The sequence below is a fragment of the Pinus tabuliformis genome, chromosome J (assembly GCF_031772625.1).
Source record: "Pinus tabuliformis cultivar Carrire ecotype Pingquan chromosome J, CPIR1, whole genome shotgun sequence".
NCBI classification, from domain to species: Eukaryota; Viridiplantae; Streptophyta; class Pinopsida; order Pinales; family Pinaceae; genus Pinus; species Pinus tabuliformis.
This window is the reverse complement of record NC_142295.1, coordinates 1,351,961,904-1,352,106,082: the sequence shown is the minus strand read 5'-3', so window position 1 is coordinate 1,352,106,082 and position 144,179 is coordinate 1,351,961,904. Positions and strand designations below refer to the sequence as shown.

At 37.4% G+C, this 144,179-nt stretch overlaps 1 protein-coding gene across 6 annotated transcripts; it reads left to right on the top strand.

The window, feature by feature from the left end:
* Positions 1–35,064: 35,064 nt before the first annotated feature.
* Positions 35,065–141,014, top strand: LOC149232384 (uncharacterized). 6 transcript variants are annotated; one of them, XR_016248141.1, is made up of 7 exons: positions 35,065–35,594; positions 67,756–69,359; positions 69,528–69,721; positions 104,586–104,821; positions 104,963–105,880; positions 106,104–106,214; positions 140,237–141,014. XR_016248141.1 is itself a non-coding variant. In XM_089379397.1 (6 exons), exons 1-5 carry the CDS (start codon positions 35,388–35,390, stop codon positions 105,848–105,850), a joined length of 3,129 nt encoding a protein of 1,042 aa, XP_089235523.1. In that variant the 5' UTR covers positions 35,065–35,387; the 3' UTR covers positions 105,851–105,880; positions 140,237–141,014. The 6 variants fall into 6 exon arrangements, 1 of the variants encoding a protein (XP_089235523.1); XR_016248142.1 differs by having other exon boundaries at positions 106,101–106,214; XR_016248144.1 differs by having other exon boundaries at positions 35,066–35,594; positions 67,777–69,359.
* Positions 141,015–144,179: the final 3,165 nt, after the last annotated feature.

The window sequence follows — 144,179 nt, the reverse complement described above, 5'->3', positions numbered from 1 at the left end:
ATTTTTTGCTGAACATTTCTCCTACTGTAAAAAGGCATTTTCCAGAAATAAAGAAGAGCTCTCAAACTGGTTTTCCCCAAGAGTTGTAGGGGGTTTTTACAGGGTCACATTGACCAAAAATCTCAGTGTTTAAATGTGTTTTAATGGTTGTTTATTACTGCTGATTTTTATTTCTGCAATTTCCAGCATTCTGTAAAATTTCCAGAATTTGTGTTTTCAGCAAATTTATTTTTTTCAGCTTGTTAAATGTATGGTTATGGGAAAGGACATTTAACTATATGGGAGAAATAAGGAGAAACTGAAAACCGGGGTGGGAAATGAGAAATTTCTACATTTGTTCCTTAGAAATCAAGGCATAACAAGTGGAACCAAAAAGCCTAAGTTGCCTCACCGAAGGAATGTGGCCATACCATTTTTCATAGGGAGGTTTGTTTTCAAGAGCACGAGATGGACACCTATTCTTAATATAAAAAACACATAGAATTGCATAATCCCAAAACATCAACATTACATTTTTGAAAAACATCATTGAACATACCATATTTGAGACTGTTATGTTCATTATTTAAGCTACACCATTTTGTTGGGTATTATAAGGCATGGTTGTTTGATGTTTGATCCCATGTTGGCGAAGATAGTTTACAAATTCATTTGAATTATATTCCTTTCCATTATTAGTATGAATAGAGTCAATATGAGATTGTGTATCATTTTCAATCCATGCTTGAAAATTCTTGAAAGTTTCAAAAGCGTCAAAATTTTTCTTCAATAGATATGCCCAACACATTCTGGTATAGTCACCAATAAATATCATCATGTATTTATTACCATTTGTAGAAGGAACAAGTATTGGGGCATAGAAATGAAAATGAATGAGTTCAAGCTTTCTATGTGCTCCGGAATGAGAATCATGAAAACGATGTTTGTTGTGCTTTCATAAGATACAAGCATCACATTGCTTAAGTTTTCTAGGAATGGTAGGAAAACCAGTAACACCATTTCTCTTCAATAAACGCAAATTATCATAGTTCAGATTTTCAAATCTAGCATGCCATAAGAGACTGGATGATATTGTACCTTCATCAAATTAAGAACTGTATGCAAAATTTTGTGCGCGAGCAAATGTTCCTTGCAGCTTTAGGAGTCTTTCTTCTTCTATCCTAGTCATGACAAGTGAGTTGTCTGATGATTTTCTCACCTCAACCTTGCCATCAAACATGTGTATGGAGTGTCCTTGTTGGTGGATTTGAACTAAAGACAACAAGTTTCTTTACAACTACAAGAGGTAGAGAACATCATGTAGAAGAAAGTTAGGGAGACCAGATAGTTTGTGTCTAATTGTGTCAAGCCATGATGGCTTGAGTTTTGACTTGTCTACAAAGGAGACTACTCCATCAACATTTGCAGTGAATTTTTCAAATAAATCTCTTCTAAAAGTTATGTGGCAAGTTTCTCCTGAATCAAGCAACCAAGCATCTTTCCACAAAGCAAGTGAATAATTAAATAAGTCTTTAGTTACTCTAATAATGCAATGTGCCACAACATAATGAGCAGATTCGGGAGCTTTACCTTTCCCTTTGTATGTTGATTTTCCTTTCTTTTCATCCCTTCTTGTCTATTCCTGTCCCATAAGAGCTTACATGTGGAAGCATCATATCCATTTCTATTGCACCATATGCAATGAAGATCATGTCTTTCTCCTTGGTAATGTTTTCCCCCTTGCCTCTATTATTCTTCCTGCCTCGTCCTCTTCAACCACCTCTTCCTCTAGAAGAATCCTATACCTAATTCTTCTCTTTTTGTGCAAGATACACAACTTATTCGGGAGACTGAGCAATTGTCTTCTTCTTCCCAAAATATTTCTCTCTTTCAACAAAATTTTCCAAAAGAGAATAAAAGGAAATCTCCTTAAGTTCGCCACTAACTTGTAATGACTCAAGGTGATGGGAATAAGTGGGATACAATGCCTTGAAAAAAGCTATGAGAAGAACATCGATAACATCAGTGGCTTCTATATCAGGCATATTACTCTTATTTCAAAGCATAATGTAAGGGGATCATCATCTTTTAATTATAAATTAAACAACTTGATCATTAATTGAACAACTTCAAGCTCAGAGTGTGAGTCATATAAATCCTCCAGTGTCTTTAAGGCTTCAAAAGCATTTGTGAATGGTGTAATATAATGACTCACCTCTTCATTGCCTAATGTTGCAATCAAGGCATAGGTCTTGTTGTTCTCGTTCTTCCATATGGCAAGCTCTTTGTCAGAAGTGGACTTCTTAGGAGGATTACCTCCTCCTTCACAAACTCATTTCCACAACTCATTAAAAATCAAAGTATGTTTTTATCTTCATGGACCATTCATGGTAGTTCTCTTTGCTCGAGAGGGTAGTCAAGGAAGTTTCGGTTTTCAACAATGACGCTAGAGTTTAAAGCATCTCCAATAGCTAACACCATGAGCGTGATGGCTTGATGCCTACTTGTTGGCTAGGATGGCAAAGAGTCAAGGCACAGAGTTAGTTTTATACTTCAATGCAGAGAAATGACTTCTCAAATCCTCCATAGTTCATAGTTTCATAATTAATTCAGCTACAACAACAATTGACTCTATTTTAACCTGAATAAGATGGTTCTCCCTTCAACACACAGACTTCAACACAGGTTCCAATAAACACATGCCAACATACGTTGCAGAATCAGTGCATATGAAATTTGAATGCACGACTTCAACACATTTCAATGAAAAAAAACACAGAGAATTAATTATGATATTCCAGCGCCCAAGGCAGAGAATAGAGCAATGGATCATCGTTTTGTAGAGGGATAGAGGACACAGTATAGAATCTTGACAGATTTTCTGTCAAGAGAGAGGAGTTACTGAGCAGAGAACTAAATAGGACCTGCGGCCATGATACCATGTTAGGCTAGGCTTGTAACTACGAATAAAATTGTGTTTACATTAAGAGAAACCTTGAATATAGACAAGGAGAGAAAGACTATTGAGATTCATCCTCTGTATTTTTTTATTTACAATATTTACACTAACTTGGACCCAATCTTGAAGATGAGATGTAAAAATTTTAATAAAATATCCAAACTAGTTTACAAATCAAAACTTTTCTTAATTTTGATAATATTAAAATTGTTATAGTTAAGTTTAACAAAATAATTATTCATACACTTTTATGTAGTGATAACATTATGCATATCAAATCATAAAAACTATTTTCAAATTTGCTTGATTTTGTACATCAATATATTTGATTAAATATTCTATTAAATCATGAAAATAATTTTAGATTTTTATATTAAATATGAAAAAAAAAAATCATTCAATTAAAATTATTTTAATATTAATAATTGTAAATTAATATTAATATTTCAAAAAATTACAATATCTTATACTATATATTAAGCCATAAAAAAATTTATAAATAATATAAAAAAAAATTTTAAAAATTTATTTATTTAATTGAATCTTCTGCTAAATGATGAACTTGAATCTATATTCCTACATTAAACTTAAATACAACACTATGACTCCTTGAATGAAATAGAAATAAGCTATGTTTTAAAAGTCCTAGAATACTTTGCTTCAAGTTTGATAATACGGCATTTTATACAAATATTATTTATCATTTTTATATTTCTATTACTATATCAAGTGGAAAGAAACGAATAAACGAAATCTGCATCTTCCCTAACATTAGTTTGGTTTATTGTCAACATTTTCATAATCTCAAGTACACATGATTTCATGTCAGTATGTACAATTGATTAATAACCTGTTTACAGTATTTATCACTTTCTTTGTTGTTCTTTGAAGCTCTTCAGTTTACTTTCTTCTTTTCCGAATTTTATAGGAGAATATCACTCGTATACTTATCATTAATACCAATGGTATACCTATCATTAATACCAGTGGTTATCACTTTCTTTGTTGTTCTTGGAAGCTCTTCATTTTACTTTCTTCTTTTTCGAATTTTATAGGAGAATATCACTGGTATATCTATCATTAATATCAATGGTATACCTATCATTAATACCAAAGGTTAAGATGATTATATTTGTGAATAGAAGAAGCGATTTGAAAAGAGCTTGAAATTGTCGCTAAGCGAAAATTTTGGGGCCTAATATTCACAGATGGGTTAATTTTCTATGTTTTTTTCAAAAATAGATTTGTCAATTTCTAATAAAATTATTTTACCTTAAGAATCGCCAAAATTTTATAGAGACTATATTAAATCATTAAAAATTTGAATATTTTTACAAACACATCGTTAAACATTTTATAGTTTGCATGTTAAAAACTAATAAAATTAACCAAAATTTTTAAACTTTAAAATAAATTTAAAACTAATCCAAAAAAACATTTGTTACTTATAACTATTATGAATATCATTTAGACCCTTTCCTGCTTAATCTTTTTATATTTCCATAGTATTCCCTTGGATAAGGAAACTATTTTTAATTCCTCTAACTAGCTATTTTAAAGCAATGATTATCATTTATCTATTATTTACTTTCTTAACATTTAGAAAAAAAATATTATTTTTTAGTTTTTTCTTTTAATTTAAAAAAAAAAAAAACAAACAAACAAAAAACAAAAACCTCAACTTGTCACTCTATCATGTTGTTTTAGATGATGCAACTTTACATTTACATAATAATAATGTGGTCTATCTATTATTTGATTTTTAAATCTATACATTTATTTATTTAAGGAATTATTTTTTAATAATTTTTTTTAATTAAAAAAAATAAAAATATTTATTATAAATGTTTCTAATTATTTATTTTTTATTTTAATTATATGAAAAAAAATGAAAAAAAAATTATATTTTAAATAATACATTTTTCCATTTGTAATGTAATTTAAAATTACTAATGTAATTATATAATGAAGAAATAATATTATCAATTATTATATTTTTCCATGTATATATTATGAAGAAATAATATTATCAATTATTATATTTTTCTATGTATATATTTTTTGGAGAAGAAGTTCACTTTCCCATGTATATAATTTTTTAGAGAGGAAGTTTAGGTAAACGTTATATAAATAACTCTTTGCAATTCATACATGTATGTATATATTTTTTGGAGAAGAAGTTTACTTTCCCATGTATATAATTTTTTAGAGAGGAAGTTTAGGTAAACGTTATATAAATAACTCTTTGCAATTCATACATGTGTGGATATATAAAATGTATTTGTAGAGATGGAATTTTTTTTTTTGGTTTATTTAGTAATTAATGAGAAATATGGTCTTTTATTAAATGTTAAAGGTCAATATAGAAAATAAGTTGGGAAAGCAATCATAATAATAATAAAAAAGTTTAAAGTTCCAAAACAATTTAATTTATTTTCACATAATGGTTGTAAATATTTGTTAAGTTTTTAATATCAAACATAATAAAATGAAGAAAAAAAACATAATTGACTATTATAATAACCATGATAGAATGACATATTCACAATATAAATGTTGAAATAGACCATGTGCATATCACTTTTTGTAGGAATTTACAGAGTAAGTCTAAGTATGCCTCCTTCCTTCTCCTATTGTGTCATCTTTGCACATCCTTCAATCCTATCCTAAGTTGTTCTTAAGGGGGGATGTTAGGATATTCCGACACATAGGAAATAATTAAGTACAACTTGGTCTAGTGTATAGTTAGATAAAGTGTCTTTCTTTAGTATATACTTTTTGTAACTTACAATCTAACGGGCATGATATGTTCTAGACATGAAATGATCTGACTATTCATTCTTTCTTCGGTATTACTGACATTTGATTCGTGGCTTAACACATGATTGGTCCAAGATATTTATTTAAAGATCATGGAGGGTCATTTGTTAGGTGACTGTTCATGAGAGAAACTTATGTAAATTTTCTTTCTTTTACATTAATAAATGTCTAAAGTGGTCGTGTTGGCTCAGGCCATGGACTGTTTCCCTCTTTGAGGGTTTTAACCACATCAAGAATACTGGTTTACTAATCTATGATCTGTTTGTGAGCGGTGTCCTTTTGTGTTCTATCTAAGGAACCTACCCTATAAATTCCTACATGGTATCGAGCTATTTGATGGTCACATCTGTTGGTGATCCAAATCTGAAGCTGGTACAATTGCATCCGGATGTCGTTTCTGACTGCTTTCGGGCCGAGAGGACTACTCTATTGTGTTAGGAGCATATGTTCCAGTGAGGAACCCCTTTCGTTTCATGCGAAAAGGTTTATGGTAACCATAGTTACGTCATTTTTAAGATATGGAGGTATACATTCTTTAATTGTAGTTATAGTTATTTATCTCTCTATTTATTTCAATTTATAGTCCTCTATAAAAAAAAATTATTACCGAATCTATACCTTTCATTTCTACGTATGCTCTTTTCCCCGCAAATATGTTTGATCTGGGCAAACCAGAAACAGAAAGAAATGATTTTTCTCATGTGTATGCTCTTTTCCATTGTGCCTTAGTGTGACCTCGGAGAATCAGAAACATTGAGGAAAATATTTAGTTTCTATCCAAATCTAACTTTAAGCCGTAAGTCTTGGAGTATTTTTGCTTGTTCATTTTGGTTGTGTGGTTGTTTTTTTTGTAGGCAAAAAAAGGGATTTTCAAGTAAGCATGCACTCCAAAGCTTTAAAAAAAACCCCCTGTTTACTCCTTTCCAAAAATTGCTAACCTTTTAAACTAGCTCACTTGGTCCAAAGTTACTTTATGAGAATAGAGGTCTTGGGTTCAAGTCTTTATTTTTGTTGAGTTACTTTTTCGAAAAACACAAGTAACTTATGTTTTAAAGTTACTTTATGTAAAAGCGTTTTCACCCATTATAAAAAGCGAGTCACTTATAATTCTAAAGTCACTTTATCTTTTATTTAAGTTACAATTTAGTGAATAGTTCATAAAGCACCAATTTAAAAGTGACTTTCACTTATTTATAAAAGTGAGTCACATAAACTAATCTTTTTTTTTTAAAGTGAGCTAATTAGATTAAGTTTGGAAAGGGGGAGATTTTTTTTATATTACATTATCATTCACTTCCCAACATTCACATGGTTCATCAACATCTTCAACAACTTTTCTTCAAAAAGCCATAACTTCTTCACCTAGAATCCGTTTCAGAACCGTTTTTTTAATCAACCTATTTTTTTGAGATATTTCCATTGGAACACTTAGTTTCAGCATCTACAACTTCAACTTCTTTTAAAATGGAAAGTATGTGCCTAGTTATTCTTGACAAGACCAACTACTTCCAATGGCTATCCTACATTGTGGATTTACTTAGAAGTAAAGGTATTTATAGAATAGCCTTAGGCCAAGAGTCTAAACCTAAAGATGAAGATAAACAAGCCAAATGGGAAAATAAGCAAGATCAAGCACATGGGTTGATAGGGATGTCTATTTCTCCAGATCTTAGATTCCATATCACAGAAATTGATACCCCCGATGAAGTAATAAAAGAACTCAATAAAGTTTTTGGAATTAAAAATGAAATTAGAGCCCATCAACTCAAAAATGAGTTGCTTACATTGGACCCCAATATTTTTTCTTCCATTGAATATTTTATGTCCAAATTCAAGACCCCTAGACTTCTCTTAGAATGTGTTAAGGTTAAGAAAGAAGATGGTAGCCTTATCTATTCTATTCTGACTAAGTTAGGACCAACCTACTATGTGTTTGTTTCCACCTTCCATTCTACTAGAGAAGCATTTATTTCTCAAGAACAAGACTACAAGTCCCAATCTTTTGATGCATTTTGTGATTCTTTAATAAGAGAGCAAGAAAAATTCTTACATCTTGGTCTTCTTAATACTGGAAACTCTTCTAAGAAAGCCTTAACAACCCAACAACAACCAAGTTCAAAGAATCCTAAGAAGAAGCATCCTAAAAAGAATGGTCTTAAACCAAACAAGGGTCCTAAGCCATTTCAGTCTCAAAATGAAAAATCAACTCAACAAAATGATAAGGCAACTAAAAAAAATTGGGGAGAAGACTGATAGACATTGCAACTTTTGTAATCGTGATGGCCACTTAGAATCCAAATGCTTTAAAAAAATGGAAGCCTTGGAAGCAGCAATGAAGAAGCATAACATCCATTTGGAGCACTCTTCAACTTCAACTTCATCTTCAAGAATAACACTTTTTGCATGTGGTTGTCAAGCATCTTGGTCTAGTTAAGCACTAAATGTATATTCTTCTTCTCATTCTCATGAGTGGCTTATTGATTCTATAGCTTCTTATCACATGGCCAAAAACAAAGCCATGTTTTCTTCTTTAAATGATTGTAAAACCAAAAATATATATGTTGGTGGTGATAGATCTCTTAGTGTTGTAGGGACTAGAACTATTCATCTAGACAATGGCCAATTTAATGATGTATTATGTGTTCATACCTTATCCTACAACTTTCTATCTGTATATCAGATAACTCATTCAGGTGAAGGTAAAACTGTGGAATTTTCACCTCATGATGTTGTAATTAAGGACCTAAGAGATCCTAGACAGATTTTAGCTATTGGCATTGTTGATGATTCTACAAGGTCGTATAATTTTAACAACTTTGGGTCATCAACTCTTTCCTCTATGTTTGTTACTCATAATGATGAAGTGAGCAAACTTTGGCATGAGCGATTTGGTCACTTAAACTATCGCTCCCTTCAAAATCTATGTAAAGAAAATATGGTGACACATCTTCCTATGGTATCTTGCAGAGATGGTGTTTGTTCTGGATGTGTACCTAGAAAACATCATCAGGTTAGTTTTGAAAAAGCGTGCCTCTTGGCATGCCTCAGCCCCTTTACAGCTTGTGTATAGTAATCTATGTGGTCCACTTTAAGTTGTTTCATTCTCTACCTACAATTATTTCTTAACTTTCATTGATGATTTCTCCGAACGCACTTGGGCATACTTCTTAAAACTCAACAGTGAAGTCTTTAACATGTTCTTGGCCTTTAAGGCCTTTGTTGAGAAACAATCTGGACATCAAATTCTTAAGCTAATATCTGATAATGGCGGAGAATATGTTAACAACAAATTCATCAACTTTTGCACTGAGCATGGAATTCAATTGCAACATATTGTTCCATATACTCACAGCAAAATGGTGTGGCTGAAAGGAAGAATTGTGCCTTAAAGCAAATTGCTAATTGTATGCTTCAATCTAAAGGATTTAGTCTTAATTTTTGGGCAGAAGAAATTAACTATGCAAATTACATAGTAAATCGTACTCCTACTAAGGTTTTAAAGAATATCACTCTAGAAGAAGCATGGAGCTCAATTAAACCATATGTGATTCACTTTCATGTTTTTGGAAATGAAGCATGGGCCCATATTCCAGATGAGAAACATAAAGTCTTATAACCAAAGAGTGAAAAATGTATTTTTGTTGGATATTTTGAAGATGTCAAAGGATATAGACTTCTTCAACCTAAATCCAAAAATGTTATCATTAGAAGAGATGCAAATCTTGTTGAAAATATATCGGCCTATGAGCCTTGTTCGGCGGATGTGCCACCTCTCTCTATTCCTTCTACTTCTGAAAATATTTCTTCTTCAGATGATGACAGCGAGGATGAAAATCCTCCCCCACCTTCTCAAGATCCTCCTTCAGTTCCTCAGCTTCCAAAATGGGTCTGTGCTACTCGGGATGCAGTAGGTGCTCTTGCAGGTGATCCTACAGATCAACGTCGTACATGTTCTCAGTTTGATAGATCCTCTTCTTTATTGGCTCAAGATTCAACAAATTATGATCCTAACACCTTTGGAGAAGATTTAGGCCATCCAGTTTGGGACGTAGCTATGAATGAAGAATATCATTCATTATTGGCAAATGATACATGGGACCTTTTTTATCTTCCAAAGGGCCAAAACCTTGTTAGATGAAAATGGGTTTATAGAACCAAGTTTGGACTAGATGGAAAAGTTGATAAACATAAAGCTCATCTTGTTTCTAAGGGATTTTCACAAGTTGAAGGCATTGACTATACCGAAATATTATCCCTTATTTCCAAAATGAACTCTATCTTCCTTATTCTTTCCCTTGTTGCCTCTTTCAAATGGGAAGTCCATTAGATGGATGTTAAATCTACCTTCTTGCATGGGGATTTGCATGAATAAATCTATATGGAACAACCTCCTAGCTTTATACAAATAGACTCCAACCTTGTATGTCGGCTTCATAAATCCCTTTATGGTCTCAAGTAAGCCCCTCGGGCTTGGTATGCCAAAATGGATAGCTTTCTTTTAGATACTGGCTTTTCTAGGTGTCATTTTGACAATACTGTCTACAACAAGAAAGTGGGTAAGTATCTTATAATTCTTGTTCTTTATGTTGATGATCTTATCCTTACTGGTAGTGATCCCAACCTTATAAACCATGTGAAGTCTAGCCTTAAAAATCAGTTTGAAATGACAGACTTAGGACACTTTCATTATTTTCTTGGTCTTCAAGTCTTGCAAACCAAAGAAGGTCTTTTCCTTTCCCAGTCCAAGTATGCCTGTGATATTCTACGCCAATTTCACATGGAAGACGGTAAGCCAGCCCCTTCTCCCTTTTAGTTTGGAGCCAAACTTTCAGTCACTTGTACTTCCCCTGAAATTGATGCTACCTTATATTGTCATCTTGTTGGAAAAAGATTGTATCTGACCCATACTCATCCTGACCTTTCCTTTGTTGTTGGCCTTGTTGCTCAGTTTATGAAAAACCCACATGAAAGTCATTGGGAAGCAGCTAAAAGAATACTTCATTATGTTCGAGGTACAGTTCAGTTTGGGATTCATTGTAGTGTAGAAGCATCTCCTCTATTGGTTGGTTTCACTGATTCTGATTGGGCTGGTGACCCTGATGATTGGAAGTCTACTGCAAGTTATGTCTTCACTCTTGGTTTTGGACCTATTACATGGGCTTGCAAGAAAAAAAGTGTCATTTCTCTTTCTTCAACAGAATCAGAGTATCGTGGCGTCGTTGAAGCTAGTAAGGAAGCCCTTCAGCTTCGTCAGATCCTGTCAGAGTTTGGTTTTCAGCAGCAACATCCGAATACACTTTGGTGTGATAATCAAAGTGACATTCAACTATGAAAATATCCATTCCAACATCAGTGAAACAAACACATTGAGCTACACATGAATTTTATCAGAAAGCTCATTCATAGCCATGTTCTTGAAGTGCAATATTGTTCAACCGATGATCAAGTTGCAGAAATCTTTATAAAGGTTCTCACAGAGGTGAAGTTTACTAATCTTCGATTTATGGTGGAGTTCAGGAAGTTGTCACTAAGGGGGGATAAGCTCTAATGCTTCATTCCTTCTCCTGTTGTGTCATCTTTGTACATCCTTCAATCCTATCCCAAGTTGTTCTTAAGGGGGGATGTTAGGATATTCCGACACATAGGAAATAATTAAGTACAACTTGGTCTAGTGTAGAATTGGGTAGAATTGGGACTATATGAGAGTTTTAAAATCCTCCCACTTAGCTATTGTAGGATCCCGCTCCAACTTAAGGGTTTTCATGTGGCTTTCCCACTAGGTTAGGGCATGACCCTCGAATTTCAAATGAGAAAATGAATTTTTATGTTCCTCCTCTATATGGTGAATAATAAAATAAACCTATAATTTTTATAACAAGTGATTTCATTTCAAAACATTAATCTCACCTTAAACGATTTAATTTCCCCCTTTACTTCCATCTTTAATATGTATTATGAATGGTTCATGGCACTCAAATTTGACTACTCTTTTTTGGGTTCTTTCTCGGGCTCCTACTCTGAATCTTTCTAATCCCTTGATTTTCCTTCCAATTTAACATCCAACTTGGAACCCCCATCTTTGGTTATACCATCATATTGGTTAGGGCCACCATGATGAATTTCACATAACAATTTATATCTGTGACTTTCACTTCCAGCGACACAACCTCTCCTATTCTAGATCTCGAGGGTTATCATAAACCGATTAGTCATCCCTGGTTGAGGTTTTATGACTTTCTGCTTAAACCGATATAACCCCTTGCAAATTTCCACAAAATACCCAAATAAACCTACTCTGATACCAATATGATCTATAAGATGTTGTGGATATTCAACTAGATAGTTCCTCACAACAGATTTGTGAAAATAAACCAAAATCTATACATTGAAGGGTTAATTCCTTTTAGATTCTAGATTTGTTATTTTATTCTTTTGTTGTTTATGCATGTAATAAATAATATGTGGAAAATAGAGAACAAGTAAATCCAATCACTCACAAACTAAAATGACACTAATATATGCTCAAAAGAAACCATTTTGGGAGATATCGTAGGTATAAGGAGAGGTTTCTCTTCTCTTTTTTTTGTCTAGAATGGAAATGATGAGCGTACAAAAGAGAAGGCACTCTATATGGAATTTATTGAGTCTTGTGGCCTATGAGTTGCTAGAGAACACAAACCCCCTCTACTATGATCTCTCTCTATCCACACACATCTACTTTATTCTATTATGGAACAAAATGCAAGTAGATAAAATTGAACCCCTTTTCCTCCTACTGACCTGCTTATAACACAACCTAATATCCAACTAGGGGTTCAATTTGACCCATTAAATCCTCAATATAAGTTACAAGTTGACCCTTCTAGAGTATTATTCATAGTCCCCACATGGCTGGCCCCTTTTCCACCAGTAACTAGAGTTGACATGGTATCTCTTGAATTATGGTGGTCAATCAAAATATCTCAACCTCTTAAAGGAATAACTTTTTCATCCAAACTCTAATTGATGTGATTATTACATTTTTGGAAAGGTATTTAAGTGTACAATAGTGTCACAAATTCCAACGCTTAGGTAGGAAAGTTGTTCTCTTAAAAAAATGTCATTTAATGCCTCAAACTAGCCCTAGAAGGTTTCAGATCTCAATTCTCGAAACTTGGTCCTGTCAATAAAATTATTGTTGTAGTTGAATCCTTCAAATTTTCCATCCTAAAAGCATTGAGATAGATGAAAAATTATATAATTATCCAATCTATATCATTATCTCATGACAACCTTTGATATCAGATCCTAAAGTAAGATCAACAATGGCCATGGCAATGATATCGACATTCTTCAATTACTCATATATAATGAAATTCGAAGTGAACTCGACATAAATACAACTAGGAATTATTCCTTGCCTCCATTGACAAGCTTGGGACAACATTTTAACTATAAATAAGAGCAACATATAAATCACATATAAGATAATTCTCATTGCAAGTAAAACCAATCATATAATGGGCATAGAGATTTTACCTTGGAAATCTAACAAGGAGACTAGCTTCAAATGGTTGCTCATTTTTCATTTCAACAATCTTTGGTTATAATGTAACTTAGGTTCTCTATGCATACTTCCCTCCTTGGCCAAAAAAACCCTTTGAAAACGAAATTACAAAAATAAATAGAAAGAGTTGGGTTAATGGGAATGTCAACATGTCTTGCCTTTCATTTCCCATGCATTAATCTTTTGTCTCCAATATTCAATTTCTATTTTATTTAATACTTATTTTTCCATATTTTTCCACACTTACTTTTGCATTTGCATTGTCTTTAATAATTATTATAACCTTGTTTAATTAATATTGTATATTTTAAAACAACTCCCATTATTCTATGATGTTTTCATAAAATAATGGGATCCCTACTTTCTAAGTTTCCTTCGTTTGATTGAAATATCATTATTCATTTTATCTTTCATAATTTTGGTTATCGATATATTTTTGTTTTTGAAACACACAATTTTGAATTCTAAAGAATTTTCTTATTTTAATATCAATTTAATTTAATTCATTGAAAAAATAATTTTATCTTTTTATAACACTACAATTTTTCTTTAAAATCCAATTCCAAAATTGATTTAAAAAGAATACTAAAATTTCTCTTAGTAACCACTATTTGTATGATCTAGGATTTTCATTACAGCATTGTATATCTATTATTTTGAATATTGGATATCTATGTTTTCTTTATCCAAATATGACCGAATCTTTTATTTGCACTTCATAGATTTTATAGATTTTTGGATTTCAGATTTTTGGATCCTAGGAAACTGGTGAAAACACGCTCTTACACTAAAATCCCCTTTTTTCTCTTAAAAATGTCATAACTCATGGAACTTTCTATTTCTTAATGGATATGTTACAATCTAAAATACCCTTTTAGAGGATTTTAAATTAAAGTTGAACCTAAATATTACCCTTTCGATCTTTCAACATGCATTCGAACCTTAAACATGAAACTCTAATATCTAGGTATCCAAATCAATGTTTTAAAACTTCGACCCCGGTTCAGAAATCGCTGAGGGTTGGCTCCGACTCTGATTCTGACTCGGTATCGAATCAACGAGTTTGATTTCAATGACTTGTTCGTTGTAAAAAATACATTAAATATTTATTTGTTTTTTATAAAAAAAACATAATTTTAAAGATTTTCATTCATGTTTCCAAACACAAATCTTTAGAATATAGAGATAAGGAAACATATGATCAAATTAGGCTCATAAATATATCGATTATATCAAAATGGAACCCAATGCACTATCCAATACATACATGATGCTGATATAGAGATAAAAACAAAAACACATAACCAAGGAGACTCTAAATGGCCTCTACAACAAAAGTAAACTGTGAAACATCACTAGTCACCACAGACCAATAATACTGGCTACTGCTAAAGGAGCCAATATCATCTAGCTCAACCTCTGAATCAGAGTCTGACGGGGAAACCCATGGATCCTCCTCAACATCATCTCCAATTGCAACTGTAGTAGTGGTAGCACTAGCAGGCTGTGCAGCAGCTGCACGCTGAGATAGACAAGATATGTGCTTTCGTTGTGCTTGAGCAGAGGAAGTGCCTACAACTAGAGGACTTGGTGTTGGGCCCGAGGCTGGTACAAGTGGATCGGCATTCAAATGAACGTTATGTTCGAGTGATGCCTCCACCTGTAAATCCAAATCAAGATCCTCATCAGAATCAAACTCTGCTAGATGACTCTCCACTACCCAATTTGATGTTGGATCAATATCTTCCAACACAATGGGCCCTGAATTGGGTAGTTTGTTCAGCAATTGGTTGCGTCTGAGCTGGAGGTTGTATTAGACATAGACTAGATCATTTCACCATTTTTTATCCAAATGGTTTCTCTTCTTCATGTGAATCCTCTCAAAGATAGACCAATTGCGCTCACACCTAGTAGCACTACAAATTTGACTCAAAATGCGAATTGCAAACTTCTACAATTGAGGAAAATGGCTACCAAAATCCTCCCACCATTGTGCTGCAAAAGGCATAGTAGTGTAATGAGTTAGCTCAACTTTCAACAAATTATATCCAAGTTTCAAATTATAAACAATTTAACAAAATAAGTATTAAGAATGTGAAAATCGAAATTTTTGTTTACCTGGCTCATTTGCTTCCCTTACAATATTTGCTAGGTTCTTCCCAAAGGTACTTATGGCTTTGCTGAAGGTTGTGACCTATCAGTGTATCTCCAGCTGATCACACTCCAATGGTATCATGTGATCAATGCAGTCAATCAATCCATCTCTAACCTCCCCGCTGAAAGCTCCTGCCTCCATAGCTTTATAAAGATACCATGGGTTCAAAAAATACCCAGCTGCATGTACAGGGTGGAGTTTATTGTTCCATCTCTCATCAATGATTGCCCAAATGGGCCCATACTTAGCCACTCTATCCTTGTATGCCCTCTTTATTTTCTCCTTTGCTTGATCCATATCCTCATAAATGAATCCCATAGCCAATCTTTCCCCATCCACCAACCGCAACACCTTAACCAATGGCTCAACAAGCTTCACAATCTCTGTTGCCTTTCTCCAAAATATTTCTTCATTAACTTTCCTTTTTAATTATTTTCCTTCTTGTTTGAGAGACCACTGGCTTTGATTCCAATCATCACTGGAAAACATCTTTTGCAAGTTTCTATGTTGGGAAAGCATAGATTGCAATGTCAAAAAATGAGTTACAAATCTAGTGATGGCAAGCCTAATAATGTCTCTGCCCCCTGTGTGTTTCCTCATCATGCTCAAAATCCATGAATGATTGTAGACAAACTTTTTTATGATTTTGGCATGATCTACAGTGTTCTTGACCCAATCTAATTTTCCAATATCCTCAAGCATGAGGTCTATGCAATGTGCAGCACATGGGGTCCAAAAGATGGTTTTGTGTTTTTCCTCTAACAATTTACCAAGAAGAACATAGTTATAGGCATTATATGCGATGAATTGAACAACATTAGCCACCCCCACCTCCTCAACAACCTCATCCAATAGATGAAACAATAATTGTCCATCTTTCACCCTATCAGATGCATCAACTAATTTTAGAAACATGGTTCCTGTGGGAAAAATACAAGAAAGTTTATGATGGTACGGTTCCTTTGATCAGCCCATCCATTTGACATGATGGTACATCCTGTTTTTTCCCATGAGTTATTGAAATCCTTCAAATACTCATTAATGGAGGAAATTTCTTTCTGCAAACGATATCTCCTTAACTCATGCATAATAGGGCCTTTGAATCCCTTTCCAGCAGCAAATATGGCATCAAACATAGGCTCATAATATTGTGAACGGGAAGCATTGAAGGGGATATCAGCATCATACCACCATCTAGATATGTAATCACAAGCAGTCTCCCTCAATTCTTTCTTCCAATGGTCATCTAAAGTGGACTACAAAGTTCTACTAGCTTCATGACCATGGGCATCTGATGGAGAGGAGGGTGTGACAGTGAAATAACTTTTGATATTCATATCACCCTTCTTTTTCATTTACCCTTACCCTTTTCTTAGATAGACTCCAAAGAGGGAGGAACATAGCGGAAGGGGTTGGATGCATCAGTACAAGGGATAGAAGAAGAACCCTCAAAATCAAAATGGGGGTTGGTAGCCATCATTTTTTGTATACTCCTCTTCCTCCAAATTTCGGCCTCTATTTCTTTTTTCCTAACTTTTTTTCCCGAAACTTCTCAAAGCTATTTAACAAATCCTTCCTAATCTCCTCAATTTGTGGTGATTCACAAGGAGTAATTTGGCCTTTAATCCCTGCCAAGTATTGTTTCAACCTAGTAATTCCCCCAAGAACCTCCTTAATTTTTCTATGGCAAAATTTGCAATGCATTTGATTATCAACCATTTCAGCATATGCACAAGCAACATCTTTCACTCTAGGAGCCATTTTTTGACTTGGAAATGAAAGGAAAAATTCTGAAAATGAAAACAAAAAAAATAGCATTTCTTCAATGTTCATTTCTTTTACAAAAAACACTCTTTTAAATCCCAGATTTGCAAAAAAAAAAAAAAAAAAAAAGCAAAAACAGATTTTAGAAGTGAAAAAAAAACCTCTAGGCACAAACTGCCTCCTCAAAGTTGCTCCAAGAAACCAACTCCTCAATGCTGCACAAGATGCTCCTCACTCCTGCTCCAATGCTTTCCCAAGACTCCTCATTGCTGCTCCAAAAACAAACTCCACAACTCCTCACAAATTCTCACTCAAATGCAATGAGATAGTTGTGAGGAAATGAGAGGGGGTGGGTCATAACACCCAAAGGTAGAAAAGAATAGGCTTTGGGGTTCTAAAATCCACACAAAAAAACAATGCTTTTCGGTCGCGCCCACCGAACTGGCCAAGTTAGCTCGGGCTCGGCCGAGCCGACCAGGTTTCTATTGAGCAAGTTGAGTCTGTCACCAACTCCGCTGACTCAGTACAACCTGACCGACTGAACCGACTTGGCCATCGAGCCAACCAGGCTAGGCCCTAGCTCGGTCTGGCTCGGTCATTTTGGTTTCGACCAAGCCTTTTTTAAAATAGTGATCCAAATCACTTAAAAATAATGATGGTTACTTTCTTTGGTAGTGTGAATGTCTGGAAATATAGAATCCAAAAAAAATCCACTTAAAAAAAAGCTAGATTCAAGATGTTGGATGGCTCATTGTAGGAAAATCTTAGATATACCTAGGTTCCATTAATCCAAATACAAAATAATATTTAAATTCTTTTTGGAAAAATATCAAATCACATATATCCAAATTTCAGATATATAGATCTAACTTTTCAAAAAAATTGAATAAATGCCTCAATCCTGGTCAATTTCAAATTAAAGAGGTTGAAATTAGAGCTTCTAATATGGGTCTCCAAATGTAAAAAAATGGCTCTAGCAGGAGTTGAACACCATTGAAGAAGAGACTGCATTATTAATGGAACCCATAGCACCTGGATACTTTTCTATACAACAACCAAACGCTATACTGAATCTGATGATGAGAAAAAAACAAAAATATTAAACAACAAGAAGAGGAGTGGCACCAAAAATGTCGATTGGCTTGGATCAAAAGTGGGGACAGAAATGCATAATTTTTTCACAAGGCAGCATCCAAAAGAAAAAGTTTCAATTCCATATGGGCTATTGAATCAAGCAAAATTCTCACCTTGATCAAGGAAATCAAGAACGAGGCATTCATCTTCTTTAGAAAGTAATTCAAGGAACAAGAATAAAACAACATAGCAAAAAAATGGAGGTGGTAAATATTTTTTCCCATAATGGTTAATGAAGAGGAGATACTCCAGATGGACGTTACCATATTGGAAGAGGAGCTACTTTAAACTCTAAAGGAAATGGCAAAGGATAAGAGCTCGGGACCCAATGGCTGGCCTGTCAAACTCTTTCTCTTATTTTATGACCCGATGGGCCCTAAATTGACAAAAATGGTGGAAGAATCAAGGTGCTCCAGACAAATTCTAGATGCAATAAACTAAACTTTTCTCACTTTAATTCTTAAAAAAGAAAATTCTCTACTTTTCTCTGACTACAGGCCTATTTCCTTATGCAATTTTTTTTACAAATTGATCTTCCTAAGCTCCTAGTTAACAAAGTTAAAAATATATTATCTCCACATATTAATTTGGAGCAATTTGGTTTTCTTTCTAATAGAAGAATTCAAGACGTTGTTGCAATATCCCAAGAGTGTATTCACTCGCTAAAAATAAGGAAACTAAAAGCATGCCTTATGAAAATAAATCTTATATGGGCTTATGACAGAGTGGACTGGGAGTTTCTCCGCTTGATACTCGACAAAATCAGACTCCCTCACAAACATGTCAAATGGATCATGGCTTGCATAAGTTCGACATCTATGGATGTTCTCATTAATGGCAAGCCAACATAAATTTTCAAAATCCATAGGGGGATAAGCCAAGGTTGTGCACTTTCCCCCTTATTGTTTATCCTTGTCATGGATTCTTTTAGTATAGGTATGAATGCCATGAAGGACGTTGGAACAATATCCAATTGTAGCATTACAAGAGACAGTTCAATGACACATCTTATGCATTTTGAGTACCTACTTAATGGTTTAGTATGTGGAGATGGTTCTTTTGAGATTTAATTTCTCAGGATCTTGCCTCTGGGATTTTTTTGTCCAGGCTCCTTGGTGGTTTTTGTCTCTATTGTCTAACGAATATTTTATCTTCTAGGTAGGATTTTTGGGATGGTTTTCTATCTTTGGTTGCTTGAATGTAGTCTCATGTTCTGAATTTTTGGTAAAGCAAGGGTTTTTCTAGTCTGTCTTTGTACTTTCTTTTTTTTTATGTTGGTTACAGTTTGGGATATCTTTTTTGGTTGTTTTCACTGTAGTGTTGCAGACCAATATGACTCTCTGGGTTAAGATCTATAATATTGTAAACATCCTCTAATTATTGAAGGTTGTTCTATTTTTTTCTCCTGAAAAAAAAATGCCTATATAGATCCCGTGATTAGTTTGATGTGAATTTATCAAACTTTCTAGATTTCCATATTTCGGATATCCATACCCAACCCTTTATATTTCCTGGATAGTTTATAATCTATATTTGGCTCTTGATTTTATTATCATTAAATAGTTTTTTTTGGATTCTAGATTTCTAGATTCTCCATCCAAATGAAAAAACTAAGATATCCATTAAGGAAATAGGTTTTACACCTTTTTGATGAAAATTTCATTTATGTCATTCAATCATTATTTGGCATTAATTTTTGTCCTTCAACCTTGAATGAAGAGTTCAAATTGTAAGTCCATACTCGTTAACCTCCATAAAAACATGACTTGAAGAAATAGTTGAGACAGTTCGATGAGGGTATTTGATGTGGCGATTTGACATGACATCTACATGGAAATCTAAGGTAGCATCTGATTTTGAAACATCTTTTTCCTTTTCATTTGTTATATCCCTATTATCCAATTATGGATGCCTTCCTCTATATGTAAGACTTGTTTCATTAGGAGGCTTAGATTATCCTTGCCAATGAGACATCTTAATTCAACTTTTCTACTTTCTAGATAACATAAATCTAGATATGGCTTTTCTTCTAAAGTGTTTTTTCATATGTTTTACTAACCCATACTCTAGATATCTAAAATATATTTTAAATGAATGGGAAAATGTTATAAAACTAAAATATTTCTTGGTTCTTACATCGCCCACCATTTATTAAATTTTCCGACCACCATTCAATTCATTCATGCTATGGGGAAGTCAATTCTATTCAGTTAAAATATTTCCAAGATCATTTGTATTCCATGTTGAGTTTATCCCACAAAACCCTCTTTTTCATTACTTAAGATTTTGAAAACAAATATTAACCACGTGTGCATATTTTAAAATTTACTAAAGGTGAATCATGTTTTAGTGTAATTTTGATTTTCAAGCCACTATTAACTCTGGAAAGAAATAGATATTATTTTGACTAATCCATAATTGGAATAGATTCATGTTATTTTGGGTTTTTTTAATTTTATGATAATTTCTCTCATTTTGTGTAATATGCAAATAAAATGTCTCAGAAAACAAAGGGGAAGTAGCAAATGATTGAAGACTCATATGAAAAGGAATTTGATAAAGAAAATATCCCCAATTCATCCTTATTTTCATATATAACTTACAATATAGGACTTAAGGTTGTTTAAATTGGTGGTAGATTCATGGGTTGTTTGAAAATGGAAGTTTCCTTAATGAATATGAATTTGTTGCTGAGACTCTTAAATAAATTAATAAGTCACATGTTGACAAGGTTGTTGCAAAACCAACCATTGTACTCTATTATGATATGGTATGTTGGATAATCTCTCATGTAGATATTAAAAGATGTACAATTATTGATTTAGCTAGTAGTATAGTAGGGTCATTCCATCCTAGTGATTTAGTTGAAATGTATAAACTTAGTTATCCTAAAGTTCATTTGAATAAAAAAAAATTAGAGGAGTTCAAGGCCACAAAATTAAACCTCAAGGGATATAAATGGTTGCCTTAATAAAGATTAGATGTATGTTGATGCATCATTTAAGATTAAATCAAATGGACTTTACCTTATTAAAAATTTTAGGAGAACCCATATTCTAGTAGAAACCATGCTTTGTAGGTTGTATGGAGAGAAACCCTCAACATTTTTAAGTTTGAGTGGGTTCCTTTATGTGCCAAATTTATGGAAAAGGTGTTATTTTTAACTGGGATCAAATATTATTATCTAATATTCAACAAGCAATCAAACAGGTCTTGGAATTTTCACCTGGATTTGGCACAAGTTTTTTACGTCAGCCTATTTGGTGGATGAAGAATGTGATAAAACCCCTTTCCTTCTCATGAAATGGAATTGGACACCTTCCCAAGGGACAATGCATATTAGAGTCATAAATGTAAAGAAAATTTATATGATATTTGTGACATATTGATGATCCCTCTAGGTACTCTATTTTTAAACAAGCCACCCCCTAAGATCACTGAGGAGGCTAAGAAAGTAGTTAATGAGTTTGGAGATTGGTTTTAGAAGAATTATTTTCATATATTAGAATATATGGTTGTGCTGCACCTCACCTAATGCTGAGGTTTGTTCCTAATATATTAATGTTGAGGGAGAATGCTTACCAAACAATGGCCACAAGAGTTAATAATTCTTTGATTCAAAATTTAAAGAAATTTTAGTTGTCCTTTACTATAAAACAAAAGATTTATACTCTTTTAGATATTAAACATGAAAGGAAGAAAGTAAAATAATTGGAAGAAATTTGGTTATATTCCATAGGTTTTAAAAGACATGCCCCTAAAGAGATTGTTTATATGCAAAGAAAATTAGTAAATTTTACAAAATCTTATCTTCATGAGAAGTCTCCCTTTGATGAATTTTTCTAGAATGTAAAGAATTATGAGGAAGTTTTTAAAATATTTCTGAATATTAAATATTCTTGGGAGAAGGTTTAATTATTGGCTTTTAGAGTAAAAGACAAAAAACATCTTTTAGTAAAAGAAAAAAAAAATAATGTGATTTGATAACAATCTAGAAGAATAATCTACAAGTGAAGCATAGAGTAAATATTACACTATTATAGATGCACACAAGTACAATTAGAGTAGAGAGGATCCAGTTAAAGAAACACAATATGTTGAACCAAAAAAAGATCAACCATCCTAGGCATTATAGGAAAATAAATCATACAAAATGCATGGATGGATAAGGAAGATATAAAGCAGCCATGAAATCTAGATGCAAATCCTTCTAAAAAGGAAAGTAATAGAGTTGTAGACCTTAGGGTAAAAATAAATAATCATCATTGAGCAAAGTCCTCTTTAGATTCCTATAACAAAATATTATTAAATTAATATTACAAAAAAACCAGCCTTAGTTATACTAGTAACAACTCTTGGTGGGGTAATGACAACTACAATGCTTGTCAAACTAAAGGATATACAAGAGGATTTTTATAGGAAATTGAGTGAAATTCAACAACATCATAATGATTTGCTCCAATTATTTTCTAGAATTATATAACTGGACAAGAAAGGACTCAATGCTAAATATAATTATATATTGAATCAACATTTGCACAAACATTAATGAGTGGATTGAAGAAACAAGTTAATGATGTTCATATCTTTAGGACGTTGCAATGGTTCTAATCAAATATTTGAACATGCCAAATGTTGAATACTTAGGACAAGCATCTCCAAGTTAGTCATGCATCATTAACTTAGAACAAAAAAGGGATGCCAACAAAGGAAATATATCTCAAATCGCATATTTCAAGAACAACATGGTCAATGCTTTCATAACAACCCCTGCAAAATCTACTAAGGCTATTTTCGTTTTCTTTTCGAGATTCAACAAAAGGAATATAAAAATTATTAGATGAATTTATTAGAGTGGGTTGAATTTAGATAATCTAAATCCACCACATCTTTTGAAAATTATGCATATCCCTAGTCAATGGGAATTGTATTTTAAGAAACAAGAAGAGTTGAAGAAAATTGGGAGTCTTCTTCAATCTAGTAGATTAGTAACAAAATTATTTTTTGGGGAAAGTAAGTGAAAAAATTAAATTGGAGGAAATGAAATAGCAAGGGGGTTTAAAAAGGAACTCTTCTTGTGGGTTATTAGCTTCAATAATAAAGTGGAAGCCTAAATCTTTTTGGAGAAGTTTGTTCAAATCAATGTAAAAATTTGTAATTTCCTGTATTATTGTGAATTACACAATTTTATCATTCTTGCTTTCATGTCACATTGTTTTCATGGTTTATTTAAATTCTCCAATTTGGTCATATATTAGATACAAGAATACATTTGTTGGATTTTTGTAGAAAATATCGGAGTTTTGTAGCTGCTAATGAATTCAGATTGAAATCAGAAGACACAAAACTTCATCTATTGAGATTGCAACAAGATGATGGAGCTTAGTGAAAAGAGTCGCCTTCACTAAGTGGGCCCGCAGGCAAATTATGGCGCAAGTTCTATTTTTGGATCCCAGCAGGGATGATCACAGCAGTAGTGACCACAACAGGGATGATCACAGCAAGAGTGACCACAACAGGACTGATCACAGTAGGAGTGACCTCAGCAGGAGTGATCACAGCAGGATTGATCAAAGTCTATTTTTAGACTGGCTGTCCAAAATAGAAAAGTCAATATTATTGTCTCATAATGATATTTGGACTATAAACTTGATCTTATTCTCTTGGAGCACTTCAGTTTGAGCTACAGATGTGGCCCATGCAGCTGTCAGAAGGAAGTACACTTTTCTTATGAGTCAGTTGAGTTGTTGCATGCATGACTTCAGTTAGAACTCAATTAGTTGAGTTTGGTGGAGTTGATTGTGGAGTTGTGTTTAGTTTGACTTGGTTAAACTAGTTGTAGTTAGTCTAACTGCAAATAGACTAATGATAAGTTGTTAAACTAATTATTAACTCATAATGCAACTATAGAATACATCAGTTAACTCAATTGCATGTCAGTGCATGTTCAGTTCAGCAGGGACAGGTGTTAGAGAATCAGATTGCTATCAGTTGTGACTAAAGTTGTGCATCAGATCTTGCACAATCAAGGGATTGAGTATGCCAATGAGTTTGCTCATGTATTTGCCCAATATTATAGCCTCTTCTCACGTCTAACACAGTGTGAGTGATTCTTTGGAGGTGAAATACGAGTTTGGTAAACCATTTTCATTCATTCTTGAGCAGGTATTGAGCAGTGGAGGCAGGCAAGCAGTGGAATAGATTTGGAGATCAGATCTTAGCTGTATTGTGTGTAACAGGTGGAGCTGGTATTGGATTGCTTGTGATAAGCATTGTACTTTGTAATGTTACATGGTCTCAATCATTAATATACATATAGTTGGGGTTTTTAGCGAGATGTTGTCCCCGGGTTACATACTGTGTTAATGTGTGAATGCTCTTGATGTTTTATTGTTATTGATGCTGCTATATTGATGATCAACGTAGAGGAGCTTATGTATTGTCTAAGTATTCCGCAATAGTACATGATCAGGATAATCTCCATTGAATATGTGTTAAATTATTCAAAATTTCTACATCATCTACTCAATATGCAGAAGGAAAAACATACAATAGAAACACATTCAACATTCAATCACATGAACACAGTTTTTACTAGGGAACCCAACAGGGAAAAACCCTCCTCTGTTTGTATTATATCAGATGAGAACAATGATCTATTACAAATAAAGTTTCAATGCTTGAAGCTCCCTTTGTTTGCAATATTGATCTCTCTTATGAGTCTGCTTTTCCCAATACTTAGAAAAACTAGGCCTTCCCACTTCCTCCTATTTCCTTTCGTAATTCAACTCCTAAAGAATAGGGAAAGCTCCTATTTTCATGTGCATTTCCCAAGGGAAATATCTCACCTACATAAAACAAACTGTGTACACTCACTAGTATACAATAATGATTACAATATGCCTTTTTGATCCAAGTGGATATTGTTGGCCACCCGCCTATTCCACCTAGACCTCTAGTTGGTTTCATTTGTTTCCTTGTTTATTTCAACATTTACTATTTTTAGTAGTTTTTCAGGTCCTGAACTTTCGGAGCAGTTTTGACCCCCTAAACAGTGTTTTTTGAGGTCTATTGTAAGCCCATAGTGGGTCTATTGCAAATCCTGTAGTACTCAAAGAGACTTTTCCAACAAGGTATCGTGTGGACCAAATGAAGATAATATGACCAAGTTATGACCCTGAGAAGTTGGCTGCCCAACTAACCTCAACTGGTCCCACAAACTCTTGGTGTTAGATCTCCTAGGGTTAGGATTTTGGTTGTTTAGGGTTTTCTCTTTTTTATTCAATATTTAATAGTCCCTTGAGCCCCATTGTGACATAGTTCAGAGGCATGTAGCCACCACATCTCTCCTGAGAGATAAGATACCATCATTCGAGTTAGTTTATTTCCATTATGTTTGTAAGCATAGTTCAATATTTTTCTATTAATGAAATGAAGTGTTATTTTTTTTGCATCTCTATATTTATGGTTATATATGTAATTTTTTGTGTTCATGTTAAAACTCAGATCAGTGGTATCAGAGTAATCTTCTTTTTCTCTGTTTTTCTTTGCATGTCCCCAACGAGGTAAGGGTATAAGGAGTTAGGGCTCGATTTGGTTGAACTGTTGCAAGACCATCCTCGCAAACCCCAACAACCTCTCATGGTGGAAGAAAAGAAAGACAATGGAGAAGGAGATCCTTTCAAAATGTTTCTCTAGGAAGCCGTCGAGTGATAGAGGAACGTGATGGTGGATAACTTTGCCCATATCTGATGACATAGATTCTCATTGATGTCAATATGGCAATATTCGAGGAGCCAGAGGAGCCACATTGGAGCAAGAGGAGCCAGGAGGAGCAAATAAAGCCATCAGAGGAGCAAACAGAGCTATTGGGAAAATTTATTTAATTCCAAGGTCTTTCATTTCAACTGGGTCTTTGTCTAAACTGACATGCATAAGTTATCGATGAGAGAATCTTCAGTTATCTGGAGTACACTAGTTTGATGCATGCATGCATTAACTAACTGAACTCACAATTAGTTCCTCAAATTGTTTGGAACTAATTTAACTAGAGTTAACTCAGTTAACTGAGCTAACTAATTACAACTCAAATACAACTCATCCTTATCTCCTTAATTAAGGGATAACTTCCTTAATTTAAGGGATAATTGTTGCATGACTTCACAAAGACTTCTAGCTTGAATTTCTCCAACTAATTAACTCAAGATGAATTAATTAATTATTTTTCAAGCAGTTGGTGAGACTAAATTCAAATTTTAATTCTCAATTTTAATTCAAGGACAAATTAAAATTCGAATATTCTTGTTGCAACATTTCAACACTCCCTCTCAACAATAAAGGGATTATCTGCCACCCCGATCCTGTCTCTATGGAACTCGAATTTACACTTTGACAGTGCCTTAGTCAATATGTCAACATCTTGCTCCTCGGTCGAAATATACTGCAACAACATGATCCTCTTCACCACACAGTCTCTGAGATGATGATACCGGATGTCGATGTGCTTGGATCGATCATGAAATACTGGATTCTCAGAGAGTTTGATACAACTATGATTAACACAATAGATCACAATTGGATCCATCCTCTGATCAAACAAATCAACTAGAATTTTCCGCATCCAGATGGCCTCGCATGCTGCCTGACTTGCAGCCATGTATTCACCCTCTACTGAGATGAGTGCAACCAACCTCTGTTTCTTGATGTACCAAGAAACTGCAGCTGACCCAAGGTTGAAAATTCCTCCTAATGTGCTCTTCCGATCTGATGGAATCCCTGCCCAATCTGCATCAGTGAAGCCCTATAGCTTCACTCTCTCTATCCATCTGTACCATAATCCATACTGAGATGTTCCTCTGAGGTATCTCAAAACATGCTTAGCTACCTTCCAAAACATCTCGGTAGGCTGAACCAGTGCTTGACTTAGTTGGTTCACAACATAGCACACATCTTGTCATGTGTTCACTAAATACATTAGTGAACCCACAAGCTGCCGATACACAGTAGCCTCTACTACTTCTCTTGAAGTAGCATCCTCCTTCCTCCAATTACCTACAAGAGGAGTCTGCATGGGCTTGCACTTCTCCATGTGGAATCTCTTGAGTATCTCATTGGCATACTTGTCTTGAGACACAAACACTTCCCCATCCTTCTGCAACACTTACATGCCAAGAAAGTAGTGCATGAGACCCATGTCTTTCATCTCGAATTCTCTTGCAAGGTCCTCCTTACAAGACATGAACTGATCATCACCTGTTAATATGAGATCATCAACATAAAGAACAATGATCAATGGCTTATCTTTCACAATGATGTGATATAGGTTCGCATCAGCTTCACTCTTTGTGAAGCCCAACCCGGTGAAGTAGTTGTCCATCCTGGTGTACCAAGCACGAGGTGCTTGCTTAAGCCCGTACAAATCTCTCTTGAGTCAGCACACATGCGACTCATGATTGAAGGTCTCAAAACCTTCCGGCTGCTCTATGTACACCTTTTCCTCAATCTTGGCATTAAGGAATGCAGTCTTCACATCCATCTGATGGATCTTCCGACCCATCTGTGCTGATAGTGCCAACATCGATCTGATAGATGAGTACCTTTCGACAGAGGCAAAAGTCTCATCATAGTCGATCCCCTCGACCTGTGAAAAGCCATGGGCAACAAATATTGCCTTATGCTTTTCCACACTACCATCAACAGCTTGTTTTACCTTGTAAAGCCAACGGGAACTCACAACTGACTTGTTCTCTGGTCTTGGAACCACATCCCAAACACGGTTCTGAACTATGGAGTCATACTCCTCCACAATAGCATCAACCCAAATCGGCTGTTGCACTGCTTCCTCAAAGGAAGATGGCTCAGTCTAAATACATTCCCCAACAAGGCCCATGTATCCAGTGTACCTCTCAGGTGACCTCCTCTATCTACGCTGAGAAGACGGTTCTCCCACATTCTCTTTCGCATCCAACAACAATCTATTAGCTTCTCTTGTGTGCTTTTGTCCCTCTTTGGAAGACTCTACTTGAGTGGAAGTCTCCACTCTTGGAACCTCTACATGTGGCTGCTCCGCATTAGTCAAAGGCTCCTCCTACTTAGGAACCAATAGTTCCTCCACAGCCTGTAGTTGGAGCTCCCTCTCAAAGGAAACTCATATGGCCTTCTGCTCATCAAACTTGAGATCTCTGCGAACCACTGTCCTCCGACTGGTAGGCAAGTACACCCGATAGTTGTGGGGTGTATCAGTGTACCCCACAAGTATCCCCAACTCTGCTGTCGACTCAAGCTTCTTCCGGGCATCCTTGGTCACATGGCAATATACCGATGAGCCAAAGATCCTGAAGTGACCCACATCTGGTCTCTTCCTAGAGAAATCTTCCTCTGGTGTCTTCATCCCAAGTATGTGATGCAGGCTTCCATTCTATAAATAGACTGTTGTGTTGCATGCCTCAGCTCACAAAAGAAGTGGTAGGCCTTGGTCATGCAACATCGCCCGTGCTACCCCTACAATCATTCTGTTCTTCCTCTCGGCCACCCTATTCTGCTGTGGGTTATGAGGTGCCGTCAACTCCCGTTTAATTCCTTCTGCTGCACAGAAGTCCTTAAACTCTTGAGAGGCATACTCTCCACCATTGTCGCTTCTTAAGGCCTTGATCTTCTTCCCTGACTCTTTCTCAACCAAAGCTTTGAATTCACAAAAAGTTTGAGAAGGTTTGGCCCTTCTTCTACATGAAAGAAATCCAGCATTTACGAGAAAAATCATCAATGAAAATCACATAATACCTTTGCTTTGCGGTGGATGCTGTCAAGAATGGTCCACACAAATCAGTTTGAACTCGCTCTAAGATCGCTTCAGCTCAACTATCTCGATCATGAAAGGAAGACTTGGCGTACTTTCCCAAGGTACAACCTTTGCATGTGTCCACTTGCTCAAGTTTACCTTTGGGAAGTCCGGTAGAGATCTGCTGCATTATCTTCAAGGCCCCATGATGCAAGTGGCCCAACCGCCTATGCCATAACTCGCCAATGTCTTGGCTTTGCACCAATTCTGCTTTCAAACTCAATGCAACACAATCATCTATCTCTAGTTTATAGATATTCTTCACTCAAATCCCAATCCTCTTGGTCTGACCCGTGGCTATGTGTCTCAGGAACGCCTTTCCTTTACTGAAGACAACATCGTAGCCTTTGTCCTCCAACATCGCGACTGATACCAAGTTCTTCTTCGGTCTAGGCATATACTTCACATCTGTCAAGGTGAGGGGAGATCCATGCTCCCTCTAAAAAGCAACTGTGCCCACTCCTGAAACACTGTACTTTCTATCATCACCCATATCTGTGCGCATCTTGAGGTCTTTCTCCTCCAAGGTACTGAATAAACTTTTATTGCCAGTCATGTGGAATGAGGCTCAACTGTCAAGATACCAAACACAACCCACCATTGATGAAACCATGCATGCGATGAGGGTAAAATCCAATTCGAACTGAGAGGCTAATGCCTCACATTTTGATCCTTTCGAGGATCCCATCTTGGATTTCTTCAATGGGCAATTAGTTGCATAATGGCCCATCTCATGACAATTAAAGCATCTCACTTTAGATTTGTCAATCTTCTTCCCTCCATGAGAATAATTACATTTTGGAATGGGAAGCCTTCCCTTTCCCTTTCCTTGCCTTACTTGCTAAGGCTAGATTTTCTCCATCATCATTCTTTGATGAAGAACCATCTCGAGTGCTTCTCCTGATCTCTTCTTGCATGAGATCCGACCACAGTCGTTCCCAATCTAGTAGTTTATCTCTTCCATTCACAGAGTCTTGGTAGCTATTCCAGCTCTTTGGAAGACCGAGGAGAGCAAGACTCACTGTATCATCATCGGTTGTAGTTATTCCTACACTATCAAGCTCATCTCTACAGGTGGTGAGCTTGTTCAGATATGTAGAAATAGTATCACCCTTCTCCATCTTGATTTTCCGAAGCTTATCCTTGAGCGCCAGTTTCCTTTGGTCGCTACAGTTCTGATAGAGGTCCTTCAATGTCTTCCACATTGAAAACAGAGTTTCCTTCCCATGGAGACTTGAGACAATATGGTCTCGAACTCCCTCCAAAAGAATCTGTCTCGCCTTCGCCACACACTTCTTCTATTCAGCCAATTCTTGTGCATTAGCTGCAGCTAGCATGGGGGTTTCTTGATCAATGAAATCCTTCAAACCATTGTCTTCTAATACCGCTTCCATGCGATCTTTCCATGCTATGTAATTCGAGCTTCCATCTAGAGCATACTTGAGTCTCAAGCCATTGAACATCATTGGTGAACTTTGAAGTATGATAAGAATTCGATTTTGCACCTGCAACCAAGAACTTCAAACTTCGAATTTCCCTTCTCAGTATACTATTCATAGCTTCGATCACCTTTACTCTGATACCATGTAGAAATTCTAACTGTAGATTAACTTGATTATGCAATATAACTAAAGCAAAATACTTAATCTACTTCTACAATTAAACTTGCGGAAGCTTAATAGATTTGAGCAAGATTAAGCGGAACACATATAACAGAGAAGAAGAATCAATACACATGAAACACAGAAGAATACTTTGGGAAAAGCCTCAGCTAAAAACCCCACTATCTGTATTATCATACAAGTGGAAATATATTAGGATTACACACAACTTTAGCTCTCACAGCTATCCAACTCTCAGTACAATCCCTCACACTGCTCATAGATAGAATAGACTGCTCATATGCCTTCTCCTCTGCCCTCCAAGCCTCCTATTTCCTTCTGTTGTTTTCCCTGGGTGATCTAGTTGTAACCTTGTGTGACACTGATCTCACACACTGCTCCAACCATCGTAGAACTGCGCAAATCTCAAGGAATGAATTCCTTCTGCATGCAAGATATTTTCTTATTGGAAAATTATTGCAACTGATAGTACACTGTCCCCTGCCTTTAATCTCAAATTGGTCTTTTTCTGAACTGATATGCATGAGTTATCGACGAGAGAATCTTCAGTTATCTGGAGTACACTAGTTTGATGCATGCATGCATTAACTAACTAAACTCACAATTAGTTCCTCAAACTGTTTGGAACTAATTTAACTGGACTTAACTCAGTTAACTGAGCTAACTAATTACAACTCAAATACAACTCATCCTTATCTCCTTAATTAAGGGATAACTTCCTTAATTTAAGGGATAACTGTTGCATGACTTCACAAAGACTTCTAGCTTGAATTTCTCCAACTAATTAACTTAAGATGAATTAATTAATTATTTTTCAAGCAACTGGTGACACTAAATTTGAATTTTAATTCTCAATTTTAATTCAAGGACAAATTAAAATTGGAATATTCTTGTTGCCACATTTCAATAAGGTGTTGGCTCAGTGGGCAAAGCGCAGTGGCTGGCCGACTCACAGTAGAATGGATTAACTATGACTTTTAAATTAGTTCATGGGACCCAAGTTCGACTCTGAAAGGAGGATTTGTTCTTGGCTCAAAGTCTGGTTGGGCACTGAGATATTTTCTCTCCTATTGGAATGTGGTCTCAAGGTGGACTGCGCTCTCTGCGTTGAGAAGGTAACCCCACCATATTGTCTATATTTTCCTGGTTGGTCTGGCATCCGTTTTGAGAGTCAACTCTAGGAGTATTCCAAAGGGGATTTCATGGAGTGGAAAAGGGATCAATTGGGTGTTTCTGACGACCTCCTCCAAGGGAAGTTATGGGATATGAGACTAGGGGTGTTAATTGATCACGCTCTGGTTGTTGCTATTGACTCTAGTGTGTGTCTATGCATGCTTGGTTTTCGAATTTGCCCTTGTTTTGGTTAAGCATTTGTGACCACCCTCGTGTGTAGCTTGAATCAGTGATCGCTCATTCCTACCTTATGCCCTTTGTGCGTCTCTAGGTTGTTGTTGTTTGGGAGACAATGTTTTGTGGGTAGGCTCTCTCACCACTTGGGTGTAAGAAATTAGCAATTGGGAGATTATGGGCTTCTTTGGTGCCTTTCTTCCTAGCAATTGCCCTGTTTGGGGGAATTCTTTCTTTGTTTATCCAAGAACCTCTCCCCAACGGGTGTTTAACACCTTAAGGAAAGGAAAGTTTCCTTATGCTTCTAGTTGTTGTTCCTACTTTTTTCCAGCCAGGAAATTTGGGGACCATTCGCAATTCCCTTTTGACATTCTTCTAGATTCGAGGGCAATGTTGCGTGTTAGGCCCCTATACTACTAGTGTAACCCCTTATTGTTATTAGCACAACCCACTTATTATATTGATGTACCCATGTAGTGCCCATATTGTTATTAATGTGCCCCATAGAAGCCCACTTTTGTTATTATTATGCCCTTACATTATTATTGTTATGTCGGCTCTGATTATGTTATGACCCCTTAGACTCCTATATATAGAAAGGAGGTCTTTTCATTTGTATCATCGAAGAATTGTTCATTTATGTAATGTAAAGGAGGTTGCCCCCTCGAAGAGGCTGAATTCTAAGGTGTTGATCTATCTTTTCTATCTTTTCTTGAGCTGGTTTCATAACATTTGGTATCAGAGCTTTGGATTCTAGGGTTTCGCTGCTCCAAACAGGTCATCGTGGCATTTTTGCTATAACTTTTTTTCTGTGACGTTTCAGAACTCGAAAAAAAAAAACCCATTTGAGAAGAAATCGCGCTGAACCTTGGGTCCGAATTTCAGAGCGTTTCGCTCGATATTTTCGGAGATATGATCTGAGGAAGTTGGTCTTTTTGCAAACTCCTGAATTACATTCAAAACAGGTGACCTGGGGAAAATCGTCATAACTTTCTCTCTGAGGATTGGATTGAAATTTCGTAAGAAGGTACAGAAAGATGACAGACTGTAGTTTTTTTTTATATCTTTTTCAGATCCAAAGGTCAAAACAGTGACACGTGGCACTTCATACAAGTTCGCTCTTCTAGAAAGGTCTATAATCAGGTCATCTTGGGAGATTGTGCATAACTCTTTCTTAGAGAATTCAATTTGGATCAGACTGGTGGCATTGGAAAGAGGACATAGAGGGCTACTACAGGTCACAATTTCAGAACTTAAAGATCTGAAAGTATAGAGTTATAGTCATTTCAAAGTCGAGCTCCTAAAATCAAGAAAAAACGAGATGAGGAAGTTTGATGGCAAGGATCCGGTAAATTGGATACTTAGGGGCATGTTAGGCCCCTATACTACTAGTGTAACCCCTTATTGTTATTAGTACAACCCACTTATTATATTGATGTACCCATGTAGTGCCCATATTGTTAGTAATGTGCCCCATAGAAGCCCACTGTTGTTATTATTATGCCCTTACATTATTATTGTTATGTCGGCTCTGATTATGTTATGACCCCTTAGACTCCTATATATAGAAAGGAGGTCTTTTCATTTGTATCATCAAAGAATTGTTCATTTATGTAATGTAAAGGAGGTTGCCCCCTCGAAGAGGCTGAATTCTAAGGCGTTGATCTATCTTTTCTTGAGCTGGTTTCATAACATTGCGTCATCGAGGGAGGCCACGCTGTGGGGGTGGCCATCATTTCAATGCAAGTCGTCCAACCAACAACGAAAGATCTTCCTTTGGCAATTTTGTAGGTATGGAACGTGAAGGCGAGGTGGCTCACACTTTGAAACATTCTCTAGGTCGAGTAGTTGCACCAACGTCCTTGGACCCCATAGCGGAGCAACTAAGAGGCATTCAGGCCAACATGAATATCATTCGTGATCACAGGTATGAGGATCATAATGAGCTGGTTGCCTATATGAATGACATTAAATTTAGTTAGAATGAGATCCTGGAACAACTGGACAACCGCCGGGAGCCATCATAGAACCAATGAGCATTTCGTACTCTGGAAGCTCGAGTGGAACACATTGACTTCCACATGCATGAATGTGTTGGTTATGATTAAGCTCCCCCTGTATTTCCTCCCCATCCTCCTCCTTGATATATTGTTGTTAGTATTTATGTTCTTTTTGTTCATTTTACCTCCTCTATGCGATGTATGGCTATTAAGCTAGCAGAAATAATGCATGTAAGAATCTATCTTTAGCATACTCGGCTTCTATTGCCAACAAATTTAATTAGATTAAAGTATTCAAAAACATAAAGATTTCTCTTTTACTACTTTAATAAAAATCTAATAAAAAAATTTAACCAACCAAAAAAAATATAAAAACCTACATATTAAAAATATGAAACTTTATCATCGTATTGTTAATTGTAAAAACCTGCATACTAAAATATAAAACTTTCAATAAAAATCCTAAGGCCATTTTGAATTTCCCATTAAATTGAGATACTAAGAAGAAAAAAAATATAAAACTTTTAATAAAAATTCCATAACCATTTTGAATTTCCCATTAAATTGAGATTCTTACCAAAAAAACAAAACAAAAAAACCTCACCCAAACCAAAATTTTTAATCTAGCAAAGCACATCCTCCTCCTCTCGAAGCCTACCCAAACCAAAATTTTTAATCTAGCAAAGCACATCCTCCTCCTCTCGAAGCCTAATAAAATTAGAGACGACATTTCCAACAACCTCAAATTATATTTATTTAAATAATACAAATACTACACGGCATAGTAGCGAAAGGATATATAAATTTTATTTTAAATAATAAAATCACAAATATTATATGGGATATTTAATAAATACATAATTTATTTTAAATAATATAATTTATACGGCTTCCCACATTTAGCAGAACTGCCGTTTCTGTCAATAGACCGACTTTTCAACGAAAATTTGCAGTCCAAATAGGTAGTTCAATCATTTTCAAGAATGTTCCGCCTGCTTGCCTCTGGTCCACGGTTCATACGCGCAATGGAGACAGCGGGTAGTTCCTTTTTCTATTCCACCCCTTTGTCGAGACGGGAAGAAAAACACTGTTTGTGGTGTCTCAATTGAGAACAGCAAGTGACGGGAATTTGTCAAAGCGTTTCGGCATTGATGTTGGAGCAGATCTTTACTGCATATTGATTTATTTCTGGCGAATTTACATTTTATTAGCGCATCTTAGGGAATGAATATCCACAGGCCTAACGGAGGATTTCTGGGGTTACTGCTACTTTTTTCGCTTCTGCTATTCCCAGCTTCATCGTCGGACACGGGAGAAATTATAAACTCAGCGGCGGAGGAAAATTCACGGGACAGAGGTGGTACTGATATATATTGGCTGAGATGGTTTAAAGGTACCCAATTTGGAATTCAGAAGAGAAGAATTGACCAGGTTATTTGCCCGGCTCTTTGCATATTTGTGTCAATTTCATGTTATTTTTTTATCATGAATTGTGAGGAATAGTTAATTCGAGTGTTCAGGTTTTCTTTACTGTTTGAATTAAGTTTTATGCTTCATTATTTGCCTTCAGATATCACATTATTAGTCGAAATTGTCACCGAATTATTTTGGTTACCAAGTTTTTCGTTATTGGATTGATTTGTGTCAGTTACGAAGCTAAGATACAAAACACTTTAACGGGGAGGGAAAGAGATTCGAACCTCGCACCTCTCTCTTCTTTGCTAATATAACCTAGGCAATTCCCGATTTGTGATTTACTTGTTGACAAAGAGAATCGGTATTGCTGTAAAAGGTTTTTTGGGAAATGAATTGCATCTGAAGTTTTGGAACGGACAACTTTTAGAATTCTTTTTTTCGCCTGATAGAACGATGATATGAATAGGTCAAAATCCATACATTATAAAAATAATATTGACAATTTTTATGGGAAAATTTATTTAATTCCAAGGTTTGGCTGAACTTGTTACATTTTTAGCATTCACACTTTTTTGGTCATTCTTACAGATAACAGGAAAAACAAGAGAAAGCACACAATTGGTTTTATTTAGATTTTAAAATATTTTCAAAATTTATAATAAGGTGAAGTTCAAAGTAAAAAAATTAGCGTAATTCAAAATATTCTCAAAATTTAAAATTTACAATAAAATTAAGTTCAATATAATAAAATTAAGTTCAATATATTTGTAAAAATTAACTAATTCAAAATATTCTCAAAATTTACAATAAAATTAAGTTCAATATAATAAAATTAAGTTCAATATATTTGTACTATGGGTTAAAAAGTTTAAATCAAATTAAGTACATTTGCACTATGGGTTGGGAGATCTGGTTAAATTTTTTTGATAAGCGTAATTCAACCATCCAGGATTTTGCACATAGTGGCCCTGATGACTTGAGACACTCTCGAAATCACCTATGCGGAATGGGGATGAAAAGTAAAACACCATTAGTTTGTCTTTATATCTGAAGGTAGGTTCAGGTTCAATCCATATGGACGTAAGCTCATGAGCCAATCTTTGTTAAGGAATTGCATTACTGAAGACAAATCGGTTCAATGCAGCATTCCATTATAAGGCCACCTCACATTCTCTGATAAATCAAGGTGAAGCCTAGGAAATTCTAGAATTTCAAATTGTGCTTAGCAGTTTGAAGGTAGGTCTTCTGGGTTGCCTTGCACTTATCTATGTTTTGAAGTAAATGGGATGGAATGTTTTACATGAGGATTAAGGAACAACTGAAAGTTAAGTTACAGTGAAATGTTTGATGTGATCAGCTCATTTAAAAGAGGAGAAAAATCCCAGATATTTTATAAACAGTAAGCAGGTTAGAATGTTTGAAGTGGTGGTGTTTTTCTCATTAAGAGTTTCCTATTGGTCACAATTATCATACATAAATATTGTATGTTTGTGTCAGGGCTTTCATGATGTCAAATAATAATGAAAGTCAAATGTGGAGCAAGTTAAATGTTTTTCGAGGAAGTTCATCTGTCAATAATCATGCCTTTAAGCACTTACGTACCCTCAATGGAAGGTTGTGTTCAGAGTTTCAAGACTTTCAATGGGGCTCTTCTTTTCGTTTGCATCTATGGTGTGTTTTGATTGTTCTTATTCATTGTACTTTTGGTGCACTATGTGGGGTCATTGTTATTATTCGCTCTTTATTTGATTTTATTTGCATTTACCGTGGTTTCAATTTTTGGTTGTTTTTATTTACTGTACTCTTTTTCTTTTTTGCATGGTGTGGGGTTTATTATTCTTATTTATTGTACTACCTTGTATGAGATTTATTGTTAATATTTTTTGTAATGGTTTTAGTGGAGTTGTGAGGTTCATTGTTAATATTTATTGTATTTTTTTAATGGTTTTAAAGTGAAGTTTTGAATGAGTAAAATTGGATTTTTTTTTGTATATATATATATAAAAGGAAGTTGGCAATTCGTGTGACATGGGGTTACTAATAAATCTTTTGGGGCTTACGGTCTGTCTTTCTCTATATAAACCGGGGTTACCAATAAATCTTTTGGGGCTTACGGCTTGTCCTTCTTTATTTTTCTCTGCATAAACCAGGGTTACCAATAAATCTTTTGGGGCTTATGGCCTGTCTTTCTCTATCTTTCTCTGCATAAACCATGTCAAATATGGGGGGATTTGAATCTTAGATCTCTTAGTTACCACAGACTCACATTACTTCGATTGCCAATTGAGTTGCCCCCTTGGGACATATATATATATTTCAAATCCATTAAGCATTGAGAGGCATTAGAAAACATGGACGAAGACTTTTCCGTGCTTAAAAGCAATGTTCCATCAAGTTTTCAAGATGCAAGGACATCGGATTAGGGAAACATGTTGGAAAACATTGATAAATCCAACCACCAACATTAATTCAGAACCTAGTGTCTTCTAGAGAAGTCAGTGTCTTCTGGAGAAGTCGGTAGCAAGCGGCTATAGTTGGCGTGTTAGTCGGCGTAGAGCGGCTACAGTCGGCGGATTGCTATAGAATTTACGGTTATCCATGTGTATAAATAATTATGTTTAGTAATGAAATGTCAAGCTCATTTTATGAGTCTTTGAATTTTTAATATGGTATCAGAGCTCAGGTGAGTTGTGAGGAAGGCCCAGTGGTGTCTGCGTGAGGCCGGATCTGAGCTAGAAGAGTGCTGTGTATCTAGATGAGCAGCTGCTGTTGAAGAGTGAACCTGTTTGTGCCACCTGCTAAGCTGTGGAACCAAGCGTTTTGTCTGTTGCTGCTGGAGATGCCGAGAGCCCTGAGTCCAGCTAGGGTGCTACTGAGTGTCGTGGTTTCCCACCTTCGATCCTCTCTTAGCTTAAATCTCATATGCTCCAGTTTGGTTAAGGCTCCCCAACCTTCCGTTACATTGGTGGAATCTTGCGCCTTTGACTGCAATTGGTAATACATTAGGAAAGTTTCATTACCGAGGTGTTGATACCAAATATTACCTAAAGCTCACATATTCCCGCATATGTGTGGAAATAGATTTCAGTAATGGATTTCTTGTTGAAATTAAATTAATAGGTCCTGGTTTCTTATGGATGTAAAAACTGGACTATGAAAATATTTCATTTTGTTGTAGGGGTTGTTATGAAATTGGGCATTCCATTAAATATTGCCCCAAAGCAAGGAAAAATACAACAAATAAATCTAGCCAAAAAGCTCAATGGTGGGAGGGAGCCACCTTTGATCATTACTTAATTTCTAAAGAAGACCCTCCCTCTGCCTCTCGCAAAGAGGACAAGATGCAAAAATATTCAAATTGCCCAACAAGAAATCAAGAAAAGACGAGTTTGAATGTGGAAGATATTGTCATCTTAGCTAAAGATAACACAATCAATTGCTTCGCCAAGCGCCTCCCCGGTCAACTTCAATGCGAAAAAGTGCGAAAAAGGCCTCTGTTGCTTAGCATTCAAATTTGGATAAGGGTACGAATATCTCAAGATCCATCCCCTTCGAGCATGCCTTGTTTGTCAAAGCTCCTCCTTGGGCATATATGATGGACGCAGATGAGCCTCCATTGGCTCCAAAGAGCGAATATGTTAGTAGAGATTATACAAGGAATGGTGGTAAGAGAGGTTCTTCAAAAAATATGGGTTGGACCTAAGTTGGAAAAAAGAAGAAAATAACTCTCCAAGGAAAACTAGTAGTTAATCCAAGCCAAAATGAAACCAGGTTAAAAATGGGATGTAAATACGTATGGATTTTAGGGGATTTTTGGAAAGTTTATAACTAGATTGGGAACTTTTTTCTTGTATTGTGGAGTCCTCCTGTAACGCTCTAGGATGATCTTGTGTGTTCTTTCCCAAACCTTCAAGGAATCATGGAAATTCTGGTTCTTAAAAGATTTGTAACGGATTGGGCTGGATCCCACTTTTATTAATATACTTTCAATACCCAATTCTTAAAAAAAAACATCAAGAATTGTGCCTTAATCCAAGCAAGAAGTACCTTGATCAAGCCTTTCTCTTACATCATCTTAAACCTATTGATTTATAATACCTTTTAGTTTATATATATATATATATGTATGTATGTATGTATGTATTGAAAAGCTTCCCGTGTGGTGAAATTCCACTAAAGAGTAGGAGCTGGAGTACTAAGGTGACAGTGACAACCACCTCATTATTGGTCTATTAGATTTTGAGGTCATGGGTCCTATGTCAGTAGAGTTTTTCCGCACTTGGTAGATCCCTCTCCACGCTTGGTAGATCCAAAGTTAAGATGGATCTAGGTTAGTTTAATTTTCTCCTTTAAATAAATTATCTTCCTCATGATTACCATGGGTCAATACCACAGGTTCTCATAAACTTGGAGCTCAAAAACCACCAGTAATTTTGTTTGTTTTGTTAAGCTTGGTAGGTCCTCATTTTTTTATTAATTTTAATCAGCAAGTTACAACCAGTTTTGAGATTTTTCAGGTGGCCTCAACTTGCCTTGTGGGAAACCAAGTCTGTTGGCCACTTAACAACATGGTAAGCCATCCAAAAATGAAACATTTTGAGTCTTTCTATCCAAGCTACATATGACTGTATGTCCATATCTATCCCTCTATCTACCTGCCAACTAACATAACTGTGATTACAATTAAAAGTAAATGCTATCCACATAAAAAAACTATTAAACGAGAGACATCGTTTCACTGATCTGCTTCTTCTGCCGAGGCAGAATCAACTGGAGCTGGGTCTTTTACATTCGACCTCAGGAGTTCATCTGCTGGAACTATGCATGGCAAATGATTTTTGATTCACTGGAGGCGCCCATCTTGCTTCTGCATTTGAAACATGAGTTTCTGAAATTCCTTTTTGTAATTCGGGAATGTCTACACTGCCGTAGCCATATGCTCTAGGGCCTTGCCCAGGATTCCCATTCATTGACCAGTAGAGGAAAAGAGTGTGTTTGAATTGGGTCACTCGACCATGGGTGTCGCTGGGATCCGATACTAAGACCCGCTAGTCATCGACTTCGATCTCCATAAAACATGCCTGCTGATTTAGGTCGGCCTCCCACTTCTCTATTAGTTGTCGGATTTCCTCATATATGCCTTCATGATAGGCTTCCACTGCTTCATTGATAATATTCATCGTTGGTTTGCGACCTCTCGGCTTGCCCCTTGGATTGCTAGGTTCCCCTTCCTCTTGCTTACCCTTGTTTTTCTAGCCTTTGCCTCGGCCGCGCGGGGTTGGGCTGCGAGAGCTTGGTGATGCACAAACCATCTTGTCCCACCTCCTCCAATGTGTTTTGTGGCGATGGATGCCCTTCGGAGGAGTGAGCCACCAACTTTCAGAATGCCCTGGACTCGTTCCGAACGACTTACCTGTAAAAAGATCACCCAACATACATAAAACCTGAAATGGCTTCTCACCATTCATTCGAGGTTCATTACAAATTTTAATACAATTTCCAGAAATGACACAAGCTAATTCAGACTCAGGATTGCGATTGCCAGGGACCTGGCCCCATACATTTCTCCTCGCATGAGTGTGACTTGAGGGATTAACCTCCCCATGCTGATAGGAGGTTGTCGCCACTACTATGTCCCCCTGCACCCAGTTACCCTGCTCTCCCTCAGCCCCATTTCCCTCAGACTTCCAGCACCTGTCGTGCAAAGGTTTTGTTCTAACTACCCAATTCTTTGTTGGGTCAGCCTCACTCAGTTGCAGAGTCGAGGCCACTGTTTTATTGAGCTAGTTCATCTTTATGCTTACGGGGGCTCGCTCGCCCCCCTGGGATCAACCCCTGCCCAAGGCCATTCAACCAAAAGCCCAATGTGTCTTATGCATGCAATTCCCCTGCCCTTCCTACCCTCCCTACAAACCCTCCCAGCTTTCAAGGTTGGGAAGATCCTCCAGCGAGACAACCATATGCCAAATAACAAGGAAATGGTGGCGCCTCCAGGCTAATTTCCAATGTAGACCCCCTGATTCTACGTAAAACTAGACAGTGTAGTAATCGGACTCACAGAACCCCACTGAATGATGCTTGCTAGCCTAGACCATAAATCCCGTAAACTTCTAACGTTATGAACAGGGAGATGGGGCAGAGTACATAAAAATTCACCCTCGCAGTGGTTGGTTGAGTGCATCCCTAGTCTGTTCCCTTCGATCTCCTTGCAGACTCTAAGTATCTACCCACAAGTAGTCCTTCAACACCTCACGACAATAATGGAGATGAATACACCTCCTGCCGCCAACCTCATGCATATTACTTCTCCAACTGCTCGACGTCTACCAACCTTGCCACGCATGTGGAAGGTGGTGGGTTGAACTTTCGAGCCCTTCACCATTAAATCCGTTGATTGCGTCGAGACCCTCATACACACCCCGATTGGGGGAAAACCACCAGTAATTTGACCAAGTCAAGTTTACCTTATTATTTTAGTTTAAAGTTACTTTTATTTTAACTTAGGGTTATTTTTATTTTATTTTGACCATGTAAAAATGTTTAACATACAGTTATTTTTATTGTATTTTCACTGAGTAAAAATGTTTATTGAGCCGAAAGGCTTATTCTACAACCCAATATGAGAGTTATGAGAGATGCATAAGTCTGTCTGTTCCCTTTAAAATAAAAATAAAAATAAAAAATAAAAATTATGTTCTAAATAGAAAAACAATGTCGGCTATAATAAAAAAAATGAATATGCTCTGATAAAAAAAAATGTGTCTGTAAGATGTTTAAATCTTAAACTTTTCAAAAATATTTCAAAAAGATATTTAATGTCAGCGATTAAAAAAATGAAATGCTATAATAAAAAAAAATGTGCCTATAGGATGTTTAAATCTTAAACTTTTCAAAAATATTTCAACAAGAGATTTAAAAATACAATTTAAATAATGAAATTTTTCACTCTAAAGAAGTTTGTACATGAAGAAATTTGATCCCTCTCAGCTCATATTAAATCTGTATTTAAAATGGATCTATGTTGAATTTAAGCTTTTGTGATCCATATCAATTTAGAGAAGAATCTTCTGCGAAAATCACATAGAGATAATTTTTTTGTCGACGCGTTTCGAACCAACCATTGTGGTTCATCGTCAGGGCAAGTTGAATGAGCAGATCTTGCTATGCATTATAAATAGATCGAGCTAGATTTGACTAGGAAACAGCTAGTTGGACCAAAATATTTATTTATTTATTTTTATTCAAATCAGTTAATTCGGTTATAATAGACAATCTTATAAATATATATTAAAATAAGTGAGTTAATATACTATAAACATAAAATAATCGAGTAATTAAAAATAGATAATAGTTGACTATATTTAAAATAAATATAAGTTAATTATATTTCAAATAAGGGAGATTTAAATCTCAAAATAAATTAATTATAAATCAACGAGGTTATATAAATATAGAATAGTTAATTCTAAAATATAAATAAATAAATAAATAAGTTTCATATTCATAGTCAAAGAATAACCTGATAAAAGTATTTACTTAATAGCTATTAAGGGTAAAAATTAGTATATTAGTTTAAAAAATAAAAAATAAAATAAAATATTAATTTTAATTTAAGAATCAAAGAGCTTGCCAAAAAATAAAAATAAAAAATAAAAATAGAAATAGAAATAAATAAATAAATAAATAATAATAATAAATAAATATATATATGAAATAATAATAATAATAATAAATTAATTAATAAATAAATTAATAAATTAATAAATAAATTACTAAATAAATTAATAAATTAATAAATAAATAAATAATAATAAATAAATAGATAAAAATGTTAAATTTTAATCTAATAGCTTGGAAAATATAAATATAAATATATATTAAATTTAAGAATAAAAAAATAAATAAAAAATAAAAGATAATAAATAATAATAATAAAATAATAAAATAAATAAAATATATTAATTTTAAATTTAAGAATCAAAGAACTTGAAAAAAAAAACACTTAAGGGAGAAAACGACTAGGAGGAGATGGCTGGGACCCAGCAACTACTAATCTGGCCTTTTTTCAATCTCAAGGGCTTCCCTAAATTTCCGGTGATGGAATTAACTCTGCCCGATCTATTTATAATGCATAGCAAGATCTACTCATTCAACTTGTCCTGACGATGAACCACACTGGTTGCCCGATCTATTTATAATGCATAGCAAGATCTACTCATTCAACTTGTCCTGACGATGAACCACACTGGTTGGTTTGAAACGCGTCGACAATTTTTTTTTTTTTATCTCTATGTGATTTTCGCCGAAGATTCTTCTCTAAATAGATCTATGTTGATAAGACATGACATTATGTTACAACATCTAAACTGAAAAACACATATCTACACAATCAAATGATAATAACTACATGTTAACGACACTAACTACTAACTATGTGAATCAATGATAATAACTACATGTTAACGACACTAACTATGTTGGAAGATTCACATAAGCTGAAGTATTCTCATCCTTAACCTATTAACCAAAACACTTTTTGTCTAAGAGGTTAGAACACATACCATTACTTGCAGAGATTTAAACACCTCGCATGTGATGGACTATTGAGAAAGATATCCGAAAGCAACATTCCTTTTAAGAAAAAATGGAAGATGCGCATACGCTAAAAGTATTCTCATAACTTGTTAACAGTAACACTTTTTAGAACAAATAACATTAGAAAGTGACTTTCTTGAATAGATTTAAACACCCCGCGTGTCAAATAACATTAGAAAGTGACTTTCTTGAATAGATTTAAACGCCCCGCGTGTCATGGATCATGAGAAACAAATCCGACCAAGCAATATTCCTTTTAAGCAAAATTGGAAGATTCACATACGCTAGAGTATTCTCATCTTTAAGTCGTTAAGAATAAAACTTTTTGTCTCTAGGTTACAACAAATACCATTAGAGGCGGGCTTTCTTGCATAGTTTTAAACACCCCGCATGTGGGATTATATTGAGAAAGAAATCCGAAAGCAATATTCCTTTCAAGCAAAATAGGACCAATCAATCTACCATATTCTTCATAAAAATATTAAATTTAATTTATGGCATATTCCTTCCCTCATTGAAGGAAGAGTCTAGAATCAATCCATGGCATATTCGTTTCTTATTAAGCCAAAATTACTCTATCACATATTCCTCTTCTCATTGGAGAAAGAGTACAAAAGCTTGCCTAACTATATTCTCGTTTTTATTGCCAAGCTAGAAAATGAGTCATTTTAGTGAGAAAATGAGTCATTTTTGCATAATTATGGTCACTCACTTGTACCGCCATCCCCTCCATTGCCATTAGCTACTTAATTCAAAAGATATGAGGGTTATTATAAGAGACATGTAATTTTGGTGTGTTTATTAATGAGTATAGTTATTTTAAGTGGTGTGGAGAGGATAAAGCGTTTAGGTATTTATAGGTTTTGGTTATATGACAAATAATTAAGTAGAGATATATTGTCTTTACTAGAAATTTTTATTAGTCAAAAAATATCAGGTGGACACTTACGATTATGAGATATTCTCTAGTAATCCAACATTATTTGGTCAAACACTTCCTCTCAAAAGAAAAATCTATGAAAAACAGCATGAAAATAATAAGGAAACTTGTGGAAGATATCTCATCGAAAACATATTTCCATGTCTTAAGAGACTTAAGCAGAGACAAGTATGCTAATGAGGGGTATAAATTGAAGATAGGTGAGTTAAAGATTAATGGTTAAATCAAGTTTGCTATAATTCCCTAATGACAGATGAAATCTATTTAAAAAATTCTCTAATAACATTCTATATTATAAATTTTATATTTTGTTAGACAATTTTATAAGATGTTCATCTATAAAACTACTTTTTATATTGATCTTAAGAAAATAATATATTCTTATTTAGAATTTTTTTTTGTTTTTATTTTTGTTTTGTTTTTTTTTCTTGATAAATCAAGTAAACTAAACACATAATTATATAATATAAATACTCTTTTTATATAAATGATATTCTCATTTCTAACAAATTCCTTCACTCTAATATTATTCCCTCGCTCAAATTCGTTCCACCACAAAAGGTTAAGGCGTATGTGGTGTCTAATTTACATGTTCATGCATGTAATATTGGTCACTCAAATTCTATTCCTACCTACGTTTTGAGTTCAAAACTATATAGGTGATAGTTCAAAGTGTTGTTTCAATAGTAGTTGGCTCAATTTTAGAAAGCTATTTAGCTATTTGGCATGACTATAAAGTACTTGTTTAACTTGAAAAAGTTTTGGTAGGAATAGTATTAAACTTAATAATTTTTAAAAATGTTGGATTGATAATGATGTTTGGGGAGGATTTTTTTGGAGGGAAGAAATAATATTTTTAATATTGAAAATTTTTTGGTTATATATTATTAATAGAAGAAATATGCTTAAGTTTTTTTAAGAGTTTTTTTTGTATTTTTTTGATAATAAATAATTTAATTTTTGTGAAGTTTAAAGTAAGGTGATTTTTCACTTTGAATGTAAAATATTAGATTTAATTGTTATTATAAAGAGGAACATTTAGTTTAAGGTGGGGATTCCTTTGTATTAATAATTGGTGCTTTTCATTGAAAAAAATAGTTAAATAGAAAACATTCATTGTGTGACTACAATATTAGAAAGGACTTCACTTTACATTTGGCACTTCATTATATTGAGACACTAACAACAAACAAGTAAAATTTCTTTGTTCATCTCTCAAACTCCAATATTAGGTGGGTTATCAAGGAAAAAACTTCTTGTTTAAAAATTCTTATTTGCTTACGAAGTGTTTAGGGTAGTGTCCCTCCACCCAATTCCTCCCTAATGTCAAACAAGGACCTTAACCTAACATCTAACGTGGAGACCATTGACTTTAGTCATGTTACCCCTTTGAGTTATGCATTAAAATGGTGAAAGCTTTAAACCATGCTACACAATTTGAGTGGAAACTAGATAGGTCATCCACTATCACCTCGACAACTTACCTTGCCTCTTTAGACTGACTCTCTTTGGCTTTGAGGGGAGGCTCCCCTACATATCATTATGGCTTAGACAATATGAAGCAAGGTGATATCACAAATAACCCTAGGGATTGAAATGTTTTTTTTGAAATAGAAAATGAAATAAGGGTGATGAAAATATACGAAGCGCAATGCTAATATTCAAGGGCAATAATCGGGGTTGTGATCACAACCCCCTCTTTGTAAGCTCTGCCTTTAGGATTCGATGGGTGAGGAGTTGGGGGTGAAACTATCTTACTCAAGCCAGTCTAAGCTAACCTATATGGAATTCAACTTCACTAGGAGGACATATTCATTCAAGATGCCCACACCACTATACTAACAATTGTCGCCAATATCCCACAAGTTCAGTTGAAGATTCCTCCTAAAAGGGATTGTCCAACACTTAAAAATGTCTATTCTTGATGAGAGATAAGGGTGAGATGAAGACCCTAGACCTCCCACTCCCAGTGACTGTGTCACTTAATAGATTGGTAAAACAATTTTGTGATCATTGATTTATACCTGCAAAATCAATCCAAGTTATAAATAAGAACTAAGAAAAATAATAATAAAAAAATCAACCCAAAACAACACCCATAAATTGATAACCCAAAACTGATAATTTTTTATTAATCCTAGATGAAAAAATACTCTCATAATGAGGAATTTTTTTTTTTAAACTTTCATTAATAAAATACTGTTATTATTATTTTTTTAACGAGGGATTTAGTCGTAAAGACTAAATCTGGTTACATAACTAACCATATAATAATAATAAAAAAATCCAAAATGAACAAAGTCGCCTCTAAAGAACTTCCGTCACAATAAAATATTACTATTATTATCTTTATGTGGATTTAGTCTTCAACTAAATTCCGCTGGATTTGTATTTGATGTTCAACGAAATTCGCCTGCAGTGGATCCGATTTGAGAGGCCAAAATTTATAAGCCTTTTTGCAACAGAGATTTACTGTTTTGTCGCCTTCGTTGTCCAGCGCAAAAAAAGTAAACCCTCGTTCATCCCTCGTTGCTAGGGTAATTGCTTCGGCCTTTGAGTTGCCGGTTCCAGAAATTGTAGCCGCTAGCTTTTATATCTAAAACGCGCGTCGTCCCCATAGCCATCTCTTCACAGGTGAAGGAGAAGTTTTTTCTCGATGAATGGAGGCAGAAACTCAAATAAATTAGATGCCCATTGTGATAGTCGTGATCAGATGTCTGACAGAAATACCTTGAGCCTGCAAACCATGGATTTCCTGTAATAGACCGTACAACTTCAACAATAATTTCTATAAGCCCCTCAGGTAGAAGGATCACCCTGTGATGCTTATCTTGCTCCGCCCTTGCCTGAACTGCATCACAAATTTGTGTAGTCAAATCAAAGATGTTCATTTTTATGCGGCCACTTCCTCGCCAAGTATTACCATGTGAAGATGTGACTGTAAGGTACACTCCAGAGCAACATGGGAGGAGCTTCTTCCCATCAGTTCAATAAAGTGATGATACTTTTGCAGATAATACATTGATACAAATATTGCTAATAAGTTGTGCGTTCACCTTTCATATTGTGTCAAAACCAACATCCATTTCCACAAACCTCTCTTTTAGGTCTCCATTTGTTACAGGAAGTTCAATTACCTTTGTTTAAGATCCTGATTCAGCAAATGTCTCAGCTGATTCGGTTACATCAGTGTTAGATGTCACTGATGTGACACCTCTAATGATAATAAGTCCATCCAAGTTCAAAGCTTGGCATGCAACTAATGCATCATTCGCTTGTGGAGCTGTCCTTATCTGATCTTTGTTCTATTCTGGCCACCTGGTTTTCTAGAAAAGACTACTCCCACTCTGTTGGCTTTGCATATCTTTAGATAGCTGCTCCATCGTATAGTAGTGTCTCAAAGCATCTGCCTTGCGTTTCTTTTTTTTTGCCCTTGACGATGCCAACTATCTTGGAAGGTGTCGATCAACTAACATAGGCAAACATGGAGATAATTCAATGTTCCCAACAGGATCAACTGCAGCCAGAATTTGTAATGCTGATGGTCGTATCCTATCATCCCTCCGACTGGATAATTACCAATCAGGTAGTCATGCTGAAACTGATGTATGGTAGTTGCACTGGTCTTCAATTTCCATGAGATGATTATCAAACTCAGGCTGTTGTAACATACTTCTTTCCAAGTGCAGTGAATCAACGAGGAAGCCTTTTTCTAAAAAAATGCCTGTCGTTACCTCTGCTGCTACCTGTTCATACCCAGTTTTCTTCAACGACTTTTTACTTTCTTTTATTTTTCTTATAATAACCCGCAAGGCAGCCCACCCGAAGGGCCGCCGCATGGCCAACTGACTCAATAGACAGTACCTGACCCTCATGATGGACCCAAGGGCAATTGAACCCATGCCTCATGATAGAAGGCCAAAGGCTTGGGGGCTTCAACCAACCCGACAACCCATCAAGGCTACCCCTTTTCAGTGACATATAACTCATCAAGCTTAAATACAAGTAATCCTAGGTCTTTTATAAAGGATATAATTGTGATTTGTCCACATGTAAAAGGCCTTTTTACCGCGGAGCTTGATTACTTAAGGGACAAAACACATGTTTCCAAAAAATGGTTTTTGTTTCTAGATGACATTATATTATTTATGAAACTAGCTTCAACTTGATCTTGATCCTGACTAGATCACCATATAATTTGTCATCCATCTTGGTACTTAGTGGAAAAATTGGGGGAATTAGCATGTAGAGTCCATTTTAGTGGTAGGACTCTTTGGAAATTTGGGGTTCAGAACCTTTTGGAGCTAGTTTGATTCATTAAATTGTCTTTTGGGGATACAATATTTGGAACTAGTGCACACACCCTTGACATTGATCCACACATCAAGAGCTTTCAAGTGGTGTGAAAATCATCTCAATCGAAGCTCCTCTGTGAAAGTTATGCCTCCCGCAAGTTGACCTACCTTGTTGACAACCATGGCATGAGTGGATGCCATGCCAACCTCCCATTACTCATACATGTGGGGCTAACCATGTGTGGACTTTCAAGAAGATTCTAGAAGGTCCAAAATATTATCACACTTTGAGGGGTTCCATTATTTACCAATGTATCTTGTTTCACAACTGATCAAAACCCGTGACAATGGTATTTTGTGAGCATAACAAAGGAGGAGGAGAAAGATTCTGTAGTAGTCCTTTAGGCCATAGTGTCAAAAGGTAAATCCATAGTGAGTTCTCATTCTTTGTATGTGCACTTTGCAATTGAAGCAAAGAGAGTAGAACATAGACCTCCCCTTCTAGTTGGGATGTCCCCTGTATTGAGTTTCCCAGGATAAATTTTGTGTTCATTTGTGTGGATGGTGTGTATTTTGTGCACGTTCTTTCATTTTCATATGTGCATGTTATTTCATTTTCATATTTTAGTTATTTCTTAAATTCAACCCATAAGCTACAAATAACAAATCTGATATCTAAGGAATTAAACTTGCATAATCTAAGATTTCAGAACATAATAAGATCCATGGTGACGAACTATTCTAGTGGAATATTCCATGATAGTTACAGATCACAACATGCACATAAAATCTCTAACAATGGTCTCAATATGAGTTGAATTGATTGATCTCCCTTTAGAATATCGTGGTTGTGTGACTTTAACAACTATTAGCGATTATTGGTACATTAATCTCCTTGGCCTCAGAATCCAATGATTATGTTTTTACTTGTTACACCAGGAATGCATTTATGCAACTTCTAGTGAAGATCTTCTTGCCCATAATGTGGTAGGAAATAGTCACTGAAACTAGATTCAACCTCGAGATTATAAAAATGTTGTCTTATGTGATAAACTTTGCTTTGACCATGGTCTTGTTCCAACTTCTTTGTTGAAAGAAAAGTCTTCCCAACTCCAAAAGGGAAAAATTGGATGTTGTCTTGATCGAAAGACATGCAACTAGACAAGCAACATGTGTATCTAGTTAAGACTTCCAAGGGCTAAGTACTTGCTCCTTCAATAATGGCAAGTGTGTTAGTTTCCAAGAGTAGTGAAAAAACTACTGTTGTTGTTGTATCTCAAGAGACAATTCCCCTCTCATTGATGCATATAAACAGAAGTCCCTTCGTAACAAACAAGAAGAGACATGAATCAAATTCTTTAAATTAAGAAAGGGATCTATATCCATTATTTTTAGCAATTTATAGTAATGGATACCTCAATAATTAACAATCTAGAGGTTGATTAGGTTGTCGTTAGGGAAATTAGAAAAAATGGAGAAGTATAAATCTCGAAGAGAAATATAGATCTCTACTCATACTTAGAAAAAATGTTCATAGATTCAAGTCATTTGCTAAAGAGACTCGAATCAATTTTAGTGAGAGTAGATTTTCCAGCCAGACAAAGTTTAGTGTCTTCCATATAGATTTTTCCTTAAGGCAAAGTTTAGTGTATTCCATATACTTTTCCTAATAAATATGATGATATGGGTTGTCTTCAAATGTGTAAAACCCCTAGGAGCAAAGTTTCATGAACAATGTAGTAAAACTTTGACTTCCAACAAAGTTATGCCAGATTTGAAGTCAATTTCCCCAAATAGAGTGATATAAGTACTCAGTTTTCCATGCTTAAATTGAATATCAAACTCCAAATGATTTATAAATAAATGGCATTTATAATTTTTTAAAAAGATAACATATATTATTAATGTCCACTTAATTGAATTTAATATGATAAATTAAAAAACATATTTTTCCTGTATATATATTTTTTAATTTGATAACTATATAAATGACTTTATTGGATAACTATAACTATAATGCCCCATTAAATGTTGTGCAAAGTCATATATATGAAATTGGATTTATAGCTATTAAAATGTCATGGCATAAACACCACCCCAAAATGACTATGGATTATCTATTATATCTATTAACATTAGAATTTGGACCATTAATATTATTAATTAAAATTATTTTATCAGTACAACATATACCAAGTATGAAAATAAATAAATATAATAATAATAATAATAAAAAAATTAAACATAATATAAAATTAAATAATTAATTATATATATATATAGAAAAGAAAGAAATTATTTTAATGTCTACAAGGTTAAAGATAGTTTATGGAACATATTGTTTCTTCATTTGCTTGATGTATTCAACCATTTTCCTGTGAAGCTTCAAAATAAATATTCTCAGCTTCTTGACAAACCCCTCGCTAAATAGATTATCCCAAGAGCTAGTTGCCAACATAGCTGCATAATTTTCTCTGTTGTCTTTGAAGACCTCACATTCTAAAATGAAATGTTTTTCTGTTTCCACTTTTTCAGAAGAACAAAAAATGCATACTCTTTCCTCCCACACTTCTTTTGGCCTTTTCTAGCGCCCTTTTTCACAACGGAGTTGATGAGAATTAGTCCTTAATTGAGCAATAAGAATTTTGGCTCTCCAAGAGATATTGGCCTCTATGTATGCTTTTGGTTGATGACTATGAGTGGGATTAAACACTTAAATATAGTACTTTTTCTTTCTTCCTAGCCCTTTATCCCAAGTACGTTTGTGGAACTTTTCCATAACAAAAGCATTTATCTCTTTGCTGTTTATGGGACACGCGTTCGAACAAATACCCCATTTATTAAACCATTTGATATTTTGCTGCATCCAAATATTTTTTCTCTTGCACAATCTGTCATTAAAGACAACCTTAGGCCATGTACCCTCTTTCCATTTGCTCAATTCTTTTTAAATACCTTATGACTCACACCATAGCAATTGCTTCAATAGTAGTCCCTATTTCACTTAACAAGATAGCATAAGGAACTGCACTTTTAATCTTGAATTTGTTTGTAATCAAACGATTCTGAATTTTCTCAATTTGTCTCCACTGCATGTCGGATGTACTGCTAGCCCATAGTTCACAACCATAGAGAATCACCAGAATCACAAGAAGCCCAAAAAGAGTTTGAGTGGTTTTCGAGTCCCATAACTCTGTCTCTCCACACCTATATTGAAAAGCATAAAATGCTGTCCAACCCACCAAAGTTCTTTTCTTTCTACAACCATTCCAGCTTAGATATTTGTTGAAGTCAATTATGAGATATTTGTAATCCATAACTTCTTCCAGAATGTTGCCTTCAAAGTAGAACTTATGTCAGTTATGTTTTCTTTCTTAGAGAAAACCACTACTTTCGTTTTTCTGATATTGACTTGCATCCCCACACTTTTACAAAAATGCTTAAGGGATAGTAAGTGCTCTTGCAAACCAAGAGCCGATTTAGCAATTAGAATAAGGTCATCTGCGTACAAAAGAAACCTTATAACAAACTTGCCCAAATAGATACCATCACCCCCTTGCGAATTTAACCACTCCTCAAGCTTGTCGATATATAAACCAAAAAGGGTAGGACACAGTGGGCAACTTTGCTTGACCCCGATATCGCTTCTGAAATGCCAGTTCTAATTTTGACTTTCACCTCTTCATACATCCTATGCATAACTGCTCTCAAATATTTAAGAACCCCAAGTTCCTCCATTCTGCACCAAAGTTTATCCCTAGGAAACCAGTCGAACACTTTTCTGAAATCAGATTTATAAACGAGATGATTTTTTTCCTGATTAATTTTAATCAAAATTAGACAATGTTTTTAAATATTTGAAAACAAAATCCATTTATGTATTAAAAAATGCAATATAGAAAACAAAAAATTTACAATATTTCTTGAAATTATTTTACCAGATTCAGATAAAAAAAGCCTATTTCATCTATAAATTAAACTATATATAAAATTAAACATAATATAAAATTAAATAATTATAAAAAATATATATTAATTTTATTATTATTATATATTAATATTAATATAAAAATTTAAAATAAATTTAAATTAATTATTTTAACACATGCTTTATTTTTAAATTAAAAAAAATACTACGTCTTGCTAAATAAGTTTTCTTTTAATGAAATTCATATCATATTATAAAGGCTTTTGTTGGTATCGAAAACTTTTTAGTGTCATTTTGCTAAATTGAAAACCAACTCAATGTATCTCAAATGTCCATATATAGTCAGATACAACTAAAATGTCCATATATATATAGCCAGATACAACTAAAAAGATTTACTAATCAAGATTTTACTATGGGATACCTGGAGTGAAAGTTGGTATGTTCCATGTGAAATTGAAAAATCTATCAAGATTTTAGTGTGGGATAAATAGAGTGAAAGTTGGTATGTTCCATGTGAAATTGAAAAATCATCGAGATTTTATTATGGGATAAATAGTTCAAACTCCGATAGCGGTACTCCCGGTCAACAAAACATGTCATAGAAAGTTTTATGGCGGTATCCTAAGTCAATAAACCATATTATATTTAATTCTCTCTTCAATTACAACTGGACCTGTTAGCAACTCAACGCATCAATTGACTTCGAATTATATTAATTTAAATAATAAAAATATTACACAGGAAAATAATAAATTGCGAATATTACACACACTATACATATATATGTTAAAATTACACTCGGTTTCCATGTACATTTAACAGAACCTTCGTTTTTGACGTGGTGGACCTTAAATAATCATTCAAGGAAAACTTGCCGTCCAGATGGGTAGTTCGATAATTTCCGAGACGGTTCACCTGCTCGCCTGAAGCCGCGTTCATACTGGCAGTGGAGACAGCGCGTAGTTCCTTTTTATGGTCTGAACCTTTATTGAAACGGGGGAGAGAAACACTATTTCTGGTGTTTCAATTGAGAAAGGCAAGTGACGGGAATTTGTCAAAGCGTTTCAGGATTGGAGTCGGGGCAGATCTTTTTATTCATACTCACAACATTTCGATTTATCTCTGGTGAATGGACATTTTATTAGTGCATCATAGGGAATGGGTATGCGCAGGATTACCAGAGGATTTCCGGGTTTACTTCTTCTTTTTTCGCTTCTGCTATTCTCAGCTTTATCGGCCACTGAGGAAATCATAAGCTTGACCGCCGAAGACAATTCGCGGGAGGGAGGTAGTACTGATCGGTATTGGCTGAGAGGGTTTAAAGGTACCCAATTCGGAATTCAGAACAGAAGAATTGACGAGGTTATTCGTCTGCTTTTTGCATATATTATGTCAATTTTATGTTTTTTTATTATGATTTGCGTAGAGTTTTTTGGTTATTTTTTGGATTGGGTTTTATGGTTTATTGTGTCTCCAGATATCACAGAGTTGAACTTGTCACCATTTTTGTGGTTACCAAGTTTTGCGTTATTGGATTGATCTGTGAGGAGCTATGAACCTTAACATCACATGAATGAGATACATAACCACTTTAATTGGGTGCGAAGGAAATCTGAACCTCGCTCGGCTCTTCTTTGTTAATGCAACATGGGCAATTACCAATTTGTGACAATTTGTTGACGAGAATAATTAATAATGACAATCTTCATGGGAGCGGTTTTCACCAATAATTTGTAGGCTAAGTGATTTAATTTGGAGGCTCAGGCCTAACTCTGTGTTTATTAGACTCTCACATTCTAACCGTGGCTTGGAAGATTTGGTTACACATTTTTGATCAGCGTGATTCATCCATCGAGAATTTTGTTCATAGTGGTCCTGATGATTTGAGCCACTCCAAATCACCTACATCACAGGGGGTGAAAGGTAAAGCACCATTAATTTGCATCCGTATCTGAAGACAGGTCTTATCCATGAGGGCCTCGGCTCATAAACATTGCCCTCCTTTGCACCGATCTTTGTTAAGGAATTGCATAATTAATGGCAAACAGTTCACTGCAGCATTCCATGATAAGGCCACCTCACATTCTCTGATAAATCAAGACGAAGTGTAGAAAATACTAGAATTTAAATTATTGTAAGCAGTTTAAAGGCACGTTAATAAACGACCTTCTAGTTCGCGTTGCACTGATCTATGATTTGAGTGTTTTACATGAGGATTAAGCAACAGTTGAAGATTCAGTTATAGTGATAGGTTTGATATCCTTCAGATCAGCTCATCGGCTCATTTAAAAGAGGAGAAAAGGCTCAGAACAGCTCATCAGTGCATTTAAAAGAGGAGAAAAGGCTCAGAACAGCTCATCAGTGCATTTAAAAGAGGAGAAAAGGCTAGGAAACTCTACGGATAGGAAAACATGTTATAATGTTTGAAGTGTTCTTATAATTTTTATCATCAAGAGTTTCGCAGTTGGTCGTACATAAATATTGTATGCGCGTGAGTGCTTTCATGATGTCAAATAATAAAGGTCAAGAGTGGAACAATGAAAATAAGATTTTGAGAAGGGCCATTTGTCAATAGTCATGCCTTTATACACTTATGTACCCTCAAGGGAGGATTGGGTTCATACTTTAATAGCGCCTTTCATTTCATTTGCATCTACTGTTTATGTTCGTTTCTCTTACTCATTATACTTCTGTTATACTGTGTGTTTTCATTGCTCTTATTCACTGTATTGCTTATGTTACTCTATTCCATGGTCCCAAAGCAGAATTTCAAGCGACTAGTGACAATTGGACTTTCTGACAGGCTAGTCTTTACAAGTGTTATTAGAACTGGACTGGTCATCGAACCGGTCCACCCTAGAAATTGGAACCATACAAAAACCGAAAACAAAATCAGACCACAAAACTGGTTGACCTAAAAATACAAAAATATTCAAATTATGAAAAAAATCATATGCATCTATGCGAATCCAAACCATTATACACAAATATGCAAAGTTTCTTATATATAGAAAAAGTAAGAGTCGATATACCCCAATAACACTGAGTACAATCCATATCTGAACCAAAATGCAATATCAAAGAGGCTGTAAATGGCATCTAGAGTCCAAAACTAAGCATAGAATTGATTAATAACAGCCCAAGAAATTATGCAAATCAAGCCTTGAATCTGCTCCAATCCAGCCCAAGAATATTTGAAAATAAACCATTGAATAATATCCAAATCAGTCCAAGGAAATCAACTGAAAAGCTCTTTGAAGCAGGTTGTCAATCAGCTCTCCAAATCAACCCAAGAAAATCAAATCTATCAAGCACTTAGAGACATCAGAAATTATAGGGGCAAACCTCTTGATGCTAAAAAGAAATGTTCCACCATGTTTTCAGGTTGCGGGGATGCAAGAGTGGGGAAATGTGTCTGGGGATGTTTGGAGACATCCTCCAAATTTTAGGGAATGTCATGGGGAATATTGGGGGCCCTTGTCTCCAAAATCATTTAAGTTTTTCTATCTTCTTTTAATGTTTAGAAGGTGATATTGATGATGCGGATCCCAGTATAGGCAATGATTTTGATGTTATGTAGCTATTTGTTGTAGCATTTTTTTTTTTTTGACTATAGAGGCCATTTAGAGCCTCTCTTTGTTGATGTATTTTTGTTCGTAGATTTATTGCACTTGGTGCTATTTTGGTCATATGCACCTGTTACCCACCACCAATGGGTGACCCTTATAGGAGAATTTTTCTCCTAGATTTGTCTTTAGCCGGCAACCAACAACACCTTGCAGCCACTTGATAGCTCAATGTGCTACTATTCTCTGCCATTTGAGCTAGCCACTCTGTGCCCTCGCTTATCTGTCATGATCATATGTTTGAAGGTGGGCCTTCCAACTTCGAAAGTATGTTTTTTCATTCTGTAATTGGGTGTTTGTGCTTGCTTTTCTTGGGCACATTTGGACATGGATTAGTGGGGGGATTTGACGGAAAGAAAGGGTTTGGGATGTACTCTTGTTTCCTTGCCTCAGCTTTGGGGGTTAATCTTGTATCCTAGTCCCATGGGATCTCCTTTATGGGCCATTAGCTTTAGGAGTGACACTACATGGGAAACCTTGATTCTGGTTGTGTTGTTCCACTTCTTGATACCACATATCTCACTTCTCTTCGCTCATTACAAGCCCTTTTCACATTCTCCCCATCTGGGTCCACATTTGTCTACTGGATCCACAAGGTGTTAGCCAACACCTACCCTTGTCCACACCTGGGGTCGAGCCAAGAATGATTCCCCAGAGGTTGATTCAGCGAAAAACAAAGATAAAAGCATAATATGGCCACATACAATAGGAAATGTACTACAAAATGCAAAAGATGGTCGGGACAATAAAATTTAGCATGTGGGCCAAAGCCAAACATGAGCTCCACACCTTATCATTATGGCTATCACCTTGGCTCCTATGGTCCCTATAAGTGCCTCTCTCATCATTAAGGAACCCATGATTGCCCCAACCCTTGGTGCGTGTGAACTGCACCACCTTAATGGGGTAATCACTACTACATCTTACCAATGTTTTAAAATGCCGACTCCGACTCGGAAACGGTCGACTCTGACTCCGACTCCGACTCGGTATCGACTCAGCCGGTTTGATTTCAATGACTCGTTCGTTGTAAAAAATACATTAAATATTTTTTTTTAATTTATAAAACACATAATTTTAAAGATTTTCATTCATGTTTCGAAACACAAAGCTTTAGAATATAGAGAGAAGACAACATATGATCAAAGTAGGCTCATGAATATATCCATTATATCAAAATGGCACCCAGTGCACTGTCCAATACAAAGTTCATACTTAGCCACCAATGCCAGGATTCTTTTCTGCCTCAGCCTAAGGACAATCACTAGACTACAACAACAATAATACCAATTCTCTGCCCCTAATGAAGTCTCAAAACCCTTGATTTAATTCTGGTCAAGCTCCAGAACAATCAGAGGTAAATATGTATTTATTAGTCCATTGCCAGAACGTTTGCCTTTTTAAAAACATTGTATGGCTTAATGAATTGTTTCAGTTTTCTAATTTATGCCACCATGATAACCATACTTCAGCCTTGTAATTTTCAAAACTTTCGCATAGTGATAGATTACTTTAGGGCTATAAATATGCAATAAACAACCCAACCATTGATATGTAGGAGGCAGAACAACTTTTGACAAATGTGCATAAGGATTTTTGTCAAAGAGCCCAGTCGACCGAGTTGTTACCGAGTCGGTCGAGTTATTACTGAGTCGGCCGAGTCATTATTGAGTCAGCCGAGTTGTTACCGAGTCGACCGAGTCAATGACTGGCTCAGTAACAACCCGACCAGTCGTTTCGTTTTGGCCACCGAGCCGACCCGGCTAGGCATTGGCTCGGTCTTACTCGGCTGAGTTGGAGTCGACTTGGCCGTTTTTTAAAACAATGCATCTTACACATCATGCTCTTATCCCCTTAAGTCCCGAGCAATAAAAATAAAGAAAAATCAATAAAAAGCAAAAGGCATATAAAGAAGGGTGGAAAAACAAAGGCTAGGGTAACTCATGTGCCATGATTGCTCCCTCCTACATCCATACACCCAAGGTATGGGCTTCCCTTATTATAATTGCCCTTGTACCATGGCATGTGGCTTGGAGCCTTTCTTATCGCCCCCACTTCATTCTATCACTATTTCACATGACACTTGCCATTTGATGGGTGTACCATGGACCTGTCATTCCCTTAGAGGTTGAAACCACCTAATAGGATCCTTTATTAATCCCTCTTTCCAAGGAAGGAAACATTTGGGCATGTCTAAAGCCCCATTTGGAAGGGCTTGCCCCATTTGCCCTCATTGATGGAGCATCGACTTGATCTTGAGCCAGTTGGAAACCCATGAGACCCATTTGGAGCACATAAAGCCCAAATTGGGGTTTGGAGATGTTTTGCAACATTTGGAGGGCATCCCCCTCTCATTCACCATTTTTGAGGCCCTCTCACCATTAGCACATGAGGCCTCAACGTTGCCCCTCTAGGCCCCCACATCACCCTAGCGTGGACTTAAGAAGGGTTATTCGACTTATTTTATGAGCTATCATGGTTGGCTTGTAACCATGGGTGGGTTACTAGACATTTTAGGCATTGGGCAGGCTTCTTCTTTTAATCTTTGAACTCTTAGATCATGTATAAGTAGAGGAGGCCTAGCCTCACTCTCATCATCACACTTTGGATCTTCAATCTCTCTCTAAAAGAATTCAGACCTGTAGTTAGAGGACGAAATTAGATGTTATTGATCAACTATGATGTTTGGATAATTTCGCTATTGTTCTTGGAGCTTCTATGCGGCAATTTTGTGGATGAATATATTCTTCTTTGTCTTGTAAGTGCTATTTGATGTTGTATTTTTGATTTGGTGAATGTTTAATGCATGGAATATTTTCTTATGGTGATTAATATGCCCTAATTGATGTGAATTACTTGAAGCATTAAAAACTATTGGAAATTCTTGCATGTGTTACTCATTAGACAATGAATGAATGAATGTTCCTAGAGGAATGATTGCATTTGCATCCTTGAAACTCCACAACAAGTGTCATCGAAGTGTAAAAATATAGAAGTCGTTTTGTTGCTGCTTCCATCAAGGGTAGTGAAATTCCTCTAGGTCTTCTTAAAGATCGAGTTGCCATTTCTTGGTTTATCTTGACTCCATTTCTCCCAGTAGGCAGGCACTAGGTCCTAGATCCTTGGTGATCACATTATATTTGAGAAATCATTCTTCTTTCACCTTTCCTTCACCTCTTTTCTCACCCCCTTAAGGGATAAGGAAGTCTCCGTAGCACTTGGTGAGAATTTCATTGAAGAAGAGCTTTTGCAAAACCGTTTGGACAATCTTCTGCGCTGGTGTCTCCTCTAGCTCTCCTCTTGATTTGAGGCAATTCTCATTGTGAAATCTCAATATAATTGATGCCCTAGCCATCGCACCAAGTGGGAACCCTAGGTGCTATCCTTCAACTTGGGGATCCTTGAAGGCTTGAGCTTTACTACTTGTTGAAGTATATCAATCATAGCCTTTTCTTTTGTCTACTAGGACCTTGGATGAACTTCTATCTTGTCAAATATTTCAACCCTAGGCTCCGAGTAGTCTTCCTTTCAAGGGGTTTTTTTTGGAAAGTCTTTCTATCTTCTCCGAAAGCTCGTATTTTTATTGAACCTTTCCATCGAATGAGCCACCTTGCCTCACTTAAAACCTACCCTAGGAACACTTATCACAAGTAAGGCACACTGGGAGTCTGGGACGACTCCTGTCAGTGAAAATCTGAGAAAAGAACGGGACATAGGCTGTGGTGACAGTGGGCCTTTGTCATAGGGTGTTGTTGGGCCCTCTAGCTTTAGCCTATTTACTAGACCTGCGAGTTTGTGCAGCAACAACACCCTTGCTATATACATGAGAAACTTTGCATATTTGTGTAGAATGGTTTGGATTCATATGGATGTACATGAATATATATGTTTTTCTTCAAAATTTAAATGTTTTATGTATTTTTAGTCAACTGGTCTTTTGATCTAGTTCCGATTTGGATGAAGTTTTTGCAGTCAACCAGTTCAGTCCTGATAACGTTGTGTTGAGGATGTTGCGATCATTTTCCATCAAGGAAAACAAGGGGAAATCTATTGTTTTCATTACTTGGGACAAATGTCATATTTCAGAGTCGATATCTAATGCACCACTTGACTTCTTATACATCTTATATATCAATTATATTTTTATGTTTATGTAGCAATGTGTTTGTTTGATGTTGATGTTGCTTTAGAAGTTTAAACAAATGAAAAAGATGATATTTTTTAGGTTTCCCAATAATGTTCGATAATTTCCAATAGTTTCCCTGATATTGTCTTTAATTTTATTTCATACTGCCGATGATAAATTCTTGGGAAATGTAACATTATAGCAAATTAAAAGAATATTTTGTTATTTCAATGTTTGCTTCACACTTAATGTAAACCTAATATAGACCATAGTTTTAAAACTTGGAACCAGTCTTCAAATTGACCAACTATTAAACCAGAACCCGATGGACTGGGATTGGATTGGATTTTGTTGAAATGTAGTGAGAGAAAGTCTTCTCTGGTTCGTGCCTTAGCTAGAAAGACCGAGTTTGTCTTTCCTTTGACCATGGACAAGTTTGTGGAGATGTTGAATTCATGCATAGTGTTGGAGGACTAGTTACACAGACCTTCTTCAGTTTGACTACAGATTGAGTGGCAATTATAAATTTAAAATAGGATGAGTGGGGCTTCAGTCCTTGATTGAAGGAAACACGATTTGTAACTACAAGTTATGCTTGGAGAGAGAAGAACTAGTTCGACTCAATTGACTTGTTAACCACGAGTTCTAAATTTTTGACCTGCCAATTTCAGCATGGATCAAATCAATAAAAGGAGGATGAAGGCACATGTATTCATTATTGTTTTGTGCACAAGGTTGTGAGACAAAGCAAGCGTCACGAGTTAGTGAGAGATAGGCCTCTTTGCTTGTGGTGTGCATGGACTTGAGGAGTAAGAACACACAGGTTATTGAGCTGATTTGCGCACAAATTTAGGAGTTGTGTCCTATTTAATAAGAGAACCTGGTGCGCATAGAAATAGGGACTGTGCTACAAAATAGGAGTTTTTGTGGCACAAATTTAGGCCCTAGTGCACTAGGAAATAGGGTTGCTAGTGCACAAGGTTTAGGAGCTGGAATCCAGTGTTTTGTAGGGAGTTTAAGTTAGTACAACAAAGAACAAGGTTATTCTAATATTGCCTTGTAAGAGATTTCATTGCTCAAGTTTTATTAATAAAATACTACAACAAAGAAGAGGGCTTTCCTAGTTGGGTTTCCCAAGAAAAATTAGTGTAAATTGTGTGACTGTGTTTATTCTGCTGCTTATAAGTGTTAAGTGCGTCTTGGTGAAAGAAAGTTAGTTTTAGATCATTCATCTAAGTAGTTGCAGAGTTCGTGGAAATTTAACATGGTATCAAAGCATAGATCAGTATAGAGACCAGCACAAGATTGACCAATTAGTGAACAACACATATCAAGTAGAAGGCTTGCACTATAGTATAAAGAACGATTCTTTGGATAACAGTATGACGTTCCTAGGACTAAGGTCATATCACAGTTGAGAGGGACTTAGGTAGCTCTCTCCATCTCAGAGATGTCCTCTATGTTCTAGGCCAGAAACAAAACCTTGTTTCAGTAGCTACATTTGAGGACAAGGGTTATGATGTCATCTTCAGCCGAGGTAAGGCCTACCTCTAGCACTTAGCTTCTGGATGTAAGAAGAAGATAGGTGTGAGGATGAAGAATCTCTACAAGTTCCAAGTAGAGATAGGCGCGACCTTGAGCAGCAAGGCAAGAAGTGCGAAAAGTAGAGAAGTTATGGTTGAGGAGAGCAGAGCTTTGAGGGAGTCCTTAGAGCAAGAGCAAGTTAGAGTACCTGAGAAGAAGCTTCTTAAGAAGGAGCCTCGACCAGTATCTCAGTGTGAGTTTCGGTTAGTTGGCAATTGGGCTGATCAACAAGCTGATGAGGAGCAGAGCCTAGGGCGAGTGGAGGCAGCCACTCAGTCAGTGACACCCAGTATAGGGAGAGTTCGAGCCAAATAGGAAGAAGAGTTGTTTAGGAAGCAGTACCACCTTCAGCTAGAGTAAGTAGTCACATAGATACATGGGGTACATGGCACTTATGACTGAGGTGATAGACTAGCAGAGCATGGTTGGAAAGAATAGGTCTTTAGATTAGATTCCGCAGAAGAAAGTAGGGAAGTTTTTTAGTTCAGAGGGAGCAGTTGCAACAACGAGGAATGTGGTAGTGTTGGAGACATATCCAGGTGGAAGAGTTTCTTCCAGAAGTACCTTCCTCGCTAAGAGGGAGTGTTGAAAAGTGTAGCGAGAGAAGGTCTTCTCTGGCTCATGCCTTAGCTAGAAAGATCGAGTTTGTCTTTCCTTTGATGATGGACGAGTTTGTGGAGATGGTGAATTCATGCGTAGTGTTAGAGGACTAGTTACGTGGACCGTCTTCAGTTGGACTATAGATCTAGTGGTAGTTATAAATTTAGAATAGGACGAGTGGAGCTTTAGTCCTTGATTGAAGGAAACACGAGTTGTAACTACAAGTTATGATTGAAGAGAGGAACTAGTTCGACTCAGTTGACTTGTTAACCACTAGTTCTAAATTTGTGACCTGCCAATTTTAGCATGGATCGAATCAATAAAAGGAGGACGAAGGCACATGTATTCATTATTGTTTTGTGCACAAGGTTGTGAGACAAAGCAAGCGTCACGAGTTAGTGAGAGAGAGACCTCTTTGCTTGTGGTGTGCATGGACATGAGGAGCAAGATTCAAGAAAGCACAGGTTATTAAGCTGATTTGCACATAGATTTAGGAGTTGTGTCCTATATAATAGGAGACTTGGTGCGCACAGAAATAGGGACCTGCTACGCTACAAAATAGGAGCTTTTGTGGCACATATTTAGGCCCTAGAGCGCTAGAAATAGGGCTGTTGGTGCACAAGGTTTAGGAGTTGGAATCAAGTGTTTTGCAGGGAGTTTAAGCTAGTACAACAGAGAACAAGGTTGTTCTCAGATTTCCTTGTAAAAGATCTCATTGCTCAAGTTTTATCAATAAAATATACAACAAAGGAGGGTTTTCCCAGTTGGATTTCCCAAGATAAATTATTGTGTAAATTGTGTGACTATGTTTTTATCTCTATGTTAATTCCGCTCCTTATAAGTGTTAAGAAATTCCGGGTCTTGGTAAAAGAAAGTTGTTTCAAATCGTTCTAGTGTTGCAAAAATCACGATTTTTTGCTTGAAACAATTAAATTGACGATTTTTTTTCATTTTGAAAAAATCGCTATTTAATTGTGATTTTTTCGAAAAATCGTGGTTTTTTCCTTAAAATCTTGATTTTTGTATTTTTTTTTGCCGATTTTTTATCGATTTTATCCCAACTTTTACGATTTTTTCCGATATCTGACCCATGCCGATTTAATCCTAATCGTGATGTTCGCAACATTGGATCGTTCATCTAAGCAGTTGCAAAGTTTTACGGAAATTTAACATATTTAGTGAACTGGTTTTAAAAAAAATACACAAAATAATTAATTTTTAGTGAAAAAATTATTTTTAAGATTGCAAATCATGGTTCCAAATCATAAGAGACAAAATATGCAAAGTTTGCTCATTTATATACCATGTAAGGGTTAATATAACAAAATGGCACTAAGAACAATACATATCAATGACAAAATATATAATAAATGAGGCTCTAAATGACCTCTAGAGTTGAAAAACCATACTACAACCTGGGCCACTCACCTACTACAAATCATTGATCAACCTGATTACTCATTAAACTCGTCACCATTACTAGAAATCGGATCATCAATAAGAGCTTAATAAACATCATCTGGCTTAGAGTCTTCAATTTTCTTAGATTTGTCAACCTTATAATATGGTAGAAAAAGCTTAACATGCATAACCAATCATTTTGATTTAAGTGAAGGGTTCATCTCCTCAACTTTATAATATTGTAAAAAAAGCTTAACATGCCTAAATAATGATTTTGGTGGGAGTGAAGTGTGCATTTTTGTTAAGGCCATTGTAGAGGAGTTCAACAATTAATATCACTAACGTTACAGGAGTTCAACAATCAATACCACGAACATCAATGTACATAAAGGGCTTGACGCTCTTAATTAACTACCTATCACATACTCATACATGATAGAATTCAGTGAAAATGTTGCAATTCTACCAATCCTAAGTGGGATATGAAATTCACTTTCTCCATATGAAGTTTGATAAAGTTGGAACCACTCTCAAACATCTTGATAAAGGTAATGCCAATTTCTACTTTAAGAATTTAACATTACCATTGATTGTCAATGTTGCTAGGGTTCAGGAATCAATTTTTTTTAGGGTTTAGGAGTTAGGTTTTTACAGTATATCTGGTTCAGGATGGGACTAGCCAATTCTCACTAGTTTGGTACAAAATTGGTCCACTGCTCTAGGTTGGTGGTCGGTTTGACCGTTTCCGGTTCCAACTGGGCTAGTTATTAAAACTATAATCTGGAGCAATTATGATTGGTTTGAATTTGAAAGGCATTGAGGGTTGCTAGATAATGTGTTGATTTGGGGTAGCATTGAATGTGCTCTAGCCACAAAATTTGGTGGAGAGGTTGGGGCACATGAGATCTCCAATACCCAGAAAGGGTTTGGGCAGATTCTAAACAGATCAGGAGATATTAAAATAATTAATATTTTTAATGAAGTCCCTAAGTCTAAACTTAGGGAAAATAAAATATTAATCTGTATTAATATGAATCTGTGTTAGAATGGTCCAAAAGACATGGATCAAGCCAGATCTAATCTTAGCCGTTGATTAGGGACTTAATCTCGGCCGTTGAGATGTCAACATGAAAAGTATAAGAGGAGGCTTGAGGGTCACTTGGAAAGTACACCAGATGATCAGTCATTCTATTCTCTAGAGCGGGGTTTGCCAAGAGAGATAGAATCAGTGATTGGGAGAGTAGTTGAGGGTCATTGAGTATAGAGAAACAAAGAAGGCAAAGATTGTGCTGGGAGAGCAGCACAGTAGCCGAGGAGGGTGACGCAGTGTCAGCAAGGGCTCACACAGGGCCACGCAAAGGCAGCCAAGTGCTGCGCAGAGTACTAGAGGGGCCAGCGCAGCTGACGCAGAGGCTCCCAGAGCTGACGCGGGGCCTCCTGGGGCTGACGCAGGCCTAGAAAGGCTGACACAGGGTCGATGTGAGACAGAGAGGGGCTGACGCAGTCCAGATTGGACAAACGCTGGTGTTGCAGAGCAGTTTTGTGTTGAGGAACTGCTGGAAGGATTTTTTGGGGTTTCAGCCAGGAGATTTCTCTCAAACTGTGAGGTATAGCTGCTAAGTAAATTCTCTGTTGGGTAGGCCAGTTTCGGCACCCAGATTGTACTCTGATATTGCTTAATAAGAAAACCCTCAGATAGCTGCACCGGTTTTCCCACATTGGGTTTTTCTAGGGACATTGGTCCAAAAATAATGGTGTCATGTGGTGTGTTTGTTCTTGTTTCTTTTAGTTGTTGATCTGTAATATGTTGAGCATGCACTGGTGTTTATTTTCAGTATTTACTTTGTAAATAACTTGTTAAAGAAAAATTAACAAGTAGGTAGGAATAAATCAGGAAAAGTGCATGAAGGGTTTCCAAATTAAGTAAACTTAGAAACTTCAACATAATGTCCATACAATGTCTGTAAGAAGATTGAACAGGTTTGGCAGGGCTATATGAGTAATTTAGCCATCATAGCTTGGTATTAGCCGTATCTTAGTTTGAGCTTTTTGCAATATTATTCGAACCTGAGGTGAAGACACTACAAAAGCAAAATTGATCACTATAGCAAAGTATTGTATTTTGTATGCAAGGGTCTTGGAAAGCTTGTAAACAATCATGATTTTGCCGTTTCCTTGATATTTCAATAAAGTAAGCGTGCTATGTAGTACCACACATAAAAGTGGAGGAATGCCAAGTGGCATATGTGCAAATAGAATTGACATTGAAAGTAAGGTAGCTTGGTCAATGCTTTTTCCATTAATCAAAGAAAGCAACTTCTTATCTTTCCTAAGCAGAAGAGCACATAGATTTCCATGTGAAGCCATTTTCTGATATGTTGACTAGTTTACTTATATAGGTAGGGGAGCTAAGAGCAATTTGTATGTCAGAGAAAATGTTGGGAATAACGATTGCCGTTAGACCAAAACCTGGAGGTGTTAGTCAACGATCGCATTGCCAGAGGTAAGGATCCACGAGAGGCAGTTAGTCCATGTCGTGAAACACACAGGGAGCGTTGGTTTATCCAATGTCCAACAATATCCCCCCAACGCGAGACGAGTGCGTATCGAACTCGTGACCTATGTTCTGATACCACTTCTTGGGAATCATGATTGCCGTTAGACCAAAACCCGCAGTGTTAGTCAACGATCGCATCGCCAGAGATAAGGATCCACGAGAGGCGGTTAGTTCATGTCGTGAAACACAGGGAGCTTTGGTTTATCCAATGTCCAACAGAAAAATGATCCTGTTTCAGCTTTGAAATGGATATTCGGTATTCCTAATTATGATCAGCAAGCTAAATTTCTTTTGCTATTGTGAATTTTATGCTAGACCTTTTGCAATCGGCCATTAAATCAGATTTTGTTATGAAAACCAATTTTCCTATTGCAGTAACAGGTAAAAAATATAGTCATGTGAGAGTTGCACATATCCTATTGTGTCATTCTAATATATATGATTTTTTAATAACTGCTTGAATGTTTTCTTTGCCTTGGCTTATTACGTATTTATTTTGATGGTGGTTCTCCTTACATCAGGATTGCAATGCCTGTCTGCAGATTGAGCAGCTAGAAACCAATTGTGAGTTAGCACAACTTGAAGGAAAGGATGTTGACAGAGGGGACTTGTATTACTTTTCTCACAGAGGAAGATGTGTTGATGCTGTAGGACAGATTCACGATACTGATTCTAGGTTTCAGCATACTTTATCAAAGACAATAAGTAACCTACCACCTAAGAAGAGCAGTTTTCTTCCTGTTGCTCTCCATAAACCTGGTGCCATTACATCTTCTGTCGATCCAGTATATGGCAATCATGACAAGTTTAAAATCAGAGCTGTTTCTGGGGAAGATGAAAATTCAAACATGCTATGGCCCCTTGATCGTCTAAGAGTCCTACTTGGTTTTCACACTGATGAGAAAATTCTTTCACACAGTCCTCCTCTAGAAATATCTGCCATGCATGCGTTAGCTCCTGCTGAGCCGCCCACCACAGCTGTTTCTCCATCACCCAAGGCCACACCTCCTGATAAGTATGATGGTCCCAGCCCATCGCCGTCATTGATAACAGTTTTGCCTTCAGTTCGACATTCACCCTTTCCTTTACCTACACATATTTCGAACTCACCACCTATTGAACAATTAGGCAAGAAGAGTGGCAACTCTAAGACAGTTGTTGTGGCTGTTGTTATTACTGCAATATCAACTTTTGCACTTGCAGGAGTGTTTTTTTACTTCTGCCAAAAATGTGCCACTGGTCGGCATGGGTCGAATGAGCACAAGGATGAGAGTCCTCTTCTATTTCCAAGTATGGACAATGGATCGGTCAATCATTTCTATGGTGAATCAAATGGGTTTAAGTGGGGAACAGTAGAAAATTCCACTGGAAATTCACATAAAGTAGCTTCTTTGGAAACAGGCAAAGCAGGAGGAATGCAGTTGTCTTCCTTCAATGAAGGGAACCATCTACATATCTCTGCATCCAGGACAGACATCTCCTCTACACAACCATCCCAAGAAGTTTCACAAATACATTCAACATTCATACATCCCTCATCTTCAGATTCTCCAGTGCCATTTCATGCATTGCAAAATACTGCCTCACGACCAATAAGACCTGCTCTCTCCTCCCATCCTCATTTGCAGTCTACTCATACTCAAATCCCTTCATTGTGTGAACCACCTTCACTTCTACTGCCACTGGATACCCCTTCTGCACATTCACCTGTAAAATCTACATCTCCCCCACCACCACCACCACCACCACCAATAAATAAATCCTCACCTCCTCCGCCACCACCACCAATGAAAAAATCTCCACCTCCTCCACCATCATCATACAAATCCCCATCTTCTGTGCCTGTTGCACCTGCGAAGGGCAAGTCTAATGTACCAATGCCACCTCCTACACCAGCAAAGAGCTCTAAGATACCTCCTCCTTTGCCACCACGTTCAAAGGCTGGTCAACCAATGTCATCTGCTGCACAAAGTGCTTTTGGTACTGGAGTTTCTGCAGGGCATTTAAATGCAGAAGGGGAAGATGGGAACCTGCAGCGCAAACTGAAGCCTTTTCACTGGGATAAAGTTCAAGCAAATCCTGATCATTCTATGGTTTGGGACAAGATTAGAGCGGGATCTTTTCAGTAAGAATATTTTCTTAACTTTGTTGTATCATGAAATGGTTTTTTCCATTATAGAATGTCAGATATAACTCAGTCCTATTTTTGCATGTCCTGTATTTCATAAAATAAAATATATCGATTTGGAAGAACTAATGTTCATTGCTAAGACTATTAAATTGGCATGGGCAGATTCAATGAAGAAATGATTGAGACTCTCTTTGGGTACAATTCCACAAAACCGAGTTCTGGAGTTGCGAAGCAGTCAGTTATTCCTCCTAGCCAGAACCTGCACCTTCTGGACCCCAAAAAGTCTCAAAACTTGGCCATACTTTTACGGGCATTGAATGTCACCAAAGAGGAAGTCTGCCATGCGCTATTTGAAGGTGAGCTATTTTGCTGCATAATTACTAATCATGTTTTCTTCATTTCAGCGATTGTCTAAATTTCATTTTAATGAATGGATCATACACCATCATGAGAGAAGTGAAAGAGTAAACTGTGTCTTTCTAGGTTTGGTCAATGATTAGTGATTGGCATCTGCCAGCATATGGTCAAGAGGTCAATCCATCATGTGAGGAAATGGGAGTGTAACTATATATATTTAGGTTTGCCCAGTGTTTAATGATTGACACCTATCAACAAATGGTCTCAAAGTCAATCCTCATGGTTTCTTCACTTGCATGGAAAGCCTCTCTCGTCAGGTCTTTTTCCCCTAGTTATAAGGAAACATTACACGTACATACTGTAGTGTGTAATCTCAATAGGACAAGATGGAAATTGCACTTCTCCTTTCATAACATATATGGAGAGAGATTTAAAGTTTTTTTTTGCACCAAAAGAAGCAAGTTGCATTCGCAGTTTGGGCTGGGAGAGATCTTCATTTATGTATGTACGTGGGTGATGCTAAAAATACAGTGGAAAAATTTAATGTCCAAGTTTCTAGTTTTGAGTCACTAACAATTTTGACATGGTCAAGTAGGTTGGAGTCACATAGACATTGTCTGAGCCAGTCAATTAATTGATTGGCAGAGCTGGTCAAAAGACAGCATGTGTTGAAAGATAGAGACCGTCATCAATGGTTATTGACTAGTGGTGACAAGCAACTATCACAGATCCTACAAAAGGGAGCACAAAGATAGAGTTCTAAAGTATACATCATTATAGTCTGAAATTATCCGTGACAATATTTTTCTTTGCTACATGATTGCTATTAATTGTTGAAATTTGGTACCGGAGGACAGGTGGTTCCCTTAGGCTTTGATCTTTGGCCTAGGGAAAAGTGTCCAAAAGAATTTAATTTTTCTCCTAAAGTGACTTTATAATTTTATAAAGTTAAATCTAATTTAAAAGTGACTTTAAGTGATAAAGTTATAAAGTCTAATTTTAAAGTGACTTTTATAAAGTCAATGAAAAATTAGAAAGGAAAAGTGACTTTGGAAATAAATGACTAAGTGGGTCTTTATTAAAGTGGGGTGAATTAAAAAATAGAAAGTGAGATTTAAATGAGCATTTAATCTCAACCATTGATCTAAATCTATTTCAGCCATTGGATTTAGAGATCACCCAAAAGTCACTTGGAGTTATATTAAAGGAGGAAAAGGAGGAAAAGGTCATTCATTCTTTCATGAGCAGATTGGGAGAAGGAGAGCAAGAGAGCAAGAGAGATTTCTGAGCAGGAAGGAGAAGGAGACAACAGCTTGGCACACATTCCAAGGCAGCAGTTGAGCAGATTTGTACAGCTGATTCAGCACATAGTGAAAGGCAGATTTTTGCACAAAAATCGAGGAGCAGTTTGCTGATTTTTCTGCACACAAAACGGAGGTCGTACAACATTTATTGCTGTCCTGTTTGCTGTAATTTCCAGATTGCTGTGAGGCACGGGAAAGGAGATAAGTTGTAAATTTGCTTGCTGATTTTTTGCTGAATAATTCTCACTGTAAAAAGACAATTTTCAGAAATAAAGAAGAGCTCTCAAACTGGTTTTCCCCAAGAGTTGTAGGGGGTTTTTCCAGGGTCAAGTTGACCAAAAATATCAGTGTTTTAATGTGTTTTAATGGCTGTTTTTAATTGCTGATTTTTAATTCTGCAATTTCCAGCATTCTGAAAAATTTCCAGAATTTGTGTTTTCAGCAATATTTATTTTTTCAGTCTGTTAAATGTATGGTTATGGGAATGGGCATTTAACTACATGGGAGAAATAAGGAGAAATTGAAAACCGGGGTGGGAAAATAGAAATTTTTACATGGTATCAGAGCTTGAGTGCTGAAGGGCAGTTTGGGACAGCAAAAGGAAAAATTACAGTTGCTGATTTTTCACTCAGAAAATTCCAGCAAGCTGATTTTTTCATAAACAACAGTTTTATCTTTACTACAGCAGTGCTATTTTTCAGTTTTAGGACAGCAGGATGTCATTGGGATTGAGGGTGGAGGATAGGCTGGATGGGCATATAAATTACAGCGTTTGGAAGGAGAGAATGCAGAGTATCTTTGAGGAGGCAGAAGTCTGGGATATCATGGTGCATACCGCACAGAACCCTGTTGTTGTGCCCACTGATGTTACTCAGTTGGCTGAGTATAAAAAGAAGAACAATAAAGGTAAGAGGCTGATTCTAGACGGAATCAAAGACCATTGCATTCCTCATGTGAGAGGAAAGAGCAATGCCCATGAGATGTGGACAACATTGTCCAATCTCTACCAGAGTACCAATGAGAACCGGAAGATGGTCCTGAAGGAGAAGCTGAAGAACATTAAGATGGGTAATGATAGTGCAGCTGGATATCTCACAAAGATTACCAATGTGAGAGATGAGTTGGCAGCGATTGGAGAGGCCATTCCATCCACTGAGTTGGTGCGTATTGCAGTGAATGGCCTCCCCCGTTCATGGTTGAACTTTGCTGATGGGGTTTGTGCACGTGAGACCCTTCCCACATGGGAGAGGTTTTGGGATGATTGCATTCAGACAGAGATCAGAAAGGACAGCTTGGGGCAGCCAAGCCAGTTGAGCAGGATGAGGATGTAGCACTGGTGGCAGGAGGCAAGAAAGGCAAAGGGAAGAAGCAGGCTTCCACAAGCAGTGGTGGGGGCAAAGGCAAAGGTAAAGGTAAACCGGGGAACACACAGAAGGACTATTCCAAGGTGAAGTGTTGGAATTGTCAAAAGATGGGACACTATGCAGTTGTGTGTCCGGAGAAGAAGAAGAAGAAGGGAAAGAACCAGGACGTGGCAGCTTCAGCTGAGATTGAGGACTTTGCAGGTCGTTTTGACCGGAAGTTTGCGTTCACTACATGTGAGTCCTCTAGTGCAGGATCACCTGCCACACAGGTTCAGAGGGAGCATGCTTTTCCCTCGATTAGCGGAGCATCTACAGGTATTTGGTATGTGGACAGTGGGGCTTCACGTCACATGACAGGAGTCCGTGAGTACTTCTCAGAGCTTTCAGAGAGTGGCACTGATATTGAGGTAGTACTCGGTGATGACAGAGTTGTTAGAGCAGTCGGGGTGGGGACAGTGACATTTCAGAGGGAGTCCAAACCTCCCTTGAAGGTGTCAGAGGTTCTTTATGTGCCAGGGATGAGGAAGAACCTCATATCCGTCTCAGCTTTGGAGGACAGAGGATATGACGTACTGTTCAGGGGAGGACAGGTGTTGATGTATCCCAGGGACACTCCAGCTGATTCAGCTAGAGTGATAGGTGTACGCCATGCAAAGGTGTACAAGTTTGCATTTCAGCCCCTTTTGGCATTGAGCAGTAGTACCGACAGCAGAGCTAGCAGTTCTGAGCTGTGTGAGATTTGGCACCGCAGGATGGGACATATGTATCATGGAGCCTTGAGGACATTGCGGGAGATCACTACAGGTGTGCCAGATTTCAGTACTGATCACTTTGATACTTGCAGAGGTTGTGCGATGGGCAAATTTGCCAAATCCCCTTTTCCCAGCAGTGACAGCAGAGCGACGGGGATACTTGATTTGATTCATTCCGATGTGAGCGGTCGGATGTCTCATGTTTCCTTGAGTGGGTATGAGTACTATGTTTTATTCATTGATGATCACTCCAGGAGGACCTGGATTTATTTCTTGAAGACCAAGAGTGAGGTCTTCAAGCGGTTTCAGGAGTTCAGAGCTCTTGTGGAGACACAGACAGGCCGAAAGATCAAGTCCTTGAGGTCGGACAATGGAGGAGAGTACACCCTTGGAGAGTTTGTTGACTATTGTGCGGAGGCAGGCATTAGGAGGGAGTTCACTGTTCCTTACAACCCCCAGCAGAACGGGGTTGCGGAGAGGAAGAACAGATCCATCATAGAGGCTGCCAAAGCTATGTTACATGATCAGGGGTTGCCATTGTTCTTGTGGGCAGAGGCCTGCAACACAGCTGTTTACTTGCAGAACAGGAGTCCGCATCGTGCCTTGGGGCACATGACTCCGGAGGAGGCTTTCTCTGGGAAGAAGCCTGATCTTGGTCATCTTCATATCTTTGGATGCATTACATACTCCTATATACCCAAGGAGAAGAGGACCAAACTAGAGCCCACCGCAGAGAAGGGTATCTTTGTGGGCTACAGTGAGACCTCAAAGGCCTTTCGGATTTACATTCCTGCACAGAGGAGAGTTGTTGTCAGACGGGATGTGAAGTTCGAGGAGGACAGGGCCTTTAGGAGGTCACGGGAGTTAGAGTATCTGGATCAGCCAGACCCTCAGCAGCAGTTGAGTCAGTCGCAGGGATCCAGTGGGCAGGGATCAGGAGGATCCGGAGGTACATCTATGAGGATGTCAGGTCCGTCAGTGAGCAGTGGCTCATCGAGCCAGAGGGGTGGTGCTCCGGGCAGCATGCAGAGCAGTTCACAGAGCAGTTCACTAGGGAGTCCACTGATGGACAGTTCACACGGTACCTCAGCTTCTACAGGTTCAGGTGCAGGCAGGAGGACAGCAGACAGACAGTCAGGAGTTCAGGCTACTGATGATGATGAGGAGGAGGAGTTTCATTCTCCGGTGGAAGAAGTGCGCTCAGGGAAGAGGAAGCCCAAGTGGCTTCAGGACACCTTGAGAGATGCCACATCTGTTGCTGAGCCGAAGAGGCCGGTCAGAGAGAGTAGACCACCTGAGAGGTTTTGTAGTTATATGGCGATGGTTACCAGCATCCTTGACTCTGAGCCTTCTAGCTATGAGGAGGCAGCTAGCCAACAGGTCTGGAGAGAGGCCATGCAGGAGGAGTATTCTTCTATCATGAAGAATGATGTTTGGGAGGTGGTGCCGAGGCCTGAGGGCAAACCCGTGGTTACTTCCAGATGGCTTTACAAGGTAAAGCATGCTGCAGATGGCAGCATTGAGAAATTCAAAGCGAGGTTTGTGGCTAGAGGGTTCTCCCAGGTAGAGGGAGTTGATTATGAGGAGACCTTAGCTCCCGTGGCTCGATATACTTCGATCCGCTCCATTATATCGATAGCAGCAGAGATGGGTTGGAAGATCCACCAGATGGATGTGAAGACCGCATTTCTCAATGGCTTCATACAGGAGGAGGTGTACATTGAGCAGCCACAGGGCTTTGAGGTGCATGGGAAGGAGTCCCATGTGTGCAGATTGAAGAAGGCCCTTTATGGCCTGAAGCAAGCTCCCAGAGCTTGGTACTCCAGGATAGATGCATACTTGCAGGGGATGGGTTTCACAAAGAGTGAGGCAGATCCGAACCTTTACTTTATTGTGATTGGTGAGGAGCCTCTCATTCTGGTGCTGTATGTGGATGACTTGATCATTACAGGTGCAGAGAGACTCATAGAGCACTGCAAGAGAGATCTTGCGGCGGAGTTTGAGATGAAGGACATCGGCTTGATGCATTACTTTTTGGGTTTGGAGGTGTGGCAGGAGGAGGGGCATTTCTTCCTGGGGCAGGGGAAGTATATTGTGGACATCCTTAGCAGATTCCACATGGAGGATTGTAACCCATGTCGACACCGATGATCACCAACTGGAAGAAGCTTCATGCTTCGGATTCCGAGTTGGTGGATCCCACATTGTACAGGCAGCTGATTGGTTCCTTGATGTATTTGGTCAACACTAGACCAGATATCTGTTTTGCAGTCAACACGATGAGTCAGTTTATGTGTGAGCCTAGGAAGGTTCACTGGGTGGCTGCAAAACACATTTTGCGGTACTTGCAGGGGACAGTGGATTATGGTCTGGACTACAGGCAGGGAGATGGAGTGAGATTGGCAGGATACACTGATTCTGATTGGGCAGGTTGTGCTTCTGATAGGAAGAGCACTTCAGGGTGTTGTTTTGGGTTGGGTTCAGCAGTAGTGTCATGGTTCAGCCGGAAGCAGCAGTCAGTAGCACTGAGTTCAGCGGAAGCAGAGTATATGGCAGCCAGTCTAGCTAGTTGTGAGGCCATCTGGCTTCGCAAGATGTTGTTTGGCTTATTTGGTCAGCCGTTGAGACCTTCAGTGATTTACTGTGATAATCAGAGTTGCATTAAACTCACGGAGAATCCAGTATTTCATGACAGGTCAAAGCATATCGGGATCAGATATCATTTCATCAGAGACTATGTTCAGAAGGGAGCTGTGAAGCTTGAGTATATTTCCACTGATGAGCAGGTTGCAGATATCCTTACCAAAGCCTTACCACGGGGCAAGCATGTCTACTTCAGAGACAAGATGGGTGTGGTGAGGAACACCTTCCTCGGTAAGAGGGAGTGTTGAAATTTGGTACCGGAGGACAGGTGGTTCCCTTAGGCTTTGATCTTTGGCCTAGGGAAAAGTGTCCAAAAGAATTTAATTTTTCTCCTAAAGTGACTTTATAATTTTATAAAGTTAAATCTAATTTAAAAGTGACTTTAAGTGATAAAGTTATTAAGTCTAATTTTAAAGTGACTTTTATAAAGTCAATGAAAAATTAGAAAGGAAAAGTGACTTTGGAAATAAATGACTAAGTGGGTCTTTATTAAAGTTGAATTAAAGTGGGGTGAATTTAAAAATTGATCTAAATCTATTTCAGCCATTGGATTTAGAGATCACCCAAAAGTCACTTGGATCACCCAAAAGTCACTTGGAGTTATATTAAAGGAGGAAAAGGAGGAAAAGGTCATTCATTCTTTCATGAGCAGATTGGGAGAAGGAGAGCAAGAGAGCAAGAGAGATTTCTGAGCAGGAAGGAGAAGGAGACAGCAGCTTGGCACACATTCCAAGGCAGTAGTTGAGCAGATTTGTACAGCTGATTCAGCACATAGTGAAAGGCAGATTTTTGCACAAAAATCGAGGAGCAGTTTGCTGATTTTCTGCACACAAAACGGAGGTCGTGCAACATTTATTGCTGTCCTGTTTGCTGTAATTTCCAGATTGCTGTGAGGCACGGGAAAGGAGATAAGTTGTAAATTTGCTTGCTGATTTTTTGCTGAATAATTCTCACTGTAAAAAGACAATTTTCAGAAATAAAGAAGAGCTCTCAAACTGGTTTTCACCAAGAGTTGTAGGGGGTTTTTCCAGGGTCAAGTTGACCAAAAATATCAGTGTTTTAATGGCTGTTTTTAATTGCTGATTTTTAATTCTGCAATTTCCAGAATTCTGAAAAATTTCCAGAATTTGTGTTTTCAGCAATATTTATTTTTTCAGTCTGTTAAATGTATGGTTATGGGAATGGGCATTTAACTACATGGGAGAAATAAGGAGAAACTGAAAATCGGGGTGGGAAAACAGAAATTTTTACATTAATCACGTTTGTTATCACAAAATCTAGTACCCTAGTGTAAAGCCTTCACAAGGTGCTTAGACTGGTGGAACATTAGAAGTGTTACCACTGTCAACTGAGGAACAACTTCCTTCGTTTTAGTGAAAGATGGCTCCAACACAAGGGAGGCTTCTCTGATTGCTTCTAGGGTTCCTGAGACAAGACATAATCAAGTCTAAGGTCACCTGTATAGCTACTCAATTTACCACCAACAGAATATATCAAACAAGGTGAGGATATCGTGGTTATTCAAAATAATTTCCAGATTTGAGTAGATGTGGATCTAGGGCTGCTTAGAAGTTAGAAGGCTTATCAAGTCAATATTTAATGCAAGAATATCCCCAAATACTACAAATCAAGAAAACACTAATGGCTGCTATAAAACTTGTGTAAAGAATGGTAAATTACAGCAGCAAATTTTGGCCCTCGAAACAAGTAACAAGCAAGTAAATTTACGGCCTCAACAATGGACAAAATTTGGGTTTACACAACTAGCTAATTCTGAAATATTAGATGCATATAACAGCCAAGAAAGCTAAGGTGTCCATCCTTAGTTAGGCTTTAATAAAAATCAGCAAGACAATTTATGATATTAAAATGATTTTGAAGTCAAGAACTAGGGCGTCTAGGGTTTCTTATGGCCAGAACGCAAAATAGAAGGTCAAATTTAGGTTTATGATCTATGTTGCACTGGCTGTGGGGACCGGGGGAGGGGTGAGTTTCCTGTACGGCTAGAGCACACCCCCAAATTTTTAGGGGACCATAGGTTGGGGACGGCAAGTGTGACAACTAATTTTTATCTTTTAAAAAAAATTAAAATTAAAAAAAAGTTTAGTAATTCAGCATAAACATCAATGATAAATTAAAATATAAAAATTAGAACAACTTCTAATTTTGAAATTCAAATTACAAATTAAAATATTAAAGTCTAATACTATCTAATCATCGTTGCACATCACAAAAACAAATCTCGTCATCATTGCCCATTGTCAAGAACTTAAGAAGTACTACTAGTCTGCTACAACCTACAATCTACTACTGTCTAGATAATCATTCTACAATGCATGATGAATCATTTCAAAATTCTAGTAACAGCTAAACTTTAAAGACTAAAAGTAAAATTTAATAAAACTGTAAACATGAACAAGTCATTAATATTTAATTATAAAACCCAAATTAAGAGTCTAGAAATTAAGAACCTTGCTGTACTTGTCATCAATGTAATGTATGTCATAATTATTCCGAATCACTATTATTTACAAAGCACAGAGTATTACCATCCCATCTATATACCTTATAACATTAAGTGTTAAAGATGAGTTAGCCATGTAATGTTTATTTCAGGAAAAACACTTGTTATGTACAAGAGTAGCAGTGTCATAAAGTGAAATAAATTATATATAATAAATGATATTTATGTTAATGTATTTAGTGAATTAATTGATTGGTTCCTAAAATGAATAATGGAACTTGCTACGTATATAGACAACACCACTAGTAATTTAGTAGCACATTGATATATCATCTAGTTTCTCCTGCTTGTCTCTTGCATATATTTAACATGGTATTAAAGTCATGGTGATTGTGGCATAGGGAATTTTCAAAGATTCATGCCAAGAAAAGGTTTGTCACAGACATGGAGAAAGAGATAAGTTCAAATTGAAGGCAAATTAATTCATGGAGTATAGTGACTGTAAACTGTAAGCATGAATAAGTCATTAAAATTTAATTATAAATTCCAATTAAGAGTCTTAGACTTCGCCTAGTCGCTTGACTCTTACCTCACCTGCAACCTTCGCTCGCGTTCTCTCAGCTCTATTTACCTTTGTCATTGTGAATGGAGTTCTTTGTTCAATGTTTACCTTCGCCTTCCATCTAAGACTTCGCTCGACTCTTACCTTCAACTCTTGCAACCTGTGTTTACCTGCAACCTTCGCAACTTGTGTTTACCTGCAACCTTCGCAACCTGTGTTTACCTTCGCCACTGTCTCTCTGTAACAATGTTTACCTTTGCCGCCGTTGTGTAGTGTAGTGTGTAGTATGCGATAGGTTTAGTTTAGTTGATAGGTTTAGGTGATAGGGTTTAGGTTTCAAAATTCGTTTTTTAATTTTTTGACTTTAAACTTTAGAACTTAGGTTTAATTTTTTTTTTTTTGTAAGTTTAATGTGCATTATATTGGGGGACATCCTCAAATCCCCCGAAAAGTCCCCGATTTTTTTAGGGACGGCTTGGGGATGACTTGGAAGTCCCCAAGTCCTTGATGGAGTCCCCAACCAATTGGGGAAGTTTCCAATGACTTCCAAAGTACCTGGATATTCGAGATGAAGGAAACGTCATGAATTTTGGTGGGGACGGGTCCCCATGCAAGATAGTTTATGATTGACTAAAGAGAAAAGGCTACTTTACTTTTTTGGGCATGTTGCCGCAAAATCTAGTAGGCCTAGTGCAAAGTTCCACTAGGCAGAACTAGACCTCATGGAAACAAGAGAAAGGGTTTCCATTGTCACCTCAGCAACCTTTCTTCTGCTCTTTAGTGGTATTTGACAAAAAGGGAGGCTTTCATGAACTGACCTAAAGGATATTCAATTACAATGGCTCAAGGTGACTGATATGAGGTCTATAAGACAAGATAAAGTACCGGTAGGTCATGGTAAAACTACCCTCATTTGGGCTGATGTCATCCTTAATTTGCTGTTTATGCATGTTTTCAGCCCTAGATATCCATTAAGAAACCCTAATCCTTGGTGTTTATTGGAAGGCCTTGCTCCCTTGGTTGATTATTCATTAAAAGATCATTGCCCTTTGCTGTTATATGATATTGTGTACCCTTTGCTGTTAAATTCACTTTTTAACAATTTTCAACATAAAACTCTAGCTGTTAAACCTAGGTATCAAGGAGGAAGATAAAGAAGAAGGAATGTAATTAATTGAATGGATGGTCACCACAATTTATGATTAGTGCCTTATCCTAAATGGGGCTAAATGGAGTTTTCTAGGGAAAAATTCAATTAGAATGGTGAGTAAGGGGGAATGGTTGGGTCATCCACTTTTAAAACCCTAACTATTCTCCTTGTGAGGGGAGAATTTAAATGTAAGGAATGCACACTTGGAGTTTCCTTATAAATTTTAAAGAGAATAATTTTGTATGCTATAAAGGAGCCAGATTTCAACATAGATTTAGCATTTAATCATAACACAAAATAGAAACCCTACTACATAAATATAATACACAAAGTATAAAAATAGGTATGAAACTCACAAGATTCTCCAAAAAAACACTTTATCCAATCTGAGGAAAACATCTCCATACAAAATTCCATCTCTAACAGAATTTGCACCATAGAAAGGTCACATTTTGACCCGAGTAGAGAAAAAGGACTAATGCACACTATTTTGAAGAAGAAGAGTGATGAATGTGTATTGATGAAAAGTGGAGTAAGGTCTCCTTTATTTATATGAGTACTCACCTTATTTCCACTAATTTTACTAGTAAAACCCTAAAACAATTTTGTTTGAGTGTTTAAAAAGTGAGAGGTTACAAGCCAACATCATAATAGCTCAAAAACATAACAAATAATGCCAAAATAGCCCACATATTTGGGAAAATAGGCCCCTCTACTATGTTGTCATCCTCCATAAGTGATCAAAATGGCACAAACAAGCGACAAATGGGTCATGAGTGCTCTATACTCCAAGGAATAACTGAAAGAACATGGGCATGCCTCCAAAAGTACCTCCAAAACCATGATGTCATCACCAAGGTGCTCTACATCGCCCTTCTAAGGGCAAAATGGGTGACATGGCACCAATATGCTCAAACGTTGGGGCCTACTAGTGATGTGCAAGCCCTCCCTTGTCGTCTCAAGGGTAACCACCATCATTTGTGCTCTAGAAGAAGCAACACCCATCTAGCTTGTTGGTGTCCTGGGTCCATCTGGGCACATCATCAATAAATTGAACATCAAGCCTTGGTGGTTCAATGTTTTAGCATCTGGGGCTACTGAAAGGAGTTAAGTACCATGTAGAACCATCTCATAGCCATGGAAAATTTTAGGGTCTAATATTCACAGGTGGGCTAATTTTCCATGTTTTTTCAAAAATAAAGATTGGCCAATGTCCATTTTTTCTTAAAAATGATTTGCCAATTTTTTTTAGTATAAAATTATTTTACATTATAAATTGCAAAATTTTTATAGAGACTATATAAAGAACCATTGGAAATTCGAATAATTTTACAAAAATATCACTAAACATTTTACAATTTGCATTTTGGGGACTAGTAAGATTCGCCAAGGTTTTGAAACTTTAAGATAAATTTCCATCTTTAAAATTTTTCTTTGGAGTCATAGCCCAACGCTCTCCTCTGGGCAGGCAATGTTGCATCAACAAGGTCAAAACTACTCTCTGGACTGGGTAAAATGACCTCTAGAAAGCTGTTGAACGGGATGAGAATCATCTCTGAAGAGGCCTCTACTGCTTTGACAATACCACCTTCTCAAGATCAAGTGAAATTATCAATCATTTGGGACAATAGCCATAAATGCGCCATACTGAACCATACCTAATGTCAGGGGCACAAAAATACTTCACATAAAGTTCACCTTCAAATGTCTAACTAGATCAAGTCCTGTACACAAGTTACCTCCCTTATTTTAGGTATAGTTAGGTTAACAACCCTATTAGGTGTTCCTAGTCCCCAAGGGGAAGTGGCATGTCCTAGGTTGGCCCATCAATCTATAGGTGTTTGTGAAAATGAGCTGTGGAGTGGAAAGGACTTTAGGGCAAGGTGCCATAGCCATGTGACCAGCTAATGGAGGTCTAATATCTTGAGTGTATAGATGTAAGGAAGGAGCAATCGTGGATGCATGAGTCATCACTTTCCTCGCTTGCTTTTTCCACCCCTTTGGTGCGCCTTTTACTTTTTATGATTTATCTTTATTTGGGTACAGAGCTCATAAGCCCAAGCTTACTTTTGAGATTTTCCATTACCCCTTTAAGATGAAACAGTTTATCACTCATCAAGGTTGGGACATACAAGAGTTCCTTTCTTTAGATGAAGCATTAAATGCTTGAGGAACTAGGTGATGGCTAATGGGGGGGGTAGAGCTCATGTTAGGATTTTTCCCACATGCTAAATAAATATCTCAACCATCTTTTGCATTTTACATTTTTCTTTCATTGTGGCTTTCTTATGCTTTTATCTTTCTTTTAGCTGCATCAATCTCTAGGGCTAAGTTTTTGGGCTCAAACTTAAGGATGAGGATGAAGGGTGCCAATCCCAATGACCAATGATCACCAACCCAAAGAATGGAGATGAATAAGGGGGAAAGATGGAAACCGGTACGTGTGGATTACCTTGGACATGCTACTTTAATCAATGCTTCCCTAATAGTGCCCTTGCTAAAACCTTAAGGCCTTAGAGTAGGTCCCATTGGACTAGAGTTAAAGACTAACATCCTAGGTGAAGCAAGGGAACAAGAATACAATCAGGATCGATCAATCATCCATTTTTTCTCTTGATCCATATTAGTATGCCCATAACATTAAGTGAATGCACATGATTGCAAAAATGGTTAAATTACTTGTCGATGGGTGACACACCTTCAAGAAGGAAATCTGAATGGGAGAGAAATTTGACCGAAGCAAGAAGTGGAGGATCATGGCATAATGTTATGTGCAAATCATATAGGGCTTCTGGTTGGCTGACTATCCAAAGAGGAGAAATATTTTGTCCTATGGGTTACCCACTTTTTGGTAGGTAATAAGGAAAATGGGGTCAATTAAGGACTCCCTTGAGGAAATGTGAGTAGATCTAGGGTGATATATAGGGTTGTCCACTATAAACCCTAGAAGATCCTCCTAGTACCTTACAAAATTTCAAGATGGTTCAAGGGAAGATACTCCACAAGTAATCTTCCAAGAGCTTTGAAAAAGGAAATTTGTTTAAGAAAATATGAAGAAAATGTAAAACCATCACTAACGAAACACACTTATCCTTGTAATCATTCATAAACAAAATCCACAAGATAAAAAGAGACCACTTACTCAAGAAATCTTTCAATCTTCAAAACCTTATCGATGAGCATATAAAGTAGTAAATCCATCCACAAGACAATCTCCACTAGAAATCACATTAACTTTCCATCCATGGTGATTTCAGAGGAGAAATATTAGAACAAGTAACAATAGCTCTGCTCAAGTGGCAATGAGTTACAAATGAGAAGTGCTTCTTTTATTTATATGAGAGATATAATTCCCTTCTCATTTTGTTGGAAAACCCTCTAGCCAGGATGACCAACAGGGAAAAAAAAAAAAAACTGCAGAAATCTAACCAGTAGAGCCCATCGAAAAGAAAAGGTAACAACAAAAATATAACCCAAAAAAATCTGCGAGCAACAAATTACACTACATAGATTACTACAAATAAGAAGGCACTGGAATCTGGATTCCTCTTTCATTACATAAACAAAAATCTGCATACAACCTGGCCCTCCCTGACATGGCAATAGGGAGGCGACACTGCCTCCAAGGTTCTTCTCAGCCCCCCAAAACCCTCGCATGCAGAACTTCAACAAGAGACAAACTCTAACGCCACACACAACCCTAAGTCAAACTCAATAATAAAAATAAGAGGACGTGGGAATATTCTAAAAGAAGTATATCCCACCTACTTTCCCTTCATTACAAATTCACATTTCATGCATTTAATTTCAACCTCTTTTTATTTACATATGCATTTAACTCTCATTTACATCTTATTCTCTAATTAAACCCAAGTCCATCCATATGCACTTGAAGTCCACGCTTGCCTGTTCTGCCACTGCACGATTCCCATCCACCTTTGAATGCCAAACTACAGGCTGCTCCCAAATCTCTACACTACTCTATGCTCCTTCCTAGCACACCCGTCCTCTTTCTATGGGCGTCCTAACCTTTGCTCGCAAGACCCCACAACTAACTACTGCAACTTGCATCAGCCTACATTTAGCTTTATGCTATTCTATCTTTTTCCAATGCCCGTGTCCATTGTACTTGCTCGGATTCTTTGCCGTCTATCACTTACCAGTGCTGTTGGATTTCCCTATTTTTGCTGGGTTGGAGTCTTTGGTTGCAAAACTATGTACCTCTCCATCTGCACCTTTTGCTACTCTAGGACATCAAAACTGTAGTGTGCCAACTGGTTTGCATAGAACTAACTAGTGGCATTGGTGGGGGTCTTAATGATGACTTACCATACGCTCTGCCCCAGGTTTAATTTCCTGCTCTTGGGTCTGCATGGGTCTTCGAGAAATGGCTGGTGTTACAATAGAAAAATAGAATAATAAAAATAGAACAGAATTAACATAGGTCGTTGTAACCAAAGCTAGAATTCTTGGGTTATGCGTGTTCTGGGCTGTGCCTCCCCTAACACAATTCACTATAAAATAAAGCCAGTTGATTCCCTGATCCTTCGCGCCTTCCTACCAAGAACGCGTTGCATATGTGTAACACAACTTATCATCTTCATGTGCATGAGCTTGAAATACAACGAGCTAGGAGAAAATGAATGAATGTACCTGTGCTGGATTTCCCCCACAGATGAGCCAAGGCAACGTGGTTCTGAAAAACTCGTCCTCGAATAACATGAATTTTCAACACATATGAGCTTCACAAAACACGAATGAATTTTCAATAATATGCTTCGCCGAACTAAAGCTCTAAGACTGTCATTTGACCCCTCGCCATGACAAAGATCATAGATTATATTCGAAATTCCCTCGCACCCTCTCAATATCAAGCTAGTTCCACCATTGTAGTGGCAATATCTGTCAAAGTCTAGGACGAGAGCTTTTCTGCCAAGATTCAAGGTAGAATGGGCCTTTTTATTCTTGTGCATTTAAGTGAAGAAGACCAACTGCTAAATATTTGGTGCAACTTTGTTGTCGTTTGAATCTCTCCACTGCATGGTCTTGTGGAGCCATCCTTTCACGAGAAAGAAGTGCACCATGCTCCTCACCATGTACGTCATTCCTCTTCCACACACCATCGCAACATTTGTGCAGTGCGCAATCTCACTATGTGCACAACGCACATTTACGACCCCATCTCAAGGTAAATTTCAACTTACAAGTTTGTATAAAAAGCACCCTGAGCTCTAATGGGCATCTACTACAACACAAAACCAAGACCACTATTGGTGGGATCCCCTTGTTTGGTGAGCATTGTAAGATTTGCAATATAAACACTTCTGTGTAATAATATGAAACTGGACCTCAAAGAACATGTCATGATCATTGCATAAGGTCCAGACCATCTTGCTTCGATAGTTATATGGCACATGTGTTGTTGCAATCTCTTGATGTAATTATTCCCAGATCATGGACATATCGTACACTGACCTGGGGAGCACATTAGACATAAATACTGGGAGTGCATTTTCATCTCTCCTTTAACTTTGTATCTTGGGAACTCATGGCGTTGCAAGGGGTCCTTTAAATGGCACATGGCTTAGTTGTGGCAGTGCCTCTACTCATAGATCTCATTGCGATAGGGGGCCAAATCCGAGGTCATCTCCTGTAATGGGCGCAACTATGCCCCATCTTTTAAGTGTTCAGGCGATCCAGTGGATTTTGCACCATTCCAAAGATGACCCCACCTTCCATTGCTCCCCAACATCTGAAACTTAATGCAAACCCTTTCCACACATTTACCGTATTCATTAATGAGTTCCGGGAGCGTGTACTAAAGACTCATTATTGCCTAAAGACGACCCCGCCTTCCATTGCTCCCCAACACCTGAAACTTAACACAGACCCTTTCCACACATTTACTGTCATCATTAACGAGTTCAGGGAGTGTGTAGTAAAGACTCACTATTGCCTTCGTAGACCAACTCTCAGGGAGCTGAAATCGTTAAACCCGACAAGCTTTGACTCGATCATCACCAACAACCTGTTGCCACTTTATACAGTGATATGGGGTTTAACGGTGAGTTTCGCTAGGTGAAACCCACGAGATGAGGGTTCAAATCTCATTGAGTATATATATGACCTGTTGTGTCTTGGCTAGAAGAGTAGGCGACCCCATAGAGGACGTCTCGGCTCTTGTTGAGGCATAAGTTTCCTGCTATTGTGCGGCTTGCAGGTTGTTGCACGTAGCCTAGGTTTATAGTGGCAGCCAGTTAGATTTGATCCTGGGTCTGTTCAGGATAACTCTCACCAGTTACCGATTATCCTAGATTCAAAAAAAAAAAAAAAACAACCTGTTGCCACTTTTTGCATTCTCCCGTTCTGCTAACAAAACCTTCTCAAGAAAAATAAATGGGACGGTTCTACATCCACCCCAACAATCTTAGCGACCTCTATCACCACAAGGAAAACACTACAAGAGCCCTACGAATGAGGAGAAGCCTATGGAAGCACAAAAGCAACCACCAAACTAATGAGGAGCCACTATACTAATAGGAACCCATAAAATTTCTAGCCAAGATGTTACTAATTTTGTATTCTTCCCAAAGTTACGAGTTATACAGACCCATAATCTCCGCTTGACCACAAGTTCGTCCACCTGGGCTTCTCTTCACTGTTGCTTCCACTTGATTGGAGAGGGGAAACCAAACATTTCCTGGTTGGTGCACTTTGTTGGAAAACCCTTTGGCCAGGGGAGCCAACATAACATAAACAAAGAACCGCAGAAATCTAAATAGGAGAGCCCACCAAAAAGAAAAGATAACAACAAAAATATACTCAGAAATATCTACAAGCAACAAATTACACTACACAAACTACTACAAATAAAAAGGCATTGGAATCCAGATTCCTCTTTCATTACATAAACAAAAACTTACATACAATAAGGTCTTCCTTGCCATGGCGGTAGGGAAGGGACACTAACTCCAAGGTTCTTCTCAACCCCCAAAAACCCTTGTATGCAAAACTCCAATGAGAGACAAACCCTAATGCCACACACAGTCCTAAGTCAAACTCAATAATAAAAATAAGAGGATAGGGGAATATTCTAAAATAAATGTCTCCCCCCTATTTTTCCTCCATTACAAATTCACGTTTCATGTGCTTGTAATTTCAATCTCATTTTCTTTAGATATGCATTCCCTCATTTACGTTTAATTCTCTAATCAAACCCAAGTCCATCCATATGCACCCCAAGTCACACTCGGGTCCCAACATCATTAAACTAATAATATTTTCCTAGCATAAGCACTAAGAAAATAAAATATGCCTTTATTTTTTTCACGAACCCTAGAGATAAGTCCACAATACATAAAATATTCATGATACAAAGAGTGGATAGGTCAACAATACCCCATTGATGCTCCCAAAGTGAAGATAAGATGCTTTACTACTAAGTTGTCCCTCGTAAATGCATGATAATGCTTACACATGTGGGATGAATGATCTCCAAGAGTGGATGACTCACTCAAAAATGGTATGGAAAGGATCCATTATGAAATGTCCCCTCCAAAGGGTGCAACATTTTATGCTCCAAGTGACATATCATCTCAAAAGGGTGCAATGTTCCATCAAAAGGTGCCATATCATCTCCAAGAAGGTGCTAGGACATCCCATCAAGGGTGTAATGTCATCAAAATGGCCAACATTCTCCAAAGGAAGTGGAACAAAGAAAGTTGGGATGACCTCCATCAAATGTGCAAGTATCCCCTCAAGGGACCAAGGTTCAATCCAAGTCAATAGCAATGCAAATTACACCATCCAACGAGGAACTTGTGACTAAATGTATCCTTACAATCTAGAGGCATGTACATAAACTCAATGCAACATAGAAGGTGATTCATGTCAAATGTAAAAGCGATTAGGTAGATCACACTAAGCATAACCTTCAAACTTCACTTTAGCTATACAATTTGCCAAGTTTAGGTATGTGAGGGTCATCATTAGCCCCCATTACATGTTAGTACCTAGGAAGAAAAGTATTTCTGGAGAAGCCCATCAAGGAGTAAGTGTAGTGATATATGGTATGGTTTTGGGGAGATAACTTCATGAATTGTTTGCATAGTCGTGCAAGTTTGTTTAAGATATTTATCCACATGAGTGCCTTTCTTGAGGGACCGCATATGTGTTGAGTTACTCTTTCCTCGATACTATTCTTGCCACCCCTTTTCTTTTCTTTTACTTATTTTTTCTTTATTTCCCTTTTTTTACATCATTTCATTGCGTCCCCTTTTTGTATACGCATTTCATTGGATGGGGCTTGGTATAATTACATTTTGTCCTTTTTAGTTATAATTAATTTTGTCCTATTTGTTTAGCTTGCTAGCCAACAACCCTATGATGATTCACATATAGCTAGCCTCAAAAGCCCTCCATCCATGCTCTGATTATTGCTTTATTTCATCTAGCATACTCATTAGATGAAGGTGGCTCATTTATTATAAGATACATTAACCATTTTTATAATCAAGTGCTTTCATGTGATGTGTAAGGGCATTTTAGTATGGATGATAGATTGCTTTTGGTTGTATGCTTGTTCCCATGCGTCACTTTGGTGGTTATCCCTTGCCCTTAGTCTAGTGTGACCTACCTTGAGGCCTTTCTTTCCATTGTCCAAGAGGGGCACAAATAGGAGGCACTAATTGGTGTTGCATGTTCATGGTAATCATACTTAACACTTTCATTTTGTCCCTTGTATCCACATTCCATTTTTTGGTTGATTGCTAGATGTCACCAATATTGGGTCCCTATTTTCCTCAATTTTGATTAGGGGCCCAATTTTTTTTCCCTAAGAGGTTGATGCCGTAGAAGAAAAAATGAGCACGAGCCATATTAAAAAGAAAAAGATTGGTTAGGATATAATAAAGTGCATGGACACAAGTCTATCTTGAGCTTTACCCCCCTCATTAGCTGTCATCCATTTCTTGGCTAATGGATCAACAATCAAAATGAAAGGAACCATGAATATCCCAACCCCGATGAGAAATGAACTACTTCATCTTTAAGGGGTCAGTGATGCATAAATGAGAGATTGTAACCCAAGCTATGCAAGAAAAAGAAATCAATAAAAAAAGGCACACAAGAGGGGTGGTAAAAATATTCCAAGGAAAGGGGTAACTCAAGTCCCATGATTGCTCCCTCTTCATATTATAATGCTCAAGGATGATGGAATTTCATAGCTAATATAAAGATTATGGCATCCTCCATGAAGTAAACCCCTACCATATCACTAACCCCTTTCACTTACTGATTGATGGATTGGGCTAGGAACTGTTTCTCCCCTTGGGGTTGAAAGCACCTAATAGGGCCTTTGGATAAACCTCCCATATCTAAGCATGGTAAGTTGTTTACAAATCATAAGTTAGGAAGACATTTGAAGATGATGCTTGTGTGAAGTACTTTTGTCCTTGTTACCTCTGCAAGTTGTGCGTTAACTTAAAATGGTGAAAGATCCAACTTATGTTGCGCCATATGGGTGGCACTTGGGTAGGTCACCCATTATCACCTCAACAACCTACCTTGCCTCTTTAGGTCGATTCTCCTCTAGCTTCGGGGGGGGGGGGGCGCTCTCCTGCAAATCACTAGGGTTTAGACAATATGAAGCAAGGTAATATCACAAGTAACCCTAGGGATTGAAATGGTACTTTTGAAATAGGAAAAGGGAATGAGGGTGATGGAAGGATACAAAGACCAATGCCAATATTCAAAGGAAATAGGTGGGGTTGTGATCCCAACCCCTTCTTTGTTAGCCCTTTCTTTAGGACTGGATGGGTGAGGAGTTGGGGGTGAAACTATCCCATTCAAGCCAGTCTAGGCTAACTAATGAGGAACTAGGCTTCACTAGGAGGATCTACTCATTTGAGATGCCCCAACCACTATACTAATAGCTATCACCAATATCCCACAAGTTTGGTTGAGGATTCCCCTTAAAAGGCACTGTCCAACACTTGGAAATATGTATGCTTGGTGAAAGCTGAGGGTGAGATGAAGACCCTAAAAGCCTAGATCTCTCCTTCTCAGTGACTGTGTCACTTATTGGATCGGTAAAGCAATTTTGTGATCACCTATTTATATCTGCAAGATTAGTCTAATTAAAACACAAATTATAGGCAAGAATGAAGAAGAAGCATAGAAAAATCAATCTGAAACAACACCCATAAACCAAGAGTTTTTTTTATTAGTCTGTATTTAGAGGAATACTCCAATTCTTCAACCATGATTACAAAATGAGGAAAGCTCATCTCTTCATAGGAGGGTTTAACTCCTTTACAATAAAATATTATTATTTTTTATGAGAGGACTTAGTCTAAAAAGACCAAGACTTTTTCTAACTAAAAGATAATAAAAAAAGGCAAAGTGGACAAAGGCACATGTACAATGATGGTAAAAATTATAAAATCCCTTCCACAATAGTTTTTAATTTTTGATTCATATTGACAATGTCCCCATAACGACTGGGCCCTTATATCTTTGATCACTCATTTGACTTGGCAGTTACACGCAATGGGCTCCAGGTTTGTTGACGAGGTCCTATTCCCGTTGACCAGATCTGGTGCCAATGTCTATCCTGACCACGTTCCAATACATAAATTAACAAAATATTCCAATAGTTGGGTGAAAAATGTCATGATTTGCTGGTACATGCAGGTCCACCTCCTTTGCAGCATTATTTCTGGTAGATCAATGTTTTATGTGTCAATATTTGGCCATGACTACCCACTTGGAAAAGGTGATGGTTTGCTGGATATGGCCCACGATCCACCACTGTTAGTTTGATTTCAATGTTTACTTGACCTTGGAAATGTATCCATGTGCCAAACTGCACCCTTCAGACACAAGAGCACCCTCGAGATAACACTGTTCACAGTCAAGAGCTAGGGCTCAATCATGGGCTCAGAGGACACAACAGAGCCACCTCTTGAACAATCGACACAATAACACCTGAGGTGGGGATTTTACGGTGATCAGAGCACATCTACAAATTTGCCCGAGCAAATTCGACTAGGCACTCCTTTCAAAGGCATCCTTTCGTAGGCTCTTGTTGGTATCCTTTCGTGATATAGTGCATTTGGAGGTGTTAATTCACTTCAGAATTAGAGGCTTGTGGGGAGCGACTGGATTTCTTCTGGTGCCATCTGATGCAGCAACATAAGTGCAAACCACTTCTTCCCTTGAAACTTTTCTCGTATTATTGGCCCCCCTAATTAAAAAATAAGAACAGTTCTAGTAGGTACAACAGTGAGAGTGCAAGGCTGCATTATTGTATACCCAACAGACCCTCTCCCTTCCATTTAATATGCAGCCTCATTCTTTATTCAAGCGCACAGCTCAAGTTTACTCAAGTCTGACCTTTCTGGTGGTGTAGCTACCATGTCCAGCTCGTGAAATTTGGTTTGACTGGATGTGGATTTGTTGAGGAAGGAGGATATATGCCTGCCTGGGCAAGAGAAACCCTTCCTAGGCACGCCGGAACGGAGGGCTAATCACAAGGTGTATTTAAAGATGTTGCGTTTTTACTCATTACTTTCTTGTCCTTCCTTTTTGGGATATTCTCATCGAGGGCCATAGAGTTTTTTCTTAGATAGGCGTGGATAAACAGATGCCCTTTTTAAAAGAAGTTGACTGTGTTGGAATTGCGAGAAACACTGAATTTGTGAGTCCACCTTCAAACAATGCAAAGGAAGTGTTGGCTCGCTGATCGATCAATCAAAGCTTTAAAGATCCATTCCCTGTGCCATGCCATCCCATAAATCTGTATGTAGCAGAATCCCACTTGTACTAGCAGTGGCATCCTGTATTCACATTTTTCAAGCCAGGAATGAAAAACATTCTTTCCTTTCCAAAATAGCTTCCATAGCTGCATGCTGATCATCAAACACTGTAAAATAACCTGTAAAATTCTTCCTTCTTCTCCTTCACCGTTTCTGTACCTATAGGCGATAGCCCATGAATGATGAGTGCTGGGAAACTGATGTACCACAAGGAGAAGTTTCTGGAGTGTTAAGGGTTTGAGATGCTCAAGTATTTTAGCAACCACATTGTCTTCTTTGGGATATCAGTTCAAGCGCTCTGAAATAAGAAGAGTTGCCAAGTTGGACCCATCTCTATATCCTTGATCTGGTGATCGATTTCCCACATTGATGGACCGTCAGGTTTGGCTTTGAACAACATCACCCACATTTTCATGACCACTTGAAATAAGTGCATCTGAGTCACGCACAACTAATTTCTGCAATACAGATACTTTTTTGAAATCCACCGCATAAATATTCCACCTGTTGGATGTTGGATTTGAACTACAAGGCTTCAGGTCCCCTGATTGAGAAGCCACTACACAACTGTTCTGTTTCTTTTCAACACTGCTGCCAATCTTTTATGGGGGAGCAAAATCAATATTTCTGTAATCTACAAAAGAAACATCGACTGTTGAGCATTGTCTGTCTACTATTTGCAAGGTACATTCACACATTTCTGATGATTGGTTCTGGTTCATGGAGCTTAGGCAACTTGTGCAATAGTTTTCCAAGGAAACCATTCTGTTACAAGAATTTTCCCTTTCTCCTCTTCAAGAAGAGAAAAAGTATCTCTTTTACAACTGTACTTACGAAGGTTGATTCTCTCACATTCGTGGCTCTTGTGAAGTTTTCCTTTCCAAGTCTGGTGATGTGTTTTATTGCCTTTTTCAACCTGTGTGCAGACCCAAAAACTGCAGCAGTCTTGTTGAAAATTTTGATATGGGTACCCCTGTTGGAAAGAGGGGTAACAGTCCCATTTGCATTTGATATGGCCAACTTTGATACTCTAACGGTATTCTACTTATGATGATATTCTCACTTGATTTTGAGGGTATGTTTCAGATGCTTACTCCCAGGTACCATTGCCATTGTTTGAGGAATTGTATGAGGATTCTCCCGACTTCAGACAGGATGTCTAGCCCCATTTGATGAGCATTTTGGGCACGAAATCCAGGATGTTGACCACCTTTTGAGGAGCGTTGGCCTTGGGATGGATCTAATATTGATGATGACCATCTCCTCTCCCTCCAGAACCTGAACTGCTGGGCATTTGAACCAGGATGTCACCTAAAGAGATGATCTACCCTGGAAATAGCAAGACGCCCCAGGCTGGCTTTGCGCCTTCTTGATGGATGTTGCCCTGTTTCTTAGCTAATTTGATGATGATGATGACTTGAGACTCCTCTAGAGGGGATGGTACACTTACCTAGATGATGATATTGTGTCCTAGGCTTGTGATGCACCCTTCATGTGGCTTGGAGCGATGATGTGGGCTTGGTTGATGATGACGTGTTGATGAAGAGGGTTTTGCTTGATGATAGGACACCTTGTTGACGAGGAGATGACTTTTTGAATGAAGAGCGCTCTTTGACCCAGCCATGGCACATTTTGATAGAGATATTCACTTTTGGAGGATAACATCACCCTTGGAGGCCTTTTTACTCACACGTGTGGGTCAAAAACAGGCTTATTATTATGTTTTATCATTGAGATAGCTATCTTTTAGGTTAGCTTGTGATCCACTTGACTTGTAACATATTTAATTATCTTTAGCGCTTTTGGTCAATTTTACTCTTAAGTCAACTTGGTTGCCCTCATATAAATAGAGGGAAGTCAATTTAGGATGGATCATTGTAACACACATGAATTGGAGACTGCGCACTAGTAGCCTACTATTCTTTTGGACACAATGAAGCATTGATGTAGCGAATTGTCTTGGGGAGGATATTGTGATTGGAGGGAATTTTCTCTTGGATGATGAAGTGATTCTATGGTGATTTTGTGCAATTTTATTGTGAGTATCTTCTTCCATTTTGCAATTGTTGTAGAATTAGGGTTTCATTGAAATTTTCATCTTAATGTATTGAATCTGTTATGGCTCCAACTTCACCTTTGGAAAAATTATTGCCTACTTTCTATCAAGGAACCTTAGTATAGCTTCCTTGCTCTTAAATCTCCAATCTCCAATAAAATTGATGATTGTGTTCTTAAATTGCTGATGAGAGTCACAAGCAAGAGGGGGAAAAAACCGTAACTTCGAGCTTTGAGTCACTAGTAAAAGTTGTTGAAAATATGTAGCTGCGGTCGGTATTTGAAGTCAAAAAATCAAAAGAAAAATTATTATTATTCTTGCTATTCATGTTGGCCCCACTTCATGAAGGGGTTTGACCCTTGGTCAAAAACCGATTTGATTGGACACATATAAATTGACAAAAAGACCTCATTTGGTATCATCAACTCGACTTCTCTCAAGCAAGTCTAATCTTCTGTTCACATGTGCAAATGAGGAAGAATCTTAATTTTGACCAACGAGCTTTGACTTTGACCAAAAATCTTTGACCGTGGCATTTTCTGGCTGCTTTGACTTGGAATCTTTGAGTGATTGAAGGACGAATATTCTGGGCATCTTTGACTTGACTTGACTGAATCTTTGAAGCAAGACAAACTGGATGTTCACTGGCTTTGACGATAGGTCAAACTGAGTAGTTTGATTGAATTTTTTCTATGAAGCAGTGGGGCCGAAATTCGACCCCTTTACCTCAGTTAATCAGTAGTAACAGGCCAAATTTTGGTCTCTTTGACTAGATTTGACTTGTGAGTAGAATTTTGACTTTTGTTGAAGTATGTAACTAGGTTTGGTCTTAATGATCATAGTGTGGCCTATTGGTGGCGGGCTTGGTTGATACGCTGGTGGTTACGGTTCAAATCCCGCCGATGCCAATACTTTTATTTTTATTTCACTTTTTTGCATTTCAACAGGATTCATTAGTAAATGAAGGTCACATACAGATCCTGTAGCATAGAACTTCACTGTCCATTCATAATAGATTATGCATTTTTTGATGTTGTAATGACCATTTTTGAGGCGATGACAGATGCACTACAGTAACAATGAGAGGGGCTATACTAACAGATATACACGAGGAATTATAGGTAGAATATGGGATATGAGAAACAATTTCTGTAAGTATAATTTTGTTTTATGTTTTCTGTGGAGGTACAGTGATAGTAGATCCTTGACATAAGTTTTTGAGGAGGAAGCGTAACAGAAACACGCTGTTGTAATTACTTTTATGTAATGAAAATATGATTTTTTTTCGGTCTTCATAGATATGAAATGTACTCTTGAATCTTGTATATTTTAAAAGAAAGAAAAATTATTACTATTATTATTATTTTTGTAGCATGGGTTTTATGCTCAAGGTCAATTTATTTGTAGGTCAAGCACCCATTGAATAATTTTAGGGTTTGTCATAGAGTCAAGAAGTCAATTAAGTCATTGTCATATATGAAAGATCCCATTGGGAAACTTGTAATAAGTCAAAAGAATTTATGAGTCAAAATTGTGTCAAAAGACCCTCCAAGGTCAAGTTGGTCTCATGGAAGCAATTTGTACCCCTGGGAAGCCTATATATAAGAGGCATTCGACCTCATTTGAAACACACATCCAAGACATGCAAAAGAGCAAGAAGAAGAAGTTTGATCTTAAGAAGAAGAAGACTAAAAGGCAAGCGAAGTTCAAGAAGGAAGCTAGAATTGAAGGTTTTGGGTCTCTCTCTCTTTCTCTCATGTGAAATGAAATTTTGAAGCTGCTAGGTCGAAGTTTTGAAGTTGCATCTAGGTCGAAGCTGTGAAGTTGCATCTAGGTCAAAGCTGTGAAGCTAGGTCGACGCTGTGAAGCTACATCTAGATCGACGCTGCATCTAGGTCGAAGATGCATCGAAGATGTGAAGCTGCATCAAGGTCGAAGCTGTCAATTTGCTAGGTCGAAGTTGCTAAAGCTACTAGTTGAAGTTGCAAAAATTGTTGCTGGGGGTCGAAGTTGTTGGAGAAGTTGTTGGATGGTCAAAGTTTGTTGCTGGAAGCTGTGTGAGGAAAGCTCATCAAGAAGGAAGGTCAACTTGGTCTTGGAGGGGTCTTTGTCAAGAGTCTTAGGTCTTGGAATTTGTCATTGGAAGATTCTATAAGAAGAGAAGAATTCTTGTGGGTTTTCCTCTCAAGAGGAGAGGTTTAGGCCCTGGCTAGTAGCCTATATTTTGTGTCCTATTGTCTCATTGATCTTCATAGTTTGGTAGTTGTTTGATGATAAGAACACAATAATAATCAAGTGAAAGGAGAAGCTAAATACAAGTACATCGAGTTAAGTAAAAGAACATCACAAGCAGTTATCAGAGAAGAGAAATCACCCTAATTTAGCTGCCCTAGATTTCTCAACAACTTTCTCTCTCTCCTTTGACTAGTTTGACTTGGATTTTGGTTTGGTCAATGGAATGATATTTTGACTAGGAATTCAGATGTACAAATTGATTAAATTGGACAATTTCTCCTAAGAAAGGTTGCTGGGTTTTTCCCTTGGTTTTAGGGTTTTCCCAGGGTAAATTTTATGTCTCTTATGCATCTTTGTTTTACTGTGATCTCTAGTGCCCTATTGCATTTATGGTTGAAATTTTTTGAAGTGTAATTGCTTTATGATCTGAAATGTGCTAAAGAAGTAATTGTATCATTGGAAGTAATTATATGGTAGAAAATTTGTGCTTGTCTTAATTGCACTATAAAAATTCAACAAAAGTGTCAAGGCCCTTACATAAAAGTTTCTCTTCACAAATATTAAAATATGATGCTAGAAAGTCCTAATACTAAAACATTATCACAAAATCACACACATACATACAAAATAGCTCATGTATATAGAGTTTTGTACCCACAAATGTTGTGGCTTACAGGATGCTGAAGCTAGATGGACGAGGTGGTTCTAAGTTGTATGGAAATTCTGCTCAGCTTTGAAGACTGGGGATTGAATGGTGAGTGCTCAACCAAATTCTAGCAATTATAGATAGTCTTCACTACTTAATCAAATAGAGAAGTGTTGTGTGATTTGTTGCAAAGTAGAGATCATCAAGCTTGTGTTCGGTGGGAATACTTGCTTGAGAGGTTCATTGCAGCCTCTATTATGATAAGGATCCCAAAACACACAATGCAACATGCGGAAACATAAAATCTGCATTCATATTTGGCTTCTCCTCTGTCTGCATCAGCGCTGTGGGGGAGTGCCCCCCCCCCGCATCGAATCCACTCCTGCAAAGAAAATTCCCTCCCTGGTTTTCTTTCCAAATTTTTTTTCGCAAAGATGTTCCTAACGCAATTTTTTTTCAAAGAAACAAGAGTTTTTGAGTGGGGCAGCCTAATATTCAAGTTTATGGCCTGATAGGCAATTCATGGTAATGTTAAATTTTTAAAGTAAAAGTGACATTCTCCTTTATCTTTCATTTTCATCCTTTATTTAAATTTGTAACAATACCATGAAATGACTCGGGATGTTTGAGAGTGGTTCCGACCTCTTTGGATTTTATATGGAGAAAGTAGAATTTTAGATCTCACTTAAAATCTAATAGACTTGTCAGTTTTTTAGGATTTTAGGATTGGGGGGATCGCAATATTTCCATTGGATTTTTTCATGTACTAGGGTATGGAACTCGTATTTAATCAAGAGCACCAAGCCCTCTATGTACCTTGATGTTAGTGACATTGGTTGTTGAACTCCTCTATCATGACCCTACTAAAAATGTACCCATCACTCAAACAAAATCTTGAATTAACATGCTACGTTTTTTCTATCTTATGTTAATGCTTAGAGGGTGATATTAATGACAAAGATCCCAAGATAGGCAATGATTTTGGTGATATGTAGGTATTTGTTTTAGCATGCTTTTTTTGGATGCTAGAGGCCATCTAGAGCCTATTTGTTGATGTATTTTCGGATCAAAGATGGATTGCACTCGTTGCTATTTTGGTTATGTACACCCTTACATGCTATATCAATGAGGACTTGTAATTTGTGGACTTGTGGTTGATGAAGATTATAACTACTAGATGAATGACATTATATGGCTTAATCCATGTTTTTACGCTTTTTATCACTAAATCATCATTCTACATGCTTTTGTTGACATATATGCTTCAAAAAATATAAATATATATTATATAAAATTCGCTCCCAAAATCGCTCTCGACTTGGGAGCTTTTGAAAATGTCGCTCCCCACTCCCGCTCCCAAGTAGCCATGGTTTGTATGAATCCTATTTAAATGTCCTAAGCTTGGTCTCCAAATCTTTGTTTTATTATTTATACAATAAAATTTGGTAATGGCTTGTTAGCACACAATATAGCAGGGACCTAAGGAAAGGAAAACTTAAGGGGCAACCACTAGACTAAGTGACAAATGGGATAATGACCCACTGTCACCTCAATCAAAGTCCCCTATTCTTTACGGACTTTCATCAATGGGAGGAGTCCCGGTGCGAAGGGAATCACCTAGAATGAATAGATCAATGATTTAGGTATGAAGTGATTCCACAAAGCCAATTCAAGGATAGACACAACACTGATTTAATGCTTCAAAGAAGCTAAACACTCTCCAAGAAAGGCCTTGAAAGAAAGGAGTTGTAGACTTAGGGTTTTGAGATATGCAATTATAATTGGTATTCCTAAGATCAAGACTCCAAGTGATGGGATAAGACCTTGCGCTCGACCTAGGTTTTTATGAATAATTGTGGGAAGAAACACTTCCAAGGTACTCACTAGGTCAAGGCAAGGGAGGATAAAGGGTTTCTTATGATTTATTCCAATGAATGCTATGCTCATACAACCCTCAGAGAAGGTCCCAAGGTGAGAGAGAAAGACCTAGGTTTTACCTCTTGGGGCAACACCTAGGGCAAGAGATTTTATGGATGAAATTCAGGCGAATGGCCAACAAACTTATAGCATAGGTAGCCTAGACCCTGAGCTTGATGTTTGGACCCTCAAATTCTTGAAAACTGGCCTCCCTAAAATTTTGCCGCAAGCCCTAGATATCCATCCTACCTTTAGGGGAACAAAATTTAGGAGGAGAAAATATGGAGATAGAGGAGTTTGATCACCAAAATCCTTGGACTAGTGCCTAGTCCTTTGGGCTATGGATTCCTAGATGCTTTTAAATTGGCCAAAATCGTCTTTAAGGAGGCTAAAGGTTGATGCCCTAGCTACCAACCTTCAACATTTACCTACTCAAAATTGATGGAAATTTATGGAGAAAAGACAAAACTTCATCCACTAGGAACATTCATCATTTGCCATCCAATGAGTAACATATGAAATTGAGAACCAAATAGCTTTCCAAAATGATGTTCAACAAATTAGGGCACAAGAGCATTAACCTAGTTATGACAATTCCATACAGTAGACATTATTTCAAAAAAATATTCAACAAGAAGCGCTTATAAGATGACAATATGATATATCCATCCACAAATCATGAGATAGCTCCGAAGATGTTAATTTTAGGTATGTTCTATGCTTAGAGCAATTTATTTCAATTTTCACAGTTAGCTCAATATCTTATCTAGATTAGCAATCACATCAGCATTAAAGTAAATTGCAGATAGAACATACACATAGATCGCAAAAGACAAGCCAAGACAAGAGGACACAAGATGTGGCGCTAGCCAGGGACAAACCCCAATGTGGGGAAAGTTGAAACCCTTGATCAATTCTTCTTATATGTTGTTCAATAGTTCAGCAGAGAGAGAGAGACAAAGAGAGATAATACATTTACAACAGAAGTCAACACTTTGACTTATAATAACATGGATGAACTTAGTTGAAGACATGCTGCTTCAACTGATTCTCCCAGGTGACTCCATCACCCATCATAGTGCTGCACCTCGTCATCATGCTGCACTCATCATCACTATGTTGGACCTCATTACCATGCTGCACACATCATACTGCTGCACCATGATTTCTTGTAGTCCCATGCAAGCGCCATGTCCTTGCTATCCCATCTACCATGCTCCACCATGATTGCGTTTGCTACTGTCCCACTGTTTAGCATTGTTGTGCCATGTCATAGCTTGCTGTCCCAAGTACCAAGCTCCAACAAGCACCATGTCCTGCTGTAGCACTTACCATGTTGCTGTCCCTTGCAGCACCATGCTGCTGTGCCACTGTTTAGCATTGCTGTGCCATGTCATAGCTTGCTGTCCCAAGTACCAAGCTCCAACAAGTACCATGTCCTGCTGTACAACTTACAATGCTGCTGTCCCTTGCAGCACCATGTTGCTGTCCTAATGTGCTTTGGCTGCCACATGTCATTGCTGCTCCTATGATTGCTTGTTGTCCCATTTGTGTTTGCAGCACCGTGCTTGCTGCTGTCCCATTGTAACCTACAACAACCCAACAATCATGCCCCAAAACATACCTTGAACAACCTTAATGAACTGCGGCCTAGTCAAGGTAGATGGCTGCCTCCTCATGCTGCCGTTCTGAGCATATGGAAGCCCCTAACACTTCCACGCTAGCTTGTTTTGGAGTGGCTAGGCTTGTGGCCTACCACAGACCTCTGCTGCACACTAACAACCTTCTGAAACAGTCTTACCTTACCTTTTGCTGCCCTCAAACAATCTGTAATTCTCCTTTCCAAACTCGGCCTCCCTACAAGTATGAACAAACCTCATTTAGAATAGCGTATGGCAGTGAATGACTGCGTCTAGGGTATTCTAGGACAACAACATTAGGCCTGTGTTTAGGCCTCTCCATACAGTGTTATGTTCCTCCTTTACTCAGCCTAGGAGCTTGCCCTCTTGGCCCTAGAACCTTGGCCCTCCATCCATCAATTCGGTCACTTGAAGTGGCCTGTGGCTAGGGCATCATGGACTTGCGGCTAGGGCATCATGGATCTGCGGCTAGGGCATCATGTAACCCTCCTTGACTGTGGCTAGGTATCCTTTTAGGACTGCGGCTAGGTAGGCTTTTAGGACTGCGGCTAGGGTAGCTTGTTTAGCCTCCTTCATAGTTGCGTTAACACTCCTTCCATGACTGCGTTAATGGTAAGGACATCTTCTTTAGGTCAGCGTATAGGTCCCTTCCATAACTGCTGTTTGATCTCCATTAGGGTAGTGTAGATCAGCCTCCTTCCCTCCTGCGTTTAGGGCTTCCTCTCCTAGATTTCTCTTCCACTAAAACCCAAAGCGAGTGGAGAGAAATCAAGAGTGAAGTGTGTATGAAATGACTCTCAAGTCATCTCCTTTTATACTAAAACGTTGAGCACATGTGGGGGTTATTTGGTTGCTGGCTGACCTTGAAAAATTGTCTTATAACACAAAAAAATTCGTAACTCCATGAATACTTATCAGAATAAGATGATCTTTAGATCAATCCTACACCTCTTGATGAGAGGAGTCCAGGGAAAATATCAGCTGCCATAAATAAGATGACCCACATGGAGTTTGGCCCTAGTTGCCAATTTTAACAGAAGAAGATTGAAAATTTCAGCTCCAAATGTCAAAATGCATGAAAGAAACCTCCCTTATCTCCAAAGAAATAGTTCAAGTTCTTTAATAAGAGAAGAATCCAAGTGATGATGATGATCAAATACAAATGAAGGTGAGTTCAATTTATATGTGTCTCACCAAGTGGAATTATTAGCCTAGGGGCCCCTAGCCGACCAAGTAACTCTCATAAATTATAAATTAGCCATGCAAATGCTAGCCAAATTGATGTTTTCATGCTGATGTATGGCTGTTGGAAGGCCACGTTGAGTCCTCTAGGTGCCAAGATGAGAGAGAGGACTCCATAGATCACCAATTAGGGGATGGCCTCTAATTCTTCATGCAAGTCATAATTCGGGGCCCCAAAGTGGGTTTGGGGCACAAATGCTGGTCTCATGGGTCTCGTGATGATATAATAGCCTGTATAATGCTCCAAATGAGGGCTTTGATGATGGTGTCTACCCTCCCATGTCTCAAGGGTGAGACAAACCTCCTCTGGGCCTTGGATCAATTGCCATGATCATGCTAAGTTGGCCAGGGCATGCTGGTCCAAGTGCATCATCTCACGAATAATGTGGAGCAATGAAAAATCTATTGAAGGTGCTGAGGGTGCCCATGGCATGAAATGATGCTCGAACACATGATGGAGTCCCATGGCTCTTAACACATCCCTTAGAGGTGTCAATATGATCTTCTAGTGGGCTTGGGCCCCAGTTAAGTTGCCCAACCCATTATGAAACCACCTGCCAATTACATATAAGATCCAGTGCGCTTCTTCACCATCAAGTACAATGATTCATTAGTGCATCTAAGTGAACCAAACTTGTAATCAAGGGCACATTGAGACCTTATAATGGGCTTCCCTTCCAAATTTGGGGCTTTAATCTTGTAATAGTGTTACCTCTCTAGGTGGGAGTGGCTAATAAACAACCCTATTAGGTTTCCTAGCCCATAAGGGGAAAGACAAGTCCATGGTACATCCTTCAATTGATATGGGTCATGTGATTAATGCTGAGATGGATAAGGACACATGGGTCTCAAAGCCAAATGCCATGGGTTCAAGGATGGTAATGACGAGGGATGTCCACATATTTATGTGTATAGATGTAGCAGGGAGCAATCATAGATACATGAGTTACCCCGACCTTTGTTTTTCCACCCTTCTTCATTTTTCTTTTTGCCTTTGCTTGATTTTTTTCTTTGTATTACTGCTTCGGGCTCCAGGAGATGAGAGCTTGCCGTGTATGATATAAGCAGTTATTACTGGGGCAGTTCATCGCTCACTGGGGGTTGGGATGTGCATGGGTTCCTTAACGATGTGGGGGCATTCATGGGACCCTAGGAACTAGGGTCATGGCCATAATGATAAGGGGTTGGGCTCATGTTTTGGCTTTTTCCCATGTGCTATTTAAATATCCCGACCATGTTTTGCATTTTTTCTTTTCTTTTGTTTCTTTCTTGTGGGCATGATATGCTTTTAATGTTCTTTTAGCTGCATCAACCTTCAGGGCAACATTTTCAGGTGTGACCCAAACATGTGGACAAGGGGAGGTGGTGTACCAGTGCCTTGTGGACCTAGTGGTCATGTGGACCTAGAGAGGGAAGATGATGAAATAGGGCTTGTAATGTGTGAAGGGGAGTGAAAAATGAGAAATGGGAAAATGGAGCCGCGCTACCAAACTTGGGCTTTCCCTAGTAGTGCCCTTCCTGAAGCTACAAGCCAAGAGGCGAGATCCCACGGGACTATGATTGAGGATAACCTCCCATTTAAGGTGAGGGAACAAGACTATAGTCAAAACCTTTCCTTCTTCCAAGTCATCCAATAATCCATGCCCAAATTGCCCACGGAAAAATAAGCATAAGCACCAGATTGCACAATGAAAAACATACCTTTAGGGTTTGACTGCCCACCTTCAAATATATGCCCTCGACAGATGGGCGAGGGGACATATGACTGGCTCAGGGAGTGGAGATCAAATGGCACAATATATCGGCTACACTGGTTGTTGACACCTAATCCTTGTGATTGGGTGAATATATGTAAATAGATAAATAAGAAATATGAACAGTCATCGGGAGATGAACTAAACAGTCTCTCCCTCATGTATATAATGAAGACCTACCTGATGGAATAGAACACACGAATCATTTTTTGCCTTATGGAGTTACTGCCTGGCCTGACACTGGTGGCTGTTAGGGGCTTCTGGCTACCTGCTGAAGACAAATCTAGGAGAAGAATTCTCCTATGGGGTCGCCTGCTTTTGGTGGGTAACATGGCCTTCAAAATATTTTCTATTGGCAATATCAACTATCACTTGAGAGCTCAATAAGAAGCATTTTATAACCTCAGTGTGAAACACAAGAAAAGGGGATAATGTCCCAGACTCCTTGTGAGGCACACAATGAAAGGCAACTAGAGAATGTCATCACTAGAAAGCAAGAGAACAGTATTAGTCTTTGTGAAGATATTTTTTCTATATGTTTGGGAGTTGATTGTCAGGCATATATAGGTAGTAATATGTTTGTAAGGTTATTTTTTGTGTTTAACTCTAGTGTTACCATGAAGATGAAGATGCGGCTGCTAGTAATTTTATTACATATAATGCTATCAGTCTCCTTACATTTTTTGTCCCACTTCTTGCTAGTGTTATTGGCTTCTGTGCAGTTATTTATCTCATCTCTAATTTCTGCTGTCAAATCTGTTTTTTCTACTGGTGCTCTGATGCTGGTAGATTTGTAAGCCCCTTCTGCTTCTCACTCACATTTTTACTGTCTGAGCTATGGGATCGCTGTTTATTATTCTTGATTTGCTCTACCTATAGTAATTTGTAAATACATAATTGCTGTTGGAGAACTGACATCATAAGTGTGCCTGGAATTTACATTTCAAGTTTCAACTACTTTTTCTGATACTGTTATTTTTTCAGCTTTCTTTGATTCACTTGCCATATTTCCTTTCAGCGTTAGTATGAATCATTGCATGGTGATTCTGAGAGGTCTGTCCTATGACAACAAATAAGAAGATATCTGGAATTAATTAATTTATTATGTGTAATACCATTAGGCACAAAGGCTTTGCTGTTAGTATGACTCATTGCATGGTGATTCTGAGAGGTCTGTCCTATGACAACACATAAGAAGATATCTGGAATTAATTAATTTATTGTGTAATACCATTAGGCATAAATGCTTTGCTGTTATTCTGGCACGGGTTGGTGACTTGTTTTAATTGTTAACTTTGTTCCCGTGTTTGGAGGACAGGTGAAGGTTTAAGTCCTCAGCTTCTGGAGACACTTGTAAGGATGGCACCAACCAAAGATGAAGAAAGAAAATTGAAAGATTATAATGGTGACATTTCTAAGCTTGGTCCAGCAGAGCGGTTCCTCAAGGCATTAGTGAATATTCCTTTTGCCTTTGAACGATTTGATGCAATGCTGTACAGGGAAAATTTCAGAGAGGAAGTTAGTTATATCAGAGAATCATATGAGACATTGGAGGTAAACTTCCTGTGCTGTTTATTATTGCTAATTAGAAGGCCTTGAATGATGCATGAAAGGATCTTTCTAGGTATAAATTTTAAGAATACATGAAACAGATGAAGGAATGATATGGTTTGTTTCCTCCTTAACTGTTTACAGGCAGGATGTAAAGAACTGAGGTGCAGTCGTCTATTCCTAAAGTTGCTGGAAGCTGTTCTGAAAACAGGTAATCGAATGAATGTTGGTACCTATCGTGGAGGAGCTCAAGCTTTTAAGCTTGACACCCTTCTCAAATTAGCAGATGTCAAAGGTACAGATGGCAAGACAACCTTGTTACATTTTGTTGTTCAAGAGATTGTAAGAGCAGAAGGTATGCGTGCTGCGCGGGCTGGTGAACAATCTGTCTCTGATACTACTTCCAATATCGTAGATGGTCAAACTTACCATAAAAGTGATGAAAATGAGAATTCTGAGGATAGAGAAGACTATTATAGAAAACTTGGTCTGCAGGTTCTTGCAAACTTGAGCACTGATTTATGCAATGTAAAGAAGGCAGCTGCAATAGACTCACATTCTTTGACTAGTTCTGGGTCAAAACTTGCCACAGGGCTTGCCAAGATGAAGTCATTTTTGCGAAGAGAGTTTGGCAGTCAAAAAGGGGATGAGAATGCAAGTAATGACATGCCAGAAGGTATCTTTCATAAGTCTATGGCATTGTTTCTGCAGCAGGCTGAAGAGGAGATCAGTCAAATACAAAGTGAAGAGAGGAGAGTCTTATCTCGTGTGAAGGAAATCACCGAGTATTTTCATGGTGATGCGGCAAAGGAGGAAGCACACCCATTTCGTATTTTTGTGATTGTACGAGACTTCACAAACATGTTGGATCATGTTTGTAAAGAAGTTGGCAGTATTCCGAAGAGGAATCCTCCATCCTCCTCTCAGAAAGGACCTTCCTCAATTTCAGATGATCACTTATCACATTCTCTTTTCCCCACTATTTTTGATAGAAATGTTTATAGTGCTGATGACGAATCTTCACCTCCATAATTGTTGCTATGCAGAGTATATTTGTCTCAAGTAAGTACAGGCTTTCTGGTTTTCTTTCCGTTTGTCAAAAGTGTCAACTCTAATGTAGAACAAAAGCTAGAAAATATCAGTTTCTAATACCCCCTTTATCATGGATTAGGTCACTTAATACCTTGGTTTCAGTATAAACGTCTTAGAAGGATCTCATCATAAAAATACTCTTCTTTTGTCAATGATAAGAAAAATCACGTTAAACATTTCTGTTTGTCAGCAGGGGACTAGTTGATTGCCTGGAAATGTTGTTAGGTGTGATATTCATTTTGCAACTGCCCATGTCTATGGATGCCACTGATATGGGAATCCTTCCTTGGGAGGTCTTTTCCAGGTAATGTCAAAGCCTGATGCAGGATAACATCTGAGATCCTTTTCTTGAACTTGTAACAGTCCAATGCAGACACATTGTTGATTTTGCATGTGCATTGCTGTCATATATCTTGAGATCATGAGTATAGAAGAGAGATTCATTTCTACCTTAAAATAATGATCTTGAGGTGTAGAATGTCCCCTGCTTTGCAGTGGTTTTGGGTTTTTCTCGCCCTAGGATTTTTCAAAATTTGTCTTTTGCAGCTCCATTAATCCGAGGGAAAAACTAGATGATTTTTTGTCGTGTAAGCCTTTGTAAGTGTTCTTTACATGTGGAAGTTGGTGGTTTTCAATGCTCTTTGGTTGTAAAATAATGCTATCATTCTTTGACTTATCTATTGGGCATTGTGTCCATATAAGATTCAGCTTCCTTAAATCAGCAGATTCGTTCATTGACTGCTTTTCCCCTGTTTACAGTTACAAATATTGTTTGTTCTGAAGAACTAAATATGCTAAACATACTGTCTTATATAACCATTATATGCAAGAGGCTTCCTTTATGCATATCTAGATATAATATGCATGATCAAACTGGAGAAGTTAATATTAAAGCCATATTATGCCCAATCAACTCGAGAATCTATTGTTAAACCCATAATATGTACGATCATTAATGCTATTTATATGATCTCCCTTACTGACTTTGTATTTACTTTGTTGGGGCAGTACTGTCAATCGATTTCTTTTGTTTGTATGTACCAGACAATACATTATCTTGTTTTGTCATTGGATGGTTCTAATAACTTTCAGACTGCCAGTGTTTTCTTTGTTGTTAAGTTTAAAGTCAATTTTACAACGTCTGTAGGCTATGTATCAATGCCACTGAAATTGGCAAGGGTCTGGAAAGGCAAAAAAATTGTAAAAATCAGGAAAATATTGGTAAAAATCGGAAAAATTAGAAAAATACTATGTTGCCAGGAAACGTGGGTGCGGGGACGGGGGCGGGGACGGGGACGGCATTTTTGGAAACAAGGTGCGTGGGTTCGTCGGGTAATATAATAATATTAAATTTTAATAATTATATTTTATAAATTATAAATTATAAATTTATAATTAATAATATATATGAAATTTGAATTTGTATATTTTTCAACTTTAAATTTTAAACAAGAAAACTTTAATGATAATCATTTAAACATGCATATTATTAATTAATATTTCATATATATATAATTAATAATATATATGAAATATATTAAAGTTGAAAAAATATAATTAATAATATATATGAAATTTGAATTTGTATATTTTTTCCAAACCCGTTCTCATAATGCATAAATGGACCTGCTTACCATTTTCATCTAATGGCAGTCTGGCACATGCCTTCAGAATAATAATGAAGATCACCTGGTTTGGATTTATGCCAAACCAAAGCATTCTGCCACAAATTGGAAAGCATCCATGCAACAGTTGTGGTCAGCATATCCTGCTGTCATTGAGTTCCACGAAACCGCATACCACGCAAGCATCCTATCAAATACAGTTTTGCAGGTCAAACTTGTTCCCTAACTCTATATTTCCATATTGACATTGCAGGCATCATTGTTTGTCTGATCACACTGCTATAATGTCCATCCTTTTCCATGCTTCCAATTTCTCTTCCTATGCTTATCTTTCATTTTATTTTCCAAATCCAACAGAATTTCAGACCTCTCTCAATTGTTATGTTACCTGTTTGACCCTCAAACACAGGTCCCCAACATTAGCTACCATAAAAAAGAGTGAAGATATTAACTATTGTTTTATACAGACAAGCATAACATCTATTGCTTGATGCAATTAACTTATTCAATTTAGAGCTGCACCATATTTTCATCCAAAAATGAAACACATGAAATCAGTACAAAGTCAATTATAGAGCTTGCTGGCAAGCGTCTTTTGTCAAGCCAACATATGGAATAATACATTACAGCTATAAACTATAATTCTTGTATGTCCATTAATGTCTGTCTATGTGTATGCATCAATTTTTGTGCATACATCTACATCTTATATGTATTTATGTGAGATTTGAATTTCAACACTTCTCATCATGAGCAAAAATAGAACAAGAGTGTCTCTGAAAATGCCTTTACTGCTATTTATAAGTCATTATCTGAAGCTCCAAGGAAACAAAAAGGTCTCTAACTGAAGCCCGATCCCTATTCTGCCCAGACAAGCTCTCTGCAATCATATATCCAAGGAGGTCGACAGTCCACTCACATCTTTTGTTCACTTGAATATCTTGATGTAACTTCAACCTAAAAATTTTGAAAATACCCATGCTACTTCAAACTTGTTGTATGGGCTCTTGTCCTTGAGAAATGCCCTAGGGATATATAGCCTTTGGCATGATACATGAAAACAGTAAACAGTCCTCAAACCTCCACTCCCTTTGTAGAGACACCAACAGAATAATATAGCACTTCCAGCTAACTTATTTTACTTAAGCCTCAATATAAATCCCAAAAAAACAGAGTTGAGGAAATAATGAAGTGGATTAAATCACTCAGGACGGTTTTCTGCATGGTGACCTCATTTATGAACTTGGCAGAATAGTGGCAATTACGACATATGCACTTCTTGCGCTTTTGATGAGACTTCAGTGGTCTTTACAACTTGCTGAAAAGCACAAACAAAATATAAGCTTCCAGATTCCCACCACTCCTATTGCACATCATGTGATGATCACTACCACCTGCTCCTGTTTCTTATCATGCAGCATAAAGTGAACATCAGGTACATCCCCTGCTTCGTTCATCAACCCTGTCAGTCACTGCAATTCTGCATAGATCTCCTCTGTCTGTGGGTGTGATCTATCTCCTACAACAAATGTATGCACTTTGTTCTTAACCTCAATCCAACTATATATTACTAATTATATTTTTAATATAGTTTTTTTTATGAAGAACCCGAAGAACCTAAAGAACCCAACCCGAAGAACTCGAAGAACCCGAAGAACCCAAGAACCCAAGCACCCGAAGAACCCAAGAACCCGTTAAAGGAAAAGAACCCAATTTTTTTTTTGAAGAACCCGATTCTTCATGGAAGAACCCGGCTCTTCTGGGTTCGTCTGGGAAGAACCCGTACCTGAATCCGGTACTTGGGTGCGGGAACCCGGGACGGGTTCAAGAACCCCACCCCCGGGTGCGGGTACCCATGCAACATAGGAAAAATACAAAAATATTCATTTTTTAACATCTAAAACAACAAAAACATCAAATAAATGTATTGCCACATAAAAATGAAAATGGAACTAATATATAAGATGTCTAATGCTACATCACACATCAATGCTGAATCATGTCCTGAATTCTAAGTCCTGACTCAGTCTCAAAATATCAACAAAAAATATAATAGATTTATCTCATTATCATGAGTCATCTACAATGAAATTAGATACATAAACTAGTGATTTCCTTTGCCCCTTTCACGGGAAAAGGTAATGAATTTTTCTTTAGAGGAAGAAGGCCCTAGGGTTGGCATTGGACTTTGACGTCCTCTAGAAGAAGTAGGAGGTAGACTCTGACATACTTTACTGGTGTCCATGCTACTGCTAAGTCCAACTAGCTCTATTTGAGTCCCTGAAGGTGGTGGTGTCAACTCTTCCACCTCCTCCTCTTCTACCTCTCTTCCCCCTGCTACCTTCTCCAGTGCCTCCTCCTTTAATCAATCTGGAATCAATTCCATGGCCTCTCGATCTCAACCCTCCATGTAGTAGTGGTGTCAATCCCATCCAATGAGATGGTGTCGACATCAAGTGTTTTCTGAAGTTGTCTGATTCGCAATTGAAGATTGTAGTAGACATAGACTATGTCATTAAGGTGTTGGGACTCCGACTTGTATGAGGGTCATAAATTATAAATTAATAATACATATTATAATTAGAGGGTGACCTGGCATAAAATAATAAATTATAATTTGAATGAATTCAAATTCTAATTTGATTTTTTTGAACTTGTTGCGCGTCTTGGTGTTTATTTTATCACATACACTTCAATTGTGCTCACATCTGGAGGACCTACATGTTTGGCTGAGTACTTGAATGACAAGTTTTTGGAGGTCCGGTACTCTTGCGCCATAGCTTGTCTACTGAACACCTAAAACAAATGAGAGAAACATGAGAAAAACACATTGAAATTTGAAATTTGAAACTTGAAACAAAGTATGAAGGGATGATAAAGTTTGAAACAAAAGCTTACCTAGCATTTTGGTCTTCCTATCTCAAATAGTCATGTCAAAGCCAAGTGTTCCACCTACCATCCTATATATCTCCATTTATTGAGAAATCTTCACACATTCGTGTGAAGATGGAAACATCCTTTGAACACAACTGAGGAATTTATCTATCACCTTAGTGTCAAATTTGAAACCACAAGAGTAAGAAAATGCAGGGTTGAGGTAGATCACTGTAGCATGAATGTGATGATTAAATGTATCATTCCATCAACCATCAATCACTCTCCATATCAATAGTCAGTTCTCAAACACATCATTCCCTTTATCCTCATAATAGGTATATATGGTTTTTTTGGCCCTATCCATAGCCTCATACAAGTAGCCCATTACAAGCTTGTCTCCATCAATCATTCGAAGAACCTTTACCAAATGTTTAGTGATGACACACACTTCCTCCACTTTCACTGAAAATCTCTCATGATATGAAACTAGCTTGCATATGGCCTCCCCCTCTGATTTGCATCTAAAAGATAAAGCATACCACACCTCCGAAAGAAACATACTTTTCACATCTCACATAGAAGTCAAGAGAGATTTAAGAGATATTAAGCTAGTGGCAAATCGTGTAATGGTAGGACGCACCAACTCCTTTTGCATCTAAAAGATAAAACATGCCACACCTTCGAAAGAAACATACTTTTCACATTTCACATAGAAGTCAAGAGAGATTTAAGAGATATGAAGCTAGTGGCAAATCGTGTAATGGTAGGACGCACGAACTCCTTGTTATTGGTGAATCTTCTCAGCAAGCTAAGCATAGATGCATGATTATATATAAATTTTGCTATGCTTTTGGATGATTCAACAATATCCTTGATACAAGGAATCTTCCCTATATCCTCTAAAATCAAATTAATATAATGTGAAGCACAATGTGTCCAAAACAAGTTAGGATACCTCTCCATAACCAACCTGTGAGCAATGACATTATTCACAACATTGTTCGTTATGACTTGGATAACATTTTGTCGACCTACTCCCTGATTGAACAAGTCCAACAACTCACATAATTATGCATCTCTAAGATGTGTAGATGCATCAATAGATTTAATAAACATTGTCCCCTTGGGATAATTAACCAAGAAGTTAAGAAGGGTCCTACCCTTCTGATCAGTCCAACCATCTGACATCACAATGCATCCAGTGTGTTCCCATGATGCCTTAAACTCCTCCAATATAGCAATGCAATCAACCTTTTCATTTTGAAGAATAGGCCCTCTCAACTCATCATAGGAAGGGGTTTTGTACCTCGGGCCAACAATAGCAACATCATCAAACATAGGCTAGTAGAATGGATTATTCTTGGCAATGTTGAAAGGAATGTCACTCCATAGAAAACACCTACTCATCAACTTGTTAACTTCTTCCTTCTCCTTTCTTTTAAGCATTGACTTGATAGAAGGTTGTGCACTAAGTGTGGTTATAGGAACAAAAAATGATGAGATAGATGAGGGGCCGACCATTATGGAAGGTGATGTTGAAGAACCACTCTCACTTCTTCTCCCCACTCCTCCCCTTGCAACTTGGCTTTTCACAACTTTCATGTTCTCTTTGGCTGCATTCTTATCTTACAGTGCTTTGGTAGCAATATGGATGATTTTTGGACTTGCTGCTGAGCAAAGTTCTACATCATGTCCTAGAATTTCTGCAAGGTAGAATTTCATTAGGGAGATTCCCATATCATATACTCCCCACACAACTTGCAATTCATTTTTTTTTTTATTGAACCCCACCATAGGTTTACCATATTCTGACACAAGGTTCAAACTTCAAATTTATGAAAAAGTACAAATCTAAACTTTACATAAACGCTGGATCTTCTATAGTCTAATAAAAGTTTAAGGAAAAAGAAGGAAAATTGATAGGAATGGAAAACCCGTCAAAAATTGGTAAAAAAAAGAAAAAGGAAAAAAAGAGATGGACATATTTGCAAATACACCACCAACTGTGGGAATTTGGCAAACCCTCTCCACTCCGCAATAAGTTGATGTTGGCAAACAAAACACACTCTCTTCCTAGCAAGATGAAGGAAAATTGATGGGTAAAGGAAACTCCATGAAAAATCTGAAGAAAACTAAAAAATGATGGAAATTGATACCCGTACCTACAAATGCATCCACGGTTGAGAGAAATCAATCCCCACTCCAAAAATTCACGATGACGGCAAAAGAAAATGGTGTCGCCCTCCTCCTTGGCTCAAACAAAACTGGTCTCCTCCTTTGCTCTTCAAACCCTTGTTCTTGTCTGTAAAATGAGTGAAAAAACTCAAAAATATCAACTTAAAGCACCCCAGTCTGTGGCATGGTGATTTTTTTGGTCGTCGTGTGATTTTATTGTGATTTTTTTGGCAAAGAAAAAATTGTTGATCTTATCCCGTGATAAAATTGGGGAGGGATTACAATCATGACTGTGCTTTTTTTTTTGATGTTCGTAATGCTACTTTGTAGGCGATATATATGATAAAAGATAACTTTTTACTTGGCATTAATAATATTTTGTAAGTGAAAATAACTTTAACTATTTCCTAATTCCTTTTTGCATAGGTACATAGCTATTTTACAAGAAAATAAAGGCTAGAGAAGGCAAGTCACTACCGTGATAGCTATTTAGATAGGCGATAATAATAGAAAAATGCAACTACAATCAAAATGACATTAAAGGCAAAATGGCAGCATCTCTATCCACAAAATTGCCAAAAAATTATCATAAACATCAAGCATTTAACAAATAATGGCTTTTGGGCAAGTTTATCAGTTTCATATGACAACACACCATTTAGAAGGTGGTCACTGATCATGGTCATTGTTACCCATCCAAGTGTGTAACCCCTATGAGAATTTTTCCCCATTTGTTCAACTTGCCAACAACCATATGATGATCTATATACAGCTAGCCTCAAAGGCCGTCTATCCATGCTTCGGTCAGTGTTTTATTTCATCTAGCTTACTCATCAGATGAAGGTGGGTAATCTGTTATAAGGTACATTGACCATATTTTTGTAACAAGTGCTTTCATTTAATGTTCAAACACATTTTAGTATGGATCATAGGTTGAGTTGGATAATAGACCACTTACATGTTGAATTTTGGTAGTTGTGATCGATATTCATGTAAGCTCTTAAAGGAAAATAAAAAACAGGGAATTGAGAATTTAAATATGAATTTATTTTGCCTCCAAAAGTCAAGTTGGCTTCGTCAAGGAGACACACCTTTTGGGACACCCAAGACCTCTATTCTCATAAAGTAACTTTGGACCAAGTGAGCTAGTTTAAAAGGTTAGTAATTTTTGGAAAAGAGGAAGGTTTTTATTTTTATTTTTAACTCACGGAAGGTTTGGGGTGTGTGCTTACTTGAAAAACCCTTTTTGCCTACAAAACAAAGAAAACCAAACAACCCAAAACGAACATGCAAAAAAAAAAGCCTTATAGCTTAATGTTAGATTTCGCTAGAAACTAAAAATTTTCCTCAATGTTTATGATTTTCTGAGATCACACTAAGGCGCGGCGAAAAAGAGCATACGCATGAGAAGAATCCTTCCTTTCTGTTTCTGATTTGCCCAGATCGCATAGAGTCGCAGGGCAAAGAGGAATAGGTAGAAATGAAAGGTATAGATCTGGTAATAAAAACAAAGAGATAAATAAATCGAAATAAACAGAGAGATAAATAACTAAAACTGCAAATAAAAATTGTATACCTCCAGATCTTAAAAATTACGTAGCTAGGGCTACCGGAAACCTTTTCGTGTGATACGAAAGGGGTTCCTCACTGGAACACATGCTCCTAACACAATAGAGCAGTCCTCTCGACCCGAAAGTGGTAAGAAAAAGTAGATCTAGGAAACGATAGTTAGATGTAGTTGTACCAACTTCGGATTTGGATCACCAACGGATGCGACCCTCAAATAGCTCTGATATCATGTAGGATTATACAAGGTAAGTTCCTCAGATAGAACACCAAAGGAAACCGCTCACAAACAGATCACAGATCAATACACCAGTATTCTTGACGTTGTTAAAACCCTCAAAGAGGGAAATAGTCCACGCCCTGAGCCAACGCGACCACTTAAGTCAATTTATAATGTAAAAGAAAGAAAATTTATATAAGCTTCTCTCATGAACGGTCACCTTACAAATGACCCTCCATGCTCTTTAAATAGAGATCATGGACCAATCGGGTGTTAAGCCACGGATCAAGTGTCGGTAATACCGAGGAGAGAATGAACCGTCAGATCACTTCATGTCTAGAACATATCGTGAGTGTCAGATTGTAAGTTACAAAAAGTACATAGTAAAGAAACACACTTTACCTAACTATACACTAGACCAAGTTATACTTAACTATTTCCTATGTGTCGGAATATCCTAACAAAAAGCTTAGTCAAAGGATAGATAAAACTTGCGGTCAAACTTAAGAATTTCTACGGTCAACTTCAGTCAAAGTCTATGGTCAACCATGGTCAAACTACCCAGAAAACTTTGGCCTCTTGACCAATCAATTCGGCCTTCCAAAACAGAGATTTTCCCAAAGTAAACGAAGTCAAACCAAGCTCCAAGATCAAGAAGTCAACGTTGGTCAAAGTCCAAAATCAAAAGATGAATTCAGCCAACAGAAAAACCCTCTCTCTGCTTTGCATGTGTGAAGATAGACCTGCAATTTTAGAGTTGTACGAACCAATCCAAGAGAAGAAAGATGTGTGTGATGATGCTCCAAAGTGATGTGACATATGCTCTATTTATATGTGACTTAGGGGGTCGAATTAGCTTGCCTAGGCCAACTTGTACATTCGTGCACATGTGGGTTTCAACTTGAAAATAATCTTTTTCCTTGACCAAATGAAATTCTTCCAAGGGCTAGGAGGGGTTTCTTTGGATGAGGAAGCCTCTCTAATGGAGGGAATTTATCCTTGCGCTGCTAAATTAACAAAAATAAATTTGGCTTGGTAACTAAATTACTAGATGTTATTGTTCCAAAGATGATGAACAAAGAATTGATTACTCATAAATGTTACTAGGGCATGATTGATGTCGATGTATGTTGCACTAGGGTTTATACCTGAAGATGCTAGGGTTTGACCAAGACAAGTATGTCCTAAGCAAAATTGTTAAATAGGTATGTTGCTGATCATTGCTGGTAAAAGTATTGTTGAAGGATGTTGTGGCCTAGGGTTTGATATACATGATGAGAAAAGGTCTCATGATTAGACAAGCTGATGTAACTTAGCAAAGCCATTATAGTAGGGCACTTGACAACGTCTTTTATTCTTTGATCAGAGGAAGAACAACTATATTGGGAACATAGTTATTGGCTAGTGTGGGCAACTAATGAATGCAAAGGTTTTCAGCGCTTGCTTGTTGAACCAGGATTATATGGTTGGATGTTTGATGAAAGGTTGATGTAGCTCTAGTAGAAGTTTTGTGAAACTAGGGTTTGATGCATAAATGCAAATTTGATTAAGCAAAGATTATATTATGGTTTGCTTTTGTATTGATTTTGAGCACATGTGGATTTAGTTCGAAAAATGTAAAACGTGGTTCACTTGTTGATTAATGTGGCAGGTTGGTGTAAGGAAGGAGAGTGGAGTCTCCTTCAGGTTGAAGCTTGAGAACGCTTCAAGGCGACAGGATGGTGCTAGGGCAGGTTGGAGCTTATGTAGGGTGTTGGAGCATTCTTTCAGTAAGAGCTGGTAAATCAGGGAGTTGGAGCTTCCTTTAGGTTGGAGCTTATAAATCAGGGTGTTGGAGCGTCATTCTTGTTGGAGCTGGTAAACCAAGGTGTTGGAGCATCCTTCTAGTCGGAGCTGGTAAATCAGGGCATTGAACATCCTTCAGGTTGGAGCCTCTTTCAGTTGATGCTGAGAATCTTGGAAGCTGGAGCTTCCTAATTGATGTAAATCTTTGATGACCTATATTAAGAAGCGTTCGACGATTTTTCTCCCAAAAGGGTTTCCACCTAAAAACATCTTGTGTACTGTCTTGATGTCATGCATTGTTGAATGGTGTTGTTTATTGTTTATGTGATGTGATGCTGTTTTAATTTATTGCTTTGAAGATTAAAAATTAACTAATTGAAGGAAGTACTGATTCATCCCCCTCTCAGTATTTCCAACATTCGGTATCCAAGTAGGTTCCTTCAGTTGCAGCTTAACAGCTGGAAGGAAGATCTCAAAAGTGCAAAGATGGGAAATTCAAAGAAGCATGCATCCAAGCGATCAAAGGACGTCTTCAGTATTGCCATAGTCTCCAAATCTAAAGAGAATCAAGTTGGTCTACCTAGTACCAGCGCCTGAGTTTGATGAAGCCAAATATGAAATATGGGAATTCAAAATGAAAGTCCATTTGCAAGCTCAAGGATATGATGGATGGCACTCTATTGTTTGAAGACACATCTACAAGGGAATCTAGAAGGCACAATGCACAAGCTATGACTGTCATTTGAGGAGCTCTGCCGGGCTATGTAAAAGCCAAAGTAGATAATTTTTCATTAGCTCAAAATATTTGGAAGAATCTCCATAGCCTCTACTCAAAGAAGTATGCAGGTCAAGAAGAAGATGATGATGATCGTGATTGAAAGAAAGTAGATTCTCAAGTCAAAAAATATGACAATGATGAAGAAGAAGAAGCAGTAGTTGACTTGGAGGTAGAATCGATTAGTGCCTTATGTGATCTTATTAATGTAAGGAAGCGAAATCAATTACTTGAAGAAGTATCCCTTCTAAGAATTCAAGTGCAGGAAGCTTAAAAGAAAGGAATAAACTTGACAAGCTAGTTGGAGGAATCTATAGCAGAAGTTGGTCAAAAGCAAAAGAAACTTGATGATGCATTTCTAGTAGTAATAAATAGGCTCAAGGAATGGCAAAAGGAACATTTGCAGGATGTTGCAAAGAAGGATAATATCATTAATGAAAAGGTCCAAGAAATTGCTCAGTTGAAGATGAAGGTAAAAGAAGCAGGTAGGCTCCATGCAATGAAGGCACAAGCTCCAAGCCCTCGCAGATCAAGATTGACGAAAAGCTTGATAGCAAAATCATTCAAAGGCCAAATCGAATTGAAGGACAAAAGAAGGTTGAAAATGTTGCTCCAAGAAGTAATGTTCAAAAAAGGGTTGTACCTCCTCCTAGAAAGAATGTCTTCAAAAGATCTTCAGGACAAGACAACTCATTTAGGTGCCCTAGTTTATTCAATGGTTATTATTTCTCATGTTCTAATTTCTGACATATGGCTTAGGATTGCAGAATGTATGATAGGGATGTTTATCAAGGACATTATTACAACCCTAGAAGCAAGTTTGTAGGACACGTTTCAAAAGGACTTTGTCATCAGATAATATATGTCAGTTGTTTCGTCGTTCAGGTACCATTTAGAATGCTTCAAATGCCATAACTATGAGCATATAGCTTGTGATTGCACATACATGATGAAATCTTCCATGAAGAACAACTCTAATATTAGGTACAAGAAGGTTTGGAGAAGAAAACAAATGCAAGAAGATCAAGTCTTACTAGTCATGCTTTCAGGTTTTCGAAAGTCAAAAGGTTATGATGAATCTACAATGGAAGGTGTTGAGGATCAGGATGATTTGGCTATAGAGTTGGTTCACACATTAGTCTGAGGAATCTAGCTTGATGGCTCCCTGTCCTATGAATATTGAAGAGGGGGAGCCTAAGTAGCGGTGGTTGAAGATTTGTCATTCAAATGTTTTTTAGATGGCGGATGTGAAGAAGTTTTTAGCATTGTTAGTAGATTGGTCTGCTTTGTGTTTAGCAGAATAGCAACTTTGGAAAGCAAGTCATGCACAATTTTCAAGGAGTCATTGTCTTGACAAGTAGAATCAACAGTGAGAGGCATAACATGTAAGGGGGAGACGGGCATGTTGGAGGAAGAGAAAAGCAAATATCTCATCAGAGGGAGTAACCCTTTGCCATTGATGTCAAAGGGGGAGAGAATTCAAGAAAGGAAGATCATAAACATGGATTCATGGGTACCAGTGATTGCAGAGGGAGTATGTGTTGAAGAAAGTGTAACTAGGTTCAATATTTATAAATGTAATTTTGATCTTTGTACTTGTCAAGAAAAAGAAATATTATTTTTGTAAATTATAAGAATGAGTTTCTTGCTCATTCCATAGGTCTAGGAAAGTCAAAGAGGTGTAAAATCTCTTCTTGAGCATATATGTAATGTATATGAGTCAACCCAGTGTCTAGAACAACCCTCCAAGACAAGCACAATCTTCTTGAAGAAGGAAACAAGGAAAACAGTCATGTCGGCCTGCAAAAATGAATTAAATAGCTAAAAGAAGTCATGTCTGCTCACATATAGAGACACACCTCTTCGTTGGTTCATGTCGGCTTAATATGGAGGGAAAACCACTATATATACCCTGTTGGGGTCACCACAAAAAAGACAATTCAGATACCTCTAAAACTTCGGATGGTGCAGGAATCTCGGTCAACCACAGGAGTATAGGAACTCGGATTTCTCTAAGTTTTTGGATGGGTAAAAAGATCTGAAATCCGCAGTACAAGGAGACACAATTTCGGATGCCACAGTAAGGAAAATTTGAAGTCTGTCTCTAGTATAGATCTTAGATTCATCTTGTATTTCAGAGGGCAGTTTTAGGGAACATTTCGGATATCACTTCGGTGGACTATCCTGCAGTAACACAGACAGTCTCAACATATATATATGATGAAGAGGATCCCTGTATAGCACACACAGTCTCGGTTATCCAACAGTGACACTCTGTCTCGGCATGCATTTTGGATGATGGTCCTTGTAATCTCAGTCATGATCTCAGCATAAAGATAGTCATAATCCTAAGGGAGACAGATACAATGATGAAGATCTAAGTGAAGGAGAAACTATGGTGCAACAACAATGATCTCTTTGTTATGGTGAAGTCCTCAATGAAGGTGCAACAATGGTGTTGTAGCAGTAATGAAGATCTCAGTGGTGCAGTAGTGATGGCCTCAATGGTGCAGCAATGATGATGATCTCAACAGTGACAAAGAAGAGGATTGGGGTCTTGGTCTTGGAGTGGCATAGTAAGTCAAGGGTCATGGTCTTGGTGTTCATCAATTGGAATCTCTATAAGAAGAATTATGTGCGGGTTTTCATCTCCAAGAGGGAGAGGTTTCGGCTTTGGCAGAATGCCAACATCTTGTGTTCTTGTCTCTTTGTTCTTTGGTAGCTATTTGATGAAATAAGAAACACACACTCTAATAATATCAAAGAGAAGATTGTGCTAATAAGAAAATTAAAATGCCTCACAAATAGTTATCAAGTCAAGAAGAATCTCATTAACTACATGTGCCCTAGATTCTTCAACATGGAATCAGAGCTAAGGTGTTGAAGTCAAAGGAAGGGCAACAAAAAGAGACATACAAGGATCAATTTTCAAGAAGGGCATCAAAGCAAGTTGTAGGGCTCTAACAAAATTGTAGGATCAGTCTACAACAACAGTCTACATTAGCAAGGGTTTTTGCCTATGCAATCAAGGAGACAGTCTACAACAACAAGAGCCTTTATGTTCACAATCATCATCAAAAGGCCACCAAGACCCTCATCAAATTGTCTACAAAGTAAGGAAGCTCAAAGACCTCAAAAACGAAGATTACATCATCTCGAAGAAGGTCGAAGTCCTAGAAGCAATCTTGATCTAAACTACAAAAGAAGGCAAATTGAAGGCAATAAGGCATGGACATCTTCAAAGGATCATCTTCGTGCCCTAGAAAAAGACCATCCGAGGAAGCAACAGATCATCCTCATGAAAAGAGTGCAACCTTGTCTATTGAAAGGCTTTCTCACTTAAAAGAAGATCATCCAAGAATAAGTCCTCATACATCTTCCTCATCAACATGATCTAGGTTGGATGGGTCATCAAGATTCCTTGCATGAAGAAGGAGGATAGTCATAGTCCTCTAAGAAGCTGAATTCTTTAAACATATCAATAGGTCTCCTCTCAATTGATGGAAACGGATGTGTATGAAAGATTCTCTCACATAGCAATATTGGAGACATTAAAGTGATGTGGATGATAAATTCATTCTTTGAAGGTGCAATAATGAAGGTCACATGAAATCTGATCTTCATGAAAGTTAAGGTATCAAAGGAGGTAGGATATCTTCATAAGATCCCATCTACAAGATCTAGGAAGGAAGATAATCATCATTATTCTAACTGATAAGCAAGGTAACAATTGTCCATGAACAAGAAGGTTACCTCATTCAACAATTTGTGGTCTCTATGCTAGATAGAGAAAGGCAAGTTGATGGCAAAAATATTGAAGGTTAAAAGAACTCAAACATGTGCAGAAAGGAAAGACAAGTTTGGTCCTCAAGCAGACCGAATAAGTATAACTAAGATTCAATGCTATGGAAAGTTTATAGAAAGAAGCTCATATCACTGGAAAGATGGAGGAAGCTAAAGAAAGGGACCAAGGAAAGAGGGAGTAACAAATCTCTCCTATGAGTAAGATGTTATCCCTCACAAAAGGGTCCTATCATAAGCTCCTAAATCTTGTGTTATAGATATGACCAAGATAATAAGATGCATCATGGCATCATGGAAGCATTAGAAACAAGAGCTTGTGACATCACCATGGGAATCATGAAGGACAAAACCCATGGCAGACAAACATGAAGAATATAGCTCTTGGGAACCTCAGTGGACATTGAAGAAAAGGAAGGAGTCATCTGGGACAAGGCTCATCATACATCAAGTCAAAAAGGAAACATCTGCCAGTTGGGGATATACAAGATCCTCAAAATTCTCTGATGGAATCCTCATCGAAGGGTTCACTAATCTAGAGAGGAAGCAAGTGTTTCAACAAGAATTCCAACTTATGGAATCCATGAGATAATGATGTGATGACATGAAGCAGATCAAGGGATTGAAGATCTCTTCAATCAAGAAGGTTGCTGGACGAAGCCTCAATGACTTGAAGGTAAAATAAGGTATGTATGCTTGCGTTTAATATTATAATGACATGTCATATGGTTGCAGGTAACATGGATCATTACTTCTATCTTGAGAAGCATGATCAAGAGAAAAAAGATCTCTGAAAGGATGCAGAAAGGCATAAGTCACACCAGATGAAATCAACATAATATGTCCTCATATGAAGTATGAGGTGGTTGACTACAATAAAGAAACTCTGATTGAAATCTCCTGGGAATGGAATGTGTGAGGAAGGAAGAGATTGTGAGATATGCAACCCTGATAAAGGTGATCAACATCCAAAAGACCAAGAAGACTTGACTAGGAAATCTCCCGGAAAGATATGAAGACTCTGATGGAAAAGATGAAGACCCTTGACAATGGATATCTTTGGGAGATGTGTCAACATGAATGCAGGATGCTGATACCTACAGGAAGATGTCATGATGAAGAGCCATCTAGTAAGGTACGATTTAATTTAATGTTATGTTTTGATTTCTTGAATAATATCTGGATGAGTGCATGCAGGGCTACTGGAACAAGAATTGTAAGTACAAGTACAACTGGCATTCATGTGGTGGATGGAAATTCCTGAAAGAAGCATGATGGGAAAGAAGTAGCTACATGACGAAGGTTCCAGATATGTATCAAGAAGGCCACTTTCCATGAAGAAAGGAATGACATGACGAACCAAGAAGGAAAGTGATCGATGGCTGATGCCCTACAAGGAAGAAGCTCAACTAAACTTTATGACATCAAGGAAAGAAGTTGATCAAGCAGCTGAAGGACCCACGAAGAAGAAGTTGTTGATGAAAAGAAGAGTCCCTTATTAAGAAGGAGCTCTGACAGGTCACTGATCAAGAGGGAGCTTGGATTAGATCACCCCTAATTAAAAAGGAGTGCCAGTGGTCGTTTTCTATTTCATGTGTCATGCACTAGACCAGGACTAACAACCATAAGTCTAGGTGAACGCCATGAATGGAAATGAAGGCACATGATAAACACAACATTCTTGTCTTCATCTGGGAAGAAAGAATGGGAGGATTGGGTAATCATCTGGCATCCGATGCTATTTGAGGATGTGTAGGGCATCCAAGATTAAGAGTAGGCAACATGACCGATATTCTTTGAGGGCTGGGAACCCAAGATAAGAATAGTCCTAGAAGGTCATACTCAGTGAACACCCGGGTAGGTATGTACCTTGAGAGACAAGACCGATATTCTTTGAGGGCTGGGAACCCAAGATAAGAATAGTCCTAGAAGGTCATACTTAGTGAACACCCGGGTAGGTATGTACCTTGAGAGACAATGATGAAGATGTCTATAATCATTGGTCTTGCTAGCATTGTAGCTCATGGTCTCGTGGAGAGATGGAGTTGTTAGTCAAGGCCTTGCACTGTGACAATGCTAGTTACTATGATGCTATACAGATGGGTTACCAATCTGATTCTTCTTATGAGAAATTATTCAGATTGAGAATGATCTAGTACCATTATAAATACCTCCCTAGTTAAGAGGGAGTGTTGAAGAAATTGTAATTAGGTTCGGTATTTACAAATGTAATTTTGATCCTTGTACTTGTCAAGAAAAAGAAATATTATTTTTGCAAATTATAAGAATGAGTTTCTTTCTCATTCCACAGGTCTAGGAAAGTCAAAGAGTCAAAGACGTGTAAAAATCTCTTCTTGAGCATATGTGTAATGTATATGAGTCAACCTAGTGTCTAGAACAACCCTCCAAGAAGGGCACAATCCTCTTGAAGAAGGCAATAAGCAAAACAGTCATGTCGGCCTACAAAAATGAATTAAATCGCTAAAAGAAGTCATGTCGGCTCACATATAAAGACACACCTCTTTGTTGGTTCATGTCGGCTTAATATGAAGGGAAAACCACTATATATACCCCGTTGGGGTCAGCACAGAAAAGACAATTTAGATACCTCTGAAACTTCAGATGGTGTAGGAATCTCGGTGAACCACAGGAGTACAGGAACTTAGATTTCTCTGAGTTTTCGGATGGGTAAAAAGGTTTGAAATTCGCAATACAGGGAGACACAATTTCAGATGCCACAGTAAGGAAGATTCGAAGTCTGTCTCTAGTACAAATCTCAGATTCATCTTGTATTTCAGAGGGCAGTTTCAGGGAACATTTTGGATATCACTTCAGTGGACTGTCCTGCAGTAGCACACACAGTCTCAACATATATATATGATGAAGAGGATCCCTGTATAGCACACACAGTCTCGGTTATCCAACAATGACACTTTGTCTCGACATGCATTTTGGATGATGGTCCTCGTAATCTCAGTCATGATCTCGGCATAAAGATAGTCATAATCCTAAGGGAGACATAGATACAATGATGAAGATCTAAGTGAAGGAGCAACTATGGTGCAGCAACAATGATCTCTTTGTTATGGTGAAGTCCTCAATGAAGGTGCAACAATGGTGTTACAACAGTAATGAAGATCTCAGTGGTGCAGTACTGATGGCATCAATGGTGCAGCAATGATGATGATCTCAACTGTGACAAAGAAGAGGATTAGGGTCTTGGTCTTGGAGTGGCATAGTAAGTCAAGGGTCATGGTCTTGGTGTTCGTCAATTGGAATCTCTATAAGAAGAATTATGTGCGGGTTTTCCTCTCCAAGAGGGAGAGGTTTTGGCCCTGGCAGAATGCCAACATCTTGTGTTCTTGTCTCTTTGTTCTTTGGTAGCTATTTGATGAAATAAGAAACACACACTCTAATAATATCAAAGAGAAGATTGTGCTAATAAGAAAATTAAAATGCCTCACAAATAGTTATCAAGTCAAGAAGAATCTCATTAACTACATGTGCCCTAGATTCTTCAATAGTGTGTGTGTTGCCATCAATGACAAAGCGGGAGATTGTTGAATGGTGTTGTCATGGATGCGAACATCGGTCCTTGAACGCTCTTAATATTCGTCTAGTTTGCATTAATTGGAAGCTCCAAATGGTCAAGATATCATGGAAGCCCAAATACCACCTTGCAGTTGTTGAAGAATTCGAGAATGAGAAAAAATGAATTTGGATCGAATGCCCATCACCATCGTGTCCTCATCGTCGTGTCGATTCCAATAGTATGTGGCATGCCTCGTGGTTCATCTTGGTTGGGGAGATATGCTCATTTAAAGTTTGTGCCCCGATAGTGTGGTCAAAGTCTCGAAAATGAGATGATGTGGCAACTCATCATTGGTTAGATATATGTTCAAATCATGAGGTCAAGAAGGATTTGTATTGGACTTAATTAAATATTTTTGAGATCTAATTTGGTTACAAGAGGATATTTATCAAGGGCATTTTATCAAATATTTAAAAGTTAAGCTGATTGTATTGTGCATTGGGGTTTTGGTTCCAAAAAATGAAAATTTGAAATTTGAAATTCCCCTCAAAATCCAATTTGCTTTGCCCCTCCAGAAGGAACCTCGACCTCTATATATAGGATATGTTTTTCCCTTATCGAAGACAAGATCAAGCACATTAGTGATATATCTTCTGTGGTTTTGAGGCCCTTGAGGAATCATGCTTAGCTTCTGTAGGAGATTGAAGTCTGAGGTTCTGTTGGGTTTATTCTTTTCGACATTTTGTTTGTGTGGTGGCTATTTGTGACGAATCTGAAGGTTTTGTTGGGCAGTAAATTTTCTGAGGCATTCTCAACCCTCTAAATCTACATCTTTGTGGCACTCTTGAGGCCCAAATTCTATGCACTGTGAAGCATCTCTGAGGCTCATTTTGAAGGTTGGTCAAGCGTAATTAATCACATGGATATGTTCAGATTTTGTTATTGGAAAATGGATTTTGGACTAAACAAGTATAAACTCATAGTGTTTGGAATGCATTATGTTTAATTGTTGATTGATCGTGTAGCGCGTTGAATGTGTAATTGCTAGATATTGAACACAGTGAGTTTGTTCAATTGTAGTGTATAAATCAATTGATGGCAACATATAAGTAGTGCGATTGGGTCTATAACCAAAGTGCATGTAAGAGTATTGATGCAATGTGATTTGGGTGGAGGCTGAGTGTTTGGGGCACTGGTGCACTGTAGAGTTGAGTTAAACTTGTGCGATTGACAAGTGGAGTGATGGTTTGCTAAGGCATTGATGCGCACTGCCCTGTGTGCAAATGGATATGGCCATAATGGATCGATTTGAGTACTGATGCAATTTAGTGCATAATCTGACCCGATCAAGATGGTATTCTATGTATGAGAATGTGTGATAGTCGGTGTGATTGAGTTGGTTCATTTGTGTGATTAGAGTGTTGGTGCAACATAACACAGTGAATAAGTGGGTAAGTTAAAAATTACCAGTGCGTTGAATTATTCGCGAATGAATATATGTTGTGTGTTTTTGTGGGAGCGATGTATGGTGGCTATGCGTATTCAAGAGTAAATCGATCCCATGTCGACGATGCAATAACACCTTTGCTAGGGATTTTCTTGGTGAATGGACTATGTCTCATGCCAGAACAGTTACGCTGTAATAGTGAAGGCAACTTCCCTCGTCTTTGAGCCACCGGTTTTGGTGATCATCACAGATGCGCTTCCGTTGTTTCTCGCACATGAAAATGTAACCGGTCTCACTGTGATTACCTTTAGTGCCTATTGCTACAACTCGTCAACCTTCTTATGTTTGCGAGGAGTTTTACATGCTGCTATGACATCACAAGTTTAAATAGTCTATGGACCACACTTGCGCATCAATACTTCAGGCAACAGACCTTGTCTTTGATACAAGTGCTATCAATCAACCTTCCATAGGAATAAACCTTCTACGATATCTTGTCACTGAGAGGATTCGCAAAGATAAACGAGTTAGTGTGATAGCAAGGACGAATTTGAGATACCTTTCTAGTCTTCCATAAAATGAGGATGTGGTCACATTGGATCTTTCCTTCATATCAAGACTTTTGGTCATGCCAGTTGTTAAAGCAATGATGAACCGAGAGTCCAATTTAGTTACATTAAGCCTGAATTTGAAGCTCGTAGGTGTCAAGTAGGCAGTGGTTGTGTGGTCAGGGATTCAAAAGTCCACAAAGAGGGATAAAGATTGTTGCAAAATATACACATTAGGGATGTGTGACAAATGTATACTGTGCAAGAATTGTGTTAATGAAATATTTAATATTGTTGCTGATGGTGTAATACTAACCAAAGTTATAGTGACTGTTAGAAATAAAATTTCTAACTTACTATTGATTGTTAAAAATACACCAGATGAGTTCTGAATGTAATGTATATATTAATTGATAAAATTCAAATGATGATTACAAGGCTGAGGTAGTGCTCCTTTAATAGGAGTTGATTGGCCATGCCTAATCAAAGAGACATGTCCTTTGGGGACTAATGTCTCTTCATTTAACTAATTAATTGTTAATTAATTGATTATAATTAAATATTTATTTATTTAAATAATATTTTAATATTTTAATTAAATGTTATAAATTTAAATTCATAACATTGTCTTCCCCTTAAGATGCTTTGTTCTCAAAGCATAGGTAGGTCTGGGTGTTGACAAAGAAAACGTTTTGATTCCTAAGACGAGTCTTCCTCTGGTAACCTCTTCCATTTGATGAGGTGTTCCTTTATTGTCTTGGACTGTAAAACCTTTTCTCGGGTAGCTAGTATACCTTCAGGTTCAAGGACTATTCTTCCTTCTTCATCGGTCTCTGGGATTTCTGTTTGCGCTATTTGGTTTTGCTCTAATACTCTTTTGAGACTTGATACGTCAAAGGTATTATGGATTCGACAGTTGTCTGGTAACTTTAATCTATAAGCTACACTAATCTTTTTGATTATCTGATACGACCCATAATATTTAGGTGATAATTTATTCTTCCCTTGCTGTTTTAGTGATAGTTGCTTATAAGGTTGGAATCTAACAAAGACCCAATCTCCCTCCTCGAACTCTCTTTCAGAGTAGTGTTGGTCGGCTTGTTGTTTCATTTTATTACGAGCCATGGTTAGATTTTCTTTTAGTAAGTTGATGATCCTTTGATTTTCTCCTAGGTGGTCTTTAACTGCTGGTACCCTAGAATCAAGGAGTGCAAAGTCTTTCCACCTGGGTGGCTCGTAACCATATAAGGCTTGGAAGGGTGTCATCTTAGCTGACATGTGGTATGTGGTATTATACCACCATTCTTCCAGGTGTAGCCATTGGGTCCATCTGTTTTGTTTATCTGTAACGAAACAACGAAGATATGTTTCCAAGCATTTATTAACGATTTCGGTTTGCCCATCTGTTTGGGGGTGATAGGCCGAACTCATGTTGAGGGATATTCCTGCTTGGTGGCAGAATTCCTTCCAAAATTTTCCCTTAAACCTTACATCTCTATCGCTGACGATGACCTTAGGAAACCCGTGTAGTTTGTAAATATTTTTACAAAACACATCAACGATTTGTTTAGTTGTGTCAGTCTTTTTAATAGCCATAAAGTGGGCATATTTAGTGAGCCTGTCGACTACTACAAATATTTTATCCTTTCCGTCAGATGTAGGTAGTCCTTCAATAAAATCCATCGAAATCTCCTCCCACTTTTGATTTGGAATGTGTAATGGGTGTAGCAATCTTGGAGTTGGAACATTTTCGCTCTTGTTCCTTTGACAAATATCACATTCTACAACATATTTCTGAATTTCCTTGCTCATACCCTTCCAATAGAATGACTGTCGGATGTTGTAGTAAGTCTTGTAGAATCCGACATGTCCGGCTGCTGGCGAATTGTGAGACTCTTTTAGTATTTTCACCTTAAATTTGGATGCGGGTGTTAGGTAAATTCTACCCTTGTACCATAAGATGTCATTTTTCCACTCAAAGTTGGTATACTGACTGATATTGTTAATCATGGAGTCACAATCGTTATCCTTGGCATATTCGGCTTATATTTCATCCAATCATTCCAGAACAACTATCATGGCAGCACATGTTGTGTGGTCGTCATCCTTACGTGAGAGTGCATCAGCTACAACATTCTCCTTTCCCTTCTTGTGTAATATTTCTAAGTCGAAGGATGACAACTTCTCCATCCACTTCTGTTGTTCTGTTGATAATGTCTTTTGCTGAAGTAAGAACTGAAGATTGTTGTGGTCGGTTCGGATTGAAAATTTACTTCCAAGCAAATATTGACGCCACTTCGTCAAAGCATGTATGATGGCGAGCATCTCCTTTTGGTATGTTGATTTTAAGCCTTCTCGTTTATTAAGTTTCCTGCTCTCAAATGCTATAGGGTGGTTGTCTTGCATCAATACAGCTCCAATTCCAAACCCAGAAGCATCACATTCGACTACAAACAGTTTTGAGAAGTCAGGAGTTGCTAGTACTGGTTTGGTTGACATTATTTCCTTTAATTTCTCAAAACACCTGTCTGCTTGGTCATTCCACTGAAAAGCATTCTGATTTAACAAATTGGTCAGGGGTGCTGTTAGATGTGCATAGTTTTTTATAAATCTTCTGTAATACCCTGTTAAACCTAAAAGTCCCCTCAGCTTGGAAACGTTCTTGGGTTTGGGTCATTCTGATTGCCTTGATTTTGTTGGGATCCACTTGGACTCCTTCCCTCGATATAATATGTCCTAGGTATTCAACTTCCTTTTTACCAAACGTACATTTTGATAGCTTGCCGTAAAATTGGTTCCTTTCCAAAACAAACAATACTTCTTCTAGATGTTTGAGATGTTCTTTCCACGTCTTATTGTAGACTAGAATATCATCGAAGAAAACTAATACAAACTTCCATAGATAAGGGTGAAAGAGTTTGTTCATGGTTGCTTGGAAGGTGGCTGGTGCATTTGTTAATCCAAATGGTATGACCTTGAACTCATAATGCCCTTCATGAGTCCTCAACGCTGTCTTTTCGACGTCTTCTAACCTTACTCGTATTTGGTAGTAGCCTGATCTTAGATCTAACTTGGAAAAATATTTTGCATCGTGTAGTTCATCTAGCATTTCATCAATGAACGGAATCAGAAACTTATGTTTAATAGTGATTATGTTTAAACCTTTATAATCTATACATAATTGGAAGGATCCATCCTTCTTCCTGATCAATACTACGGGTGCAGTGTATGGACTTCTACTCTTTGTAATGATTCCATGCTTCAGCAGGTCTTGTATTAAGCGTTCTATTTCCGTCTTGTGGTGATGGGGATAATGATATGGCTTAACATTTACTAGAGTTGAGTCTGGTTTGACTTCAATAATGTGTTCAATCTGCCTCTTAGGGGGTAACTTCATTGGTAGATCTTGGAAAACCTTCTCATATTTCTGAATCAAGGATGAAATTTCTGATGGTTGATGAGTCCCTTTGGTTGATAATAACTCCTACTGCTGACATTGTGCAACAAACGCTGGTGCCCCCTTGCGAATAAGTTTCTTCATCTGTTGAGCGGAAATGGCTTGAGTTGGTGGTGCCTGAAACCCAAACAACTTATATTTCCTTCCATCGCATTTGAATTTAATGAATTGCTTTATGTGATTTACTAAATATGTGCCTAGTGTTCTTAACCATTGCACACCCAAAACAACATCTACTTCTCCTAGGGAACTGTATAAAAACTGGACTCCATTGCATAGTCGCTTAATTGCAACTTAACCTTATGGCACTTGCCTACTCCATCTATACATTTTCCATCTGCTACCATAACTTTTAAATCTGCTACCGGGTAAGCAAAGATGTTTAGTCTTTTTGCAACATTGACATCTACAAAGTTGTGCGTACTTCCTGAGTCTACTAGAACGATAACGCTTTGCTTCTTGATGTGACCTTTAAGCTTCAGTGTTTGTGGTTGAGCTATCCCTGTGATGGCTGCTAAGGAAATTCGTGGCATATCTTCTTCTGATTCTGGACTAGGGTTTGCATTTTCTTCATTGTCCTCTTCGTTAGAGCTGTCTTCTGAAGATTCCTCTTCTTGTTCAGCTTCACAGTTGTACAATTTTTGTGTTGCGCACTTGTGTCCTGTGTAATACTTGTCTCCGCACTTCCAGCATTTGCCATCCTTTTTCCTTTCAACATTAGATTGTTGTTTCCCTTCATTTCGCAATGGTGGTGGAATGTACTTGCTAGTATTCTCTGACGAGGGTTTACCTGCCTTCCCCTTGGAATAGCTGTTAGTCATGTCGTTACTGGCATATGGTGCTTTGTGAAGTTTATATTTCCGCTCGATAATTATGGTTGCGTGTCTAGCCTCCTCAATGGTTTTTGGTTTATGCAATTTTAATTCTTCGTGAATGTAATCTTTAAGGCCACAACAATACATTTTTAGCAACTCCTCATTTGAGAACCCTCTCTGCCTTACTGCTAATACTTCCCATTCGTGAGTGTATTCACTCACTGATCCTTTTTGCTTCAGGTGAACGAATCTCTCGTAGACATCATCCTCCTCCTCGTCATGAAACCTTTTTAGCAGGGTGTTTTTAAAGTTTTGCCAATTGAATGAACAACCCGTACATTTAGACGACCACCACAAAAACCAATTGTACACTTCTGCTTCTAAGTAGTTGGACGCAGTCATGACTCTTTCTTGCTCGCCGAGTGGAGGGTTTGCTAAAAAAATGGTGTCCATCTTATTTACCCATACGACGACGCCCTTATAGTTCTTACCATCATACTTAGGTAATTCATTTTTGATTTTAAGATGGTTCCTTTCGAAAGATTTAGTATAATATTGGCTTCCTTCGAAGTGAATTTGTGGTATTTGCTGCTTCTCATGCCTCAGGAACTCATGCTCTAGAGAAGTCTCACCTTCCGGAGTCTTGGGACTCTATGTAGCTGAAGGTGGATCGGTCTCTCCGAAACATCGACTCATCAGGGTTTTTAAGAGATATTGTTGGCCATCTGGTCCTGCTTACTAACTGACTTCTTGGTGTTATCTAAGCATTTATTTATTTCTTTTTTTCTTGAAGACCCTTTTTTTTGTTTTGTTTAATTTGTTAAATAATATATATATATATATATATATATATATTATTTTTATTATTATATGATTATGTAATTATAATTTATATATATTGTATAATCATAAGTTATATATATTATATAAATATAATTATATAATTTTTTTATACATTCTAACTATAATCACCAAGCACCGTTTCCGATCGATAACCACGTTTGTTGATAAACCACGAGCCACCTATTGATAAACCACGGCTTGGATTGATGGCCACACTGTTGACGGACGGGTGTATTGGTGCAGTGTAAGACGGTCAGCACATGCACCAGTCACAACACGACCGTCAAGGAATATACGCCGACAGCTACGCCAATCACATACTCGGACCCGCAAACGACATTGTGGGTGTGGTGCTCCACGCCATTGAGCATGCTCCTCGAACACAATCACGGCCACCGGCTCAGTCAACCACAGTGAAAGGCGTTCCACGCTGAACTTGCAGACGCCCGATTCCCCACGCTGCTCTTCTTCCACACCACTGAGCATAGGGGACTCGACTGTTCCGGCGATACTTTGTAGCAGCAAAACCGTAGAGCAGGCCAAGGATGGAAGGCTCGTAGGGCGTCTTGGGTGTCACCAGGCGATTTCTGGCTCCAATACCATTGTTAGAAATAAAATTTCTAATTTGTTATTGACTGTTAAAAATACACCAGATGAGTTCTAAATGTAATGTCTATATTATTTGATAAAATTCGAATGATGATTACAAGGCTGAGGCAGTGCTCCTTTAATAGGAGTTGACTGACCATGCCTAATCAGAGAGACATGTCCTTTGGGGACTAATGTCTCTTCATTTAACTAATTAATTGTTAATTAATTGATTATAATTAATTAATTAATTATTTAAATAATATTTTAATATTTTAATTAAATGTTATAGATTTAAATTCATAACAGTGGCTAAGGCATGACAGTGATTATATTGTCGTTGATGTGCTGTAAAAGACCATGATGATTGGGGTAGTCCATGCAATGCCAGAGGAGTATCCATTATAGAATATGCTAGGGTTTGTGCAAGGAATGTATATATATATTTTTAATCTATTAATCAATGAGAGTATGAACACTGTTGATAAGATATGCAAGGATTATGCTTCAAAATGAAAGTATTGTTGATGCTACGTATGCAAGGCTTATGATAATGTGTTGCGTAGGGTTTATGTTGCAAAAGTAAATTTGTCTTGGTAACTAGATTACTGGATCTTATTGTTCCAAAGATGATGAACAAAGAATTGACTACTGATATATGCTACTAGGGCATGATTGATGTCGATATATGTTTTGCTAGGGTTTATACCTAAAGATGATAGGGTTTGACCAAGACAAGTATGTCGTAAGCAAAATTGTTAAATATTTATGTTGCCAATCATTGTTGGTAAAAGTATTGTTGATGGATGTTGTGGCCTAGGGTTTGATATACATGATGAGAAGAGGTCTCATGATTAGACAAGCTGATGTAACTTGAGTAGAGCCATTGTGGTAGGGCACTTGACAAAGTGTTTTTTTTTATCAGAGGCAAAACAACTGTATTGGTAACAAAGTTATTGGCTAGTGTGGGAAACTGATGAATGTTAAAGTTTTTAGTGCTTGCTTGTTGAACCAAGATTATATGGCTGGATGTTTGATGACAAGTTGATGTAGCTTGAGTAGAAGTTTTGTGAATCTAAGGTTTGATGTGTTGAAATATGTAACTAGGTTCAGTCCTCATAATGACATATGTAATCATGATTTTACTTATTTGATCTAAAGAAAAATAAATTATTGTTGTTATTCTTGAGGCATGGGTTTCATGCTCAAGAGAAATTTATTTTTAGGTCAAGCACCCATTGAGTGCTTCTAGGGCTTGTCATTGAGTCTACAAGTCAATTGAGTCATTGTCATGTATAGAAGACCCTTTTCGGCATGTTACATATTGTAAATAATTTATTTGAGTCTAAATTAGAGTCAAAGACCCTCCAAGACCTTGTCTAGATGCATGCAACAAGTTGGCCTACCAAACAGTGACAAGTTGGCCTAGGGATAGTGACAATTCGGCCCACAAGCAATGAATGGAAGCCTATGTATAGAAGAGCTCGACCTCATTTGTGAGATTATCAATCAAGTTCGTTTTGAAGCACAAGAAGCTCGAGTACATCCAGTGAAAGAGGGAGTATACAAGGAAGACAAAGATGAAGTTTGGAAGGATTGTTTTAGGGCTATATCTGTTCACACGTGTGAGGAGACTAGGGCATAATTTATTGCAGCAAAGCTGAAGTATAGTGACCTCAAGAGGCCAAAACAAGGTGGAAAAGGATCATTCTTGCAACCCAAAGTTCCAAGGAGATTAGCCCAAGACAAGAATCATCACAATTTTCCCTAGATTGGTCACACGTGCGAAATTGTAGGGATAATAGGGAGGCCGAAAATTGGAGGTGAAAGGGGTCGAAGTTGCAGTCAATAGAGCAGGTCGAATTCCTGGGTCAAAGGAGAAATGTAGGTTGCTAGAAGGCAAGTTTGACTTGATTTGAGAAAATGCTTCAAGGAGAAAGTTTGACTTGGTCTTGGAGGGGTCTTGGTCAAGGGTCATAGGTCTTGAAATTTGTCAATTTAAGTTCTATAAGAAGAGAATAATTCTTGTGGGTTTTCCTCTCAACAGGAGAGGTTTTGGCCCTGGCTGATCGCCTATATCTTGTGTCCTTTTATCTCATTGTTCATCATTGTTTTGGTAGCTATTGGATGATAAGAAGTTAAGAACACTAATTATAATCAAGAGAGAAAAGAAGTTAATCAAGTTAAGTAATATACATTACAAGTAGTTATCAAAGTAAGAAAAATCTCTTAATCTAGCTGCCCCTAGATTTCTCAACGTGGAATCAGAGCTAAGGTGACAAGACAAGGAAAGGTAGCTTGTAGAAGGACCATCAAAAGGAATATTAAAAAAGGTCAAGACATCAAAGAGGACATCAAGAAGGGATACACAAGGACCAAGCACAAGCAAAGCATCATCTTGAAGACCTCAAAACCCTAGCTCATCCAAAGAAGGGTTCCATACTTGAGGCATTCTTGGGAAGCTCACACATTGTACAATCATCATTGCAAGGAGAAGAAGACCTCAACGACCACACATTCACTCAAAGAAAGAAAGCCTACACATTGAAGCATCTTGACGTCTCTACATCAAAAGAAGCATTGCTATCATCATCAAAAGAATCAAGGTGATCTCCCACTCTTTGAAGAAAAGATCACATCTCAAGCATATTTGAAGGACATCTCTAGAAGAAGTATTGTCATCTTCAAGGAAGCTATCATAAAATCAAGAAGGCATCAAGTTGAAGATATCACCATCAAAGCAACAACTTCACTTGACAAGTAAGTATCCTTATATCTATGACTGAATCTACTATCAAAATGACTTCATTCTACAAGGAGAGCAATATATTGGTTGGGTCATCAAATTTACTTGCATGGAAGAAGAGGACAAATTTGATCCTCATAGAAAATGAAGTCATAGGACATGTTAAGGGTTTAATTGTTGAACCGCCAAAGGAAGAAGCTCTAGCTCTAGCAATGTATATGAAGAGGCAGATAAGGGCTCAAAGAATCCTTATAGAATCAATCAAGGATTCTCTCATCCCTTATGTAGCAAAATTGGAGAAGTCAAAAGACATCTATGACAAGTTGGTAGAATTATTCTCCATAAGCACTACAAGAGAAGTGATATCTTTGAGAACCGAGCTATATAAGATGAAGGTATCAAAGGAAGAAGGGATAGCCTCATATCTTATGAGGGTGTCACAAATACGAGACCAACTGCAAGAGTTGGGGGAAATAATGTCCGACAAAGAGATGACCATCGTGGTGCTCAATGCACTACCTGATGAATGGGGCAACTTTGTATCAAGCATCTATGGAAAGAAGGAAGCCACCCCATTCAGTGAACTCTGGTCATTGTGTAAGATTGAAGAAACCAGGTTGAAAGCAAAAAGTGATGTAGGACCAAGCGAACAAGTTCAAGCATTTGCTACCATGGTTAGGAGAAAAGGAAAGTTTGGGAAGTTTGGTCCTTAGAAAAAGAAGATTGATATGTCAAAGATCCAATGCTATGGTTGTCAAGAATATGGGCATTTCAAGAGAGATTGTCCGAAACTCAAGAAGGACAATAAGAAAAGGAAAGAAAGAATTGAAGCCCATATCACTGAAGAAGTAGAAGAACCTGATGAGAAGAAATCCAAGAAAGAAGGGATAGATCTTCACTATTAAGGTTTCTCAGATGTATAGCAAGGAGAAGAAGGAGGTGAAAGGACCTCCATTATGGTTAAAAATTGCTATCAAATAAGAAGCATTGTAAGTATGATAGGATGCATCATATTGAGAAGATGGCATCATGTGATAAACATATGATTAAAGCAGAAAAGAGCTCATGACATCTTTATAGAAGCTTGGAAGAATGGCTAAAGTAGAAGTCTACATGGTTGTAGCAGTCATCATAGAAAGGAAGTAGCTCTTGGTAACCTCATTGAAAGCACAAGTAGTATATATGAAGAAAGTCATCTAGCATGATAGAAGATAGAAAGAATTCATCATACATCATCATTTTTAGGAGGGAGCATTTGCAAGATGAGGATAATCAAGATCCTTCGTTGGAGTCTTCATTAGAAGGTTTACCTCTACTTGGGAGAAGCAAGTGTCTCGCTGATCATTCCACCTTGTGTGGGAACTATGGTTTAGAAAGAAGATGGTATGATGATGAAGGAGTGCAACATGGTTAAAGAACTTTCAAGCAAGGAAAGGAAGTTGCCGAAAGAAGTCTCGATGACCAAAAGGGGAAAAGAGGTATGTATATGTTTGATAAATTAAGTCATGTCATCATATAGTTGCAGATAAGCATGGGTAAATGCTCTACTGGGAACAATATGTGAAGAAAAGAAGAGGAGTTTGTAAGAAACACAAAGATGGTCAAATGAGATAAGAAAAAGTGATCAACATCTGATGACTAAAAGAATTGGCTATGACATCTCCATGGAGAAGGTATGGAGACCCTAATAAAAGAAAGAGACCCTTGACATTGAATGTCTTGGAGATGTGTTTATGAATGTGCAGGATGTTGATGCTGCAAGCAAACTGATGTCATGATGAAAGGCCATCATAAAAGGTAATTTTGATTTAATGTTCATTTTGATTTTTGAACATCTAGTTGGGTTGAAACAGGGCTACCGAAAGAAAGTTGTAGATGCCACCTACAACCGAGAATGGATGGAAGATCTTGAAAATAACACGACTTGGAGAAGGTAGCTAGATGAAGAAAAGCCAGATGTGGACTAGAAGATCACTTTCCGATGAAGAGAAGGATGACATGATTGATATGGTTCGTGAAAGTGATAGATGGCCGATGCCCTACAAATTAAAACTAGAAGATGAAGGCTCCATAATGATGAAGATGAAATTCATGACATCGAAAGGAGGAGCTCTACAAGCAGCTGAAGGTACCATGATCTCCACCAAAGAGCAGAGAGCTGCTGCTGGAAACAAGTCCCTAGTTAAGAGGGAGCTTGGACAAGTCCTTGGATAAGAGGGAGCTTGGGTATATTCCTTTTATAGGAATGAGTATATCTTCCCTAGTTGAGAGGGAGAGATAGACACATCATTCTTGTCTTCATATTGTGAAGAAAGAATGGAGGATTAGGTAAGCATCTGAGATTGATTCTAATACTCTTTGAGGATGTGGTAGGGCATTCAATAGGCAAGAGTAGTCGAAGAGGAAATTCCTTGAGGATGTGTTATTCCAAGATAGGAATTGTTCTAAAAGGACATACCCTGTGAACACCCAGGTGGGGTATGTGCCTTTAGAGACAATGATGATGGTGTTTATTAGTGATTGGTTTCGCCAACATTGTGCTCTGATCTTGTGGAGAGATAGAATTATTAGTCAAGGCCTTGCTATGTGACAATGCTGGTTGGTATGATAAGATGCTTTGGTATAAGCTAATAAGATTGCTTATGAGATGGCTTACCAATATGACTCTTCTTATGAGAATTATTCAGTTTGAGAATGTCCAAATACATTGTATGAATTATGAATACCTCCCTAGTTAAGAGGGAGTGTTGAAATATGTAACTAGGTTTAGTCTTCATAATGACATATGTAATCATGATTTTACGTATTTGATGTAAAGAAAAATAAAATTATTGTTGTTATTCTTGAGGCATGGGTTTGATGCTCAAGAGAAATTTATTTTTAGGTGAAGCACCCATTGAGTGCTTATAGGGCTTGTCATTGAGTCTACAAGTCAATTGAGTCATTGTCATGTATAAAAGACCCTTTTCGACATGTTACATATTGTAAAGAAATTTTATTTGAGTCTAAATTAGAGTCAAAGACCCTCCAAGACCTTGTCTAGATGCATGCAACAAGTCGGCCTATCAACCAGTGACAAGTCAGCCTAGGGACAGTGACAAGTCAGCCTACAAGCAGTGACTGGAAGCCTATATATAGAAGAGCTCGACCTCATTTGTAAGATTATCAATCAAGTTTGTTTTGAAGCATAAGAAGCTCGAGTACATCCAACAAAAGAGGGAGAATACAAGGAAGAGAAAGACGAAGTTTAGAAGGATTGTTTTAGGGCTATATCTATTCACATGTGCAAGGAGACTAGGGCAGAATTTATTGCAGTAGAGCTGAAGTACAGTCACCTCAGGAGGCTGAAATAAGGTGGAAAAGGTTTATTCTTGCAAGCCGAACTTCCAAGGAGATTAGTCCATGACAAGCAAAGAAGAGAATCATCACAATTTGCCCTAGATTGGTGACATGTGCAAAATTGTAGGGATAATAGGGAGGACAAAAATTGCAAGTGAAAGGGGCCAAAGTTGCAATCAATATTGCAGGTCGAATTCCTTGGTCAAAGGAGAAGTGAAGGTTGCTAGAAGGCAAGTTTGACTTGAGTTGAGAAAGTGCTTCAAGGAGAAAGTTTGATTTGGTCTTGGAGGGGTCTTGGTCAAGGGTCATAGGTCTTGGAATTCGTCAATTGAAGCTCTAAAAAATGGCTGGTTCGAACCATAAACTGGTAAAACTGGTTGGTTCATTAAGAAAAGGTACCATATCGGTAGAAAAAATAGTTTTTATGCGCGTGGGTTAGGGATATGACATTAACTGGCCATAAACTGGCTGATTTATGACGGAACCAACTGGTTTTTCTAATAAATTGGGACCGGTTTATGATGAAATTGACTGGTTTTCCCAAAAACTAGTTGGTTCCATCATAAATCAGCTAGTTCCGTCATAAACCGACTGCCTCATTTCCAGCTTGGCTGCAGACCCCGCTCGAGTTGTTTTTTGGCTATTTCCCTCCAAAAATAGCCCCTCCAATCCTTTAAATGGATGTCTCCCCTCTCATTTGCCTCACACATCTCAAGATTCTCAATCCTAGCAACGCTGGAAATCAATGGTAATGTTAAATTCTTAAAGTAATAGTGACATTTCCTTTCTCTCATTTTCATCCTTTTACTTAAATTTTTAACATTACCATGAAATGGATCAGGATTTTTGAGAGTGGTTTTGACCTCATTGGATTTTATATGGAGAAACTAGATTTTTAGATATCAGTCAAAATCCAATGGACTTAATGGTTTTCAGGATTTCAAGATTTAGGGGATTGAAATGTTTCCAATTGATTGTCATGCGTGAGGGTGTGAGATTGGCATTTGATCAAGAGCATTAACCCCTTTAAGTAGGTTGATGTTGGTGGCATTGATTGTTGAACTTTGTTGATGTTGGTGGTATTGCTTGTTGAACTCCTCTACCATGGCCTTAACAAAAATGTACCCTTCACTCAAAGGAAATAATTGGTTAGACATGCTAAGCTTTTTCTACCATATTATAAGGTTGAGGAGATGAACCCTTCACTCAAACCAAAATCATTGGTTAGGCATGTTAAATTTTTTCAATTTCTACCATATTATAAGGTTGAGCAATCCAAGTCTGAAGACTTTGAGCTAGATGATGTTATGGAGCTTTTGTTGATGATCCCATCTCTAGTAATGCTGAATCAGTGATGAGTTTCATGACTGATTGTGTTGATCAGTCATTTGTAGTTTTGATGTCTAGTTTTGCTGCTAATACTACTACTACTGAGGTTGTAGAGGAGTCTGAGGAGTCCTCAGACTCTGAGCCAGATGATGTTTATGTAGCTCATGTTGATGATCCCATGTCTAGTAGGGGTGATGAGTTTACTCATGATGAGTGGTCATGTTGATCACTGATATATACACTTGTTGTAGGCCAGTGGCCCCATAGCTTGTAGCATTGCTTTTGGACTCTAGAGGCCATTTAGAGCCTCATTAATTATGTATTTTGTTGCTGATATGTATTGCAATCGGTGCCATTTTGATATATTCACCTTTACATGGTATATAGATGAGAAATTTTTTTATATTTGGTCTCTATTGGTTTGGAATCATGGTTTTAAATCTTAAAAATAGTTTTATTATTATTATTAACTTTTAATAAATTTTAATTATTTCATGTATTTTTTTAAAGACTGGTTCATTGAGATCTGACCAATCCGGTTTTTCTGGTTCCAGTTTGATAGGTGGACCGGTCCAGTCACCGGTTCCGGTTTTGAATACTATGTTGCTAACTAGGGTCATCACTCAGATTTGACCATATATTGTTGTCATATATCCAAGTAGAGCTTAACTTTTTAATCTTAATGTAACTGAAGAAATGTTGATTATTATAAGTACATTATTGATGCCATACTGTAGTATCTAGCTTCGTTATTGTCTAAGAGAATGACAGGTTTTGATAATAAATTGTTGCAACCTCTGTTTCTTAGCATTAAATCATTTTCAGTGCCATTGTATGACCGTTGTATGTATTTTGCAGGTCAGCAATGTGCTCTTAGGCAATGCAAGCTCAGCTGAGCAATGGCTATGTTTTACATGCTTTGAAGCTCAGCTGAGCAATGGCTAAGTTTTACATGCTTTGAAGCTCAGCTAAGAAATAGCGAAAGCTTTATCAGTTTTAAACTGGCTTACATGCAAGGGTGGGCTTTGTAATGGTAAAAATAGCTTCCACATCTTTCTGAAGCTCTCTGGTAGCAATGGACATATCTGACTACAAACTCAATTGAAAGCTTTGGTATGACAAGTATCTCAATTGACCTGAAGTTGTTTTCATACACAATTGTGAACATGGTATTTCAGAAAGAAGGCACCGTGAACTGACTGCAAACAATGTGATTACACCCTGAAGGCATTGCAGCAACATCTGGTGAGTATACAGAAATTCATACAGCATCCAATGCTGGGGGTGATTTTCCTTGTTGCTATTTTTTCGGTTAATGTGTTTTTATGTAAGATTAGTATGGGGGTCATCCTATGGAGTTTGATCATTGAGGATTATTTGGCTTGATCAAGAGGTTACCACCTCTTCTTTGCAAGTTTTGTTACATAGTTTAATATTTGAGGGTTTTAGACAAAAGATGAGTGAAAGGGCTCTGATGCAAGATCCTGGGTTTGATGTGAGCACATCCTCGCTCACTCCAGGTTGTTGGTGGGGTAGGTGTCCTGGCTTATGCACTCTCTTTGGCCTGTTGTTGTTATCTATATGATAACAAATAGATCATAACAAATAGTTGTTATCATCATGTTATTTATTACAAGTTATTACTACATTGGCATATCCCAATGATGGAATTTTGCTCACATTAATAACTAATCGCTCAATTCTTTCTTTGACAATTTTCTTATGAGATCTGCTCTGGACAGTCTTTGATCATGCTGGAAGCTGTGACTAAAGCGATTGGTGTTCTCAATGTGCACTATAAACGGTGCTCTATTCTTTTCCCCGTTAAATGAATATAGAAGCTGGCAAGTACATCTACACATTCAGGAGAGTTGGTACTAAAATAAAAACAAACTTTATATGTTTAGGAAAAAATTAAATGGACTAAAGGAGAGTAGAACTATTGTGACTATTGAATGCTTATATAAATGATAACTAATTGAAGTCTATCATGCTCTTCAAAGAACGACGGTTGAAAAAAAAAGGAGGGAATGCGTGATCGTTAAACGTTATAATGAAACAACTCAACACTATTTACATATCGAAAGACATGAAGTGAGCAAATTACTTGTACCTTAGTTTTCAAGGTTGGTTTCAGTGTATGTCCTAAGTTCGTGAAATTTGAATGTGTAACAAACCATAATGAACAAATCTCATTGAGTATATGGCCTGTTGTGTCTTGGCTAGAAGAGTAGGTGACCCCTGAGCGGACGTCTCGGTTCTGTTGAGGCATAAGTTAATTGCTATTGTGTGCGGCTTGCAGGCTGTTGCACCTAGCCTAGGTTTATTGTTGGATTTGATCCTGGGCCTGTTCAGGATAACTCTCACCAGTTACCAATTATTAAAAAAAAAAAAAAAAATTGTTGGATTTGATCCTGGCCCTGTTCAGGATAACTCTCACCAATTACCGATTATCCTAGATTAAAAAGAAAAAAAAAATAAAAAATAAAAAATAAAATTTAGTGTTAGGTAATGTATTTTCTTAAAATTGGAATTTGGAATTATATAATGAGTAAATCTATTTTTTGTGGAAGAAGTTTTGATTTTGTTTTTCAAGATACAAATAAGTTAATAAGAGAATCCACATAGAAAACTATTGCTAAACATTTATTGTTATTAAAATCTTCAATTTAATAAATAAATGGCCATTGATATGCATCTTTTGCTTATACTTTGGTTATTAGATGTCATATAGGGTTGTGATAATAATAATAACATTTGCTAAAATTATGTGTGTCAAAACTATGCAATAGATTGGTATATATATTTTGTGCAACTATTCATTTACAAGAAGTAGATATTGTATAGGCATATCTTTAAGTGGGAGTCATTAACATTTTTATAAAATAATTACAAGAAGTAGATATTATATAGGCGTATCTTTAAGTGAGAATCATTAACATTTTTATAAAACAGCTTTGTTGTTGCTGGCAATCATAACTCTCCACTTTTACTTGTTTGATTTGACAAAAGTTTGAAAGGTCTAAATATTTTCATACATAAAAATAACAAGCTTCTATTAGTTTTTCTTTCGTGGTAAGCCAAGGAGATTATGGTTATTACACATCACTGCTATTATAAAGTTTGTAATTGTGTTTCATTGGTTGTAGTTTGTCTTTTTCATATTTCAATCAGTAGTGACATGGAAAAGTGAGTAAAGTAGGCCTACTTATCTTATAAGTGAGATTTTTTTAATGACATGAGCATTTTTGTTTTATATTTGGGGAGCTATGAAAACTCAAGTGAAAAATAATTTATGATTTTGATTAATAACTTAACGTGAGGTAGTAGTAAAGTAGGCCTACCTATCTTATAAGTGTGATTTTTTTAATGATATGAGCATTCTTGTTTTATATTTGGGGAGCTATGAAAAGTCAAGTGAAACATAATTTATAATTTTGATTAATAGCTTAACCTGAGGCACACACTTACTGTGTGAAGACAATTTATGAAATTCTTAACATAGCGAGGGGCTTGTCAGGGAAGCATAAGATTGCATGAAGCACCTACCAAGATATGGTAGGTAGAGATTCATGGCTTATTTTTTTGCCTTCCAAGGACGTTTGGGTACATAGATTTAATATTTATTGATGATAGTATATCTACACTCAAAGGTTCTACTATGTAGTTGAAACTTAAAATGTTAAAAAACACCAATAAAAATTTCTGATTTTCAAAAACTAAAATTGTAGGAGTATAGATTAGGGTTGTATAAATTGCAAATTGAATCTCAAATCAATGTGGCGAATGCTACAATGTAGATTTGAGAATTAAGAGGTCTATAATCGCAAACAAGTAATCATAACTTTGGTAGCAGTAAGCTAATTTCTTCTCCTCTACCTCAGATTAAGACTAGGGAGAAATACCCATAAAAGGTAGGGGATTTAGTTAGGTGAATGATCTCAAGTCAACTTTCCCTCGAACTTGGTTTTTGCTCACCCCAAGTAGACAAATGGTGAAGGAAGACAAATTGAAAGATAAGAATGATGAGAAACACTATCTTAAATAGAAAGATGAGGAAGACTAGCTTAAATTGAAAGATAAGAAATACAAGAAAGACTAGCATCATTATCCTAAACACACACTTTTATTATATAAGTAGGTTGCCACTTATGTTGAAGAAAGTGTAACTAGGTTTGGTCTTCATAAATGTAATTTTGATCTTTGTACTTGTAAAAGAAAAGAAATAATATTTTTGTAAATTATAAAAATGAGTTTCTTGCTTATTGCACAAGTCTAACACATGTCAAAGTGCTATAGGGTAGTCGAAGAGTCAAAAGAAATATTGAAGACCCTTAAGGGCATGCTACACCATGTATATTTATGTATTAGAGTCCAAGAAATACCTCCAAGCAAAGTCACAAGCCTCCTCCATATGTCGACATCATAAAAGGAAGCAATCTGAATTATAGAGATCAAGTCGGCCTCAAGTCATCAAGTCGGCCTCAAGTCAACCTAATAGGAGGGGCAAACTCCTATATAAAGCGTCATACGACATCACAAAAGAATGATCATCTCATCTCTGAAATCAGTGAAGAAGGAAGACGAGTAAAGGGTATAAGAAGGACGAAGAAATGTGTCTCTAGTGCAGCGAAGAAGGAAGGAAGAAAACTGAGTTTTATAGGGCTGTCTTAAGGCCTATTATAGTCACACGTGCGAAGGAAGGGAGGCTCTCTCTGCTGTCATAACAACCCTCCTATTGCATTCATACAAAGAGAATTGGTTGGGCTAGGAAAGAGTGCCTATTAGGCCTCTTACTCAA

What these genes read in the sequence shown, in the direction of transcription:
- LOC149232384 (XM_089379397.1), top strand. Translation starts at nt 35,388, where the DNA reads ATGAATATCCACAGGCCTAACGGAGGATTTCTGGGGTTACTGCTACTT. An exon ending in ATTAGAGCGGGATCTTTTCA is followed by an intron (nt 69,360 to 69,527) that starts GTAAGAATATTT and finishes TGGCATGGGCAG; the next exon opens with ATTCAATGAAGAAATGATTG. An exon ending in CTGCCATGCGCTATTTGAAG is followed by an intron (nt 69,722 to 104,585) that starts GTGAGCTATTTT and finishes TTTGGAGGACAG; the next exon opens with GTGAAGGTTTAAGTCCTCAG.